The 144179-nt window shown below is 40.4% G+C and overlaps 8 protein-coding genes across 11 annotated transcripts in view; 5 read left to right on the forward strand and 3 right to left on the reverse strand.

Annotated features, from left to right (window-relative positions):
• Positions 1–2575: 2575 nt before the first annotated feature.
• gipc1 (GIPC PDZ domain containing family, member 1) lies at positions 2576–5264 on the forward strand (the record flags this gene model as incomplete). Of its 2 annotated transcripts, none has more annotated exons than XM_083896750.1 (6): positions 2576–2887; positions 3515–3700; positions 3863–4043; positions 4437–4549; positions 4638–4719; positions 4803–5264. In XM_083896750.1, the coding sequence occupies 6 exons, from the start codon at positions 2576–2578 to the stop codon at positions 4952–4954; spliced, it is 1026 nt and encodes a 341-aa protein (XP_083752876.1). In that variant the 3' UTR covers positions 4955–5264. The 2 variants fall into 2 exon arrangements, with proteins under 2 accessions (XP_083752876.1, XP_083752875.1); XM_083896749.1 differs by having other exon boundaries at positions 2576–2872.
• Positions 5265–7110: 1846 nt separating this feature from the next.
• Positions 7111–9725, forward strand: LOC310933292 (E3 ubiquitin-protein ligase TRIM39-like; the record flags this gene model as incomplete). The annotated part of the gene is made up of 6 exons (XM_083896738.1): positions 7111–7650; positions 7917–8012; positions 8534–8764; positions 8851–8873; positions 8949–9067; positions 9166–9725. 6 exons carry the CDS (start codon positions 7111–7113, stop codon positions 9723–9725), a joined length of 1569 nt encoding a protein of 522 aa, XP_083752864.1.
• A 5684-nt stretch (positions 9726–15409) lies between these two features.
• On the reverse strand, positions 15410–56936 carry kcnt2b (potassium sodium-activated channel subfamily T member 2b; the record flags this gene model as incomplete). Its single annotated transcript, XM_083895847.1, has 28 exons — positions 15410–15527; positions 15629–15713; positions 17539–17884; positions 18768–18896; positions 18985–19068; positions 19172–19273; positions 20060–20171; positions 20261–20395; positions 20607–20678; positions 21740–21912; positions 21994–22157; positions 22220–22501; positions 22864–23117; positions 23275–23427; positions 25137–25245; positions 31155–31263; positions 32463–32526; positions 33078–33214; positions 34486–34650; positions 40010–40190; positions 40854–40948; positions 42424–42507; positions 42707–42781; positions 43468–43527; positions 43865–43913; positions 44950–45052; positions 45865–45944; positions 56848–56936. The coding sequence occupies 28 exons, from the start codon at positions 56934–56936 to the stop codon at positions 15410–15412; spliced, it is 3609 nt and encodes a 1202-aa protein (XP_083751973.1).
• Positions 56937–59156: 2220 nt separating this feature from the next.
• qtrt1 (queuine tRNA-ribosyltransferase 1) lies at positions 59157–64243 on the reverse strand (the record flags this gene model as incomplete). The annotated part of the gene is made up of 8 exons (XM_083895933.1): positions 59157–59309; positions 61225–61309; positions 61795–61904; positions 62027–62241; positions 62961–63155; positions 63246–63384; positions 63784–63852; positions 63953–64243. 8 exons carry the CDS (start codon positions 64241–64243, stop codon positions 59157–59159), a joined length of 1257 nt encoding a protein of 418 aa, XP_083752059.1.
• A 246-nt stretch (positions 64244–64489) lies between these two features.
• dnm2a (dynamin 2a) lies at positions 64490–89144 on the forward strand. 3 transcript variants are annotated; one of them, XM_083896074.1, is made up of 21 exons: positions 64490–64913; positions 70588–70661; positions 70839–70988; positions 71812–72015; positions 72872–72970; positions 73922–74082; positions 74189–74331; positions 74562–74697; positions 74805–74872; positions 75420–75558; positions 77438–77524; positions 78001–78071; positions 78896–78949; positions 79266–79317; positions 82358–82468; positions 84214–84323; positions 84453–84564; positions 84706–84870; positions 85675–85898; positions 86857–87120; positions 87432–89144. In XM_083896074.1, the coding sequence occupies exons 1-21, from the start codon at positions 64753–64755 to the stop codon at positions 87502–87504; spliced, it is 2658 nt and encodes an 885-aa protein (XP_083752200.1). In that variant the 5' UTR covers positions 64490–64752; the 3' UTR covers positions 87505–89144. The 3 variants fall into 3 exon arrangements, with proteins under 3 accessions (XP_083752200.1, XP_083752201.1, XP_083752202.1); XM_083896075.1 differs by lacking the exon at positions 78896–78949; XM_083896076.1 differs by lacking the exons at positions 75420–75558; positions 78896–78949 and adding an exon at positions 76223–76361.
• A 2594-nt stretch (positions 89145–91738) lies between these two features.
• Positions 91739–94607, reverse strand: LOC310932657 (transmembrane emp24 domain-containing protein 1-like; the record flags this gene model as incomplete). The annotated part of the gene is made up of 4 exons (XM_083895987.1): positions 91739–91945; positions 92405–92603; positions 92696–92793; positions 94431–94607. The coding sequence occupies 4 exons, from the start codon at positions 94605–94607 to the stop codon at positions 91739–91741; spliced, it is 681 nt and encodes a 226-aa protein (XP_083752113.1).
• Positions 94608–110276: 15669 nt separating this feature from the next.
• On the forward strand, positions 110277–113561 carry tnfsf14 (TNF superfamily member 14; the record flags this gene model as incomplete). Its single annotated transcript, XM_083895848.1, has 4 exons — positions 110277–110471; positions 111613–111643; positions 112996–113070; positions 113179–113561. The coding sequence occupies 4 exons, from the start codon at positions 110277–110279 to the stop codon at positions 113559–113561; spliced, it is 684 nt and encodes a 227-aa protein (XP_083751974.1).
• Positions 113562–127527: 13966 nt separating this feature from the next.
• Positions 127528–144179, forward strand: part of ppap2d (phosphatidic acid phosphatase type 2D) — a 16974-nt gene continuing 322 nt past the window's right edge. Inside the window, exons 1-6 of the mRNA XM_083896805.1 lie at positions 127528–127988; positions 139885–140042; positions 140148–140434; positions 140528–140585; positions 142620–142796; positions 142997–144179. The exon at positions 142997–144179 is cut by the window's right edge and continues 322 nt beyond it. Of these exons, the coding sequence (XP_083752931.1) occupies positions 127775–127988; positions 139885–140042; positions 140148–140434; positions 140528–140585; positions 142620–142796; positions 142997–143101 (999 nt within the window). The 5' untranslated portion in view covers positions 127528–127774 and the 3' untranslated portion in view covers positions 143102–144179. The remainder of the gene's footprint in view (positions 127989–139884; positions 140043–140147; positions 140435–140527; positions 140586–142619; positions 142797–142996) is intronic.

Raw genomic sequence — 144179 nt, forward strand, 5'->3', positions numbered from 1 at the left:
GTTTAACAAAGTAAAAGCTTAAGGCTTGAATTATCATTGCACTGCTTTACACAACAGCACTTAAATGTATTGTTGTCTCTGAAGTGCCTCTTCCTGTTGTTACATGCCAGAGGTTATTATTTTTAGGTCAACAGGCAGATCTTTGTCAGGCCTTCATGTTGCTCTCCCCTATATTTTTTTGTTGGAGGTTATATGGGTCAGAGCGGAACCACCTGCACACAACTGCTGAGATTATCATTGGTGCTTGTTTTAAGGGTATTTAGAATAGCCATTGGCCCACATTCACTGACCTTTTTGTTAATTTACTGTAATCATATATAAACATTAACATATTAAGAGCATCGTCTATGCAATTTACAACATATAAAAGATAGAAATAGAAATCAGTATTATTGGCTGTGATTGTGCAGTGTCCACTAATTGTCACTGCTTTATTTTGTAGCCAGATGTGACCACGACCATAAAGTGTGATGTTAAAAGAAGACAGGAAATCCAATCTTTGATTACCAGTTTCCAGAAAATATTCAAATGCGTTCAAGTTTATAGAAATATTTTTTGTTCTGAAGTAGCATTGGTAATATTATTATTATTACTATTTTGTTTCGAAAAAACCACATATGGCCCTAATCCTCTTCCGTACACTTGTGAGTGAAAAAAATTCTGGGCTTGTCCTGTAATTGTTGGGTGTAGTTTCAGTCTATTGCCACAAGAGGGTGGTGTGTGCTGATGGCGCACTCACAGCCTGAATCCAAACTTAACTTTATTCACAAACTTTCCTCATAACAATATAAAAATAAGGAGAAATCCAGCTTCGCTTGTCACAACCAAAATACAACACAAATGTACATTACATTCAAAAACAGTTCGGAACACAATTCTTAATCACTGACCACACTTTATATGCTATTGCGACAGAAAATAAAAACCTTTCTTCGTTATACTGGTATAATATAAAATATAAAAACATGTAAAAACACTAAATAAATCCAACAAACACACAAAAAGCCAAAAGTGTGTGATTAAATTCAGAATACTGTGGTTTCCGAGGATCAGTGAACGCGTCATAGTTCCTCCCCTGCTGAGCAGACAGGACTCAGGAGGGTGAATCTTCCTCTGCATACCGACACACGCTAGCAGTAGATGCTCCACAGTCCTCAAATCTGACTCGGGAAAAAACAAACCTGACAGCGAAGGAGCCACAACATCACACTGGACTTCATCTGTCAGCGTCACGTTATTTTCCAACAACTCGCATCTACATCGTTAGCAGGCTAAGCTAACAGGAGGAGGTAGCTAACGACTGTGGCTAAAAGTCCTGCTCTGGTAAGAACGACCGGCCTTTCGCCTTTTACTCCTCATTAACCCGGCCATGGTTAATCTGGCTAACCAACCTTCACGCGTCTCACAGTGGTGGTTTACGATGCTATTGACAACTATCCACACACGCACTAATTTAGCTTCCGCTGTTAGCAGCCAAATGCTAACTTTTTGGCTACATGAGTGTGTTTTGTTGGAAGTGATTGATGTGTCAGCTAGCGGCTAATGTTTCTTTTTTTGTATCACATAGGATGGTTTAGATATTTTTATAAATCAAATGTGAAATAATAAATAAAAAATATCCAAAGACTGTATTTTCCCCAAATGAAAGTGTAAGAAACCGTTATGAATTTAACCATTACACAGATTACTTAAAACAGTCAAAAGTAAAGAAACGTGTATTACCTTAACTTAATTTAATGTGTGATTTATTTGACAATGCATTCATATTATGTAAGTACCATATACCTTTGTTTGTAAATATTGTTATATACAGGATACTGTTGTTGATATTGCCCAACCCTATGAGCAATGAGTAAACAACCTGTAAACACTTGTGTGGCAGGTTGAACCTCATCATTTTCTCTTGAGAAACAACATAGCATCTCAAAGTGACTACAAAGAATTGGATCACAAGACAGCAAGCTGATGATTCTCAAAGCTTTGTTGTGTTTACTTGGTTTAAGCTGCATTATTTGGATGATGAGGGACCAGAAATCTAGCGCAACAGTATAACGTGTATGGCTATGAGATGTAGGTTTAATCATTTGCTTTTGTCTAGGAGGAAGAGAAAATATTTTGTTGATGATCCCAAAAACTGCTTTAAGAGGACATAGTTGCAGAGTAAGCTATGGTAATGTCTCTTTAATGCAAGCTGTATAACTTACTGAAGAGATGGAATCCGATATGGGGTATTAAAGCTGCTCATGCAACATAGATGTCACTGCTTTGGTTAATGCGCAAATATTGACGAGTTTCTGTTTGTGTTTTGCAGCTGACGACGTCCCGCTGCAGAGCGCTGGTCCTGACAGACCCAGCTATGTGAGCTGCTCTCATGTGTAAATGTGTAAATCCATACAGGGCCTTGCTAAGACTGCTTTTCATCTGGTCTGGAGGACCACACTATAACTGTGACTTTGACATCCATCAGACTTTCAGCTGATTTGGCTGAACAGGTGTGTGTTGATTTGGATCACAGAGTAACTCCTCAGAGCAGCCTCCGCTCTTCATCTCCCTCTGGTCTCACTGTGGGACTACTATGCCTCTCGGTTTGGGAAGAAGGAAGAAAGCTTCCCCGTTAGTTGAAAACGAGGAAGCGGAGCCCATCCGCGCAGGCCTCAATGTGCCAGGTATGGACCTTGATGGAGGTGTTGTTGGGCTGGGAGAAGGTGCCACCTCTGAGGGACTTCCTCCTCTACCCAGCAGCATGAGACCTCGACTCATCTTTCACACACAGCTGGCACATGGCAGCCCCACAGGTCGTATTGAGGGCTTCAGCAATGTGCGGGAGCTCTATGCCAAGATTGGTGAAGCCTTTGGGATACCACCATCAGAGGTGAGTGTTCTTCAAGTTTATTATAGTATACACTTATGGCATGGTTTGGCTTGTTTTCCATTACTATAGTACCACCTCAACGTGGGTGGAGTCATCATACCATGGCTTCACGAAAATGCAGTGACTTCGCTTTATACGCGAATGGTGGGAATAATTAGAATCAATTAATTAAAATGATTATTTCAGTACTTCCTGCATGACCGGAGCACAGAGTCCGTCTGACACAGTCGCTGGATGAAAATATGGTGGAAAGGCCAGATTTTGCCAGTGCTGTCGCTAAAGAGACCATCTCCTCGCTAAATGTCGGAGATTAACACATATTTTTGGCATTATTACTTTTTTAAAAACTGATCTACAGTTACTGCATTGTTTGGTTTGATTCCTGTGTCGGATGTTGCACTGAGTCCTCCAGTGATGACACTTTCTGGCCAATCAGTGGACGGCAGTTTGTCGACGTCACATTTAGTATTGACTCAGCTTATTTGGAACCTCACCAGAGCAGGTACTAAAAAAATACTAAAAATTAGGTACTGTTGCCAAAGGAAAAGCAAAAAAAAAAAAAACTTGGACCGGGCAGAAAAGTGTCCTGTGTCTTTGTCGTTTCATTATATTCTTTCTTTTTCTTGTCGTGTCTCTCCGCAGGTTATGTTTTGCACACTGAACACTCACAAGGTGGATATGGATAAACTCTTGGGAGGTCAGATCGGATTAGAAGACTTTATTTTTGCCCACATCAAGGGTCAGAAAAAAGAAATCGAGGTGTTCAAAGGGGAGGATGCACTGGGCTTGACTATCACTGATAATGGAGCTGGCTATGCTTTCATCAAGGTGAGAAACATTCAACTGCCGGCGTACAATGACAAATTTTGACTCAGATATTTACATAAAACCATATATTGAAATATTAAATGTCTGATAAAGTAGAAATAGACAGGGAAACACTGCAAGCAGGATAATAATTGATTTATTCATCTGATATTCTGTGTTTAGAGAATCCGTGAAGGGAGCGTCATCCACGAGATCCAGGTCATCAACGTGGGCGACATGATTGAGTCGATCAACGGCCACCGTCTTATCGGCTGTCGACACTACGAGGTGGCTAAGATGCTGAAGGAGCTGCCCAAAGGAAAGATGTTCACCATCAAGCTGGTGGAGCCACTAAAGGCCTTTGGTAGGTGTGCGGGGAAGAAGTGCAAAGTCATCCGAGATATGTTTGTTTACCACATTTGTTAGTGTGGTTTTAGATTTCCTAGCGCCTCGTTCAGCATACTAAATGTCCTCTGTTATTGCAGCCATTAGATCCATAGTTTACAATCTGAACTCGTAAAGTATGAAATAAAGAGGCACAAGTCGGATTTAATGAAACCGCTTCCTTTGCTGCTCATATGATCTCACATTTAATTTCCCTATGGGTCAGTATTCTTCAATTAAAACATGCAAGAGCTGGGAAAGTATCATACAGTGCCAAATAAACTATTGTATATGAGATAGAGGTTGTTTGAAGAGGAGGTGATATACAGCAGTGTCACAGCTGAAAACAAAAATGATTAATTGTTTTATATAGATATGATCGGTCAGCGGTCGGGAGGGTCCAAGTCGGCATCAGGGGTTCAGCTGGGTACGGGAAGAGGAACGCTCCGCCTGCGATCTAAAGGTCCCGCTACTGTGGAGGAACTGGTGAGTCCGTTTACAGCGACAACAAAGTGGTGTTTGTCGAAAATGTCATTTTACTGAGTTTGTGCTGTTGCATTTGTTTCTTTTCCAGCCTTCTGCATTCGAGGAAAAGGCCATTGAGAAGGTGGATGACCTGCTCGAGAGCTACATGGGAATCAGAGACAGTGAGCTGGGTAAGTGTGTGATGTGTGTGTGCAATTTAATTAGCTGTTTTATGTTCACTAAATGTTCTTTGACCTCTCTTGTGTCTCCTCAGCGGCCACAATGGTGGAGCTGGGAAAGGACAAAAAGAACCCCGATGAGTTTGCCGAGGCTTTAGATGAAACCCTGGGAGATTTCGCTTTCCCCGACGAATTTGTTTTCGATGTCTGGGGTGCCATCGGAGACGCTAAAGTCGGACGAGTGTAGCCACAGTAACAAGAGAAGTGGAATGGCTTCTGTGTGTGTGTGACGCCCACAACATTGAGCACTACTAGGAAACGCAACACTATCGTCATAAGTGTGTTTTTATTTCAATGTATTCTCCTACTATTTTTAATTTAGAGAGTCCCCTTTTGGGAGACTCTGTCTAGACAAAGACAATAATGCCAGTTAATGGGAGAAGAAGAAGGAGACTGTGATGATTTCCCAAGTGCTTTTAAATGTCTTCCAGCTTTTCCCAAAAAAAAACCATCAAGCACGCTGATGAGAATTCCTTTTCACATGAACCTGCATGTCGTCGTCGTGTGGCAGTGAAACAAGTACAGCACAAGTTTCTTAATATGGGGAAAATAAACGGCTAACACAAAGTAGACATTTGACACACACACTCCCCTCATGCTGCACTGTGTTGCTGTAAACCAACAGTAGAAGTGAGTGGAGATTGCACTGTTCCTCACCTGCTGAGTGGCACAGGTATTGGCACAGTACAAGGCATCGAACTCTCGTTCAGTGTCAGCGTCTTGAACTGCTCAAGTGTTTTTATTGGGAAATCATCAGTTTTACGAGCATGTGCTGGTATATTTTTTTATTGTCATCATGAACTCTGCTGTTTTTGTTTTGTATTACGGTTCCAGTAAGTGGTTCCAGTAAGTGAAGGGTAGCTCCTGATGCAAAGATCAGTGGTGTTTGGTAACACACTCTGTGTTGTTGTGTGTTAACTGTGAAAAATAGCAGCACATTCTATAGTCTCATGTTACATTACATTTGACAGTGTTATAGAAAATCAGTATTAATTTACCTTGTATGGGGTTGAGAAGCAGATTAGTTTACAGGTCTGTGGATTGTGCTGACTTGCTCTTCATTTTTTTTTTAATAGGTATTGTTTTTTTAATATAAAAGTGATGTTACATCTATTTTAAAACAAGGTTTGTGGAACAGATGATGAATCTTAGCTCATGCAACTATGTCAGGCATTACAGGGAGCAGTATTAAAGGAGAAGGAGAAATAGTTGTATTTAAAAAAAAAGGAAGAAAAATGAGTCTGTGAAGTACAAATGCCTTTTATTTTTTTTCTCTTTCAGTTTATATATTTTGTTAGATGTCTACAGTCTGATGCATGGTGCTGGAGAAACTAACCCTACTTCCTTCATGTGTTGCATCGACTTGTGTTCTTGCAGCCACACGCAAACTTTGGTGTTTTCAGACTGTCCACATTTATGAAGCTATTTTGTTTTACTGTTTAGATTTAACCAGTATCTCAATGGGGTTATGTGACGAAACCGATGCTAGAACACTGTAACACTGAGAAGAGCGTTATTTTGATGGCTTTGTATTACACTGTTGTCATTGTCCAATTGTAAATGCAATAATAACATTGACATGGCAGTTTTCCTCCCGTTTGGTCTTTCCCTAAACGCTGCTGCATAGTGCTCTGCAGGTTGAAGCTGGGAGTGCGTCCAGATATCACACTGGTTTGCTCTGTAAATATGTAAGCTGTTAAAACAAAGGGAAAGACGGTGTTGTGATCTCCTGGGATGTTTTTTCCTCTCGCGCACAAACGATCCCTGAGGGCGTGTGTTTGCGTTTCTCCTTTTTGAAATATTTACGACATTTAAATAGACTGTGAAATCACTCTAATATGTCAGCAGGCCATCGGCGGTTGTAATAAGATCTACACTTGTAAACTTGATAGTTCTGCTCAAGCTCAGCAGGGTCATTTGTGGGACTCGTGTGAATAGAGGCAGTTAAGGGATCGGCTCCATTTGAACGCATAATTTGTAATAAGGAAAAATGCATGCAGCTGTCTTATGTTATTATACTTCCTCCCTTTCCTGTATTCGTCATTTTTTTTAAAGATCAAACCGGCATGCTGTTTTTTTTATGAAAAAGAAAAACCTGTCATTTTTGCCACAGCTGGAGGTTGAAGGTTGTCCTAGAAGGGTTTCAGGTGAGGGGTGGTGACATGGCCTGTATTTACTAGAAGTCAAAGGAACTCGTTCTGCAGGTGGCTGCTGCTTGCCTATAAATGTGGTGTCCCATGAACTGTGTCCTGATTGCTTTGTGCACTGCGTTCAGAAAGGAGCTCTTCTACTCGGTATAGTCTAATACTTTAACTTATACCCTCCCACCTACGAGAACCTGCCATGGCGCGCCCACGAGCTTCCTCTCAGCCTGGGAAACTTTCCTTCCTCCATAGTCCCAAGCTGACTTCAGCCCTTCGACCCCGGGCGGTTTCCTCGCGCTCGGTCTCCATGCTGGAAGAGGAGCTGTCCTGCCCTGTTTGCTGTGAGATCTTCAAGGAGCCCGTGGTGCTCAAGTGCAGCCACAGCTTCTGCCGGGATTGCCTGCAGCAGTTCTGGAACAAGAAGAAGGCCAGGCGCGAGTGTCCCGTCTGCAGGAGTAAATGCTCCTTCATGGAGCCCACGGTCAGCCTGTCGCTGAAGAACGTGGCAGACACGTTCCTGAGGGAGCAGGAGAGCAATATGTCCACAGCTGGGACATGGGCTGGTGGGACAGGGGAGGGAGCAGGGATGGTGGTGGAGGAGAAGTGCGTCACGCACGGGGAAATCCTCAAGCTCTTCTGTCTTGACGACTTTGAAGTCTTGTGCTGTGTGTGTCACACCTCCAAGAAGCACCAGGGCCACCAGGTGTGTCCCTTGGATGAGGCGGCTCAGGACCTGAAGGTAATGTGCGTTTGTTTTCAGTTTATGTGCAGGTTTTAAACTGATATGGTTATCATTTTGTGATGGGGAAAGTGTAGAAAGGTTGGTAATAATAAAAAATGTGTATGTGGCATAAGGAAGGATGTATTTCATACAGGAATAGAAAGTGTGATCGTATCTTTGATGTCCTTTTTTAGTATCTTCAGTCAAAACATTTTCCATTTAGGATTCGATGTCGCTGTGAGGATTAATATTCTCTGACATTCTCTGCCCTCACCACCCTTTAGGAAGAGCTGAAGAAAGACGTGATTCCTCTGAAGAAGAACCTGCGTCTTCTGTATCAGGCCAAACAGGAGTGTGATGACACAACTGTCTACATGAAGGTATCAACAAACGCAAAAGATACACGAAAACAGTCGTGAACCTGCATGAGCACTGATGCAGAAAGACACGCTGTTGGTGTGTAAACACATCAGACAAGGTGTTGGATAAGCCACCTGGTTTTTATTTTAGGATGCTTTAAACTTATTAGTTTCAGGGGAAATGTTTTTTGCACAAAGGGGATTAAATCATCTAAGTGTTTTATGAGGGTTTATGTTTTATTGTCATGCTTTATGGCCTGGGAATACATTTACATAGATATATGTGGATAAAAAGAACTTGAGTAAATTATTAAGATTACCTGCAGCCCATCATTTTATTTTGTCTTCTATGGTTTATAGCAAAGACGTGACAGGTGAGGTCATGGTTATTTTGAGGTTTTCACAGTTGTATGAAATTCAAACAATGAATCAACCGATCAGTCAAGAAAATAATCGATGGATTTATCAGAAATATAAAAAATAACACTGTCCTGGGTGCGTTCAGTTTTCATTCCACTTGTTCTGTTCTCTCCTTGTGTTAGAACCAGACTCAGGCCACCGAGAAGCAGATCAGAGAGCAGTTTGAAGAGCTCCATGAGTTTCTGCAGAGGGAGGAGGCCGTGCGATTGGCCAGTCTGCAGCGGGAGGACACGGAGAAGAAGGAGCTGATGAAGAAGAAGTCGGACGGCATCACCAGAGACATCCTCACCTTCTCTCACGCTGTCATTGCTATTGAGAATGAGATTGCATCCAGCGACTCTCTCTTCCTTCAGGTGAAAGAATTTTTAATGGTTTTCTCTCTTAATTCACGTGAGCCAGTGAACCATGTTTTTGAAAATAGTTTCTCTTTTGATTTCAGAATTATGCCAACACAAAGAAAAGGTAAGAAATCTCTTGCAGTATCTTCTTTGGTATCCAGCTCATAACTCACGCTCCTCAATGTCGTTGTCCTGTCAGAGCACAGATCCCACAGAAAGACCCAGGAAAAGTGTCAGGTGTTCTAATAAACGTGGCCAAGCATGTCAGTTCCCTCAAATACCATGTGTGGGAGAAGATGGTGGAGCTGGTTTCCTACAGTAAGCACTCGGTCAACTCTGTGTGTGTGCCTTGAATTTCCACACATAATCTCTCTCCTTTCTGCTAAATAATCCGCTGTTTTTTTTTCTCTTTCTAGCCCCCATCACCCTGGACCCCAACACTGCCTACTCCTGGTTGTCCATCTCCACAGACCTGACCAGTGTGGCCAACAGTGGGTCCATGAAGCAGCTCCCAGACAACAGCGAAAGATTCGGCAACTTTGTGTTCGTGCTGGGTTCGGAGGGCTTCACTTCGGGCCGACACGCCTGGGAGGTGGAGGTGGGGGACAACTTGGACTGGATGCTTGGGGTGGTGACTGAGTCCATCGACAGGAAAGGCCGAATCTCCGGCTGTCCGGAGGGCGGCTTTTGGATGATCGCAAACTACGAGGGCGAGTACTCGGCCATGACGAGGCCCAACACGCCGCTGCATCTGGAGGCAGAGCTGACTCGAGTCAGGGTGCAGATGGATTACGAGTCTGGAGAGGTGATCTTTTCCAATCCTGTCAGCATGACGCCCATCTACACCTTCACAGACTGCTTCACTGAGAAGATGTACCCCTTCTTCTGCCCTGGAGCCAACATCAACGGGAAGAACCCCGAACCCCTTAAGATCTGCCCCGCCACAGTGGCCGTGTGGAACAGTGCGACGTGGTGATTTGATGAGAAACAGAAGTGTGTTGAAATTAGACGAAATTACAAAAAGGGCAAACAGGAAATCATTCAGGGAGATGAGGTCGGGCCATGTTTGTGTGTAAAATGAACAACAACAAGAAGAGTGATCGGAGTAATGATGGTTTTATTACAGAGAAGGTCATTAAGTGACTAATTGCAGTTAATGAAGCACAAAGCAGCTGTATGAAGCTTGCCCTTACGATCCAGGACAGCTTATGCTTCTTTGTCAGTGAGGAAATCACACTTAGCATTCCCGGCTCTCTTCTCATCATCACTGCCCCCCCGGTGATCTGTCACACACACACACACGCACAGTCACACGCACACGCACGCACATGCACACACCCATTCTTGTACTTGCTGCATATTGAGGACCGGGTAGTGCTGACAAAATGACAAAGCATTTCCACTTTGTAAATCAACACAATTACAAATATCTTCACTGGACTCATGAAAGGTTTGAGAGTGACAATACACTATAAAATACACTGTAAATACACTGATAAATACACGGTAAATAAACTGTGGAAAAAACAGTAAATACACTGTAAAATACATAGTTAATATACTGTAAAATACACTTCATGAATGACATCTATAAAGAACTACTAACTGTAGTACAATAAAATGTCTGCAGGTGGAGCCCCAGAGCAAAACGTGTGTGAAACACCAGGGCTGGAAAACGGGTTTTTGCACCAAATAGAGGACCTCTGTTAAAAACAGAGTATAGCATGTTTACAACTTCAGGAAGTGATTTCAACGAAAGCAAAGTGAGGATCGGCCAAAATGTCCTCACTTTGTAAAAATGACCTCACCTTGTTGGTTAAAAACCCTCACTGGTCCTCAGTATGCCGCAAGTACAAGAACGCACACACACACACACACACACACACACACACACACACACACACACACACACACACACACACACACACACACGCCAGTCTTAGTGAGGACACTCATAGACATAATGCATTCCCTAGCCCCTTATGCTAACATTACCCATCAATTCTATCCCTGAAACCAAGCCTTAACCCTAAAAAAAGCCCTTTTAAAGTTATGAGGACCAGCTAAAATGCCTCACAATGTGTTATACACACACTCAACAGTTACCAGGAGGACTCACACAGAAGAAAAAAACCCATCTCTGTTGGTTTAAAAAACCCAAAAAACAAAACCCAGTGTCATGTATATTTAAAATTCAAGTGGTTCCGAATCCAAAACATTCACCAGCCAATTTATCAGGTTAATCTGATCAACTCAAAGATGACCTGCTGATGTTCAGCCCGGGCACCAGAGTGAGCAAGAAAGTTTAATTTAATTGATTTTGCGATGCCAGACAGGCTCATGTGAGTATATGTCAGAAACTGCTGATCTGCTGGAATTTTCACTCACACACAACCATCTCTCGTGTTTACAGAGAATGGACTCTGAAAAGGAGAATCTCTATCTGTTGAAATCACTAGACTGTGGCAACATTCACTTAAATAAAGTGGCTGGTGAGTGTATATTTTCACACTGTCATGTGATATGTGATTTATTTTGTTGTTAATGGAAACATAGCATCAGTCCGAGCTGCTTTATAGTGTAAAGGAGAATAAGATATAACACTGAAGTGATTTGAAATGGTTGCATCAATAAAGAAGCATAAAAAAAAGGTTGCCACAAAGCTGAATATTACCTCTCGGATACATGAATCAAACAGGTCAGTGCTACACTCTGTGTCTAATTTGGAGCAGTGTCTTCTCACCAGGAAGGTCATATAAAGAAGGACAGGATAACTTGTTACCGGTGCACTTTTCTGCACTCGAATGATGTGAATTATATTTGTATTCACTTCGTGTGTTTTAACATCCAGTGTTGCTTTTGGCTGAAATGAGGAAACGAGGGAGCGACGATAACCATTTGGCTGCAGCGTGATTAGATTTAGGCACAAAAAGCCGCTATTATGGCTGTGAAGAGATCACGGTTTTTCTATTATGGAGTGTTTTTTTCCTCCCGTCCATAAAAACACATTGTGCTGCAACATGGAGACACACTGGTATGTATTCATTATGACACAATAACAATTCTGCAGTAAGTCTTGTGATGTCTGGTGTCAAACTGTTGTTGCTGCTTGGTCGATGTTTGCTCATCTGATTTCCTCCTCCTCTTGTTGACAATTCATGACATTTCACACCTTTTTTTTTTTTTTCCAACAATGAATCAATAAATGTAACTTTCTCATGGTTTACAGAAAAGTCCAGACTGCTGTCATCATGTAAACTGTTCCAGAGTGCTGAGACTGTCATATCACTTTTGACCTTCAGCCTTGCTGGAGGAAGAACTCACATGACAGTATGTGGAAAACTCATGGAGGTGGGTTTCTGCTCATAATTTCATCATTCTATTGCAAACTTGTGAACAACATCCAGGCTGCTGTCAGAGAGTGAACACATTAGAATTGTGAACAATTTCTTCAGTGTAAATGAAGCCTAAAGACCTGTCACCATGAGAACTGTGCGGTTTCTTTAGTTTTTGCACGCCTTGTTTTTAATAATAACTGCTGACGTTGCTTCTTTACTATTTTCAGCAATCACAGAAAAAAACACAGAAAAAAACGAACTCAACCAATTTGTGTGAAATACTAACTCACCCAACACGATGTTAATGTTGCACATTTAGTCAATGCTTTGATGTCACTGCCATAGACTGGGTTTGCCAAATATATTCCCCCCCCCATACTTTTACTGTGTTTACTTTTAAATAACAGGCATTCTTTTGTGATCTATCATATATCTTTTTAAAAGCTTTACAGCGCTTTATATTGTACAGAGTCCCAGACATGACGTGGTCAAAAAAATATTAAATTGTGGCCACAATATAGCTATAACGTGCGCACAAGATACTAATTTATGGCCACGAAGTAGGTATAATGTGCGCACGAAATACCAATTGATAATATTAATATCATTCCTGGACAGCTGGGTAAGCAAATGGAGCGCACCTTCTCTAGAAACACCAATAGCCTACGTGATGTCTCTAAGGTGAGCGTCGTTTCTTATTCTGTTCTCGTCAATATCTTGTGATTCTGCCTTTAGACAATTATTTAATTAGGCATACTGTGATGGGAAGCATCTTTTAAAAAAGTCCCCATGTAAGACATTTGTGAATCATTGCTTTAATGTTCCAGTACATATTTCTTGTATGAACCCTGTGAGTTTGATGGAAAGGAGGAGTTTGATGTGAGGAGAGGAGAGTGAGGAAAAGGACAGGTGTGAACAGCAGAAAACTTTGAAATGGCACCAATCCATTTTTCAAAAAAAATGAATTTGTTGCAGGTAGTTATGTCACTTTTCCCCTCACCTTGGTGATATGCATGTGTGTCCTCTGTGCTGGTGTCCTGCAGGCAACCTTTGGCAGGGAACCCCGTGTTGTTGAGACCTCCGTCTCCACCAGAGAGTACACCTGCTGGGCAGACTCTTTGATGCTGCAAAGGTCAGTGGCGTCAGACATGGAAGAGAGACAGAAAGTGGAGGATGTATCCAGAATTGTTGCTTCTTGAGAATCGTTTTGCTTTGTTATGAAGAGCAGCATGTGTGCATTTATTGAGTCAGAGAGGGAGTTAAGACTCACCTCAGCTCTGGATCTCCAGGCCCTGAACACTGTTGGTTCTGGTGGAGCTGACATTTTCTCTGCCTCTTTTTTTTGCTTTTCAGTGTGTCTTTTCCAGAGTTCTATGTGAAACCTTCCCATAAACTTAAGAGGAACAGACTTTCAGCAGATCACCACATCATCATGGCAGCAAATGAAAGGTGATGATACACAATCAGAAATGTTAGATTTAATGTATTTAAGTCACACACATGCAAAGACAAACCCCCCAAAATAGTAGCAAAGGAATGAACGCTCAGTAAACCACATGGAAGAAGCACTGTGTAACAAAAGTGAGTGATTCACACTGATTTAAAGGCCCAGTTTGTAAGAATTAGTGACATCTATTGGTGCGACTGTAATAGTGCAAATAAAGAAGGACTCCACAAGTGTGTCAGGGAACTACGGTGGCCTTCACATACCAGACAGAATGAATACACTCTTTCACAATCTTCTCCACACTTCCACTCCCACTGTTGTTTTCCACCTTTTCGTTGTTGATTTGGCAAAACGCACACTAAGGCTGTTTTTCTTTCCAGAAACCTGCAGGCACAAAATGGCGGCCTCTGTTAAAGCAAGGCCCTTGCCTAATGTAGCTATAAAAGGCTTGTTCTAAGGCTACCAAAAAAAAAAACATGTCACTGATACTGATGTTCTTATGGGTGGCATATTCAAACCCTCCCTAAATGTTACACACTGGACCTTTAAAGTGGTTTCTCGTCCTGACAAATCTGTGAATCTCATGGCCGAAGAGATTTGCCCGACAGCTGCACAAACTGCAATGAAGCGGAGATGAGCTGTAATGACTTGACTTTAATATGTACATATTTCATGTGTTTTTAATGGCACCGAGGCTACAGCAGTGTGTGTGTGTGTAGCAGTAGCCGTGGCGTTAGCGACGTCCCCACCACATGGCTGCACTGTTTCTGCGTGAAACAGGCGGAACAGAGGCCTGCAATCCCACCCAAACGAGTTTAGCATTAACGTCTCTGTGGAATTTGAAATCCTCATGTTTCGTTACACAAACAACTTTTATTCCATAAATAAGGTAGGCTTGTGTTTTTTAACTGAAAAATAAATAATTTAATATTTTCTTATATCAAATAACTTCCTTGTTAAAGTGGGAATTTATAGACTTGTTTCCCCATAAAGCTTATAGTATGGTTTGATTTCACACCTCTGACACTGGATCAAAATATTATAAGATTTAAACATGTAAATATTGCAAGGCTCTTGTAGTGGACAGTTTTGAATTATAATATTCCCATTCCTTGCTTCTCGAACATGCATGTCTGTGATGGACAGCTCCCCCCGTGATCTCGTCTGATTGTGTCCATCATTGACACTGACGTTCTTTGGGTTCATCTGCTGCTGGTGAGGGTAAAATCCAAAGAGTGCATTCTGAGCGTGTGAGCGACAAGTGACAAGTTTTGAAAAAGGCTTTATGAAGACCGAAAGAAAGACAGAAAGAAAGAAAATCCTTACAGTTTCTCCTCTGTTGGTTCAGGTTCAAATACGTTAAACAACATTAAAAGTGTGACAAAACACACCTACGGTACACAGAGAGGGACAAACTTCAAACAAAACAGACAATAATAAAAATAAAATAAATAAAATAAAATCATCCTGTGACTTCCCTTTAGCTGTCCAGATAAAATTGGCAGTGTCTTGCTCTTGGTCCATATGTTACACACACACACACACACACGCACCTCACACACATGATGCAGAACGTAACATGCACATACACGTATATAAATACATACAGCTTTTCAATAAATGCACTTCTGGGTCCCGCTTTGAAAATAGGAAGGTGCATAAACAAAACATTCCCATCATCATAGAAAAGAAAAGGTCCATGCACGTCCGACACTTTGGAGTCCAACGAGGTTGACATGTGGACGAAGTATATCCCACTCCATCTCACCAGTTCTTGATTTCCACTCCTCCTCCCATCCCAAGTGTGTGTTGTTGTTTCTCCTCAGTCTGGCAGTGGTTTGACAGTGTATATGTGTCTGTCTCTCTTTTTGTTCCTCACAGATGGGTGCTGTCCTGCGTATCGAACCTGTGACATTCTGAGAGGCCCGCGCTGCACTTCCTGCTGCTCCCCTGATTGGGCACCAGAGACAGGGGGTCTGGTCTGATCAGGTACCTGCGGACGAGGCACAGACAGCGAGGCATGTGTGTTATAACTTCACGCTGTGTTTAGTTTTTTACGGCGCTATCGGTTACACTTGTCCGCTGTGCACTCACACGACGTCATGGAGCTCTAGCCGGGTGTCTGGAGAGGGATTGATGAGGATGTAGGAGAGTCTGTTGCCTTGGTCTGTCATCCCATCTGACACAGGAAGAAAAGAGGTGAGCAAGAGCAGGATATAAAATAGGCACAGGATATACAGCAGGCTGTGCAGCATCCGTACACGCAGAGTGGAGGCTGCGTTACAGTGAGTCACGAGACGGGAAGACGAATTTAGATAAACATGGACAGATATTCTTGAACCATATAGATATGCAGCAAGTAAAGAAACAATAAGCAAATGTTTAACCACAAGAAGTAATCATTCTAGTGTCCTATTAAAATACAGTAATAATAACTGATTTTATTTATTAGGCTTAAGGTTGCCTTACAACACAGGTATAATAAATAAAATGAATGACCAACATTATTAGATTCTTAGTGCTGATACATTCACATGCAGATAGCATTTAAATGTAGTCATAAGGCCTAAGTCATGTGACCTTTTAAAATATATAAATATAAATAGAGGTATGAAGTAGCACACACACAATATTTGAAACATTAATGTAGTAATTTAATTCTATGTAAATACATAATCAGGTAAAGGTGTCCTCATCAGAGACATACGTCACATGACAAGACAAGACAAAACAAAATAAAGATAGAATTTAAGCATTTACTTCATAAAATAAAGTAGCAGACCCCTCTCTCTCTCTCTCTCTGGGTGTACTGCTCTAAGGGATCTGACTAAAATAGAATAATAGTGTTATCATCCGTTCAGACAGGGACCACAGGGGGTCCAGGCTCAGAGTAACATGGGCACTGGCCCCCCGTAGAACTACCCTGGGTCACGATGCTAATTTTCCCCCTCTTTTCCATGTTGTGACATTTGTCTGGAGCACAGAAACGCCCGTCACCTGCCTCCAGCGGTTTTCTATGTCCATCGAACATCACGACACATCTTACAATGCTAGTTATCTGCTAGCCATTGTGGAGGTTTGGTGAGCCCTGTTTACCCTAATGGACAAAAAAACTCTGCGCGCTAATGTGTCCTCTTGAGTCACAAGACTAAACTGAACACTAAATTACCCTCCGGTGTAAGAGTGTTAAAAACATGAGCAACTGCCATTCATTTATGGCCTTGAGAGCAAAATATTAATTTAGAAATTTGTAAAGGAGTGCCTTTCTAGTGGAGAGTAGCGATGTAGTGCTCTATAAGATGCCCTTGCAACTTCTTTTTGGTGTCCTTCCAATCAAAAGGGTGCCATTCTGAAGTCATGGGTGTCTCCTTAGAGAAAATTACATTCACTGCTGTATGGTAAAACATGGAGACTGAAAGTGATATTCCTGCATACAGCACTGGTGTGCACAGCAGAGAATTTGCGATCTGACCAAGTTTCGATCAATTCTGCAGGAATTATAGTTAAAAACCCATTTACACATTATGTGTTCCCACTAGCCACGCAGCAGTCTTCTGCCCAGACAGACGCTGCCCTCTCCTTCCTTTGATTGGCAACCATGGTAGAAGCCAAAAGAACATTTGCAGGAACAGTATAGGCCACAGTAGGCTTCTGTCATCTGTCCACAATAATAACCTGCAAAGCCAGTCATTGTGCCACTTACTGGCGGGACGGGACACACACCTTCAATAACAAACATTTGTTGTTGTTTAATTTACAGGAAGTTTTCTGGGTGTGGCCTACTTCTGCTAAACTCTGACATAAGAGAGTTCAGTGCTGCTTGGATTATATTATATCACTGGAAACAGGGGAGGAGGGAGATGAGCTTTGGTCTTATGCGACATCTGGTGGCACTGATTATCATATATAACCTTTAAGCTAAATTTGCTTAATTACATTTGATTACAGATAAACAGTGCATCTTCCACTTCAGATTCCATGCTTAAAAAATGATATAGACTTACTGAATCCAGTTGGAGAAAGGCCCAAATGTTTCATGCGTGTCCGCACCAGGGCATTGAGTTCCTGCCTCTCCGAGCGCCTGAACAGGGTCAGCCTCTGCTGGCTGATCCTCTCTGCTGCACTTCCTGGTCCCCCCTTGGCCCCGCTGGAGCTCCGACCGCCCTTCCTGCTCAGTCGCCGTGCCCACTGCATGCTCTTCCTCCGGAGCAGGGGGTGATCTGAGGAGTGGGAGGAGGTGGAGATGGGCTCCGAGGAGGTGGAGTTACGGTGTGCGCCGCTCCGGGACAACAGGGGTTCTCTGGGTTCTCTGGTGTCCTCATAGTCTTCCACGGTGATAGACACTTGAGACTGCAACAGACACACATAGCTGCATTCACACATTCTGGATTGACAGAGACAAACCTTTCATTTCCTGGTGTGGTGTCATCAGTCTGTTATCACACGGGTTTTATTGAAGCAGTTCTTCACCTGTGCAGTCTGATATTTCACAGTGAAGAGGAATTAATACTTTCTTATCAGGGTGGAAATGAATGATGGGCAAGATACACTCTTCTACATCCTGCATATTGAATAGTCCTGTATTCTTAAAGGTACAGTATGTAAGAATTAATGATGGTGAGACTACAGATTGTAGCAGACTCCAAACATCACCCTTCCCTTCCCCATGTTTGTCAGGAAAATACAGTGGCCCTGACATTCTAGCGAGGATGTCGTCGTCTACGAGCAAGTCGGTATGTGAGCTGATAGATAAAGATGTTTTAATGTTTGTTAATGCATTGAGTTTATATGGGCGAAGCTGTTCCTCTTCATTTTCATAGCCAGCTCCCGCTTCGAAAACACACATTCTGGTTGGACAAGAAGCAAGTCCACATTATGTAAATGATTACATTTTAAGGCAAAATTATGGTTGGTGTATGGTTAATATCTGGCATGTAAATGAAGGTTGTGTGAGGTTAGGATTTAGGGCTAGACCACTAGTAATTACTCTGTGTGTGTGTGTGTGTGGTGCTCCGTAAAGCAAGGCCCTTGTGTAAAGTACATATTAAAGCTTATTCTAAGGATACAAAAACAAACTTCTATTTTAAAGAGATTATGCACTTGTACAAACATACTAAATATAATATGATTTGTCTTTTGTCTATTGTACCAGGCTATTTCAGTGACCTTATTCCCGTGACTTGATGACCATAAATCCTAAAACTAGACGGGAACAGCAGTAGCAGCAGCTGACCTCAGAGACTGGAAGCTTGTGGGCCTCTGTTCGATAGATGCCTATGGGAATGTCTCCGGTGGAGGAGCATAGTTTCTGGTAGAGCCTGCCATAGGTGCGAATCCACAAGTCATCCTCTGTGATTTTCATCTAGAAAACAAACAGCACGTTAATCAGTCTCGCAGGCATTTTTTTCGGAGTCGGAATAATTTCAAGCTGTTTGTGTTTGGCCTCTTACTGCGCAGAGGAAACCGGAGCCAGGCATGGAGTCTAACCCCAGCAGCAGCCTGGTGATGGAGATCATGTAGTCCTTCACAAATGACTGACGGCAGAAGACGGTAAACAAGTTAACCAGAGTGAATCATAGTGACATTCTACAACACAGTGGAGAATGGCTGTTGTTATTCAGTGCGTGTTTGCCGTACCTGGTAGAGCAGAGTGTCCAGCATGCTGACACTGAACACTTTTCCTGCAGCGAAGGGCAGGCGGAACATGAACACCAGGTTGGATCCCTTCTCCCTTTCCTTCTGCAGAGCAATCACATACACATGCACACGCGTGCACACAGATGCGTGTGCGCACAGAGGGGGACAGAAGGGGATGATGTAACGAAGATAGTAGATTAGACAAAGTGTGATGTGAAGAAGTGCACACAAAAACATCCCCCCCCCCACCCTTATTTTAGAAGCAGACTTGTTTACAAAGTCAAGGGATTGAGCCTTTCCCAGCATGCACCTGGCAAACAGCACGTCTAATTATATTAAACCATGGAAATCCAAACAAAACCAAAGCTAAAAGAAGGAGAAGTCTTCCTTCTTGCTGTGAAGGCAACTTAAATGTGAAAACAACATAACAATAGTTAAACCCTTGATATATTTTAGGATATGATGTCAGACAGTGACTTGTGTACACATCGTTTTGGTACCTTTTACCCAAAAGGTCCAAAAACATACAATATATGGATTAGATAAATTGGACACTCTAAATTGACTGTAGCTGTGAAACTCATGTGGAGGACAAAGCGCAAGAAGATCAATGGATGTTACCCAAAAGGGAAAATTAACTCTGCCACAGAGGCAGCAACGCTGACATCTTATAAAACACAATTTTGTGAAAAGCGCAAATAACACACGACTATAATCGGTAACAAATATTCTCCAGGAAATGTATGTGTCTGTGACAAAGCTCATCTAATTACAATCAATGTATTTCTAATTCTAAAACCTCACTGTTTGTTTTTTCCTCCCTAAGAAGACTGAAGAAAAATGAACGAGAAATAAAGACTGAGAGGTTTGAGGATGGAGAACGTTTACCTTCTCTAATTTGGACAGAGCCAGAGAGTAGTGGTCTTTGACTTTGAACTGCATGAAGCGCATGTTGGCCGGGTGCGTGAGCTCTGTGATGATGCTCAGAGCTGGGAACAGTCTGAGAGGAGAAAGACGCATTCAGGTTAAACGCTCACTTTAAAACCAACGCGCGTGAGATTGCAGAGCAAAATTCAGGTGAAGCAAAACCTGAAGAGGGTCTGGACATTGACGATGGTCTTGGCGTCAGCCATGTAGTCCTCCTCTGCAATCATGGAGCTCTCCTTGTCGACCACCACCATTGTGTCGGCAAAAGTCACTCCGCATCGGAGCAAACTGTCCAGACTGTGAGAGAGAGGAAGATGAGGGGGTCGAGATGAGGCAGAACGAGAGCGGCAATGAAGAGCAAGGAGAATAAATCAAAGAGCAATCCAGGGCTTTTGATAGCTGAAGAAGAACATAAATGAATACCAATCGAGGAAAAAAGTAACTGATGAAAAAGAGGGGTATATATAAAGAAAAACAGAAAGCAGCCTGGAGCTTTGGTTTGTCTTACTTGTCAATGGAGCCCACTGTGTAGAAAACCATAGGGAACCAACAGATTGCCTCAAGGAAGTCTGCTTCAGGTCTGAACCAATCAAAAAAACAAATGGGCTTGAGATTCTCACCAGGAGATTTATACACGGCATGATGAAGAGGTAGCACAGGGACACACAGACAAAATACAGCACAGAAAAACTGCGTGCAGAGGAGGCTGAAAATAACAGCCGTGCACTGAAGTGACTCAGCATTTTATTGCCTTTTTATTGGAGTCTACTCTTATTTTGCTGACAGCCTTTGTTGTACTGGCCACAAAAAAAATGACACAGCGCCGTGTCCTGAAAGCATTCAGCAGTCCATAAATCATGTTTACTCTGTTTACCTTAAATAGCCCACTTTTTCCTGTGCTGCGTGGCACTTAAAGGGAGAGTTTGTTGGCATTTATCAGCGTGAATCATGCCTGACACCAGCAGACCTGCTCTCACTGAAAACATGGCTGCCGGCAGGGACAACAGCATTTCAGCCACTTCTACACTACGATGTCTTATGAATATGTCAGAAGCATGTTAACCTCTTACTCTCCATTGAGAAAAAAATAATCAGCATTTCTCGCTTGCAGGCACACAGAAGCTGCTGCCTCGTTTGTTCCACTTTAGATTTTAATCAATTTTAAACATCAAAGTCGCAAGATAACACATTTGAACTGATGGAGGCAGCAGTGGATCAACAACTGCTGTGTGTTTTGATGCAAAATGGCTGATTATCTCGATCAACTTTGGTGCAGGGACTTAATAAACTTACATGCCAGAAAACACTGTCTAAGAGGTTAACATGCTTCTAAAATATTCATAAGATATCATAGTGTAGAAGTGGCTGAAATTCGTTGGCCTCAGTGTCAGTGTCCTTGTCTACAGAAACGTGCTCAGCTTGGAAAAATTCTTGTCTGTAAAGTGTCGATATCTCATACAACCAGACATAAAACTATCCCTTTAACCATTCTGTGCTGCCCAGATTTGTACTGTAGCCATCACACTCACAGCAGAGCCTTTGGGCAACCCCGAATCAATCAAATGTAATCCACTTCTGTGTGAAGTCTGATTTCAAAGCATCGCCACCATATTACACTGAACAACAAAGAAGTATTCTTACATGCTCTCCAGCAGCAGCACAATGGGGTTGAGCTCTTTCCTGGGTCGGTAGTAGGCCCGGAGAGGCACAATGAAGTTGTAGAGGCCATTCCCTGCACTCTCGGCCGACACAATGATCAATTTGTTTTTGAAACCATACGAGCGCGCGTCCTCAAAAGGGATGTGGTGACAAGCCTGGGAGAGGCAGAGAGCAGATGATGACACAGAAATTAACTAGTACAATGAAGATAACAAGGCAAATTAGACAGTAAATACCTTGTCCATACGCAGGCAGCAGAAAGGCATCTTTTCTTGAAGGAGGTGGCACAGCGCAGGCGAGCTGCCGATGTACGGAGAGTTCAGTGGGTATCCCTTCATCCACCTGCAGCACAAAGCCACACTTACATCGGAGTGCTTTTGTTTTACGTGTAAACACATGTCTAAGAACATCCTACTTACTCGCAGTGTTGACCCCACCAGTGGGCGCTCTCATCCCTGTCACTGTCCTCCTTGCCCTCCTCCCCTCCCTCATCCTCTGACTGGTCTCCCAGCAGGTCAAATGTGGGGTTGTTAACACCATCTACCAGCTCCAGGACGGGGGCGATGCTGTGCCGTCGCTCCTCGGCCGAGTCGCCCACGGAAGGTAGGGCCAAGGTGTTGGCGCCGCTCATCTCTGTCCTGGAGCTGCTCCTGCTTCCTCTTCCACTGCCCAGCCCTGTGCTGCCTGGGTCCTGGCCCTCAGGGCTGCTGTCAGTGGAGTCCTGCAGGTCTATGGCCACCGTGCCTGAGAAGCACACCGAGCCACAGTGATTATTACTGAGGCACAGATCAGGCAGGTTCAGATGCAACATCTGCACAGACTTTATTAGAAAACCAGTATGGGAGGCAGTGAGGCAGTCAGTTCTGCTCTTGTCCACCAGGTGGTGCGTTTGTGAAACCCTAGTAAGTAACATTTCAGTTCATTCTGTTGTTGTTCTTATAAAATGACTTTCAATCAGATACGTGTTAATAGCTCTACAAAGCCGCAAACCGTTTTATTCGTTTATAAATGTGTACAACTGTGTCTGTGCTGCTGTGTAATACACCTTTATCAGAGGTTTGCATGTGTGAAAGCTGCAGAGAAGAAGGTCAGTGTGTCAGTGTTACCCATGCTGGCGATGATACTGTGCACTGGCAGACGGGTGAGTCCGTGGTAGATAGTTTGCGGTACTCCTCTGGCATTTCCTCCAGAGCTGCCCCACGATGGCTCCCTCTGACCCCTGACAAACGCAGAGTTCTCCTCTTTGGAGATGTTGATGTAAAAGCACGTGTCGGAGGCTCCCATGATGTGGCACGGACCGGGGTTGAGCAGGATGTTGGTGTTGTCTAGTCTGCGCACTCCAATCAAACACACGCCGTACCTGCAGCCACAGAAACAAGAGCCATGCAGATTGTGTGTTCTTGTATTTGTCACCTCTTTGGGACCCATGAAGACCAAAACCAGACAAAACCTACTTTCTGAAGAGGATAACACTTGGTTTAGGCGGTTCAAATGGCTTTCTTCACGTCATGACTTACTTTTTGTGAGCATGAAAGGAGGCAAAGGTGAAACTCTTGCCCTGGTATTCCCCAAAGAATTTACTCTCCTCCAGGCGGATGTGATGCACCTCATTGGCCGAGCAGCGGCGGTAGGTGCGGTGCCATTGGTCCGCCGAACAAGCCCCACCCTCCCTGCGACAGAGACATTTTTGAATTGATTAGCCATTGACCTTTAAGAACACATAACACAAAGCTTCCAGCCTCAGCCCCAGGGTCACATGGGTAGATTGTCCACTTAAGGTTTGCAGAGTTACATCTCTCACGAGCGCTTACATCTCTGTCAGAGCTGCTGATCAATACTTCAATCAGCTCTGAGATGTGGGCAAGGACACCCAGTCTGTCTGAACAATAGGTCCCAGGTGAACATGTTCACACAGTTAAATGGACATCGCTTCTCTCAGGGGAATGTGGCTTTGGATGCGGAGGCTAAAGAGGTGATAACAGGAAACAGGGTTGTGGGGGATGTGTGAATGTGGGTGGCCTGCGACAAAGACTGCATTATATAAACAAGTGTTATAGTGAATTTGCAATTTACAGGAACTAAGAGCAAAGCAGGAGAGGAGGAGGAGGAGGACAAATTCTTGTCATGCAGCATTGTCACCTCCAATAAACGAAATGGCAACAGGTCCAGATATAGAAGCAGAACTACAAAACAGCCTGCTTCTCAATGTTGAACTTCTGAGCCACCTGTTGCTTGATTATATGATTTTTTTAAAAACACATATATTTTTACATGTGACCAAAAGTTGTAACAAATGTTTAAAAAGAGAATCTTTTCTGAGCAACTTTCTGTAAATGACGGGTAATGATATTATATATTACTACAAATTGTTGATTCTATAACTTCAACAAGAAAAATTACCCCAAACTGTATTGATTTCCACTCTATTTTCCGCTGTAACATTTTAATTAGGACCATATACTGTATATAAATGGTAAATGGTTTTGTATTTATATAGCGCTTTTCCAGTCTCGATGACCACTCAAAGCTGCTTTACACTACAGTTTCCATTCACCCATTCACACCCATTCAATCACACTTTCATACATTTTTCTATCATTCTTTCATACACACTCACACGCTGCCGGCACAGCCGTCAGGAGCAACGTGGGGTTAATTGTCTTGCCCAAGGACACATCGGCTTGTAGACTAGCGGAGCCAGGAATCTTACCCACAACCTTCGAGTTAAGACGACTCGCTCTCCCACTGAGCCACCGTCGCCCCCATATAAAGAGGATTAATGAACTAGAAATGGTAATGTGCAATCCTCAGTGGCACTTCATGTTGTTGGTGCTTTAAATTATTCTGTAAGTTTCTACATGTTGTTAATTATGTTATTATTGGAAAATGAGTCATTGGCTACAGTCTGTAATATTTACATGTGGATGTTCATTAGATAACATTCAATTTCTTGCAACATGTTTGTTGCAAGTCTTCTATGTATTTTAGTTTGGGTATTTGAAGCAGGAGAAGCTCATCATCATTATGATCATCACACTTTTTCTTTTTCTTTTACAGAATCTCCACATCAAAGAGTTCATTGTGCAAACTCTGGATGTCGGCAGAGGATCCGTGCAAACACGAGCACAGATGTGGCACGGAATGACTGAGTGTGAATACAGATGGGTTGCTCTCTACCTGTTGAGGGCTTGAAATGCTCCCACACGTTGCTTGAAGGCCTCTTGGGGCGCCGTTCTGGAAAAGAAGAATAACAAAGGACGTCAGGCGGTGAGGAGCGCGGCTCTGTTCTCTGGTGCATATTTTATAGTGTAAGGTGTGTTTTTCTCTGCCCAATCAAACAGAAAGTGATGACAGGGAGGAAGAAAGCGAGTGTACTCACTGTCCTCTGGAGGAGTGGATCAACAGTGTGATGAGTGTCGAGGTACCGGGACACACACAGTTTAAAGCCAGCATGGCGTACTTAAACTCCTCCTCGCACACCACATGATCTGTAGACGACAGGGGGGAACAAGGCGGTCACAGGGACCGAGGTCACTGAGGCCTCGGCTAAGAATAAGCACTAACACTATGCTGCATGAAAGTTTAATCTTTGAACAACAATGCAGTGAATACAAATGTGCTGTAGCCTCTAGAGTGTGTGTGTACTTTATATCTTTGTGAGGTCCAAAAGAAACATACAAATCTATCTTAAGCGCTTTTTCAGGGTTAAGACATGGATTTAGGGTTAGAATATGATTTAGATTAGGTTAATGGTTAAGGGTTAGGCACTTAGTTGTGATGGTTAAGGTTAGGGTAAGGGGCTAGGTAATGCATTCTATGTCTATGATGTGTCCTCACTAAGATATACAAACAATTTCTGTGTGTGTGTGTGTGTTTGTGTTTGTGAGAGAGCGATGGGAAGCTGATTGTTGTTTTTTTGCTTCATTAATCAAGTATAACCCACATCAATGGGTCAAGACCTGCGATAATGAAATCCCTCAGTGGGTACATTACAGTGATATTTAGACACGCAGGTTTGCATTTTCATTAGAATGGGGCTGAAATCACTATTTTCAGACCGTTTTACTGAGAAAGAAATTCATAGACTAGAGTGACATCATTGCATTTGCTTTGTTTTAATCCATGAAAATAAAGACAGTATATATATATACATTTACTGTCTTTTATATACATGGAAAAGTAATGTGAAAAATAGCACATAATTGCCACTTTTGCTTTGTGTACCAGAAACGGTAATTATCAAAATTGTTACAGGTTACAGGCCGTCTGAATCGATTCCCCGTTAATTAACTTAATGACTAATTTGTGGCCAAAAGCACTGGAAAACAACATCTGAAAAATGAAACGGCGGCAAATCTTTCCTTCGTCAGTACCCCGGTTACTCAGAATAAATCACAACATGGACCAATTCAGACTGTACATTATGAGAAACCCACCTCTCCAAAAGTGTTGAAAATATGCTTTTACTTGATTTTTTGGTAAGTGTCGCTATGCATTGTAAAAAAAACCACTATAAAATGTGTTGATACGCCTAGTTTTCACTGGGATTAGCTTTTTTTTTAGCCCAGAAGTCTGTGGAATAATATGGTTCCATACTTATAACCTAAACACATGAGCGCACGCAGTCTAATATGCCACCGTTTCATGTTGATAAATGTCACTTGCTGTTCATCTGTCTTATCTGAATCCACTGCAGAGATCGTCCCCCTATAGACTCAATCCCAGTTTCGCCCCACGGCATCAGTTTAATGTCACTTGCTCAGCTTTGAATGTTTGTGGCGGTGACGCTGAAAAAGGGGCCTCGCAACAGGCCACTGATTCAGTATCAGCTTTATTGAACCACCTTTCACTTACACTGTGGAACGGCTCACATAAGCAAACTAACCGAACCAAACTGAACAAACACAGACGACTCTCTCTCATTTACCTGCTGCCATGCAGACGGAAAAACCAATAGAGTGATTAATATTTGTAGTAGGCCAATCAGTCAGCGAATCAGGCCCAGCGAGCATTCATTTTCCCCTGCTGTTGTAATTCTTGATTGCATTAGCGTAAGCAGTGAGCCCATCGCCACATTAGGGCTAAAATAAAAATATGTGCTCTGTCACAGGGAAAGAAAAAAAAAAAAGTGGGTGACAAACATCAGAACCTGACATGAATTAGCAAACTCAATCAAGCGCCGGAGTGAGTAACACGAGGCCAGCGAGGATGTAAATGCATTTTAATGAATTAGGTCAGGGGTTTGTGTGAGTGCCACAGCTGTGGATGTGAGAGACGGGACAATTACAAGCCCTGATGGTGGATCTACTGTCAGAGTACCAACGTTCTTTTGACTCAGAATTATAAACAACAAACAAGCAAACGCACACACACACACACACACACAGACACACACAGACACACACACAACTTTTACAGACCATTAAGCATCTTGGCTTGGAGAGGAAAAAAACAAAACAAAAAAACACTGATGTATCTACAGAGCAACACTTTTCATTACTATTACACACACATTCCATCTTCTCTGTCTCTCTCTTACACACACATAAATTCACACAGGTATTCTTCTGAGGACCCTGCATTGACCTCCATTCATTTAGAACAGCTTCAACAAAGCACAATCCGTTACCTTAACCATAACCACAGTTCAAACATTTACCCTATACTTACTCAGAAATTAGGTTCTGCCTCATTTGGATCCGCTTTTGTTCCCCTATAGGGCTACTGGTCCTGACAATCTCAGTGTTTATGTCAGAAAATAGTACACAAACACACACACACACACACTGGTTTCCATGACTTCAGAGGACATTCCATTGACTTACATTAAGACTTAGAGACTTACTCTAACCTTAACCATAATTACTACTTAGCAAATCCTAACCCTTAAACTTTAAAATGTGGTTATTTAAGTTATGGGGACTTTTGTCCCTATAAGGTAGACAAGTCCTCATAATGTGACTGTCCCCACAACATAAGGAATACCAGGTACACACACACACACGTACAGTAGCTATATCTACCAAAGCACAGACACCGACTTTATTTTCTTCCAATATCCAATTTCCAGTGTCCTTCTTACACCTTTCTACACCGCTGTGATCCATTTGCTTCTCTGTCTCGCCTGAGTGCCTGGTCTCAGAGAGAAACCAATCACAGGCTTTAGCACACTTTTGGACCCATGATCACTTCAAAGCTGTACTGCGTAACTTTGAAATATAAACAAATGGCCGTTACGTTCAAATGACCAGTCAATCACATAGTGGTGATTATTCCCATCAGCTCCACACATCTCTCTCTGTTTTGTTTTTTTCCCGCTCTCTGTATAGTGGTGTTTAGATCTCATATTGCCACGCTGCACTCGCTGGGGCGTTGCGCTAGTAAAGTTAGACACTGGTTGGAGTAGGACAGACAACACAAAGAAACGTGAATTCTACTACTTAAATAGTCCGGTTGTTCAGCAACTTTGACAGAACAGATGCTTTTTTTTGCAGGTGCACTGCTGCTGTATACGTACAAATGCTCCCTCGCTCAGGGTCTGATAGTATTACTTGACAACACTGCAGCTGTGTGTGTTTGTATGTGTGTTCTTGTATTTGGTACCTCTTTAGGATCTCTTCTGGCATAAACACTGACCTTCTCAGGACCAGTAGTCCTCATGAGGTTCAAAACCTAGTCCTATTGAAGTAAGAACCTAATTTTTAAGGAACCAATGGCAAATATTTGAATTTAGATTACGTTTAGGTTAGAAATAAGGCTTTGTTTGGGCCGTTCAAATTAATGTTAGTGTCCTAAAAAGAAAGGCAGTGCAAACCTGTGTGTGTGTGTGTGGCTATTTGCACCCCGTGCAGAGAGCAATTACAACCTGACCACAGGTCCAACAATTGTACTAATTAATTCAGTAGGCCTTTGTTGATTTGTATGAGCAAACTGCTGTAAACGAAGCCAAGCTCAGGTGGGGGGCGTGCGGCTATTGTTGTCCATAATATAAACTGGGCAGATAATCAATCAGCACCATGCACCCAATTCGGTTTGGTTACTCAAATGCCTCAGGGCGTCCCGGCGTGCTGCAGCATCGTACCGACGCATCTTTCCTATAGTGGACATCGAGCTGTTATGAAGCAGTTCCTGTGGATCTAATTAAAGCCTGTGTGTCATTAATGCCTCCCACATTAGCACTTAGCGAGCATATTCCAAGTGGTGTCAAAACATGGCATCTGTACTTACTGTAATGTGTGTGTGAGTGACTTCAGGCCATTAAAGTCGGATGATCATGAACTTGAGTGATTAAAGGGGGATTTTTTTCTTTCTTTCACGAGTGACACACACGATTAAGACGTGTGCGGTTTTCTTTGCACGTCCTGTCCTGACACACATACATATTTCACACCGAGCGTATCGCAGACAACACGATTGCGCAAGTGCATTTTGCATTACCGCGACAGTTTGTGGTATCGGAAAAATTCCAACAGTTTCTGAAAGCTGAGGAGTGGCACGTCAAAGCTAATTTGTGGATGTTACAGTTGTTTCACTTGTTGCAGGGAGCCAGTTGCGTGTGAAAGTCGTTCGGGGGAAAAAGCGTGGAACATTGGAAGTGAGAGGGCCAAATAACTGCTCCGCCCCACAAAAGAGGTTGGCCAGAACATCATCTTTAACGTACATGCACGGAACTTGGTACATGCGTTCATTAGGTCAGGGCGGTCAAAAAATCTAACGAAGACCTATGCTCTAAAACGAACAGGGAAGCCGCCATCTTGGATTGAACGTTCACTAATTGCCGATTTTGGCGATTTTGCACCGATGCTACAAAATCTATCTCATGAGAGACAAAGGAACTTCCCTGAACACGTTTACGGACACGCCTTTGACCAACAGGAAGTCGGCCATTTTAAACAGGAAGAGCCCTGTAACTTTGCCATACTCGATCCCCTTGAAACTTGGAACGGGAGACCGGGGGACTCGTTCTGATGCGTTCGTTGCGCTCCGCAGCCCGACCTGTGCTGAAAATAACTAGTACCACGAGGTCGAGACGTGCGAGGCGGCGTGGGCACACAACGACTCGCTTGCATCGAGCAGTAAATTGTAAATAATTGCCAGTTATTCTGAAAAAATGGGCAAAAGCACTTACTCACAGGACATGTTCTGGCCCTTTTATGCTTAAAATAAGCAAACAAGTCCATTTTGAGGCTTAGGTGTTAAAGGGTTAAGTCTTAAATTGGTTGATTCATTGTAAACATTCCCTTAAGTATGGACTTATATGGAAATAAATTGACATGGTGTTTGCTTTTTAACAGCAGGAACATGGAAACACATGACCTGTCACATTAGAAGAAACATCTAACTTTTAGTATTAGAGATGATGTAAAGAAATTGAAGATAGACAAATATGACAAAGATTATATATCGACTCTATTCATACTTTATATTTACATTTTATGGGGGGAAAATCTCCAAATGTTGAAATGTAATGATAAAATGTTTATCACTGCGATAATAACCATTAATAATACCTCTATGATATATACATACATATATACACACGCACAAGTTGAATTTGTCTTACTTCCAGCTTAAATAATGAAATATAGAGAATATATAAATATAGAGTTGTCATGAACAATCTATCTGCCTTTGCTTCCTCAGAACAGAAGGCCTTAGTCTGGCTGAGGCAATGAGGTGTTCAAACTGCGCTGCAGGGGCAAAGGAGGATTTCATGCGGCGAGAGCTTTACTGCCATGTTGGCACACCAGCAGAACTCATCAAAAGAAGGAGATTTTCTTTCCCAACAACATTCAACATTGCCAACTAAAGCTTAAAACATTGATAAAGACAGCTGGGATGCCAGACAAGCAAGAATTGAGTTTGACATCCTCATAGAGCTGCAGTCAGGGGGATGTGTGACTTTTTATTTCTGCGTCTTTGCCTTGAAGATGATTGACAGGTGTCATCTGGTGAGCAGCAGAAGAAGGGAAGCTCTTATAAAGGCAGAAGAAATATGGTGAGGGTTAAATCTGTCCCACACTGTTGGTATACACTGATAAAAACAAACATTTTCAATCTAACAAATCAGTCAATGAAAATGGAACGCTACAGGTGTTGACACACACTGGAAGTAAACCCAAACAGGACAGCTCCCGTCCTGATGCAATCCAAGTGCAACGGTGCAGTAGCCAAACAGAAATACTCACTTAAATCACCCATCGTCCGCACTGTTATTTATCACAACTAGTGACAACACAATTCACCAAACACCTGTCAAACTCAGCCAGGAAGATGCAATTATGCTAGTGGGTGTCATCCCATTATTTCCTCGCATCCTGATGAGATCAAACAGCATCAGCGTCAGCCAACACCTCAATTCACTGCCAGCTCGATGGAGTTCACACTCACTGCCTACCTGCAAATTTGACATGGAACTTGTTCTCCGGCTTGAGAATCTGGACGTACAGGGGGCAATTTGGCGCGAAGTCTTTCACTGCCCAGGCTCGGAGGATGGTCTGATGATCCTGAGAAAATTGGAGACAGAGCGACGGAGGGGAAACGAGGGAGGGGTAGGGGTAGAGAGTGAAAGCAAGTTTAAGTGTGACACAGAGAGAAGGAGAGGCAGAAAACCTATCATTAGCACCATCAGATTGCAGTTTCCCTCTAATAATCCTCTTAAACCACTGACTGCGCTGAGCAATTGAACGGCCTCTGCGACATTTCGGAGTGAGGCAATTCGGATATCTTTCTTCAGAGAAGTAGTTGAGTCGGCACAAAAGATATGGTGAGTGAACCGAGTAAAAGTGGCACTGGAAATTAGGTGGATCTGTCAGGCTCGTGTCAGTGTGTCAACACACTCTCTCTAAACACAAATTATGGCTGAGGCTGATGGAAAAGTTACTTTGGTGGGTATTTGGTCATGAATGTGTTAAAAAATGTTTTCACCACAATTATTGTAAGGGAGATATGAAAGTCTGCAGCGTTCACTACAGAATAAAGTATTATAGTATTTAATTTTTCTTCAATTTGAGAGAAATTAAGGATACAATAATTATACTTATTTTTTTGTGCACAAAGTTCGCAATAATTGTGTGAATTGTTGATTTTCTTTATCTTTTATATTTATCAGGAGTCAAGTCAGCTCTACAGAGGACGCCATTTTGGACCACCATAGTTTTACAGTCACCCAGAATGGGCAAAGTAAGCACCTTTTCTCTGACGCACTTGGAAAGGTAGAGTGATATTCAGCCTGCAAAACGCGACTTCAAAATAAATAACGTTGAGTTGAGTACACAATGCATTTTTAACGGTACATTTAAATAATTTAATTTGAGTTACGTTGTGAGTCAAAGTGTGGACATAGATAGTCGTGCCTACCAGTGCGCACACATCTTAACCTCCATGCATCATCACATAACCACAGTCATGCATGCACTCCTGTTTAACACCCCACCTGCAAAGCTATTGCACTAATTCCTTTGTTTTTCCACACGTGTGTGTTACTAATGTCAAGCCTGTGTTGGTACTTTTATGTAGTCAATGTAGTAGGAAATTGTCAAAAATGTAATATCTAAAGCTACCTTTTCTTTTTTAAATAGATATAAAAACAGCATTTTCTGCATCTGTTACAAGGAAAAACATATTCTGCATTATAAAAGAGGACTTAATGTTTTTGCAGTGCGAGGAGTCACGGTCATTCAGGGAAGAGACGTGAGGAACGTACAGCAGCTATGCGGTCCACTTCAAACCGGTTACTGAGAATAAAGCAGGCCTCGGCATCGTCCATCCTACAAGTGGTTAGGAGAGAGTATGACCATGGAGCGAGAGAGAGAGAGAGAGAGAGAGAGAGAGAGAGAGAGAGAGAGAAGACACAGGAAGGAGTGTGTTGTCATGTTACCGAGGGAGAGGACAAAAGACAAAAAAAAAGCAGGACAATAGAACAACAAATGAACCAACAAGTCTTCCAAGCCTACGCCATTCATGGATGAGATAGTGGGAGGTGAGGAGACGCGGAGATTAAACAAACGAGCTTTCGCTCCTTTTCTTTCCTCGTGACAAAAGAGGGCCCAAGGTGCCCGAGGGTAAACAATAAGCAATATGATGCAAACTGTAATTACAGCGGCTACGTCAAGGCTACATGTGCTTCAGGTTTTAATCATGAGCTACAGCTTCGACCTTCGATCACATCAGGTCTTTTTTTTTTTTTTTTTAAATCTGGGGCATATTTCGTGACAGTAAAGACATTCAGACACACAGACAGTATAAAGAAATACAGTATGTCATAAAATGACTCTTGATCATTATTATTATTATTATTTTTTTTATCACAGGGACTCACTTGGCCCTCATCAAGTCTTGGTCTTTGAGGGCAGAACCCTGAAGGTAAATGACTCTCTGGGCCCAAAGGGGGACATGAAGGACCCTCCTAACCTGGACGTCCATCTCTGCCGGGCACAGGATCACCACGTAGTAGTCCTACACACACACACACACACACACACACACACACACACACACACACACACACACACACACACACACACACACACACACAGTTTGAGTGAGTAAACAGTAGCGTATTCATGAACAAATAATGGCTTTTAACTAACACTAACACTAACCCTAGGACAGGTTTTCCCAGAATTGACTGTACTGTATGAGCACTGGTTATCACATGACATGGCCAATACGGTATACCAGTGTTTACCAAAAATCAAAACTATAAAACTGCAGGTTATTTAAAACCTTCACACATGCATTTTAATTGAAAGGTGGGGAACATTCCGCAAGTTTGTTTAGTTTCTTGTTTATTTGTCAGTAATCTCTCTGAAATGTCCTTAAAACAACGTAGTCAGTCTTGTCCAGAATTGATGGGGAATGTTGTTGATTTTACAAGTTGATCAACATGCGACAATGTGGGACTTTTAGCTTGAAATTTCTCTAAAACTGTACAGTAAAAAAATTTAATTCCTGGTATGCTTGTAGCCACAGGTGTCTTAAAAACAACCGAGTCAGTCTTGTCCAAAACATATGGACAATTTTGTTTTTTTTGCATCTCAAAGTTGATAATTTATTTGATTAAAAAGTGAGACTTTTAACTTGAAATATCTCTAAAACTGTACAGTTAAAATGCCTGAACACAGCCTGTAGCCAGTCTTGTCCACATGATTTGTATTTATTGTATCTCAAAGTTGAGAATATTTTGATTAAAAAGTACAAATGCCAATGGCTGTGCAGCAAATTATAGATAATTTCAGCCCCATGATAAACAACAAACTACTTCAACTCATGAACATATTTTATCATTCTTACATAAACCAGGAACAAACATAAGAAAAAAAAATGTATTGGCTTAGTTGTTAATGAATGGACACCACCTTCAACATCGACTTTCTTAACTTTCCATCTGCTACCTGAGCCTGATTCTTGCCATAAACTCACATCCTGTTAAATCAACTGTGGTGGAGAGGACCAGTCCAAGTGATCCCCAACAGGCACGCACACACGCACGCACGCACACACACGCACACACACGCACACGCACACACACACATGGTGTGGTGAACAAGACAATGTGCACACATGGATGCACCTAAGCAAACACAATCTGCTCCTTCATTAATAAGACAGCAGTTTGATCTGGGTTATTTTAGAATTAATCCTCTGCTTTAACTACAGTCTCATGGGCTCATGGATTACAGAGGGGAAAAAAATTCACACACACACACACACACACACGGACAGACCTGTAGTCGTGGGTGAGCGAAGAACTCGTTAAGGAAGTCCATGAGGAGGTCGATTTTGAGACAGCTGACACACAGCACCACGTGCTTCTCCGTCTGTGCTCTGTAGCGGCTGTAGTTTCCCCCGGACTTCTGCCGCTCCATCCACAGAAAAGCCAGCTGCTCGAACTGCACTCAGGGAAACATCCGTCACATTCAAACAGACACAAAATTGGATTAAGGGACTGAAACACAGGGAAGAGTCAGGTGGTTTATGAGAGAAAAAAAAAAAAAACCACACTGCCTTGAGACGTATAGTGTTTCCCTTTTAATTTGGGAGAGTGTTCTGATGGAATTAAGATAAACGGAGGTTTGATTCATCGTTTATGGAAATAACCAAAGGCCTGAAGGCTGCACTGGGTCCTTTGCTGTGCCCAGGGTCAGGTAGGGGGGAGATGGATGGTGGGAAGGATTGTAATTTTACACATGAATACATGTGTAACAGATTTCTGCTGATAAATACCCTGAAAACGTACACTGAATAGTTGAGACGCTAATCACTGTAATTCACGGGGGAGAAAAAAAATGACTTTTCCATTTCAGTGACAGTAAAATAAGGGAGAAACACAAATTAGTTTCTGATAATGCACCAGAAATAAATGGTTTGACATGAATAGTGATTTTCGTGACATAGTGGTTTCATAAGAAAATCTTCCTTCCAATATTACTCAAGGTTTGAATCCTAATGGAATACTCGTATCTCAGACTACAGTTACAACTAAATAGTTGATCGTGGCAGAGTAAATGATTGTATACTTTGTGCTTATTTGACTTCTTCTTATTTAGGTCCGGTAAGGACACAAACAGGTGTTGAACATTGTCTAATTCTGACTTCACCCTTGAGCCAGTTAAACAGGGATCGATCACACACAGGTTGTTTGTGTGCAAATATACGGGACGTTATCATTTCAACACAAATAAATGTGATGAATTGAATGCACGGTAAGGTAAGTGGAAAACACGATTAGCTCATTCTCCTTTTTTATTTTATTTTGTTGTTGTTGCATGGTTTCTTTGAGCAGCCACTAAATCACATGACAATTAGACATCTATTATTAATGGAGGATTGCGATTTGCTTCATTAAACACACACACACACGACAAAAGCACGCGCACCTTATTGGCTCTGCTCTTTCCCACTGTGATTTATATTTTATTGCTGTGATTCGTAATATTTACTGTGACTGTGAGGCACAATTGTCTGTGAATTCATGTGCAGATGAACGACAGTAAAGATTTACTTGACTTGAAAAGGAATTGAAAACCAGATTTTTGACCTACATAGTTTCCTTTTAAAGCATTCTGTTCAAATCAATTTAAACTTTCCAAAAACTGTTCTCTATAACAACAGGAGTGGCCGTAACTGAACTGCACCTTCATCATCATCATCATCAATGTGCTCTGTCTCTCGACAGCTGCAGCGGAGTATCCTGAGCTCTGGCAAAGAATGGTGACAAAGGATACTACCGCACGGATTTTACTCAAGACGCACGCTGATGAGGTAACTATAGCAACACTCTAGTTTTTGCTCAGGGTCAAGCTCTTTCCTGTTTGGCCTGACGGGCTGAAATTCATTTAGCTCTTTATGCTTTTGTGGAGTTTCTGTTGAAGTCAGTGGAAAGCTGATGTTAACCAGAGCCTCAAAATGTGTGTGTTTTTTTTTTGCTTATTTTAAACCATAAAAGGGCCTGAAAATGATCTTGAGAGTAATTTTTCACATTTTTCCAGAAAATCCTTCAGTACCTGGCAGTTATATACAATTTACTCCATGTTAAAATAGTGTATTAACAAAAATGAAGTACACTTTAATGTACTTCTGATGTTTAATTTGAACAGTATAAAAATACAACATTTGTTTGAGTCTTTGTCTTAATGTCCAAAAACAGGTCAAAATGTAAACTACTGTATGCACTATGTTTTTCCAAATCGCTACTCTCCAGCTTACTACAACAGTGTTTGTGAAATTACAATTACTGAAGGTCTGGTTTTTTTGAAGTCTTAAAAGCAATAACAAATGATTAATGCATAAATAATGTAACATATGTAACATTAAAGGTTCATAATGCCACAAAAATGACTCTGCTGTGGTCGGTAGCAGGAAAACCAGTGGAGACAACGATAACAATAAGACAGCGGCTGAATCTTGATGCACTCTGTGGCTTCCCTGTGCAGCACAGAGTCTGGTTACGGCAGACAGACGAACACACACTCGCATGCACTGTGGAACAATTCAAACCAATCTTCCCGTAAATTGTGTTTTTCTTTCTTTCTTTCTTTCGTTTGTTTGGTTTTTTTCTTTCTTTCTCTTTTTGTAGTGACTACACAGCTTTGATGGTTTGTCTTTTTTTTTCCCCGTTGTTGTAAGAGCATCACATGAGCAGCAGGTGTGCGGCTGCATCCCACACACGCATGATTGACCCCAAGCTGTGATTGAGTGGGGACGAATCCTTCGCGCTCACAAAAGACACGATTGTGGAGGTAGTTTCCGTTGAACTTTTCACTGACAATCGCCAACGTGGATGCCAATGTCACCCTTCTGACTTACGGTACTTCCTGTTCCCTAAGTTCATCCCTTAAATACCCATTGACATTTAAAAACTCTCCCCTCCCTTAGCTGCAACCCCAGCCCTGTGTGTGTGAGTGTGTGTTTTTTCTCACTGCCCAGAGAGACCCTCATCCAAATAGAGTACCACAAATATCCACTCCTATTAGCACCTTCTTCTTTTAGCATCTTCTACGGCAGCTCCCCCAGGGATAAAAGATTTACACAAATGTGAGGAACAACCATTAGAACACACGAGGAACTGATTTGTTATTCGAGGTGTTCTTTTTTTTGTCGTCCCTGTGCAAATACGACGTGTGTAAACTTTTTAGCTCTCCATCAAGTCTGCTCCCTCTGTGGTGCAGCTAAATGACAGGAGAGGGGTTTAGGGAATTGAGAAAGGAAGACACTCAGCTCTGGTCTTTGAGTAAAAATAGTTTTGTAAAATCACGTAGGATGTTATGATTCATCACAGCATTGTGCATGGGGAGAAATACAAGGATCGCTCGTCTAAATGAGAAAACTTGACTGCTGTGAGCTGATCCAAAAGGAAACAAATTGGGTTTTGCGTGTTGCAAAAGAACTGCTGGCTGTTATAATCAAAGAGTGCATCCACTGGTCTTAAAGGATCCAAAATTCATCAAAGCAAAAATAGTTTTTGGATCACTTTTAAAGCTCTCTGTTATAAAGTGATATTTTATTGATAAAAAAAAAAGAACCTTACAGACTGAACAAAACCCAGGATTTGTGTTTTTTTTCTTTTTCTGTTATATATTAAAGGTGATGTATTGACTTTCTCTTTGCAGGGGAATTTGACAAAGAGGGAAAAATGAGCTACTGGATCCCCTTCTGCCCTGAATGACGCAGAGGAACAGTCAGTATTATTTTGGTTTTGTTTGTTTTTCCAATCAAACGTCTTGTTGTATTTTTGTAACCAGAGCATTTATTCTAACACATTCATGTGATGGAATAATATTTGTAACAGTGGTGTAATGATTTTTGGAAATGATGCTGATGTTTGTTATCGTTTTTGGAATGTTTCTTTCCATCCACATGTTGCCAAAAAAAGATTGTTGACTTTGTGATTGGTCACATGATCTGTTATTTAACTGAGCTGTGAATACTTGAGCTGAGTGAACCCGAGACGTGCCAGACGTGCTGCTGCTCATGATTCAAATAAGAAGTGGAAAGTAATGAATTAGATTTACTTACTGATTTAGTTACTGTAATTGAGTAAGTATTTTGTGTACTTAGTACTAAGTAATTTTTACTTTTATTAAATATGTTCTTTGGAAGTACTGTACTTCATATCACATCCGTTACTGAGGAAAAAGTAAAAAAAACGTTGGACTGAATTGAAAAAAAATAAAAAATAAAAAAATTCACGCACCGGACACTTTGGCAGGGAATGATGAGGACAGGTGAATGATTAGGACATGTGAATGATGAGGAGAGGTGAGTGATGAGGATAGGTAAAAGATGGGAACAGGTGAATGATGAGGTCAGGTGAATGATGAGGACAGGTGAATGATGAGGATAGGTGAATGATGTGGACAGGTGAATGATGGGGACAGGTGCATGATGAGGATAGGTGAATGATGGGGATAGGTGAATGATGGGGACAGGTGAATGATGAGGACAGGTGAATGATGGGACAGGTGAATGATGGGACAGGTGAATGATGAGGACAGGTGAATGATGAGGTCAGGTGAATGATGACAGTAGAATGATGTGGACAGGTGAATGATGAGGACAGGTGAATGATGGGGACAGGTGAATGATGAGGTCAGGTGAATGATGACAGTAGAAGGATGGGGACAGGTGAATGATGAGGACAGGGGAATGATGGGGACAGGTGAATGATGAGGACAGGGGAATGATGGGGACAGGTGAATGATGACAGTAGAATGATGGGGACAGGTGAATGATGGGGACAGGTGAATGATGAGGTCAGGTGAATGATGAGGTCAGGTGAATGATGAGGTCAGGTGAATGATGAGGTCAGGTGAATGATGAGGACAGGGGAATGATGAGGTCAGGTGAATGATGAGGTCAGGTGAATGATGAGGACAGGGGAATGATGGGGACAGGTGAATGATGAGGTCAGGTGAATGATGAGGTCAGGTGAATGATGAGGACAGGTGAATGATGAGGACAGGTGAATGATGAGGTCAGGTGAATGATTAGGACAGGGGAATGATGGGGACAGGTGAATGATGAGGTCAGGTGAATGATGAGGTCAGGTGAATGATGAGGACAGGTGAATGATGAGGACAGGTGAATGATGAGGTCAGGTGAATGATGAGGTCAGGTGAATGATGAGGTCAGGTGAATGATGAGGACAGCTGATGGATGATGGAGACAGGTGATGAGGACAACTGAATGACGGGGACAGGTGAATGATGGGGACAGGTGAATGATGGGGACAGGTGAAATGACATTAATTAAGGTGCCTGAGTGAGTGAGAACTTAAAGTATTTGTGACCTTTGACCCATTTTGAGTGATTGTGTTTACATATTTTATTTTGTCGGCACTTTAATTTGTAAAGGTTTGCCTTTAATTAAAGGCAATTCATGTGAGATTTGTGAACCTTGTACTTTTTGCACAACACAAAAAAGAACCCCAACCTTAGTAACTTTTACTCTGAGCCACTTTTTTTTACTTTAACTTGAGTAGATTTTTAGATCAGTAGTTTTACTTGTACTTAAGTAAAATGTTATCAAAATAATGGTACTTTTACTAGAGAAGAATATTTCAGTACTCTTTCCACCTCTGATTAAAATTAAGTAAAGTAATTTCACTGCAAGCTGGTTTTTAAGTTTTATGCTTTTTAAAAGAAAAATAATAATAATTTATTGTGCTGCATCCCACACAAATATTTACTCTTTTATAACCTACTTTCTTCCTCTGGTTTTGTGTTTCAGCTTATTCCCATCATGCCTCACCTGAATGGGAAGCACAATGAGCGCCACGAAGATCATGATGACCACCAGGAGCTGAGAGGGCCAGATCTGTGGGGTGACATCGCCGAAGCCCACGGTGGAGAAGGTGACCACACAGAAGTAGAGCGAATCAAACAGGGTCAAGTTGTTGCCCGCTCGTTCAAGGTGCTGAATGCCACAGATGCTGAAGGAGGTCAGGAGTGGGAAAGAGGGAGAAAAGTAAAATAAGTGTTATAAGGATCACTAAGAAAAAGTGTGAGTGCTAAATGAAACATAGGTGTCTTTATTTTTTTATTTTTACAGTTGGAGAGCTTTATTTTACACTTGTGTATATGTGTGACATTGTACGTGTAAGGAAGGGGGTGGCAGCATGCTTGAACACACTTGTGGGACATTGTGTATTTGTATTTGTATATATATATATATACATATATATGTATATAGTGTGGAAACACAAGCTGTGCACAATATCCTGATCGTTCACAGATGAGCTGAGTCAACAGCCAAATGTCAACCCTGGTGGTCAGAGAGCTTAATTCATGCCTTGTGTAGGATCTTCTGGATTAACTATGGCTTTTACAACAGATACGCAGCGAGCTGACACATCCTCCACTGCACTGAAGCAAGCAATAACCAGTTGTCATTTCAGAGCACTCTCTCACTCTCGCTGTTACCAACTACATTTCTGCTCCCTGTTTTTCTCCCTCTTAGCTCCAGGAGCTGCCTTTTTCCCCCTCTCTCTGTATGTCGCTGCATGTCCATCTCTCTTTCCGTACCCTCTCTTCCGTAGCTGTGACACCCTGTCTCCACCCGCTCCAAAGTCAGTGTCACCCGTACGAATACTCACCATGTAAACATGAGGCAGACCAGTGTGCTGATGAGTATCACCACCTGGTTAAACATGGCCGAGTGTGTCCGCTGGATGGCCCTGTGGAGATCATTCTGCAGACAGACAGACAGACAGAGGGAGGGAGAGTTACTACTGTGAAGGAATCGAGCTGATTAAAAAAGCTGCCTCTGTGAGTGGCATTAAACAAGACTCGCTTGAAGTCACTCCAGAAAAGAGAATAAAGACTAAACTAACAATTTGCCTCCTTAAAGGCAATAATCTTGTCGCAGCAGCAGCCAAAAGTTTTCATGAACACTAGCTAAATTGCAAATCATGTCAATCATGTTTCTCATGCACTTTATTTATTTATGTATCTATTCGTTTATATTGTATGTAGTAACTGCATGAAGGCAAATAGTGATTTATATGCAGAAGTTTATGTAATCTAATCTAGTCTAATGTAATATAGTCTACCCTAGTATAGTCTGGTCTAGTCTAGTCTAGTCTAGTCTAATCTAATCTAATCTAATCTAATCTAATCTAATCTAATCTAATCTAATCTAATCTAGTCTAGTCTAGTCTACCCAGGTATAGTCAGTCTCGTCAAGTCTCGTCAAGTCTAGTCTAGTCTAGTCTAGTCTAGTCTAATCTAATCTAATCTAATCTAATCTAATCTAATCTAATCTAATTTAATCTAACCTAATCTAATGTGCATTACCAAGGTGTAAAATGGGATAAAATGTGACTGATTGAGAGAAATCCAAAAAAGTGCATGGATGAATATCGCGTAGTGCTGGAATATACAGACCCTGTTCAGACCTGGTACTATCATCCATCCATCCATCCATCCATCCTGAGTGATTGATTGATTGATTGATTCACTCACATGCAGATCTGAACACTTCTCAGATCCAAACACCAGACACCAGGTTTTGTGTGGCCACATTCTCCAGTCTCTCACCCGCAGTTTTTTTTTTTTTTTTTTTACAATAGGCAGTGCCCATACATTAATATATACAATTTCTGAAGATAACATCTTAGAGTATGTTACAGCAGCGTGAGTAGTGCTTTGCATGATTTGGACTCTCTTTTCTCTCTCTCTGTCTGTGTTATTCATGTGCACACACACAAACGCACACACACACACACACAAACGCACACACACACACACACATCCCCCCCCCACACACACACACATATGCACAAACCAACATACACAAACATGACAACATCAGTGTCAGAGTCATTAAGAACATTAGCTTGTCCTTGCAAACAGTCATTACATCAATGTGCATTGGAATAAATGGCGAGGCACTATTACAGATCTGATTTGGAGGAGACACATTTTAATGCCAGGTGTGAACGGTTCTGTACTTCTTGTGGTCAGGTCACAGTTACAAGGGTGGATGTTGACACCAGGTCTGAAGGGGACCTTGGAGCTGGTGCTCGTGCTTATTTGGATGGAAGTGATGGAAGAGTTTCAAGTTTTATAGACTTTGTGACTGATTACCTTGAGATGATTGTGTAAGATAATACAGAAAGCAAAAAATAAATAAAGTATTTTAGATGGAGACAGTGCTTCACTTACTATCATGTTCTCCAAAGCATGTTTTGCCAGCCAGCAGTTGAGAAAAACAGGGATGAATAGATTTCGGAAGGAGGGCAGAATCACCTGTCAAGAAAAGAAAGCTTACAGTCACAGGGCCTCTCATTAGGCTGGGATTGAGTGAACATGTGTGAGTGGTAATATCCTTTCCATATTATTGTAGTTAGTTAAGTGTGTGTGTGTGTGTGTGACAGCCAGAAACAAACGGCTGCCTCGGAGACTCTCAGTGCTGTCAGTGCTCAGTAACGCATATCCTTCCACTCACAGTGATCATGAAGGGAATGGCGCTGATCATTTCCAGAATGAAGGGGACACGTAATACTTGCTCCCAAACGTTGCCCTGGAAACATAAACCACACACAGGGGTCAGAAATCTCTATTGTCATGGTGACCTTAGGGGATTACCACATAACAAGCCCGGGTTGCCGCAAAATTGATCGTTTTCTGCAGCATAGATCAAGACATTAAAGAATTATACAACACCCTTGTACCCTCTGAGGAAAGAAGCAGCATTACTCAGCTTTCGCTAAGCCTTGACATTCAATTAAGATGTCAGCCATGCTTGTCTTTATTTGTCTGCCGCCTGCATATGGCTGACCTGAATCTCATAGAGTGTAGGTGGACAGGCACAGGGAATGTCCACAGGAATCAGTCAGCTCTAAATGTTAAGGCCTCAAGCCTCCAGAGTAATCTGCAGAGAGGCCTCTTCATAGGCTTACAGTGTCAAATACATCAAAGGCCAGGCAACCCCTTGATGGATCCGCCCCCCGGCAGCAACACAAAGGCCCCCGCTGGAGTTTTTCAGATGTATCAATAACGGGGCGGTGCTGAGGAAGCCTCAAGGCTCGCTGAAGTGCTTCCCACACACACGCGAGCAAATGAGGCGCAAAGGAAATGCATGTTTAGTTGAGAGGATGCACAGAGGAGTGCCAGGTGGACAGCAACGCACTCAGGAATTTCACACGCGTGCACGTCCGTTCACCTCGCGTACATGTAGACACGGCTTCAGGTCCGCGAGTAACTCACCTTGTAGCTGAGATACACGAGCAACATCGTTTCTGAAAAACTGATGAAAGCCACAAACACCTGCAAATAAAGTGAGAGAGGGGAGGGGGGAGGGGGGAGGGAGGGGGAGTCAAGTCAAGATACAGTAGTCAGACAGAGACCAGAGCAGAGCGATAACAGGAGTCGTAGAGATGGAAGAGGCGAGCGTGGGAGGAATCAGTAGGCATGCTGGTGATTGAGCTTCAGAGGCGAAAGGTTTGTGAAGCAAGACACAACCAGGTGTCTGATTGTGTGTGCGTTCATCACCCATAAACCAATAACAAATGGATGCACATGCACCCGTGTGCAATTCACGTATGCAGATATGTGTGTTTGCAGACTGAAGTCTTGTTTGCACAGGAGTGTACTGATATCTGACCTGCAGAGCCCACAGCGGTAATGGTCTATCCACCCAGATGATCAGTTTCCTATAGAGTTGGAGGAAAAATACAGAACAGGGGAGGGGAGGAGGACAGAGATATGGACACAGACAGACACCATGAAATAAAATAAGATATTACAAATTATTTTCCGCCACAATAGCAGTCAACGGGGACCATGACCAACATAGTCCAGAAGTAATATTCACACAGTCAAATGGAAATTTACAGCCAGGTTTTTTTTTTCTTTTCTTTTCTTATCAAAGACACTCTGGGGCTTATCCTGGCTGCTTGGTTGCTTGCTGCCTGTTCTTCTATGAGTCTGCTGCCTGGAGCAAGAGGCGACCGGTCCCTTCTCTGAGCTCACTCTGTTAGGCTCCTTATTCATTTGGAGCCAGAGCTTAGCCTGTGTCACCAGCCACCAGCTAGATCAATAGGTCCACGAGCAGGAGACATGGCGTAGTGCAAAGTCCATACACACTTCCTGCTTTCTCTCCCGCTTTCCCTGTTGTTTTATATTGCATACTTTATCTCCACTACATCGCTGTTGATTAGGCCGCGCAGGCTCTACGTATGTTTTATGTTGACAGCTAATCCATGAAGTTATATCGTGACAAATGAATGTGGATCTGTAATGCTCGATATCAGCATTGTTGAATTGTATCAGTTAAGTGAAGTCGCATTGATCGTGTTATACAACATTTCCGACCAGTAGGCCGGTGTGGGAGATGCGCGTCCTCCAGGGTGTGAGGTTTCATGACCCTTTTTTGCCGACCAAAGACATCACACCGCTTAAGAGACGCATGCTTACCAGTCAAACTCACTCCCAGGACGAAACGATGCGTTTGGTTTGGTGCAGTTTACTCCGCTCACGCTGTAGGAGAGAATCAGAACACAGCAAACAGCCAAGAAAGTGACTTTTTGTCCAGCTAACTCACATCCAATCTTGTTGTATTTATATATATATATATATACACACACACACACACACACTTTTCTATTGACCTGCTGCACTTATTTCTGCTATCAGGCCTTGGCACTCAAAGAAACCTTGTTTCACCACATTAAGCCCCATTTCTCTCACCAGTCCTGTTTCTCCTGTTGCGGATTGTCCAGCAAGACTCTGACAATGTAGAGGAGGCAGCTCAGCACTTTGAGAGCAAAGTTAAACATTCGCACCCGCAGACCTGCAACGCAAAGAGAACGAAATGTCCTTAGAATTAAATATCAGCAGCTGAAGAAACGAATATGACAATGACAAATGTTTTGAAATGTTGTGCAAATAGGCATCGGAGTACCATTATAGGCACTACTATTACCACAACTACTACTACCATTAATAATAACAATATCTTGGTCTTAGATTCCTTACAATATGCAGTGAATAGCTTTTTTTTTTTTTTAAGAAATTGAAGCCATAGTGTATAAATGAACATGCACTACAGTAGTATGCAAATAAACCTGCATGATTAACTCAGGTGTCAAACTGAAATGAAAACATGGCCCACGACTTCATCTAAAAAAGCACTCCATGTTATTATTTACTTAATTTTTTTATTTATTTCTGACTGTTTTTTATGTTAATAGATTTATTTTGGCATCATTCCATTACAAAACAAACACTTTTACTTTGAAATTCCGTAAAAAACTGAATATCTTTATTGCGATATCAAGTTATCATAATATTGTTGTTTTTTGTTTTTAAACCCGACTCAATGCTAATTGGCCCTAAGGTCATTTGAGTTTGACACCCCTGGATTAACTGTTTTTGTTATCTTAATTATGTAGGAGACAATTATTGCACACACAGTTGTGACAAAAAGTCACTGCACAGACACATAAAACGTTCACAGACAGTGGACACAACTGGTGAGAAAGTGTAGAGCAACAGTGATACAGCATCACATCTCATATGGAAACAAAACAGACAGAAGACGGTGGAATTCACCTGAATGATTACAGACAGAGAAAGTGTCATCCTTATCACAGGCAAACTCACTGGATCTTTGGTTTTTGATGAAGAACAGCTTGAGGCGCTCCTTGAAAGTGTTCTCATTCACGTAAAACTCTACCTGCACCCTAAGAGAGAGAGGGAGAGATGAGCAGAGACAGTGATCGAGAGAAAGAGATAACGAGGGGACAAGAGGAGGAAAAAAAAGAAGGGAAAAAAAAGTTTGAAGTTGCTGTGAGTGAAAAAATATTCATAACATTTTCATGGTCAAGTCACAGGACAGGAGCGAGAGAGCAAGTGAATGGAGAGATAAATGTGAGTGGAATAAAGGTGAGGTAGAAAAATTTGAACAATTGAGTGAATTGGAGATTTTCTTTAAAAAAGAGCACCGATAATGATTATTTGAGCTCTGAAAAGTATGGAAATAAGACAATGTGGCTGACCGCATTAAAGAATAATGGGGTTTTGGAGGAAATGGTGTTACTGCTTGTCCGCCTGCCCATAAGCCCAGACAGCTGCAGTCAGTCTCGTTATCTCCCCTGATTAAATATAGAGCAACAAATTACTTCCCTCTGATGTTTCTGTTGAACATGGGAGGCCATAATTACTGCTCTTTCTCTGTTTCCATTCTGGCACCCTCGTGTTAGAGGGACACACACCACACACACACACACACACACACACATTCTAACTGTGCACATACAGGCCTAAAATACACACCTGCAACCAGGTCAATGGGATCATTATACCATTCAAACACATATCTGACAGTGATGTTTAAAGAGCCATGATGACAAGTGACAAAGGGACACTCAGCTCATACGTGTGTAGAGACATACAAGCACACAGACTCAACATGACTGTATTTCCTGTCTGGCCACCTCAGGGGAGAATTCTCAGAAGTCCCTCCTTTCATCCTATGGAGGGAAGAGTGGATGACTCAGGACGGGGATGAAAACGCTGGGGCAGACGTGCTGGAGGTCTCCTCACAACACACACACACACAGATGAAAGAGAGGCAGGACAACTGCAATCTATTCTCCTCTGCAGGAAGAGGAAGAGGTGGTGGAGTCTTCCCAGGGTTCCAGAGTGACTCTATACTGACACCCCCCCCCCCCCCGCCACACATGCCACAACCCAAACCCCACCACATTCCAAGCAACATTTGAGGGGTGGGGGGTAACTTTCTGCAGTGTTGCCATGGCAACACACCAATTGGTTGTCTTTTCCGTCCCTCTCTCACATGAGCAGATGTGAGCAAACACAAGTACGGCAAGTGTGTTTAGCCACTGGAGCTAAAATATAGCCCAGCTCCAACCTGTTGACGGCTCCCTTTGCTGTCAGCAGCCGGCTGACAATTAGGCTTTTGCGCACATGACGGACAACAGAGGACCGTGCAGATCAAAAAAAAAAAAATCTTTTTGTGTGAATTGCTGAAAAGACGGGACACCTCGCAGCGTTTGCAGTCACAGACAATTGGACGAGAAAGGAAAGATAATGAGTGCGAGTATGGTGAGGCGTACTGAGCTAATCGACCACATCAGTGCGTGAGGTCTTTTATGCAGAGAGCAATCAAAGAGACAATAACACGGCAGCACTAAGCAGAGTGCACCATTTGTTGACCATTTAAAGTAAATATAAAAAGCAGCGGTTTGGTATTATATTTGGCATTTTAAAAAGTGCAATGACATATCCATTATTTAAAGTAAATATTGCAGAGTAAACATCTGCCTGCTGAGATAACTAACACTGTTAAGTCTGACAGAGCTGGAAATTCAACAACAGCCTCAATCTTTGTTTGTTGTACACTTTGCATATACACAGCAAATGATTAAATCATGATCGCGTTTGCAGTCAAATATACAGTAACAGATTTCAACACTATAACCTTTAAAAGAGGAAACTTCTGAAAAGCACTTTGTCAATTCTCAAAAGTAAAATTCTATCCAAAAAAAAAAGTGTTAAAAATCAAAATGTTTACTTTCCATCAAGTTAATTTCTGCTTTTACAACCAAATCCACCGCAATCCAATATGTGACGATGAAAGTCTTCTCCAATTCTGAGCCAAATCTCGGGTTTGTTGCCACCCTACAGGGCACTAACAATTACCTACGCTCCCAAATCCCATAATCAATCAGCATTTCTTTGTTCATCAAAGTCCTTAAAGCCTCTTCAAGCTCCACAAGAAGAAAACGTTCCAGGAGAAGACGACATTTTCACAGGTCATTTTGCTCTTGATAGGTTTCTCTCGAAGCCAAGAGCTTTTCCACTTGAGCATACAGCAGGGAGAATGAGAAGAAAAGTAGGCATGTAGCCTGGTAAGAGCTGAGCTGTGGGATAGATTGAGCGTGAGGATGGTTTATGGATAATGGGACAAAGTTCAGGAACCGTGAGAGAATAACCCATGAACAGGTCTGTCTGAGCCTTCATAATCTACATGTCTCTGTTTGCAAGAAATGGACATAAAAAGAGAGAAAGACAGAGTGCAGACATGAAAAAAACAACAAATTAATAGACACAGACAGATGGACAGGGGGGATATGCGGAGGAGGATCTTTGAGAGCGAGAGAGACGAGAGATGAACCTTGTTCTCCTGCTGCTTCCACCCATGCCTGTGCTCCATAATGACACAGCACTGGCTGTCTAATGACACAGTGGCAGAGACTAAAGAAACCCAAATCTGTGCACACAGCAGCAGAACACTGGCTCATCACTACTGCTGTACACAACTCATAAATAGCATTCATAAAAGTGATGTAAGGCAGCCGAGGTGACCAAGAGAAAAACATGTCCCGTGTTGAAAGCTTAAGGAAAAATCAAACAGACTAAACTTTAGCTGGAGGCTGCGTGCCATGGTTATATACTATAATGTGGAGCGCTGTGGTGGTTGAATAAGGACAAATGATGATTAGCACATTTCTTATGTACAGATTTGGAAAAAACTAAAGAGTCAAGATGAATGAAAATAATTGAAAATCTTTAGAATCATTTTTTAAGAAGCTCTTCTGTGTTGCTTCTTAAGAACCATTTTATGGTAAATTGCTGCTGGCTACAAACCAGTTAGAATTTTATCACTCGGCATAATGTACTGCTTAGGACGAGCGGCTAAAGAAGGGATCCTCTGTGAAAATAGGGCACAAATAAAAGAGCAAAGTCTGGAAAAAGCAGATAGAGTAATAATATATAAAGACTAATGATGAAGGCAGGGAAAAATTCAAAGGAACAACAAGTAAATTGCACATCACCATGGGGCCCCTGTAACAGCTTAAGAGAGCCAAGGTGTTCTTTGCTTCATTCAACCAGTCGTCGACAGGACAGCTTGTCCCTGACCCAGATACACAACCATCACATACATTAGAGTTCATTGACGGCAGGTGGTAAAGAATTGCATGGAAAATGATGAAAAGAGAAAATATAATTTGTACATATCCTCGCTCCAAAAACATTCATTGATTTTCTTTTATGGATGATGGTGCATAAGTTCTTTCTTTCTTTCTTTCTTTTTAAAAGTACTGCCTAAAAGCTTTACTTCGTGACTGCACATTTCCCTGAGGAGTAAATGCTCTCAGTGGCTAGTTGTATGTCTTCAATAGCACATGATGCCAATTTTGTAAATTAGAAGAAAATAGATGCACCATACATGCATCTCATATGTGCATCTCACACAGACTCTACTACTGCTTGTAAAACCACAACATGGCGCCTCAGCACTGCTGCCACTTGGATAAAATGAACCACTCTCTATGGAGATCCACAATTTCATCCATATGCACATATACAATACTGTGCAAAATGCAACTATTCAAAATGTGTATGTAATGCTCAAGCATGATTTAGCAGATACATTAAATAGTAGGACAAACACAGAATTTACCAGTAACACTAATTAAGGTTCCACTCTAGTATTAAAGGTGCATTATGTAATAAATCTAAAGCAACTGGCCATAAAATCCTCCTAATATTGTAACAGAGACTCAGGAATAATGTTCATATAACAAACTGAACTCACCAACAACAACAGTACAGCCAAAATATTTGCATGAAAAAAATTATTTTGCAGACTGCAGATCATGTTTATGTTTTGGCATGTGGCACCACTTACCGCCGTCTACCAATCTTTGCAGTCAGAAGAGTCTCAGCTACAGAGCAACCACGGGTTGGCAGTTACGTCAGAAAACGAAACCTAAAAGACCTCGGTATTTTGAATTTGAATGTAATAACCGTTTTTGGCCACATTCTTACAAATGGCATCTTTAACAGAGCTGTGTTATTGTTCAATTGTAAGGGAAGATCACGCTATATACTTGACACCTGTAGAGGATGTTTTATTTTATTATTTATTTATTTATTTTATTATTTATTTAAAAAAAAACAAAAAAAAACTGCATGCATATTTTCTGGATGTGTTCCAGTAAAGAAAAATCTAAATAATTATCCTCTATTGTCATTATAGCATTACTAAAACAACACATCTAATAGTGGCCTAAGCCTTATGCACAGTACTGTACATACACATGTATAGCATCTAATAATCACTCTGCAACCAGCGTGAAACTGACAGGAATCATTTACGAGCTAAAAATGTACCGTGTGTGTAGCCTGTTGTATAATGACCGTGCGATAAACGTGCACAGTGGCTCTGATTCACAGCCATTTCCTGGACAACCTCAGGGTTCCCATGGAATAAAAGCTTTCCATACATCATCGGTGGAAGTGATCCAGCCATTCCTCCTCCCGGTGCTCCCTGACGTAACCACCTTTTTTTCTCAGCCTTTCCTGAAACGACTGTTTACTACTAATACTTAGCAGGAGGATGTGTTGACACATCACACACTGCACACCTTTTGTAAAGTGGAAGAAAACAAAACAGTTGAGACACACACACGCGCACGCACGCACACACACACACACACTTGTTTCCATCACTTCAGAGGCCATTACATTGACTGGAGTCTTACTCCAACCTTAACCATAATTGCTACTGGCCTAATCCTATAACCCTGACCCTAACCTTAACCTAATTTTAAAACATGTCTTCACCTTAAAATGTAGTCATTTATAAGGATGGGACGATACCATTTTTGTGTCTGATACTGATATCACAAACTTGAGTATCTACCGATACCGATATTAGTCCTATCCAGTTATTTGAGACCATTTATGAAGCTGTTAACCACACATTTGTGCTGAGTCATTTCAGAGACATAATTCTCCAACTGTGTAACAAATACTGTTCTCCCAAAAGGAAGAAATTAACAGCCCAAACATGACTCAGCTAAAATGTCACAGTCTGTGCATAGTGAAGCATACAACATACGGGATTGTATTGGATTTTTACATTTCTATCTGTCCAATATCCGATCCAGTGATCCAGACCAGTACCGATACTGAGCGACACCGATTCCCATCCATTTACATCATGGTACTTGATGGTACTTGATTTTTGTCCCCATAAGGAAGACAAGTCCCCATAATGTGACTGTATAAACAGATTTAGGTCCCCCCCACACTCACACATTCATCCCTAATATCATAAAACACAATAGGCCTTGATTTGTTGCATAACTTTATTAAAAGTCATTCAATGACATGCGATCTCCCTGTGCCTTCAGATTACATTAACCTCAGATAATGCGCTCACATTGAAGATTTGATCAAACCGATATGAGATATCGCTGTGTTTCAAAGACGTCTTCTTCGAGGATGACGTGTAGATAAAGGCGTGAAACATGAGAGGAATCGTCTCTGTTGTCCGTCCCTGGTGGCCCCCGGGGCTGCATGGATTTGAAAGACGGCCCCCGTGTTGCATTAAGTTAACTCGGTTTTTGCGAAAAATGGGTCCCGAACAATCAGTGGACAACTGTGTTTGCGATCCCCGCACGACAGCATGGCACAGCAGCTTCCTGCCCCCACTCTGCTGCCTCGACGTCCAACTCTGCGAGAGCCCAGAGGTGCTCAGAGAAACGCCGGTCAGCCTGATGGCTGTGTTAGTGTCCACAGCAGGAAGGCTCTTAAGTGTGGACAGGACTCTATAACACCAGGGCCGGTTGGGGGAGTTCAGTTCTTATTAAAGTTATTATACAGATCCAGTATGTTAAATGAAGGTGGCATTATTTTTTCATTTAGCAGAAATTGAAGATAATATCATTATAATTAATACTTTTGTGAAAAATAAGCAATTAGCTGATTTAATGAATTGTTGCTTTTCATCATCCTAGAATGAGCCTTGTATATTTACAGTATATCCCACAATGAGCATTAATTCATTCATCCAATAACCATTTCTTCTAACCACCTTACCTTTGGCATAGTGCGAAAAGTGGGGTACACCGGGATCCAAACCTGTGACCTTATTGCTGAGATGACATCATTTAGATTTCGATGCTAAATGATTGCTGCCATATGTTTTTCAACACGTTTGAGAAGGGAAGGGTGAGGTGAGGGATATTCAGCTGCAGCATGCAACGTCACCAATCAATGTTGCTAAATTTAAAATCCAAGGATAGTAAAATATGAAAAAAAGAACTAAAATGAAAAGAATCATGAGTCTAGATGGCCACTAGAGACACACATACTGCACTTCCACTGTTCTCTCCACAGCTGCTGTTATCAATAGAAAGGATTCAGCTCATATAGATATACAACGTGTTTCATTTTTACAACTCTAACCATATATTTTCTCACTCTGTCTTCAGGTGTGCTCTCTACACTGTGCAGCCTTTTTCATGGAGGAAGCAGCGTCTCATATTCGTCACCGAGCATCATGGGCACAGTATTCTGTGCAAATGGATCATTTCTCATGGCTTTGTGTATGAACCCTCTTTGCTTACGCATGCCCTCGTATTTCTTCAAACAAACAGCCCTTTCTTTAATGTCCGACCTGTCCACTTCACCACGTTAATTAGGGTGTTGTTAATGTTGTTTTAAAAGGTCTTTTGTTCTTAAACTAATGGGAAGACCTTTGTCAAACCTGATTCCTGTTTTGTTTTTTTAAGCTTATCCTTCTCTTGGCCCTCCAATTCATTTCCATTAAGTCCAGTGTGTAACATTTAGGAGGATTTAGAGACAGAAACTGCTGCTTTAGCCTTAAAATAAGCCTTTATGAGGCAAGGGCCTCATAATTTAATTTAATGAAGAACGCTGTTTCTACAAGTAATGGGACCATACCACTTTTTTTGTGACTGATACTGATATTATTAATTTTAGACCATATTTGACGTAAGAAGCTGTTTGTGCTGAGTCATTTCAAAGTAGTAAGTAAGTACTTAGTAAAAAATTTCTCCCAAAAAGAAGAAGAAGAAATAAACAGCCCAAACATGATTTTTTTTTTTTTTTTTTTTTTTTTACAGTGACGCATGCAATACATAGAATATTTGGATTGTATTGGTTTCTACATTTTTATCTGTCCGAGATTCGATCCAGTGATTTTGACCAAATCGGACCGATACCGATTCCCATCCCTAGGGTTTCCCATTTCCAATTTCCCATTATAATGTTGAAGCTTGCTAGACACCAAAGAAGAACAACATCATTTCTGGTATGCGAAGGACACTGTGGTTCCCAGCCAAGTTCTCCATCTGTTACAATCTGCAGTCTGGCCATTAGATGTCACCAATTCCTCCACGCTGGACCTTTGAGTCAATTCAAAATGGTTTCCGGCAGAAATAATGTGTTGTGTGTGCCTGAGAGGAAATTCACAACAGCCATGACGGAAGTGATGAGTTGTGCCTGCTTCCCCATCTATCCCTGATGTACTCAAAACCTGATAGAATCACCTTCTCACAGAGTGACTCTTCTCGTCGCACAAGACATCTGTATTGCTAATAACCTCCCTTTATGTCTGCTCTGGCTCTGCAGACATGACGCATAACAGAGCCACTCTCCTGCAATTCTTGACAGAGATTACAATCAGCTGTCTTAACCGCTATAAATCGCATAACGGAAATTTATAGTCTCCCTACGGCAGTCTGGCGTCCACCATATAGTTTAGTCAAGGCATAAAACTGACACGGATATTGACAGTATTGATGGATCATGCTCCACATTGGCCTCAGTAGATTAAGGCTTGGCCGGTAGAATTAAAAAGGAGGCAAAGGGAGCAGGAGCGCGGGGAGAGAGAGGATCTCAGCGAGCACGGGAGACAGAGATTGATTGAGAGAACATGTGGAGGCGACAGCCAATTAGAGATTCTTTTAAGGACAAAAGGCAGTCGTTTGTATGTTAATGCTGTACTCTGAGGGAAGCCCCTGTTGGCTCTGTCTATTGTGGACCAATAAAGATGTTGTATTTCATTTCCTTTGCAGAAATTAGACAAACACGCCAAGCTGTGCTGGAATCATGCCTATTTTTACAGGCTACTACAAACATATCAACTCTGGTAAGAATAATATGATTGTGGAACACAGTAACTAATATGCATTAAGCAGGTAAATTCACTGATATGAGCTTTTTTTTCTAAAATGTTCATATGTTTCAGTCCCTGAAATATTCTGTAATGGTAGGACACCCATTTGCTGATCAAACTACACGGCAACTAACAATACTAAGTCTCAGGAGAAGGCCCACACTTGGTGCCATATGTAAGAATGTGGCCAAAAACGGTTACTACATTCAAATTCAAAATACCGAGGTCTTTTAGGTTTCGTTTTCTGACGTAACTGGCAACCCATGGTTGCTCGGCAGCTGAGACTCTACTGACTGCAATGATTGGTAGACGGCGGTAGGTGGCGTCACATGCCAAAACATGATTTCAAAACATAAACATGATTTGCAGTCTGAAAAGTATTTTTTTTAATGCAAATATTTTGCTTGTTTTTTTTTCTAATCCAAAAAGTTAGGTTGTTCCACTTTTTCAATGTTAGAGAATGTCAGTATTCACCAATCACATTCTTACTGGAATGATTGTATTACTTTTATTAAATAGAAAAAAAAACTGAATCAATTCATATCTATGGATTTTCGTCATTGCATTGTATATATATATATATACAATGCAATGACGAAATATATATATATATATATATATATATATAAATACAGTATATATATATAGTGATCAACAACTATCTCAAGTTGAAATCCTGTGTCATGTTTTAAATATATTACACAGAGAATAAAAAGCTAGACTTACAAATAATATCACAAATCATAATCATAAAAATCACAATATTTGTCAGCTCTACTGTTAGAAATAGTCAAATCAAAAACAGTCTCTAATGTTGTCATCTGCCAACACACAACCACAGTGCCCCAACACACTAATAAAAACACAAACAATGCCAGAGGGGGAGTTAACAAAAAACATGCATAAACCTGACCTGGACCCAGACCCAGAATAGAGGTAACAGATGAGGACTCGATGTTTACACATGTTGACATTCTGTTGTGTAGGAGTACGTTTAAGCCAAGACGTGATCACATCCAGCTTTACGTGCACCTGCACACACTGGGAGCGTCTGCGAGTTAAAAGGCTACTTCTATTAATGGACCGTTACACACCAACTCTGTGTGATTCATCCATAATTAAGCTCTCTGTCACTATCAATCACAGATTGTACTTTCCTTCAAATCAGTCCGTTTTCTTTTGTGTGCAACTGAACCTCCCTGTGGGCGCTGAGATCAGCATCTTAACCCTCTGCCAATCACACTCGCTCAAAGCTCCTGTAGATGTTTGCATATGAAAGCACGCTGCACACAGACTCGGGCACTTCAGGCAAATCTACAAATTTAATTTGAGGCTCTGTGCCTTCTAGAATACTGGGGGATCCCTATAAATGTTCATCATTACACAGCACATCTGTGGCACTGACACCCAGTCCTTTACACAGCCACACTGCCAGAGTACACCTCCTTTTTTTCCCCCTTGCGACATTTATTTGGTGAGGTCATTTGCTGTGATTTTGCTCATCCTTAGGGTTAGGGTTCTTTAAAGGATGGGGACTATGATAAGTCCCTTTATTGATGGACTTCCAAGAAGCAGAACTTCACCCCCTGAACCTCTGTAATCAGGTGACTGAGCTCACACTACACTCTGGTTCAGAAACATTGGTCCTCAGGCAATAGCTGATAAATTAAAGCCAGAGTGAACTGGCCTTCAGTTGTGCAAAAGCAATACAGATAGGTGTATTTTTTCCCCCCTCCTAAAGTAACGATAACAGGCGATTTAGCCTCCATCATTTCAACAGTATGATAAGCAAGATTAGACAGACTAGGCCACTATTATGTCATGCACAACAGCAACACATCACTTATGAATCCTGCTGCCAATAAGCTGGACATCAATTGATCAGCTCTTTTCATGCATTCAGTGGCAACTTTCCCCAATTATGACTCGAAACACCCACTCAAGTGCACAAGCAGTTAGGTCCTCATTTGCACCTAGCAACAGGAGACACCAGAGTGAAAGGAAGGTGAAGGATTTTCAAATGATGAAAAGGCCAATGTAAGCACAGTATATCACACTGCACCTCTAGTCTACACAGGCCTGTAAGTGGAGTGTAAGCAAAAGGTTAATTGCCAGCCACAGAGGAACCCACGTGAAATTGCATGTCCACTGTGAATCCTTGGAATTATGACATGAGGAGTAACACAGTCACAATTATACATTGTAGGTCTATAGCAGATGATTTTATCCACACAAATAAATGAGGTGTATAATCTAAAAGTATAAAGATAAAGTCTAGCCATCTCCTTTGAGTGTGCATATGGTTGTAATAGGATAGTGTTTGTGTGTGTGTGATGGTTTTGCTTTATTTGGAGCTTCTGTGCTCGCAGGAGGACGAGTAACTGTTCAGCAGAATCCACAACAGCTGCACAGCTGACAGTGAAACACTTCAAAACAGTATTGCACGTGAACCCACGACACGACAAAGGTAAAAATGCAAATGCACAACAAAAGAGTTGCCCACTTTTTCTCTTTTTTTCTTCTTCCCCCAGATAAGATGATGTGATGGTTTCATCGCGCACAGCTGCGCAACAGATCGAGTGCGCCGTGCGTAAAAAGGTGCAAAGTATAGCTGCGTGCATCCTTACCTGTCGTCGGTCTGCCAGTCCCCGAGCAACAGGTCTCGGAACCGGTACCGAGGCGGCAACGGGAGCACCTCCTTCTCCAGCTCGACCATGATCTTTCTCCTTAGTTCCCGGACACAAGGATGTATATCAAAGCAAGCCGCACCTCCACACTGAGGAGGTGGACTCCTCTACATCCAACTCCGCTCCTTTTCCTCCTGCTGTTCAAAACGTAGATGAATAGAGAACACATTGATGCATCTCATGATGTTGTCTTCGATCTCCTCCAAGACGGAAGAAACTACTTCTCTCTCTCTCTCTCTTTCTCCCTCCCCTTCCTCTCTCTCTGTCTAGTGTAGCAGGCAACAGGTCGGGGATGTTCATCAGTCGGTGCGTTCAGGGGGAGGCTCCACTTTGACCGAGAAAGCTGGAGCTGAGCAACTGGTTGTTCTCTCTCACCACCACCAGCATCAGCAGCAGCATCCTCCTCCCTGCCTCCCTGCCTCAGCTCCGCATGGGTGCACCGACTGCAAACGTGTAACTATCCTTTAAGGAATATTCTACTGTTTGTAGTGGCGACCTTTTATTCTAGGAACATGACATCAATTACATAAGCACTCTGCAAAGTACTCGCCTCTGTAATTATGAACAAAAACACTGTGGCACAGTCTAAATCTGAATGATAAAAACTGTCACACAAAAAAACACAAATGATGCCCAGATTATTATTTATTATCACTGCAGAGAGAACAAAAAAAAGGCAGTGGGTTTCATTCTCCACTGAACATTAGGAGGTGACACTTCCCTCAGTGACACTTGCAGAGACATTTAGGCTCTGAGAACACGTCCAATGTATTTATTTCGTGCAAAGCTTCGCCTGTGCTCATTCGTTTTCTAAAACACTTAACACGATTTTCCACGGCTTGCCAACTGAGCTCTGAGAGCTGCTCTTCTTTCACTGAGCACACATATGCTAAAAATAATTAAAGATACACAGCTGAAGCTGAGGGAAAACAAGCCTTCCTCACACAAAAAAGGGAAAATGTAATGCAAGACCACCATTTCATTCAAAACTAACATTTTCTGTAGGTTTCAGTATTGTGACAAACACATGGTCAAACACCTACTCATAATTTTTTTTATAAATTATCCTTAGTGAAGATTTTCACATTCATATTTCAAGTTTTTATGTGATTGATGTGTTTCCTGAATTCTTTGGAGCAGTGGTTATTACCATTATGAATATTTGATGAGCATTGTGCAACTCAATAACAAACACCCGTAATTAAAGGTATAGCCACTTGTTAACTACTCTCATTTTGCACAAAATTGCACTTCACCACTGTGCTCCATCTTAATTTGCCTGCCGTCCAGCACATGTCACATTTTGCAGAGCCTGCAGGTCCTAACAGAGGCACTAATGAAATTCAAATGTGCTTTACAGAGGACTGTTGACTCCAAGCCACAGACAACAGGTGTTATTCAAATTAACTGCCGGTGATTAATAAGAATCTCACAAAGAGGAGCTTTGAGAAAGCAGCACCACTGTAAGCTCCAGACAAAACCCTCAGAATGTCAGAAAGGATTATTGCCTTTTGAACTGATAAGACAAAAAAAAAACGATGCATCATAATTTGGTGTCATTTAGATTCATGGAATGTATTCACATTACTCTCACTGTAATCATGTGCTCTCTCTTTTTGGACTCTGAGGAAACTTGTACTGCACATCATTCAGTTTTACTGTCACATGTCTAATCTTTCTTGCCCTCTGCTGGTTACTGTGACACCAGCACACAGACTATAACAGGCAGGCTTCATTTAAAACGAGACAGCAGTCTAATGTTAAACACCACAATACATAAGCCTATGCATTTATTAATATTTCAATTTAGGCAAATGAAAATCCTGTCAAAACAGCCACAAACTGAAAAAAAACCCCAACAACAACCAATAGGTCGACAGCCAGGCAAAAACATTTAATTTCAAGTGGGTGGGCCAAGCTGTGTAGCCATGGTAACAACAAAAACTGTCTGAGCATATCACAGGAGATAGTTCATGTGTTTCAATTTTCATTAAGACCCCATTCTGTCTCACATTATCATAATGTGTGCTCTGAGGACAATTTGTGAGGTTGTTGTAAAAGATAACTAGGCTTTATTTTCCTTTCAGATCAAAAGCCATTTGATCCACAGCAGACACAGCATCGTTACACAAATACAAACACTGAGTAGAAAATAATCGTCCATCATAAAAAAATGTCATTTAAAATACATATATATATAAAAAAATGTCACTGTCACTGGTTGATAACCATCCCATTTCTCTCGTGTTCTATTCCAGGGTGACATGGACGGAGGCGAGAGCGTCCACAGCCCAGCGTGGGTACTGGTCAGGAGACTGAAACATGCGCTTCATGAACGTCCTTATAAAGTCGGGGAAGCGGCCCTCGATGATGCTCTGCCTCACAGAGCGCATTAGGTTGAGCTGCAACCAGAGAGAGAGAGGTTTGATGAATTGAGGAAAAATAATGTCATTATTGAGCTCTGGCAGCAAATCGCCTTCTCTCTGCACCTTCAGCATGTATGGGTCAGCTACAGGTCAGCTCAGCTCCTCAGAGGAAACAGTATACAGATGCTACTATGGCATTGGTGACATTTTAGGAGAAAAGGTAGAGAAGGCCAACTAACATGGATACAAAATACGAATAGAAATGAATATACAATACCTCTTTTTCCTTTTAAAACAAACATTTAATTTTTTGTAGAGATCTTTCACAAGAGGAGACTCTTTCGATTTTTTTGATTATGCCAAAATGTGCTACTTTGGACAAATTGACAGAGAAGAAAAACATAGTGAACCCTTGAAATTGTTTTAATTTGATCAGATACTCAGAGCTCGACTACTTCAAACATTCATAGTGTGTGTAGGAAAAAGTGTGAACCCTGATGACACCAACAAAAGCTTCTTGGAGTCTGCAAACCTGAAGTTCCAACAATTCAAACAGATTGAAGGTGTGGGTTAGTGCTAAGTCTAAATAAAAATCACAGTTTTGCACTTCACAGGAAATATCTGCCGGTATCAAACATTTTGCATGGAGCGACGAAGGGTTACAAAGTGTGTCTAAAAAGTTTGATTATTAATTTGTCCAAAGTTTGATAAACTAGCTATAAATAGAGATGATATATTACTTTGGCTACACTCGCTCAGAAGTGGGTGTCTGGCTAAGATGACTCCAAAAGCACAATGCTGAATGATCAATGAGGTTAAAATGAAGCTCTGTGACAACAGCGAAAGACTTAAAATAATAAATGGAGCTCTTCTCGTCTCTACCCAACACAAATGATACATTGTGCATGCACACGTCTATCCACAAATTAACAATAAAACGATATTAATTTAGAGAAAATGACACTGGGAGAAGGTTATGTTAACGGTTTGGGAAGAACACATACTGTTCAAAATGTATAAAAACATAGTTAGCTGTAGATGACTGGACTTGGAAGAGGTTGCACCTCTCATCCAATAAGCTTCTTCGGTTCAGTTGTTCAACTAAACGACTGTAGACGTAGATGAGAAGTGAAACATCTTCAAACTTAATTCAAGCAAATCTAGTCATTTACAGCCAACTGCTGAAGATGACTCTGACCTGGATGACTGATAACCTTCAGAGGAAAAGAGGACAGATACAGTGTACATACTGTAGACAAACGGAAAGCTGATATTTGTTCTAAGCAAGTGTCAATAGTGTCTATAGATCAAGCTAACTCACAACAGCCGTCTTAAACTGACAGATACAACACAAATGTAAAAGAAGGCTGCAGCCTCTGTGCCTGAACCTCTTTGAGGGGAAATTTATTCTCAATTTAAGTGAATTAGTTTATTTTGAGCTCACCTGACAAAGCTCAGCAGTAGTTGGGTGACACAGCAGGACGATAACAGTAAATAGCAAAGTGAATGTGCTGTGCATGGAGCTGAGGCAATGCTGTGGAGAATGATCAAAAACTACACTGGTCTGGTTGAATAGTTCTGACATGACATTATTTGAGGAATTACATGTGCAACACTACAGCTATCTATATTAAAGTGAAGTAAACATCATAAAATAATTTATGGAAAAGACGTGTCACACCGTCATGTTTCTTTTTTGCTTTCTTATTAAGTTTTACAGTTGTTTTCTTCCCACAAATTAACAGGTGTGGCTTTTAAAGATCTTTGAACATTGTTCTTCTTCACAACAATACATTGGCTGGACAGTAGTTTTGTGAAAGGAGTGCAACAAAATCTATTTGTTTGACTGGGTTTCAGAAAGTTAAATACTCTATTCTTGTGTGCAAATTAAGTGTTTATCAAATGAAGTATCTATTCTTGGATTTTCATGTAAATATATGAAGGCACTCACCTGGTAGGCAATGTTATGGATGGTGATGTGATGCATGGCTGCAGTGTCTGTCTTAAAAAGAGCGTGAAGGTAAGCTCGACTATGTCTGAAACAGAAAAAAAAAAAGGTTTAGTGTTAACATAACATCTTCTCACCTGTAATACGTGTTTTTACAACATGCCCATATCAGAAGAACATCTAAATCATCAGACACCATTCACTGCCAACAAACGTGTCATATATCACACATTTAGAGCATCCTTCTTTCAAAACACCTACATGTTCTATCATATACTCAGCTACTGAGGTAATGACTTTGTTGTAAGGCCATTATGTACGATGATACGTGATATTCATTCATTCATTCATGGTCTTCCGCTTTATCCTCCACAAGGGGGTCATGGGGACTTTTATATAACAAAAATACATATATTACAAATCAAAAATAAGTGGTGACACAAACAATTGACGAACAGCATCTCTGCTTCAGAAGTAACTTGTTGTTTCTTTTCCTTTGAAAAAAAGATATGTGAGCCAAACCTTGTGAGCCTTTAAAGTGACACAATGATCTCTCACTTGTTCTCAACTTACCTCTTGCAGGTGGGACACTGGCAATCTGGGTCTATGGACCGGAAGTCCTTGGAATACTGTTTCTGTTTAACCTGGAGAGATCCCCAAGGCACCAGAGCAGAGCCAAACCTCTGAGGGAAAGGAAACGGAATCATTTGGAGCAAGGGTGAAATCAGTTTTGAACAGGGAGTAATATATTCACTAAGTGACAATTTAAAATTAATTTATCACACTGATCTAAAAGAGTGCTTACTGCAGTCCGGGTGGGGAAGACACAGTCAAACATATCGCATCCCAGAGCGACGCACACAACCAAATCGACGGCGTAGCCCACACCCATGAGGTATCGGGGCTTTTCTCGTGGGAGGTGGTCAGTGCTCAGTGTGACCATGCGCCAGAAGTCGTCCTTCTCCTCTCCTCCACTCAGGCCTCCGATGGCAAAACCAGGAACGTCGCGCTTAGTCATTTCTACAGGAAGGGGATTAAATATATATTAACTTAACAGTTTGAGTTATGTGTCTTTGCTGCCAGTATATTTACAGTTGATTAGGGCTGCAACATAATAATAATCGATAAATCGAGTACTTGATTGATCAAGCCTGGAACCTGGAAACAATGATGATCTCAAAAGTCTTGTTTTGTCAACAAACCAAATTATATAGTTTTAATGATTTTTTTTGTTTGTTTGTCATATGGAGCAAAGAAATTAGAACATATTTGCATTTAAGAAGATGATGAATCAGAATGCTTGTTTAAATTATAAAAAACAAACAAACCCTCAAACCAATCAATCAATAATCAAAATAGTCAATGATTAATTTAGTAATCGATTAATAAGTTGATCATATTATTTATTACTGGATTCCTCTTATAGCCTGATGTTTTGAAGACTTCCTGCCATCTTTGTGTTTTACATATATTTCCTTGTTGGATTTCGATGTAAAACCTGTTAAATTAATGGATTTACACAGAGGAGAAACCGGTCATGTGAGCTTTCTAACTAAAATGGCTGTTTTCCATATCACTATCACACAACTGGTTTTTCAAGAATGTTTTATAGTGCTCTTGTGCTAAATCTGAATCCAGTCCAACGATCAAGAATGTCTATCAACACTTCCATTTACTGGGGCAGAGGTAGTCACAGATCAAAAGAAGAAAAAGTTTCTCTTCAGAACAGGACGCATTACCATCTAGACAAGCCTTGCGCAGCTCTGCATTCAGTCCTCCCTGTATGATGGCAAAAAGGTTCTGTTTGTCTGGATTTCCATTGGCTGCTATGCAGCGGTCCAGCCAGCGAATGGATCTGTGCATGGCCTCCTCCACTCGTGGTCCTGTCACAGTACTGCTGACTACATCATCCAGCTGCATCATGATGTCCGACCCTGGAAACGCGCAGAGAAATACAGAGGGAGTCTGTAAGATGTTTCAAAGATTCTGGTCCAATTTGTAAAACTTAACAGATGAAGCAGTACCCAGACTGTTCTGTATGCTGATGGATTTCTCTGGACTGAGGTGGATCTCTTTGCCATCGTAGGGTGACTTGAACTTGACCCCTTCCTCAGTGACCTCTGAGAGTTCAACGAGAGAGACCATCTGAAACCCTCCACTGTCCTGTATGAAGTGAAACACAATATTTTAGGGCAGCACAACAACTTATACAGAGCAGTTAACTGGCCAATAACAGATAGCAAATGTGTGCAATAAGTTCTAGATATTGCACACATTTAAGTTTAGATGGTTAAAATCTTACAAATGTCACAAGATGTCACAAAAAGTTGCAGACACTTGGAATTCAAAACATGTCAAAATAAAACACCATATATTGCGCACACTTAGAAGTACATAAAGTGCTCCATTTCATTCAAAACATGTACACGTATTTGATGTTGTACTTACAAAGCTCTCCAAGTGCATCAGGCCATTAAAAACATTAATTTCTCGGTCTGTTGTGTATATACAGTATATACATATATATGTATTTATTTATTTATTGAAGAAAGCCACACTCACAGTTAGAAGATTTTTCCTCCAGTTCATGAACCCATGTAAACCATTGGCTTTGGTGATCAACTCAGGTCCCTGCATGAAAGAGAGTCAGAGTGGAAAATCATGTTAACTTAAAGAAAAGTGTCGAGAACTCGAACAGACACCATCTAAGCCAATAACTCATAAATCCTACCGGCCTCATTCCCAGGTGATATGTGTTCCCAAGACAAATCTGACACCCAAGCCCCTCCAGCTGATCCACGGTGATCCCCTTCATAGTTCCCTGAGTACCGACAGGCATGAAGACCGGCGTGCTGACGGCGCTGTGAGGCAATATTAGATCACAAGCTCTTGCCTTCGTAACAGAGCATTCGGCAACTATTCTCAGCGTGAGCGGCGACGCCGCGGACGCAGCTTTCTTCAGGGACATTTGGTTTCCTTGAGTGTTGTTTGTAACAGTACCACGCTCCATAACAGCAGCCATGTTGCATGGACCACGTAACGTGAAGCCGCAGCTGTTGACAGCCGCGTTAACCAATCAGCATTGAGCCACTTGACCATTGTGACGAGCACGCCTTTAATTTATCCAATCAGGTGCCGGGAATGGCGGAGCGGCATCCTGATTAGCCAATAGGATACACGCTTCTTCAAACACCAGGCGGTCTTTACACGCCGGTTTCGATCGGATGTCGTCGTCTTTCCTAACCGGATGGCGTTTTGTAGAGGAAGTTTTGTTTTGCGAGTTTTCCCTGTTTGTCTTGGTTGACTGGAGGTTAGGTTAACGCGCCTGGAGGAGCACGGAATGGTATACGTGTGAACCGTGTTGACGCTTACCGCCTTAGTGTTCAAGAGAAAGTGCTGGAAGCGGCGGAACTCAACAGAGAAACCCGATAACACCTTGTGGCTAAGCTAACGATACCCAGCTAGTTAGCGCTGTTAGCGTTAGCCTCCACTGTGCGCTGTGTTGTAGGGGCTCTCTGAGCGAACGAAGCCATGGGGAACCGGGGCATGGAAGACCTGATTCCCCTCATCAACAAGCTTCAAGACGCTTTCAGCTCTATTGGTCAGAGTTGCAATTTAGACCTTCCTCAAATCGCTGTCGTCGGCGGACAGAGCGCCGGAAAAAGCTCAGTGTTGGAGAATTTTGTTGGCAGGTAAGTGAGTGTGGTTACACGAATAAAGATAACGTTTTGCATGTAGCTCACGATGTACTTAAGCATATGTGGTCTGTCTGCAGTAGTCAAATGTTTTATTATTATTATTTGATTGGCCAGCAGGTGTGATAGGCGTGGCAATGTCATATGACAGTGAGTCAAGCTCATGTTAATTAGTTACCAGCACGTAAACATATCTATTTACGTAATTGTCGTAAAGCTGCTTTGATAATTCAGATTAGATTAAACACAGAAGTCAAAAATGAAAGTCTTTTTTTATGAAGTTTTATGCTGGGTCTCTTACTTTTATTGCATGGATATGAAAGTTAAACATTAGTAAACAGTAAAAGTAGAAATAGGACATGCTTGTCCCTCCCTCCTTGTATTTGCTGTATGTCTTAAAACTGTGAGCAAATATCCATTGCTAGTTTTATTTTTCTCATTTTAACATGACAGACTTAGACATTTTACAATTAAGAAAGACAGCAGGTGAAGTCTGGTCTGTCAGGTGATCTATGTGATCAGTTTTCCTCGGACTTTTTGGGCTTTTGCATCAATTTATTTATAACAGGATTTTCTTTTACCATAATAATTGCTATTTGGCCTACAGCTAGTAGTTTTTGATTAGTGTTTTAGTGGTTATACGAGTTTGTTGTTTGATGAGCATATTTGTTTTAGATGTTTGAGTCGAGCTTATGTTTTTTTATTGCCATAACATATATTTCCTTTGAACTCAAAACATGCAGTTTCATGTTTATGTTCACCTTTTACCACACGTTCTTATCATGAGCAGACACAACTTCCTTTACCCTCTTCCGTTTTTTGCTTTTGGAGGTTACACTGCTGTGCTCCTCAACAGGCTAGTCCTGTTGCTTTCTCCCACATCAGCAGTGAATGAGATCACCCTGCAGATAAAGAAAACAAAACAGCCTCACTCTAAAAGGAGCTTGTTTAGCAGGATTCCACCCCATTGAGAGACACTCAGTGAGTGTGTAACCCAACCCACACAGGGTCGGAACAATCATATTCAGGCCAGACAGAAGAGGAAGTATAATTGGCTATTGAGATGACATGCAGACTGGCTTTCCGTTGTAAACACACAGGCAAGAGCATGTTGTAACTGCTCTCGGGCATGAACATGCACACCGATTAGACCTCCACTTAATACACATTAATTTTTTGCAGTGACTGCAGTTTCACTACTTGTGCTGCTTTTCAGCTCTCTGCCTGTTGACAGGCTAACTAACATACAGCCATTTGCTGAAAAGTTATGCAGTTGCATAGAGAAATACATTAACATGCATGATCTGCTTTTAAAATAAATGTGAGAGGAACATTCATGTATTAGCCACCACTCTTACAACACAATGCAAAGTGAAGACGGCACTCCGCCTGTAGCCGCTGTGCAGGCAAGTGTCTCTACTGGAACAGTAGAAGTCGTACTTTACCTGGAAGGGCTTGGGAGTTGCTGCACATTGCATTGTTATAGCAACAGGGGCGTTCTTATTGAGTTGACTCATTGTTGATTTACGGGTTTGTTTGAGCTTGGGAGTGGCCAATATGCAAACCATGTCATATGTTACGCAAAACTGTGAATGTTTAGTGCTACAGGATAATTGATTTGCTTGTTCTCTGTGGTGACATCAGAAATCAACGATGAGCACTGAGCTACTGTTACTGTCAGTCCTGGTGGCGCTGTGTAAATGTTGCTGGTGAAGACAGGCTCCATCTCTTTTCCCGGGCGTAAAATAATATTTTCTTTTTATGGAGAGTCGCTTCATACTGGTCAAAAACATGTCATTCACTGCATGATCCACAGAGCGTAATTGGTACTTTTCTATGCTTATGACTTGATCAGATGGATACTCTGTGACTTAACTTACTAGTTCACTCAGTTAAACTGGTCTGCCTTTTATATTGTGCATTGCTCACCACACAGCGAACTGAGTTTCTGCTTTAATTTCTTGGCTGTGATGGAGTGAAAGCAGGGGTAGATTGTAATTGATGTGTAGTCTCTGCCTCTTAGTAGTGCCACTGTCATGACTTTCATTGCAGACATGACCTTTCTCGTTGTCACCCTATGGTTTCTATAGGAGTAGACCAGCACACGTTGGTTTGCATACTTTACTGGACAGAAGCTAATTGAAATAATCTGGCCCCATATTCTCATGTATTTGTGAGTTTTTCTGACTTCTGTGGGAGTGTGTATGTTAAATGTGGTGTTGCTGTGTTTATGTTTGCCTCAAGCCAACAAAGAAAACCGGAGTTTTGTTGACGCATCGAACATGTACAGATCAAAATCACCTATCAATAAATTTGTCATTGTAACAGCATTTCATTTAGGTCGTGCCATGTCAACGCTGGTGGTGTGCACGCTGTTTCACTAGCATGGTTTACCGACAGAGCGAAATGGACTAGAACCACCAGCACAAACTTGGCCAGTAAAGTTGATTCTGATTCTGATTTAAATGATATAAAACTTAGTTAACAGTAATTTGTTATTTTAATAATAACACTATTTTAGTTGAGTTATTTTACAAACATATCTGCAGGCTATTCTAGGCATTCCTAGGTTATAATGAGCTCATGGTTTATAAGTTAGTAACATGTGTCTCTATGTTAGCTGTACCATGTTGTGATGTCATGTCTCAGAGGAGAAACCTCATATCTAGCTCTGCAAGCTGGCCAGGGTGGAGGTTGTTATCTGATTTTGCACGTTATGTCACTAACTAATAGTAAAGAGGAACCAGGAGTTTTGAAGCATTGGACTAGTTATTCTAAGTTTACTGCTGCAATTGATAGATCGTTATTTAAACGGTTCATCCTTATCAAATACATTTTATGTGTCACAGCTTTGCTTTGGCAGTAATGCTTGCTTTGCAGTGCTTCTTGGTGCCTGCCATAACAGATCGAGGTACTGGGATCATGTTTCCAGCCACAATTATATGTTTGTTGTCACACCATAGAGCCATAGGATATGTACAACCAAACCACAGACACATTTTTGAGTTGTTACGCCCTCTAGTAAGACCATACATGACCTCAGAGTTTCACACAGTGGTTTCCATGTTTGAAAGACCCTGCCAGGCTTCTGTACACCCTACAGGGAATGGAGGATATGGGTGATATGCACTGCCATGTTAGTAATGAGCAGTAGCTGTTGAGGCAGACAGGGGGAAGGGAGTTGGCTCACTTGCTCACTCCCTTCTCTGCTCTCTCTTGCTTTTGCTTTCCCTTGTGTTCGATGCAGGGTGGCTCACAGACTGATGCTCTTTGCTCGGCCATCCATAATGCATGAAATGATACACAATCTGCTCAGCCTCGTCTATCATTTACAGCGCATCAATAATGGAATCATGGCCTCTCGCATCTTTTCAATATGCCATCACCATTGATGCAATTCAGTCTGCGAAGATCGACAGATTGAGCGCTCTCCTTGTGGGGCTGATACTTTTTGAATGTGGGATGTAAAGTTCACATTCAAACTGTAATTACCTGCTTGAAATGCAAATGCTGTCATCTCATAAGTGCCTAAGTGGTACCCCTCAGAGTCCAGCAGTCTACCATATCATATGATAGTGGCAGTCGCAGCAGTCGCAGCATCTTGGAGAAGCAAGCCTACATGAGCGGGACTCGGCTCTCTGCAGTTTGAAACGTTTTTGGTGGAGAAACATGGGGTGCAAAAGTAATTACAGTCCCCCCATAAGCTGGCTCATAGATATCTGTATGCACCAGTTACATCTGAGCATATGCGTTCATCTGGAGGTAATATTGAAAATAAATAGCGAGCTGCACTCAATCATGATCAGGTTGACAGACTCTGTGATTCTGGCAAACAATATTAGACATGATGTTGGGTTGTTGCTTTGACTATCAGTTCCATGTCTTAACATAAAAACCAATGTAACATAATTACATTCAAGCTGTTGCAGCTTCCGTCTGTTGTCTGTGATTTACCGTTCACTTATTGTTTATTGCATCCTACTCAAACTGTTAACGTTTATAGGGTATTAGTTGAGCAGTGACAACGGCGTGAGGAGGGGTTGTTTTTTGAGGAAATTACAGGTCATTATAAATTCGTTCGATCTTGATTTCTGAAAAAAGTAACCGCCCGATCTCCTTGCTTTATTATTTATTGCATACATTTATATATTTATGGGACATTTAATACTGTGAATATTTTAGAAGTGGTCTTTGTGTGTGTTTGTGTCCACCAGTGGACATGCCGTCTGCTTTGGTTCAGTTTAATGTGGGGTGACAAAGACAGAATAGGGACTTCTATACTGTTGTCCATGTGGACAAATGCCTGCATGCTCCACATAATGTGCATTACACAGCAACAACCCTGCACCTCAGACCTGTGGATTTTTGCTGATGCAAATAATTTTGTTTGCCACTGTTTCAACACAGTACCCCGACCCAAGAATGACATGCTCTATGTAGTATGGCAGATCTTGTCTTTTCTCTCATCCTGTGGCTGACGTATTGCTTCCAGTCCAGTGTGACTGAGTCTTCCCAAGACTGTAGGTCTGGCGGTAGGGAGGAAAAAGTCAATGTGGGCCAGTGACACTGTCCTTAGACTGTTCCACAACTGGTGCTAGTGATTACCATATGTTGCAGAGCAGCAGAGGGTTTTCTGAAATGGGAGGGGATTGTTGAAGAAGGGTGGAGGAGACTCATCTAAAGGCTGACTGAGTAACTTTGAGCGTGTGGTGAAAAATTCCTCAGGTACCATGTCACCATATTAGCAACAAACAAGACAGTTGTGAGGAATATTTTATTGTCTCCTGTAGGCATGTCAAGCTTTCAGCAGTGTGTCATCTCATGCACTTGAGCATACTCCATCTTATAGTTCAAAAGATAGATGTATGTTTTGGTGATTCCAATATAAGGGGTGGCATCACATGTATTAAGCCTAGGTTAAAAAAGCACAGAAGCCATGAGCCTTCCTCTTCTAGAAATAGTAAATCAAGCAGGGTGAGGAATCTCACCATGAACAAATACATTTATTTAATAAAAAACAAAAAAAAAATATCTTACAACATTCTTTGTTTATTCATTCAATTTACGGAACATCTGCATCATCTAAATGTTGTCTGTTTTAGCTGTGAATCAATAAATACATTGATATGTCAGAGAAATCACTTGGATTGAGCACATTATTGATATTACGTCCAGTGGTATTACCACCGATGGTGGTGATGGACCATGGCATCATCGATCATCGATACGGTCGTTAAAGTACAAGGAAAGCAGACTTGTTAAAAATACATATTACTATTTCTATATGTTATATTCTAATATGATATATCTTAGACATTAATTAAAGGGCTGAGCAGGACTGTGTGTGTATGAATTGATCTTTTCAGCTCTCATGATGAGACAAAATCACTTTGTCACATTTGATTTGTTGCGAGAGAAGTTGAAGGTGTGAAATTCCCCTCTGCCCATTAATTTACCATAGGGCACGTCCAGAGCAAATTGACATTCAGTGTAATGAGGAATTGACCATTCTGTTTTTTTCTTTTTTACCCTCTGTCTCTTTTTTTTCTCGTTATGAACGGTAATTTCGTCCAATGTCAGAACCATGTTTGGTTTTGATTTCCTTTCTTTTCATCCCTCCTGCTTTTAACAATTATGTTTATTTTTCTTCTTCTGTCTCTCTATCACCCAGGGACTTTCTTCCACGTGGATCAGGCATTGTTACCCGCAGACCTCTCATTTTGCAGCTGGTCAACAATAAAGCAGGTGAGTGTCTCTCTGTCTCCTTTCATCACTGCCCTGTACGTGGCCTCTCGCACACAGTGCCTCAAGCTAGGCACCATGTCTGCTGTTCGCTGCCTTCATCTTTTTAATTTAATATTTTTTTTTCTCTCCCTCTGCCCTGCCTTCCCCTGTGTCAACCTTGCCCCCACGTTTGTCTAGAATATGCTGAATTCCTGCACTGCAAAGGAAAGAAGTTTGTTGATTTTGATGAAGTGCGGTCGGAGATTGAGGCGGAGACTGAAAGGATAACAGGCTCCAACAAGGGGATCTCTCCCATCCCCATTAACCTGAGAGTCTACTCCCCAAATGGTAATGCCCACAGTTCTTATTGTAAAACACATACATGTAAACACTTTTCTCATTTTATATTCATGAATATGTAAGTGCATATTTTGTTGTATCATCATATTATAGTACTTTATACTTTACTGCTTGGTATCTGTACTGTCCTAACAGAACAGGAGTTGTTTACAAAATTAGGAACTTCTATGCTGTTAGAATAACACTAATGTGGTTTTTGCACCAGTGTGGTTGCGATTAATTTATAATTCCACTTCTGTTTTGTTCTGATGCATTGCTCAATGGCTCAGAAACAATAATCAACAGCAATTTGGATATCACAGTCAAAATGTGATTATTATTATTTTTTTTGTAATTTCTTTCAGGGATCTTTACTTATTTACGCATAAATAATTCAACTACATCAAATGGCAGAATTGTTCAGTGTCTTGTAAATAAGATGAAAGCTTCCTCTTCCATCACAGACGTCTGTTACTGTGCTACATTAATCCCAGTAGTATTGACATCTATTGATGTTTTTATGAATAGGAAGTAAAATGAATGTGACACATGGGTAATAAAAACAGTTTTTTGTTTAACTTTCGTAAAAGAACATGAATAAATAGCCTTACTGTCTTTTATTGTGAATTCTCGCCATTAATCAAATATTTATTTGTCTCAAACGCCACATTATCCGAGTTTCCATTCAAATGGTGTATCAAGTTAATGATGTGTCAAATTAGAAATGCTAAATTGAAAATTAAATGCTTTTTCCATATATATAAAATTTAAAAATGATGAGAAAGTCATACTTGGATTTCACATTTCTATTATTTTTTCCAATGTGGTTTAGTGTTGAACCTGACCCTAATCGACCTTCCGGGAATGACCAAGGTTGCTGTTGGTGACCAGCCCGTAGACATTGAGCATCAGATCAGGGATATGCTGATGCAGTTCATCACCAAGGAGAGTTGTTTGATCCTGGCAGTCACACCTGCCAACACTGACCTGGCCAATTCTGATGCTCTGAAGATCTCCAAGGAGGTGGACCCACAGGGTGTGTAGCTTTCTCCTAGCTTGATACCCAATGAAATAAATAAATACTTTTATGCATTACATCTTAATATACCAGGAGATTAAGGCCCCGTCCCATTTCTCCCCCTTAAAATTTCCTCTTGGTTTGGAGTGCCCTCAACCGTAAATTCCCCTCGTTGAGCGAAGTGGGTTCCCCAAGGAAATGGGACACCACTATATGCAAATTAGCATAGTGAACATAATGTGCTAACCTACATCACATGCTGACAATTCTACTGGTGCTATCCAACAGAGCAGCAGTCATTAGAATATTTGACAAGAATGCTAACTTTTGCTTAACACGCAACACTGACAAAATTACCCATATGTGGCAGAGCAAGCTAGCGGCTATTTGCCGAGTGCTCCGAGACAGTCCCCTACTCTCTCGAAGCACTAGGCAAATAGCCGCTAGCTAGCTAGTTAGCTAGCTGCTTTCATAAATCGTCAGTTATTTTCTGACATTAGGGTTCAAAGCTCAACGGTCCTTTGGATGTATATTAACATACTCCAACACATTTTGACATTGTAACATGTTAATTTGCGAAAATATATTACAACACAATTGTTCCTCTGTAGGTGTGGCTGCCATCTTTGTTGCAAAGCATCATGGGTAATCTCATCTTCCACTGTGTTTTAAGCCCGCATCAGAGCTCGCTACATTTTGAGGGTTGATTATAAGGGTAAAATTGCACTCTCCTTGCTCCCCCCGACACGAGAACGCGCAAAATTGAAGTTTAGGGGGAACATTTTGGGTTAGGGGAGGTATTGGGATGGGGCCCGGGCCATAATGATATTGAGAGTTATTTGATGTTATGGAGTTAGTTTGTAATTTTGTGCAGGTATGCGTACTATTGGTGTTATTACAAAACTGGACCTGATGGATGAAGGGACAGATGCAAAGGACATCCTTGAAAATAAACTGCTGCCACTGCGTAGAGGTAAGACACACAGATACAGACACAGACACAGAAGACACAGACACAGAAGACACAGACACAGACACAGAAGACACAGACACAGAAGACACAGACACAGAAGACACAGACACAGACAGACATATTCAGGGATTGAAATTCTCTCTGTTGAGAGGAAGGAGGTTTGACATGGTGAGCTTGCTTGGCAGCTATATGAAACTGTAAGATCTTGGATGTTGACTACTTGACAAAAGTGTGCATGTACATGCCCTTAGCCAACATGACCCAATACAATGCAGCCAATGTTGGCTAAGGGCATGTGCAGTACATGCACACTGTGTTTTTCCCTGGCCACTTCTCTGCCTTTGTCTTGTGAACTTGCCAGTCACGTCATGGCTGTCCTGTGATATTTATTTCTTTTGATAAAAGCCAACAAGTTAAATCCATAGTACCATAACAGTTCTTAAATAGATGTGTGCATTTTTTTTTAATCGTGTATGAAATCTGTTTATGCAGATGCAGTTGTTTTTGCAATTTAATATTTTCTACATTTTGTTTTTCACTATTTATTTATCCTAAATATCTTTACTCGCTTCTATTTCAATAAATGTTGTATGTATGCTTCATCCTCTTTTGTTGAGGTCCCCAATCTTGGCCAACAGATGCATCTTAATGCTTTAAAAGAATGGGAATTGTAGCAGGAACACAGTGGTGTCAGGTGTGACTGTGTGGCAAATGCTTTACATTGCTCACAGGTCAGATAGGAGAGCTCCTTAGAAGAATTACAAGAAGGGAGGTCAGGACCTCATTTGGGTCACTGCATAAGTGAGCAGGTTGATCATCACAAAATCTTAGGGGTCAAGTCACAGAAGAGTTGGTCAATGTCCATGTACATTTAAGACTAATTCTAATGTGGAGAATTTTACAGGCAGCACCTCTGACTCTAGAGTGATTTTTTTTTCTTGTTATGTGCAGGTTATATTGGTGTGGTGAACCGCAGTCAGAAAGACATTGATGGGAAGAAAGACATTCGTGCTGCTCTGGCTGCAGAGAGGAAGTTCTTCTTGTCCCACCCTAGCTATAGACATATAGCAGAGCGTATGGGTACACCACATCTACAAAAGTCACTCAACCAGGTCTGCTACCAGCTTTTGTTTGTTTACGTTGTGAAATATACAATTATTCTTTCCATTCTTTCCACCAATTCTTTGAAGTAATAGTACTTCCCTTTTTTGTGTCTAGCAATTGACCAACCACATCAGAGACACACTTCCTGGTCTGCGCAGCAAGCTGCAGAGTCAGCTCCTCTCCCTGGAGAAGGAGGTCGAGGAGTACAAGAACTTCCGTCCTGATGACCCGACACGCAAGACTAAGGCCTTGTTGCAGTGAGTCATTCTGAAAAGTCAACATATGAAGCATGCAGTATCTACAGTCAGTCATGGATGTGCTGTTATAGTGACATCAGTTACAAAAAACGATTATGCTGTTACATTAGGTATCACTGTTCTGATGAAAGCTGCTTTTAAAAAGAGCACTTTTTGGCATGGATTTAAAAAGAAGGCACTTGCTGGAGCTAAACAATGGCCTCATCTCTTTTTTGCTTCACCATTATCAGGATGGTGCAGCAGTTCGGTGTAGACTTTGAGAAATGTATTGAAGGCTCTGGGGACCAGGTGGACACCAACGAGCTTTCGGGTGGTGCCAAGATCAACCGCCTCTTCCATGAACGCTTCCCTTTTGAACTCGTCAAGGTTTGTGTGCCATGAAGAGTAGTGACATAGTGAAATATTTTTTTTGGTATGGTTAAACTTTTGGGTTGTTAAACTAATTATTTATCTTTTTTTCCCCTGTCCCTCAGCTTGTGTTTGATGAGAAGGAGCTTAGGCGAGAGATCAGTCATGCAATCAAGAACGTCCATGGTGTCAGGCAAGTGGAACAGAGACAAAGTGTCACCCTCAGACAGAACTCGATAGACGCCTGTATTCTGCGCTCAAATGCTTTTCCTTACTCCCCTAATCAAAGCGTTAATTCTACTATAATTCATGTATTTTAATCAAGCCTGCTGTCACACAGTGTTGCTGCTGTACGTGATTTTCTCTATCCTATTTTCCCCTCTCTGTTCTTCCACCCACTCCTTTTCTGTTTCTGTCTGCTAAGCATTTAAGTATTATACGGTTTTGCATTATATCTATCTCTGTCCACTGTGTTTTTGTTGTCATGTGTTCCTCATTGATACTGTTCTGCCATATATCATCTGTGGCTGTTGTTGACACCTGGTCATCTTTGGTACTTTATCTTCAATCCCCATATTGTGTAATTTTCAGTTTCTTTACCATTGTCCATAATCTCAATTTTTTTGTCACTCGTTTGTCTTTTTGAGTACTTGATCATCTGTCTATTCATTTTTTTGCCCTGTGTTTGTTAATTGTCCCATTTGTCTGTCGATGTGCCTGTCTTCTCTGTGAATCCTCAGAACTGGCCTGTTCACTCCAGACCTGGCGTTTGAGGCCATCGTGAAAAAGCAGATCGTTAAGCTGAAAACGCCCTGTCTCAAATGTATCGATCTGGTCATTCAGGAGCTCATCAACACATTCAGGCAGTGCTCCAACAAGGTACTGCAGGTGTCCAGCATCTCCCGACCCAGCCGAGACATAGGGCAAGGGACAACATGGGCGTGGCAAGGGTATGCTGGTGGAGGACCTTAGCTGGGTGCTTCCTTCACCATCTCCACTCATTACTTAATTCTTGTATTAAATAAAAAATAAATGTTCTGTGCAGTTTGCCCTCAGCCCAGCCCAGTCCCGTATGCCCTGTGTGAAGGCAGTGCTGTCGTGTTGTGGAGTGTTGTGACGGTTGACGTAACATCGTGGTTATGAGATGTTTCAGGGACTCGACCTGTCCGAGCATCTCTGGTGTCTTCTGGACAAGCTGCAGGTCTCACAGCTCGATACACATAGCCAGGAAAATATAAAGGGAGGAGTGTAATCTGTTTATATTTGGCTCAGCTGTAGGTGCTATCTACCACAATGACATAACTTCAGAGGAAATGGCTAGTCAGGGATGAGGATGTGAAAAACCTGTGGCTTGTCCCTCTCCTCTGCTTGACTTGTCTGTTAACGCCTAGAAATGACTAACTGAACAAAGACTTGTTCTCTCTTTATTTCCTCTCTTTCTCCTTTCTGTCTGTCCTATGTTTTCCCTCTTTTCTTAATGTCTTCCTATCCTCTTCTCTGTCTATCACCTTCAAATGCAATCTGATCCCATGACCCCCCTCAGAACGGGGCTTTTCACCCCTGACCTGGCTTTTGAGGCGATAGTCAAAAAGCAGATCCTCAAACTCAAAGAGCCCAGCCTCAAATGTGTGGACCTTGTGGTGTGCGAACTCACCGCACTCGTCATGAAGTGTGCTGTTAAGGTAACCCAGAATACACCCTCTGGGATTATAGCATAGAATCACAAAAGATTATTTCTCTCTAAATTATGTTTCTCTGTCATCCTAGTACAATGCATCCCACAGTAAAATCAACTCCCCCTCCTTTACCACTACACCACCCATGTACCACTGATTCAAAAGTGTTCATCGTTCCATACCTGCGTCTCCATATTGTTATGACTGAACATCAATTTACATGTCACGTCTAATGTTTGAAGCACAAGTTGAAATGTCCACCAGCCAGCTCCCACACTGTGTTTGACCTCAGCATCGTCACTTGTTTTTCTCCCAACCCCACATTGCACCTCCCTCTGATTCTCCTCAGTCTGGGCAAAACGAAGCTTGGCTTCACTCCCTTACTGACCCATGTAGTAGACTTGCACTCTGCTATCTGCTGGAAAGGGAATGATATGAGCGGGAGAGTATCCAGTGGTGTCTCCTGACCCAGTGGCAGCTAGAATTTTGTGTTTCCATAGCAACTGGGCTCCACTGCCATCTGGTGGGCTGAGACAGAAACTTCACATCATGAAATGACTGAAAATTCAGCTGTCTTTCCCCCCCGTCTCTGAGGTTTGCCTCTGCCTCACCTCATTTTCTCACTTCTCCCTTTTCATTCGGTTTTCATTGATATCAAATATCATCAAGATGCTACAATCGGCTGGAGATGACGGTTCAAAATGTTTTGTCATATTTATATGTTACATCTAAAATATAAACACTTTTTATTGACCCTTTGAAAAAGCAGCTCTCCACATTCATTTGATCAAGTCATCCCTAGTTGATAGTGTGCTGCTGACCACCCTGTGGATCAATCACTTATTAGTAGTAAAAGTGTGATTTTGTGTGTATGTGTACGAGCACGCATTGGGTTGTAGTTGTGTGACATTGACGTGTCACTTGACATTCTCTTTCCTTTGTCTTTGTTCTTTACTTATTCTTACTTCTCTTACCTGTTTCTCTCTGATACTTTTTGGTAAGTTTAATAAAGCTCCAGCTCAAATATAAGTGTGTCTGTATCCATGTTTAGCGCTGCAGTCATGTGTTGTGTTCCTTTTCAGCTCAACTCTTACCCCAGACTGAGAGAGGAGACAGAGAGGATTGTCACCACCTACGTCAGAGAAAGAGAAGGGAAGACCAAGGACCAGGTCAGTTGCTAAGACGTTGATTAAACAGCCCAGGGGTTCTTGGGTACACAGGGTGGGCTGAGGTTAGGCCTTTGTTAATCTTTTTTATGTCTTCAGTTCAAATGTAGCTCCACTTCAATATTACATTGAGATGATTGATGGTGGTCTCACACTATTAAGAATTAGAAGTTAGAAATGTGACAAGCTGTGACATAGGTGTCTATTGCTAGACACCTATGTCACAGCTTAGACATGGGTGTCTAGAAGTTTTCAATATGCTACATTAGATATATTGCAGCTTCATTTACACATTTTCAATTCACAGTACCGGTGGTATTGGTTTGGTAGAAGATATTTTGCACGGCTTCAGATTCAATCTCTGTCATAGTTCAATTTGTCAGTTCTCAAGTGTGAAATATCCAAAGGGAGACTTGGTGTAAGTGGTGTTTTAATCGAGACTTCTTCACCCTAATTGTGATTTTCTGCCTCTAATTAAGGTTCTGCTTCTGATTGACATTGAGCTGTCCTACATCAACACCAACCATGAAGACTTCATTGGCTTTGCTAAGTATGTACGCCCTTACCCTCCCTTTTCTAGGCCAACTTACAGCTTGTTGCTCATGATCTCAGATTTTGTGATACCTGATTAACGATATGTTGTCTGTGTCTGGAGTACACTTATGATTCTCTAGATTTAAAAATAGAAGACTTTTAATACTGCATCTTTTAGGCATCATATCATGGGGAACCCTACTGCCTGGTCATAAACTTTACCGAATCGTGTCACTTCTACTAAACTACAAAGTGTAGCTTTTAATCAACCACATGTAGTAAACTGCAGTGCCTCGGGCTATGTCTAAGTTAGCAATCCAGCCACATCAGAGCATGTGTTTCCTTGTCGACGAGGAGAATACCAGAGTGATCGAGGTTCCAGTTGTTTCCCACCTCTTCCCCCTGCATGCAGTAATACAACTTTCCCTCCAAACAAAGTCAATCAAGCATGTGTGGCTCTTTGAAAGATACACTTCCCTTCTGCTGCAGGCTGTTTGACTTTCACTAGCAAGAATGTTTACTGTACCAATTGACAGAGCAGTGCTGTCAGTGTGTTTTACTGCAGCTTGAAGCTACCATTACTCACTCAAAACTCATTTGCACAATGCAGAGCACTCACTTTTTGTTCGCTATACCTCTGTGCAGTCTAGAGTTTCTAGCTGAGTTTACAGCAGTATATAGTTCGGAGACGCTCCCCTCCACTGAGTGTCATGCCATTGGCTGAGAACAAAAGCAAACCCCTCTGTGTGTGCGTGTGTGAGGGTTAATGATGAGCCTATGCATGGCACGTGGATTACTTTAGCCAGGGCTGTTTAACGGTTCTCATGACATCACTTGCAGTCTTGACTACAGAAGGCTGGATGATGGTAGCCCCCCAGTGTACAGCAACAACAGGTGGGCTGACAGAAAGGTTGTAGGGTTGTGTGTACAGTTTTGTTGAGAGAAACCGTTTGACTCCTCCTTGTTGTCCCAACCCCTCCTTGGTCCACTCTTACTGTCATGTATGTGTGAAGTAGTGTTATAGTATATTACAATTACACCTGAAACCTTGAATTTCCACTTGTCTAAAACAAACAGATTATATACATAAAAGACTGTATGACGTATGACCCTCAAATAATAAGTGTGAATATTTTAAATGGGCTGTTTTGCATGGTGTCATGGTCATCAATATTTCTTGTCCTTTCTCTCCATCTTTGTGTAATGACAGCGCCCAGCAGAGGAACACAGCTGCAAACAAGAAGAGGGCCATACCCAACCAGGTACCTTTTATCACTCCACTATGGCCTTTTCACCAGTCCCAGATTTAATCTCCCTTGACAGATGCCTCCCATTACCAGCCTATTAATCAACCATGCAAAAATAACCGACTCCAGCAGCGATTTAGCTCAGTGCCCATAATCTGTCCTGACCTCCATGTTAATGATACTCCCCTGCACAACATTTTAATCGCCGACTATAGCAAGTCTTTCGACCCCAACATAGTTAACATTGTGCTTCTCCATTTCTGTTGCATTTAGTCTGATATTCTGAAAACTTTTTTTTAGACTCTTACTGTATATTTTTAACATCATCAGCTTTAGACATTGCAGTCAGTGAGGGGAGAGTGGCATTAAAAAACTTAACAAAGACCCCGCTTCTCCGCTTTTTCTAAATGTTTGTATCCATGGCTGTTATTAATTAATTGCTGTTTGCATGTGATCCAGGCATGTTGTTTAAGAGCACCACAGCTATTCATTTCAGAATAATATTGATTGGTTTGTTGCCTTCTCATTTACTCACATGCATCTTTTGTATTGCAAATCGGAGTGTGCATGGACCCTGCACCTGAACAACAAATATGACATAACCAAATTGTGGTATACTTGAAATAATTCTAATTGCATGTAACTCTCTTGCTCTCCCTCTCTTTTTCCTTTCTCTTTCTCTCCCTCTCTCATCATCTGTCTTTATCTGGTTGGATTTCCTATTTCCTCTATTGTTTCTCTCTTTCAAACTTGTCATTCTCATTCTCACCATTTCTTCACACCCCTCCACCTGTTGCCCTTCACTTCTACCTTCTCCTCTTTCTCATCTGTCCTTTATTCCTCCCTGCTTGCTCTCATATTTCTTTTACTATAATTTTATACTGCCCCCCCCCCACCCTTTGCTTTAATCCCCCCTCCCCTTCCTATAACTGCAGGGTGAAATTCTGGTAAGTACCTCAGAGATTTTAAGTGCACCCTGCCAGGGGGGCAGCAGTGGTAAGCCATGCTGAGGAACTGAGGCCATCACACAAAGGTCAGACCAATATGTTGAGGGTGGAAAAGACACTGTTGCGATATCACAGGATAAACAGTTGAGTCCTGCAATTACAGGAATCGATACCTTTCACCATAATAAGTTGTTCTGCCCTTCTGCAGCTTGTCGGACTGGGAGAGGTCCATGAGGAGAAGGTAGAGTCTCCAGACGGATAATATTGATGTTTGATCAGCTACCAGTAATTTGGACTGATCAAACTGATGGTTGTTAACATCTGGCACATCTGATCGTAAACCTGTTTTAATATGACATTAATTGTCTTCAATTGTACACATCTGTGTTCCTACTAACATTTTTATTCCAACAAAATATGAATTATTCCCATGGTACATAATTTAGTATAATTTGTGTGTTGTCTGTGATAAAAACCACAGAGCTAAATCTTCCACCATCGACTGTGGGCTTCAGTTCTGACTCGTCTCTGGTTTTATACCCCTGCTGCTGCCTCACGCATGGTGATGCAAAAGTTTGCCTTATGAGAATCATCCTTAACATTACTGGGAACAAAATGGGGGGGGGGGGGTTGGATAGCAATCAAATCATCAACACAAATAACTCTAGGAATCTTTTTTTTTTTCTTTTTCAGTTTAAATGCATGTTAAAATCCACTAATAATATTCAACATCTTTTTCATATGGAAACCTTATCACCAAGTCTCTACTCTTCATTTTGTAAATAGAGCAGATTAAAATTTGTTATGGTGACTTTTGATTACAAATGAAAACAAATGATTACAACAAGTCTGTCTCAATCCAATCATTTTAATGTCTTTACTTTGATCTCAGACAATTTAACATTTTCTTTTTCACCAGATTAACACATACATTTACAGAAAATGATTTTATCACAATTGTCGACCTGATAGAAAATCATTCCATCATCATAAACATCTGCTATAACATTTCTGACTGACTTGACTCCATTGTCATTTAAAACTCCTTGTTTCTGAGAATGTGGATTCTGTCCTCACCAAGGCAAACTACCAGTTTAGCTCCTATGCTCTTGTCTCTCTCCCACGTGTTGCCACTTTTAAGTTGATGAACTTTTTTCTTCGTTACTCACTCCAGTCTCCTGTTGGGTTGAGTTCAGAAGAAATATCTGAATCTGGCATTTCCACTTACCTTTACTTGGCTCAAGAGTGCTCTTTTTGTACAGATTGTTTCCCCCCCTTTTTACTTGAGTTGCATGGGAGTACATTTGAAAAAATGGTGAGACGATAGCAAAGAGGGTTCCTCTAAAAGCCATGTCTCATTTTCCTTAGATTGATTCAATTAACCAGGCCTCTTGCTCTGATATATTTCCTCCCCCTCCGTCTCTCTCTGCTTTAACTTTTCACTTTGCTGTTCATATTTGTAGCACTGCACGAATCCTTCTAACTCCTTCTACAGCTCATTCATCATTAATCTTTTCTCCTGCTTTACACCTGTCTAAACAATCACTTCTTTTATTTTTCCCAGGTATTGCCCAAGTTCAATTAACCCACTAACCTGTTGATTTTTAACTGCCATTACATAGACTAGCTTTTACTGACCTACTGACACTAACATACTACTGCCGCCCTTCGATTGACTCTGTTTGGGCTATCGTGGCCTGGACACCATCTGTTGTTAGAATATTCATTTTCTGTAAAAAAAAAAAAAAAAAAGATCTGTATTTTCAGCTGAATGTTCTAATTATATTCACTTACCCGTAATGCTCACTGTGTATAACATATTCCTGTTGTCACTTCATACTCATTATTCATTAAGGTTTGCATTTAATCCATGCTGCAAGCATTCTTCATATAACAGTTAAATTACACACAATATATTAATATTTTGGATGAGAGTAGGTAAGTAGGTACAATTTTATTAGTGTTAGTAAAAAATCAGTATTACAGGTGCAGCACTTGATAGAATCTTATGTTTCAAGTGCATAAGTCTGATTGATAAATCTGTCCATACTGGTATCCCTCTTTCCCTACCACCCTTCGCTTTCTTCCGCATGTTTGCCTCACTACAGGTGATCAGAAAAGGCTGGCTAACCCTCAACATAAGCATCATGAAGGGAGGCTCCAAGGAATACTGGTTTGTCCTGACTGCCGAGTCCTTGTCTTGGTACAAAGATGAGGAGGTAAGAGGAGTTTTTCTTTCAATGTTTTATTTTACTCGGACACGGCTCATTAATAAATGATGACAAAGCAGCACAGGGGGTGCACAGAGACTAAGAAACCATATTTTACAGTGTAGGGATAAAGTATCGCAAGTGAAGGTATGGTGTCGTCTCCATCTGTGGTCGGGGGAGTGTGTGTCCCAGCCCAGCCTAACCAATGTGCAGACTACTGTTCAGCTGTAGCTGGATGAACAGGTAGTCTGAACACTGGGCAGGCGGGGGGGTTAGGACTCTGATAGGAGGAAGGACCCAGAGGTCATTGCAGCAGCAAGGTCGCTATCCTAGGACAGTAGTACAAAGGGCACAGACAGCAAACATTACTTCATTAAACTCGGTGAAATACATGTGCAGATGAAAGAAAGGCAGCACACATGGAAACCACTGTGGACCAATACTGTGTGAAACACCATAAGACATTTGATCTTATTAAATATAATGTGTATTGTTAAATTCCGCTTACCATGAGAATATAACCTACATAACACAACCTTTAATTGATTCACATAAACTGTAGATACGGTTTGACTGCATTTCCTCTTGAGAAATTAAGTACAGTAAGTGCCGACTCGGCAAATTCACCTTTACAGCTTTTATGATATAGACATTTTCAAAGCTTTTATTCAAAGCAACATTCCGAATAAGGGAAATGCTCTGACATAAAGTGCAACTTCAAATGATGTAATTATTTAGTTTTTGACTAAGTTCAAATGGTCGATAGAAATAAACATTTCCTTCCAATGATCCAGAACACTGTAATTTCCATACTCACTGCTTGATCCTATTCCTAAGGCCTCAGTCATGTCCATTCTTTAGCAAAAATATGAAGATCTCTCCAAAACCGCTGCTAACTCCGGTCGAGTGGCATCGACGTGCTGATACGCCAACTGGAAATTGTATATATATGCCGGCCACCTTTTTTCCGAAAAAGTGGAAAAGGAAAGGGCGAGAGAGGGAGGATGGTGGAGGCAAACTGACGTGGCAGGCGGGCTGAAATGTTCCAGCCGGGATCTGACTTTGGAATTTGCAGGAAATCGTACTGGGTTACGGGGGCCGGAGGGGGTGTGATTTTGTGTGTGTGTGTGCGTGTCTGTATACAAGTGTGCATGTGTGAAGGTGCTTGTACTTTTGTATCGTTTTGTATTTTGGCAGTTGGTCATGTTGTCAGGAGTGTGTGTTTATGCGCACACTCAATAAATGTAGGTTCATGGTTGATTGATTGATTGTCTTTGCACGTGCAGTTTAGTGTTTGGCTGTGTATTTGTGTGTGTGTTTGTAGTGGGGGTGGGGGATTGTGCGGAGCTGTGAGTGATGTAACGGCTTGGGCCTGCGCCGCTCTCTGTGTTACTGCAGACGTAAATGCTTCCAGATGTCTTTGCTCAACAGCAAAAGCAGGCATCCCCCACCCCCCAGAACTCCCTCATGCTCCTCCTTCTCTCCATCGCCGCCACCTCCTCCTCCTCTTCTTCGTCACCATATTTTTCTCACCACCAGCTTGGTGTTCATCCACATAGAGGAAATTGATTCCATTGTATCTGCTCATTGAAGTATCAGAGCAGCCAACTTCTGTTTTTTTTTCTCTCTCCAGTACCAAAATATACATGAATGTTGACTTTGATAAAGCTTCTTTCTGTTCTGTGTTCTAGGTTTGTGTGTTTTTTTTATTGTTTGTCTGCTGTCAAACTTTCCTTCTGTGTGCCTCATGTTAGGAAAAAGAAAAGAAGTATATGCTGCCTTTGGATAATCTGAAGCTCAGAGATGTTGAGAAAGGCTTTATGTCCACAAAGCATGTCTTCGGAATCTTCAACACTGAACAAAGGTCAGGGTTGTGTTGTTAGCTGAGGATCTGTTTTTTGACCTGTTTGAATGAACATCCACCGTATATTTGTGTACTCACTGTGGTCATTCCTGGATTTGCCTGCACAATCATGTTGTTTTATGTATGTAGGAACGTGTACAAAGATCTTCGACAAGTAGAACTGGCTTGTGATTCACAAGAGGACGTTGACAGCTGGAAAGCGTCCTTCCTCAGGGCAGGAGTTTATCCAGAGAAGGATCAGGTATTTGGGCGCTTTGTGTTCCCTTGTACTTTTGTTATTTTTTTCTGTTTTTGTGACCGCAATCATCATTGCTTCTTCCACAAAGACGTATGTATGATTACTGTGTATTTATGCCATGTTGCCTTTTTGTGGTCTCTTCAGACGGAAAATGAAGAGGCCGTTCCCGCAGACACTTTCTCGATGGACCCGCAGCTGGAGCGACAGGTGGAGACCATCCGCAACCTGGTCGATTCTTACATCAACATCATCAACAAGTCCATCAGAGACCTCGTACCCAAGACCATCATGCATCTCATGATCAATAGTGTAAGTCCTTAGCAGCACGCTCCAGCCATCAACAGTTTTCTATAGGTTCTGAATCCTTCGTCATCCACTTGGTTTAATACCTTTGTATGACTGTGCTGGCAAAAAAGCAAGTGACTCATTTATGGTTCCCAAGTACTGCATAATATGTTTTTGTACAAATAATGTAAACCTATATGAATAGAGGATAGACGTTGCCTTTATACTGCCAGTGATATACCCTAATAAGGTATGTGATAAACCAGTGAACCGAGCTAAGATTAAATGAACTGCTCTCTAATTAGGTCTAAATGTCATTGCACCGTAGAGCTTTGATGAATAGCGTTTAGTTAGTAGCAGTGTTGGCTGTTTTCATATAACACACCATCATCAGCCTGAAGACACTAATTATAACAGAGTTTGTCATGCATGTCCACTGTGACTTGGCCACTGTCCATTTATCAGGTTTTATTTTTCTAATGAGCTCACTTAATGTCCTTCAAAAGCAGTCCAGCAAAACATGCTCACCCACACACACATGCACGCACACACGCACACAATTTCTACCATTGACCACTTAGCAGCCGCCTGGCCAAGATTTTATTTCAGGATCAAGTTCTGTAACTGCGCTAAAAGACTTATTTTCTTAGACTTAGTTGCAGTTAGTTTCCACTTATTTATAACCTCATTTTACACTGAATTAACCTTGAGATTGTTTCTCTTTTAATCTTTTTTCCTCCACATCTAGAATTTGTCAACATCAACCAATTTAAAGTGCCACTTTCTTTTTTTTTTTTTTTTTTTTTTATGATCTCAACTACCATTTAGGCGAAGGATTTCATCCACTCAGAGCTGCTGGCCTACCTCTACTCATCTGGGGATCAGAACAGTCTCATGGAGGAGTCGCCTGAACAGGCCCAGCGTAGAGATGAAATGCTGCGCATGTATCATGCCCTCAAGGAGGCACTGCACATTATTGGTGACATCAGCACCAGCACTATCTCAACCCCAGTACCCCCACCAGTAAATGATGGCTGGATACCAGAAAATAGGTGAGAGAGATACAGTAACTTGCATTTAGTTCTCTAACATCAACTTTATGACGAGGCCACACACGCACACACCACTCTGCACATGCGAGTGAAAAAACAAAATTGCAAAATGAAAGGGGAGTGATGAAGTTGCCTCAAGTTGTCTTTGTTTAGTTTAGTTTAGTTATCTCATGACCCAACAAGCATGGTCCAACCCCTCTTCCACTTAGTGGCCCTCATTTATCAAACTGGTGCAGATTCAGGTATAAATATAACCCTACACCAAGTCCCACATGTGATTCATGAATTGGCTTAAGCCACCCAATCCTTGGGCAGCTGAAAATGATTGGAATTTGAATACACGTCTGTCATGTCGCCCACATCCAAGACGCTGGATTCTGATGATTAAAATTAGACATAAATTTGCCAATTCATTTCTGACTTAAATTTCTCTCTGTTTGCAATAAATGGCACACTAAAAGAGATCAATTAAAAAAAATGTAATATGAGAATTAAAATGAAATCAATGTTTGTGCAGTGTGTTTCTCATACAGAACGACCCACTCTGGAACGTAAATGTTTCATACTTAGATTTTCGAGGCGCTAAAAGACGTCCGATCTCCTCTGTGTGGCTCTCAGAAGCAGCCACAGTGGAGAGGCTGCCCTGTGCTTTATTCCATGTCCATGTCATTGTACAGAATCTCACAGGTCAAAAATGATGTCAGACACTTTTTCAGGTGTATACAGCAGGGTTTTTGATAAGTGAATGTCATCACGTTGGTCATTATGTTTGGGCTGGGCACCAGAAAAAGATCTTGTAGTCTGTCTTTTAGCATTTGGTGGAAATGACTGAATCTGATGGCACACTAAGTTTAATTCCAAGTATTTTTTACATACAAAACTTGAATAAGCTTTTGCCTTCACTATCACACTTTAAATTCAAGAAAAATTTAGATACATTATGATATTCTCCTCTCAGCCCTCCCTCTCAGCGTAGGCCAGCTCCTGCGACAGCCCCTGCTCCCTCACGTCCACCTGCTGTTCGGGGCCCAACACCAGGACCACCAATGAACCCCTCCCCTGCCTTTGGAGCTCCACTCAACCCCTCTCCTGCCTTCGGAGCACCACCAATCCCCTCTCGCCCAGGCCCGCCCATGAATGCGTACAACAGCAGCATGGATCCCTTCAGTGCACCACCTCAGATCCCCTCCCGGCCAGCCCGTGTCCCACCCGGCGTTCCCAGGTATGACTTTGCTTCATGATGCGATGACCAGTGTGTTTATTTTGTATTATGATATTAGTAATGTGTCGTTTCCTCATCCTCATCATTCTTTTAAGAGTCACAGGCACCGTTTGTCAGTCCTCACACTCCATTCCACTCACATTTCATATCATTTTCTATGCGTTCAGTCTCTTTTTCACCCTTGGTTGTCTCTCTCTCATCCTGTGACCTCATCTTCCCTGTTTTCACGCTGTTGGGTTGTTTGAGTTTCTCCGCTGTCTCTTTGTGACTACATCTCAGTCTTTGTTCTGTATCTTCTCTCCCCGATGCAGCCGAAGACCCCCCGGCGCTCCTTCTCACCGGCCCACCATTATCCGCCCTGCTGAGCCCTCCCTCCTAGACTAGACCCGTGGCCTATCCCACCTATGTGTGTGTTTTTGTGAGGGTGTGTGTATCTGCACACAATAAGGTGGTGGCTTGAGGGGAGGGGCTGACTGATAGCTGTGTGTAAATATGCACTGTCCAGCCGTAATAATGTCTATTCAAGCAATGTTAATAAGCTGCTAATACTGTCTTTATCAGTGCACATGAAAGAAAGAAAGCCCTTTACCACTTGAACATTATATTTGATAGCTGTGGAAATTGTATAATACAAAATGAATCCCAGCAGATCAGTGAGATGCATTAGCTCCTATCTATAGGAGAAAGTGTGTCAAATTCAGGACAAGGGCTTTTTTTTATTGCAATAACTGCTTTATTTCCTCTGTCAAGATTCCTTCTAGAAGCCCATCAAATAATTGAATAACCGATATAGGCTGGTTGTTCTCTCCCCTCCATCCACCTTTTTAGATTGGCCCACATGCCCAAGTGTAGATAATTGTGTAATACACACTTAACAGGTTACTGGGTTTTCATTTCTAAATTGAGTTCATACTGAAAAACAAAAGCTAATCATCACTGTTTTCTTTTTTGGAGGGTGATGATTATGTTTTTTTTCCTCCCTTGTGTTATTTTATTTGAGTGACATTGTCCTTTTAATGACCACAATAAATGTAGCTTTAAAAAAGAAGAAAAAAAAATGATAACTTAATTACAGCAAAAGCAAAGCAGGAGGAGACACAGGGTGTGAGACTGATGGAGTAGCTACAGATTTCCCCCTCTGTAAGTGAAAAGAAAGAAAGATGTCGGCCAGTTTGACCATTATAATCCAAGCACTTGGAACCACCTAGCCTTACAGAAAATCACTCATAACGAGGATGATGGAGTCCGGTACCAGAACACTATGCACAAAAACCCAGGAGCGACTGAAGGACGGCTGCACTTTGTGGGAAGCTTTTCTGTAGTTAACGCCTTGAATTTTAATCCCTTAAGTCTCAGTTGAACTCAAATGAGGCCGTCAGCCTTCAAGTAGACTTTATTCATTCCTGTTGGTTTGTTGATTCGTATAATACAGAAAACACACAGTAGGATTTTCTCCCAGAGAGAATAAAACTGTGAATTTTATCAGGATAGCACAAGGCTTAAAGGAAGTGGCTCATCTTTTTCTGGGCTCAGTTGTCAATTTAAAAAAAAATATTGTATATAGGTCGACTATATGGGGGAAATTAGCACTTGTATTACGTTTAACTGCAGGGACGATGATGATGATAATGATAGAAATATAATTTAATCAACGGCCAACATGTCAAAACACAACTGTAGGTGTCATCATTGAAAGCACTAACACTGTCATTTCATTAGCTTTGGATGTAGCGAAAGCGATCCGTCTTCTCCTGATGCATTATTTATAACCTGGGCATTTGTATTTTCTCTTCATGACTTGGCTGCAGTTGTATCAGCTGTGTATAGCTCTGTGCTACTCAGCTTCTACTGGACTGTTCTTTGAGATTCTGCTACAGGGATTACTGCTCTATGTACTGTCTGACTGTGTTTTTGAGGGAGGGGCACTTGGGGCTGAACCTACACAGTTGTGATGTTTTGATAATGAAAACTTTTTTCTTTTTCTTTGACCATTTAAAATCAATCTTAAACATTTTGTGGTGTTGAGGGTAAAACTGCTCAGGCGGGGGGGGGGGGGTGTTTTACATTTTTTTGGTTTGATCAGTAGATGAGCGGGTGGCGGGTGTTGTGGTGTACAGAGGCACATCCTGTCTTGAGAAGCTGTCTAGACATAGCACCGTTCTCGCAACAGAGAATTGAAACTTTATTGGACAACAGAAAAGGAGAAAAAAAAACTCAAAAGAACATACTTAAGACAGAATGTGTGTCGTCTTTTTTTATTATTCTTCCACTGCATTTCTCCACAGGTCGAGCTTTTAGTGACAGTGCTGGAAAAAACAAACTCAGAATTTGAATCGACTGAAAACCATTTCATTTGGTCTTTCACAGACCTCTGCTACACAAGGTTTTATAAGAATTTATAAGTATTTTTTTTTTTTCATGCCTGTCACTTAAGCCTGACCTTGAGAAGCTCAGACTGTAACCACCCTGTAAAACATTAGATTGTGCTCTTCCTTCCTCTTTCCCTCCCCCTGTCTGGATCTGGTGGAAGGGGTTGGAAACAAACTTGTGAAAGGAAAAAAAAAAAAATCTCTTTCTCTTTTTGTTTTGCAAACCCCTGTCAAGTGGCGCTGTAGCAAGTAATTGACTTGAATAAACAAAATGAACTAATTCAAAAAAGGTGAAACAAATAAAGAGGTGTTGTGTACAATAAAGGGAATGGCTCTGGTGGTTGGTGTCTCCTTGTGTCCTGTGTGATGATCCACTCTCTCCTCGCTCTCAGATAGCAGCTCTGTAGAGACCCTCCTGTGTTTTCCTTGCCTGCCTCTTTATGTCTTATCCAATACAGACTGACATAGACCAGCTCATGTTCCTATGGCAACCCTCTATTTGCAGGCTGCCTGCTTTAGAGAGACATTGCTCACACAATGGCCACTGTTCTCTAGCGCGCATGTAACGTTTCTCACCCTGCAGAAACAGATTTGTTGATGAAATGTGACTTTGTGACACTGACGGGATCTGTAAAGCTGCATTATGTAATAGTTAAACATTTCTCTGAGTTTGTGATCATTTGTAATGTGGTAGTTATTACAAAACACACCTTTAATGATTACAATGTAATAACCTGGATATCCTTTCTTTACCCATTTTATTACCTAATTTGATTTCATGTTTTTAATTCTATATTTAGTTAAAATGTAAAACTTGCCAGCGATGGAATAAAACACTCTTCTAAGGTAGTTTTGATTAATGCAACATATTAACTAGTCATTTTTTAAAGACATCTTTAGTCATGTGTCATTATGGTTATTTTTAACCGCATTACAAAATGTTTTACACATTGCGTTGAGGATTCTTGCAGTAGAATATTACATAATGTGTTCTTACAGAATTAAGTGGACACTTACTGTGTGATGTTATTACATAGTGTGGCTTTACATTACAAGAGTGGTCATTTTATAGTAGTTTACTCCTTCTTTTTAAGTTGTTGTTAAAGTCTCTCTGAGTTACTGTAGTCTACGCTCCAAAGGGAGTGGAGGATAATCTCTGTAAAAAAAGAAAAACCTCTCGCAGAGATCATCTCTTCATGAATTCCATCGCTCTGCCATGACTGGAGTTTCTGTGTCACAAAGTCAAGAGATTAACGTTGGTGATTGTCCCTGAACAGGCGCCCGGCTCCCCGTCGAAACCAGTGGTGACCTCGACCTCGTCTGCAGTGGGCGCCAAACGACTCCGGTCTGTGACAACAGCGGGATCTGAGAAGAACCACGTCTTATTTTCTGTTCAGTCCCACAAAAACAAGGCTGTGCAGGCCCACACAAACAAACCTTATGAATTACTGAAGTTTATTTTTACCACATAGTTACTGTCATCCAAAATAGTAGCTTTTCTACCAAAAAAACAAACTGCAAAAGGTTGGAGTCAAACACCTTAACAGGACAGGAACATTCCACCATGAAAATGTATGATTGAAGTATTTGTATAGTGACAACAAAGGAAAATGTGTGATAATGTAACAGTCAACTGAGCAGACCCAGTCATTTCCATATCGGTATGAGACAAAAACAAATATTTGAATGCACAGTCGGTGCATGTAGGTCTTGCCTTCTTTATTCTGTAAATGTTCTTATCACTATCTGCCTTTGCATGACAAAAAGAAACGGCTGCAGTGCAACCAAATCATGGCAAAGGCATGAAAAACAAACCCGCCATCTGCTGAATTTGAATGTTGTGCCTATTTATCTCCACGTGGAGAAACTGATCAGGGATATTGTTTGTTTGACTTTTTTTTGTTTTTCTTAAACAGCTTGAGGCTTAGTTACTTAAAGTAAACAACTTGGTGTAATAAAAGAAGTTAGTTGGTGGTTATATAGATGCTTTGTTAGATAGATCCTGGTAATGTTGATGTAAAATGAATTTTTTTTTAAAATTCAATAAAACAAAATACAGTGAGAAAAGCTTTGGTTTTAAAGCTTTTCCAATGACACTAATCAATACGAGTGCTATATTTATTGTGTGTGTTACAGTACTGAACATTAAAGCAAACGCTCTTTGGTTGTTATTTAAGAGTATTTTTCCAAACGGTGTCAACTATCCTTTCAGTCAGTGAAGTCAATAAAAACTGGATGCTCTCTAAGGACTAGGTGCGGACCCGGGCAACGTTGTCAAACAGGCTTCGCAGGGTGTAGATTTGTGTGGCAGCGACGGCGAGCATGACGAGCAGGTTGATGCAGGACCAGAAAGACACTCGCCACAGATTGTCCTCCAGTAGATACCGGTCCCTCGCCTCTAAGGCCCGCAACACAGTCAGGACCTGACGGCTCCTCTCCAGGTGCTGGTACACAGACTACACTCACCTGGAAGAGGAAGAAAAGAGCAGTGGTGTAAAAGTGGAATAATGACAATAGCAGGTTTGGAGCTTAGAAATTCTCTGCTGCTGGTGAAGAATCAAATAGAGAACTTCTGCCGGCCGACGAGTTTTTATTTTCTTTGCAAGGAAAAGGTCAATCTTCACAGGAGTGATCCGAGCTGGAGAAAGACCCAGAGCATAGTGGGCCCTGAGCAACTCCCCTGTCACATTCCTCCAATAGACAAGAAGTCTGCCTTTCCAGGCTGTGTTTTCACGCCTTTTTGTCTACTGTAGGTATCGGGGAGCCGACTCCCTGCGGACGTTGTAGGAAGGTGCAAGTTCAGGCTCGACATCCTAAATACACAATATACAATGCACAATACACAAAAATACCTGGTATTCTGTGTTAGGGAAAGGCTCCAGCTCTGAGAAAAAAGAAACCACATTTTCCATTACATGTCTCACCCTGATGTCCTCCAGTTTGTACTCCACCATACCCTCTGTCACTGTGGCCACGTCTGTCCACTCGTCTCTGTCTCCACTGCTCTGAGTATCAGGCCTAATGATCAGCCCAAAGAACACAATCTTCTCTGACAGTGTGCTGAAGCTGTTGTCGAAGCACATCCGGTAGTCTCCATCATCTGTGGGTGACACCCTGAAGAAAAAAAACAACAAAATAACTTAATACACAACATAATGTAATAATAATCTCTTCTTTTAATCTGATTTATGACTAAGATCACCCACTTGTGGATGCCATCAGATCTCCTGAAGTCAGAGACCAGCAGGTGTCCACTGGGTGAGACGAGGACAAAGCCAACGTCCAAACCAGATCCAGCGATCACCTGTTGGGGAGTGACATAGACAGAGAAAAAGAAAACAGGATGAAGTTGTGGTTAACACTCTTGTCTTTGCAGCAAGAAGACCCAGGGCTGCGGCCTTTCTGCATGGAGTTGTGCATGGGTTTTCTCCAGGTTCTCCGGTTTCCTCCCACAGTCCAAAAACATACAGATTTGGGGATTAGGCAAAATTGGACATTCTAAATTAAAGGTATTTGTGAGTGTGAGAGTAATTGGTTGTTTGTCTCTACCTTTTCCTGTTTTGCCCTATGTCAGCTGGGATTAGCCCTTCATGTGGAGGACAAAGCGGTATTAGATGAGTGAGTGAAACAGGATGACATTTATTTAAGATTGAATTTGCATCAGATCTTGCTCATGACACTTAAAGGTTGTTGCTTGATTATGTTTGCATAATGTGTGCACTCAAGCAACCTCTCACTGTTATTTACATATACTTGAGACTTACTTTAAATCATAAAACCTTTACTCATCACTGATTTTGTTCATGCCAGGGTTGAATGGCCACAATCGTGGTTTGATTACCTCCGTACTAAGGGTTGTACGTTATGTCTTATTTGTCTCCCTGTCACCCTAAAGGATTTGTGCTGCTGTCTGTCTTGTCCTCTCTCGTAAAAACATTTAGATTTAAGCATTTAGCAGACGCTTTTGTCCAAAAGAGGGATAAAGAACTCCACAAGTGCTAGGACAGAAGATGCTGGTAGAGCTTGGTAGGTCATTGCACCAGCGTGGAACGACACATGAAAAGAATCTAGATTGTCTTGTGCCTAAAACTGTTCATCTCAGTTAGGCCTTCCTGGTTAAAGGTGCCATATGTAAGAATGTGGCCAGAAACGGTTACTACATTCAAATTCAAAATACTGAGGTCTTTTAGGTTTCGTTTTCTGACGTAACTGGCAACCCGTTGTTGCTCGACAGCTGAGACTCTACTGACTGCAATGATTGGTATACGGCGGTAGGTGGCGCCACATGCCAAAACATGATTTCAAAACATAAACATGATTTGCAGTCTGCAAAATATTTTTTTTAATGCAAATATTTTGTCTGTACTGTTGTTGTTGGTGAGTTCAGTTTGTTATATGAACATTATTCCTGAGTCTCTGTGACATATTAGGAGGATTTTACAGCCAGTTGATTTAGATTTATTACATAATGCACCTTTAAATAAATGTTTTGATAATAAAGAAAGGCACAGAAAGTGTGTGGAATTTCCATCCACATTTGGCATCAAATTAAAATTAAAGCCCTGATTGTTCAGACTCATACACACACCATGGTGATAATAATGGAAAAGTTTGTTTATCCGTCTGCTTGTATTTTATCTTATAATGAATAGTGTGTAATATGGTGTTCAGTAATCACGCAACAGTTGTCACTGAATGAGACTGAAGCTGCCAGAGCATGCAGAGGCAGTTTGTGGACATCATGTGATCTTGTGTATTTGTGCCTGTTGAAGTAAAATGAAAACAGCAACATGTAGATTGTGTCTTCAACACTAGCGATAAGGTGCCTTATCTTCTCTCTGTATGAAAGACTAAAGTCCATAGGCTTCTCTTTGTTGTCCACTTAGACACAATCCACACACTACTCAAAAGAAAAGGCATGACTGAGAAAATGACACTTACCTGGTATTCAACCTCAATGGAGTTGTTCATCGTGGTGGTTTGGTAAAAACACTCAGTGCGGCCAGCAGGTAACAGAAATGTAAATTCCATGTCTTGATATGCCCGGAAAGCCAAAGTTAAATCTACTGTCAGAATGAAATATGCCAGCGAGCAGAGCAGTGCAGACACATTCATCATCCTCTGGCTGCAGTTCGTGGTCCATTTACTCTTATACTTTTACCAACTATGAGCAACTTTGCCTAATGTCACACACATAGACAATAAATAACTCGCAGCTATATGTCTGCAACTGCTTCCTCTTGTGCTCTGACACTGGAGACGAGCCAGCGCTGTTTCCTTGATCAAAGCCGAATGATTAGAGCCACTATCTGAGCTCTGCACTCTGGACAGCAGCCACATGCAAAAGTGGTGAGCTGAAGTACCAAGGTGCAGTTGTCTGCACCTGCAGCGCACAGTATAACTTTAAAGATACAGCTGTTCTCTTTTCTTTCTTTTTAATCAAACAACTTTCTTTTTTTTAATTGAAGTATAAAAACTCAGTTTTATTGTAGTGATTCTATTCTAAAAATCTTGTACATGTCATGTCCTGCTATTGACTATAGGCGGTGCTGTGGGCAAGAAAGTCGGCAAAAAAAAAGTAGGTCACACCCCTGATGTGGGTTAGTTAGGGACATGACTGGGGCTCACAGTACTGTGCGTGTGTGTGTGCATGTGCGTGTGTGAGAGAGAGCTTTTCTGGCATGACCTCTGACATCTTGGCCTCATAATTTGCACCAGCATGCTTGTGTTGTATGTATATGCATCTGTATGTGCAGGCAATTTTCAATAAAGTTTGAAAAAAAAACCCAACAACAAACAAAAGCTTTAGGTAATAATGAGACAGAACCTCATTTCTGAGGAAGTAGTTGAAATAGGGCTAATATTTGTTTTAACTGATTTGTGATTATGTTAATGTTAGGGTTGGACATTAACTGACTATTGTTAAGTTAAGGGAAAATAAAGCTTTCAATGAAACGTCAATCAGGCTTTATTTATATAGCACCTTTCATACAAAGCAATACAACTCATGCCATTAGTGCCATTAGATAACATAATAACCAATGCTGTTAAGAAAATACCATTTAGTTATAAGCATTTTATAACATTTTTTTGAAAACATTTTCTTAGCCCAAAATGTGACCAAAACGTCATACTATAATATGTCGTCGACCTCAATGTCATACTACACTATTTTGTCCAAAATCTGACCACTTTTTTGAAAAACATTTTGTTGGTCCAAAACTTGACAAAAACGTCATACTATACTATGTAGTCCATAATGTGACCATTTTTTGAAAAAAAGAAATTGGTCCAAAATTTGACAAAAACGACATACTATACTATGTCGTCCAAAATCTGACCATTTTTTGAAAAAAAAGAATTGGTCCAAAATTTGACAAAAACGACATACTATACTATGTAGTCCATAATGTGACCATTTTTTGAAAATAAGAAATTGGTCCAAAATTTGACAAAAACGACATACTATACTATGTCGTCCAAAATCTGCCAAATTTTTTGAAAAACGTTTTTTTGGTCCAAAACTTGACAAAAACGTCATCCTATACTATGTAGTACGTCCTACTATACTATGTCGTCCATAATGTGACCATTTTTTGAAAAAAGAAAATTGGTCCAAAACTTGACAAAAACGACATAATATATACTATGTCGTCCAAAATCTGACACATTTTTTGAAAAACGTTTTTTTGGTCCAAAACTTGACAAAAACGTCATACTATACGATGTAGTACGTCCTACTATACTATGTCGTCCATAATGTGACAATTTTTTGAAAAAAAAAAGTTGGTCCAAAATTTGACAAAAACGACATACTATACTATGTCGTCCAAAATCTGACCATTTTTTTGAAAAACTTTTTTTGGTCCAAAACTTGACAAAAACGTCATACTTTACTATGTAGTACGTCCTACTATACTATGTTCCATTATGTGACCATTTTTTGAAAAAAGAAAATTGGTCCAAAATTTGACAAAAACGACAAATTATACTATGTCGTCCAAAATCTGCCAAATTTTTTGAAAAACTTTTTTTGGTCCAAAACTTGACAAAAACAGCCTATACTATGTAGTACGTCATACTATACTATGTGGCCTATAATGTGACCATTTTTTGAAAAAAACAAGTTGGTCCAAAATTTGACAAAAACGACATACTATACTATGTCGTCCAAAATCTGACCATTTTTTTGAAAAACTTTTTTTGGTCCAAAACTTGACAAAAACGTCATACTATACTATGTAGTACGTCCTACTATACTATGTCGTCCATAATGTGACCATTTTTTGAAAAAAGAAAATTGGTCCAAAATTTGACAAAAACGACATACTATACTATGTAGTACGTCCTACAATACTAAGTCGTCCATAATGTGACCATTTTTTGAAAAACGTTTTTTGGTCCAAAACTTGACAAAAACGTCAGCCTAGTACGTCCTACTATACTATGTGGCCTATAATGTGACCATTTTTTGAAAAAATCAAATTGGTCCAAAATTTGACAAAAACGACATACTATACTATGTCGTCCAAAATCTGACCATTTTTTTGGTCCAAAACTTGACAAAAACGTCATCCGATACTATGTATTACGTCCTACTATACTATGTCGTCCATAATGTGACAATTTTTTGAAAAAACAAATTGGTTCAAAATTTGACAAAAACGACATACTATACTATGTCGTCCAAAATCTGACCATTTTTTTGAAAACTTTTTTGGTACAAAACTTGACAAAAACGTCATACTATACTATGTAGTACGTCCTACTATACTATGTCGTCCATAATATGACCATTTTTTGAAAAAAAAAATTGGTCCAAAATTTGACAAAAACGACATACTATATACTATGTCGTCCAAAATCTGACACATTTTTTGAAAAACGTTTTTTTGGTCCAAAACTTGACAAAAACGTCATCCTATACTATGTAGTACGTCCTACTATACTATGTCGTCCAAAATCTGACCATTTTTTTGAAAAATGTTTTTTTGGTCCAAGACTTGACAAAAACGTCATACTATACTATGTAGTACGTCCTACTATACTGTCGTCCATAATGTGACCATTTTTTGAAAAACGTTTTTTTGGTCCAAAACTTGACAAAAACGTCACACATTACTATGTCGTCCAAAATCTGACCATTTTTTTGAAAAACGTTTTTTTGGTCCAAAACTTGACAAAAACGTCACACTTTACTATGTAGTACGTCCTACATGTGGGACTATTATACATGTGGCCTATAATGTGACCGTTTTTTGAAAAAAACAAATTGGTCCAAAATTTGACAAAAACGACATACTATACTATGTCGTCCAAAATCTGACCATATTTTTGAAAAACGTTTTTTTGGTCCAAAACTTGACAAAAACGTCATCCTATACTATGTAGTACGTCCTACTATACTATGTCGTCCATAATGTGACCATGTTTTGAAAAAAACAAATTGGTCCAAAATTTGACAAAAACGACATACTATACTATGTCGTCCAAAATCTGACAATTTTTTTGAAAAACGTTTTTTTGGTCCAAGACTTGACAAAAACGTCATACTATACTATGTAGTACGTCCTACTATACTGTCGTCCATAATGTGACCATTTTTTGAAAAAGAAAATTGGTCCAAAATTTGACAAAAACGACATACTATACTATGTCGTCCAAAATCTGACACATTTTTTGAAAAACGTTTTTTTGGTCCAAAACTTGACAAAAACGTTATCCTATACTATGTAGAACGTCCTACTATACTATGTCGTCCATAATGTGACCATTTTTTGAAAAAAAAGATTTGGTCCAAAATTTGACAAAAACGACATACTATACTATGTCGTCCAAAATCTGACCATATTTTTGAAAAACGTTTTTTTGGTCCAAAACTTGACAAAAACGTCATCCTATACTATGTAGTAAGTCCTACTATACTATGTCGTCCATAATGTGACCATGTTTTGAAAAAAAGAATTGGTCCAAAATTTGACAAAAACGACATACTATACTATGTCGTCCAAAATCTGACCATTTTTTTGGTCCAAAACTTGACAAAAACGTCATCCGATACTATGTATTACGTCCTACTATACTATGTCGTCCAAAATATGACCATATTTTTGAAAAACGTTTTTTTGGTCCAAAACTTGACAAAAACGTCATCCTATACTATGTAGTACGTCCTACTATACTATGTCGTCCATAATATGACCATTTTTTGAAAAAAAAAATTGGTCCAAAATTTGACAAAAACGACATACTATATACTATGTCGTCCAAAATCTGACACATTTTTTGAAAAACGTTTTTTTGGTCCAAAACTTGACAAAAACGTCATCCTATACTATGTAGTACGTCCTACTATACTGTCGTCCATAATGTGACCATTTTTTGAAAAAAGAAAATTGGTCCAAAATTTGACAAAAACAACATACTATACTATGTCGTCCAAAATCTGACAATTTTTTTGAAAAACGTTTTTTTGGTCCAAAACTTGACAAAAACGTCACACTTTACTATGTAGTACGTCCTACATGTGGGACTATTATACATGTGGCCTATAATGTGACCGTCTTTTGAAAAAAACAAATTGGTCCAAAATTTGACAAAAACCACATACTATACTATGTCGTCCAAAATCTGACCATATTTTTGAAAAACGTTTTTTTGGTCCAAAACTTGACAAAAACGTCATCCTATACTATGTAGTACGTCCTACTATACTATGTCGTCCATAATATGACCATTTTTTGAAAAAAAAAATTGGTCCAAAATTTGACAAAAACGACATACTATATACTATGTCGTCCAAAATCTGACACATTTTTTGAAAAACGTTTTTTTGGTCCAAAACTTGACAAAAACGTCATACTCTACTATGTAGTACGTCCTACTATACTGTCGTCCATAATGTGACCATTTTTTGAAAAAAGAAAATTGGTCCAAAATTTGACAAAAACAACATACTATACTATGTCGTCCAAAATCTGACCATTTTTTTGAAAAACGTTTTTTTGGTCCAAAACTTGACAAAAACGTCACACTTTACTATGTAGTACGTCCTACATGTGGGACTATTATACATGTGGCCTATAATGTGACCGTTTTTTAAAAAAACAAATTGGTCCAAAATTTGACAAAAACGACATACTATACTATGTCGTCCAAAATCTGACCATATTTTTGAATAACGTTTTTTGGTCCAAAACTTGACAAAAACGTCATCCTATACTATGTAGTACGTCCTACTATACTATGTCGTCCATAATGTGACCATGTTTTGAAAAAAACAAATTGGTCCAAAATTTGACAAAAACGACATACTATACTATGTCGTCCAAAATATGACAATTTTTTTGAAAAACGTTTTTTTGGTCCAAGACTTGACAAAAACGTCATACTATACTATGTAGTACGTCCTACTATACTGTCGTCCATAATGTGACCATTTTTTGAAAAAGAAAATTGGTCCAAAATTTGACAAAAACGACATACTATACTATGTCGTCCAAAATCTGACACATTTTTTGAAAAACGTTTTTTTGGTCCAAAACTTGACAAAAACGTCATCCTATACTATGTAGAATGTCCTACTATACTATGTCGTCCATAATGTGACCATTTTTTGAAAAAAAAGATTTGGTCCAAAATTTGACAAAAACGACATACTATACTATGTCGTCCAAAATCTGACCATATTTTTGAAAAACGTTTTTTTGGTCCAAAACTTGACAAAAACGTCATCCTATACTATGTAGTACGTCCTACTATACTATGTCGTCCATAATGTGACCATGTTTTGAAAAAAAGAATTGGTCCAAAATTTGACAAAAACGACATAATATACTATGTCGTCCAAAATCTGACCATTTTTTTGGTCCAAAACTTGACAAAAACGTCATCCGATACTATGTATTACGTCCTACTATACTATGTCGTCCATAATGTGACCATTTTTTGAAAAAACAAATTGGTTGAAAATTTGACAAAAATGACATACTATACTATGTCGTCCAAAATCTGACCATTTTTTTCAAAAAAATTTTATGGTCCAAAACTTGACAAAAACGTCATACTATACTATGTAGTACGTCCTACTATACTATGTCGTCCATAATATGACCATTTTTTGAAAAAAACAAATTGGTCCAAAATTTGACAAAAACGACATACTATATACTCTGTCGTCCAAAATCTGACACATTTTTTGAAAAACGTTTTTTTGGTCCAAAACTTGACAAAAACGTCATCCTATACTATGTAGTACGTCCTACTATACTATGTCGTCCAAAATCTGACCATTTTTTTGAAAAATGTTTTTTTGGTCCAAGACTTGACAAAAACGTCATACTATACTATGTAGTACGTCCTACTATACTGTCGTCCATAATGTGACCATTTTTTGAAAAAAGAAAATTGGTCCAAAATTTGACAAAAACAACATACTATACTATGTCGTCCAAAATCTGACCATTTTTTTGAAAAACGTTTTTTTGGTCCAAAACTTGACAAAAACGTCACACTTTACTATGTAGTACGTCCTACATGTGGGACTATTATACATGTGGCCTATAATGTGACCGTCTTTTGAAAAAAACAAATTGGTCCAAAATTTGACAAAAACGACATACTATACTATGTCGTCCAAAATCTGACCATATTTTTGAAAAACGTTTTTTTGGTCCAAAACTTGACAAAAACGTCATACTATACTATGTAGTACGTCCTACTATACTATGTCGTCCATAATGTGACCATGTTTTGAAAAAAAAAATTGGTCCAAAATCTGACCATTTTTTTGGTCCAAAACTTGACAAAAACGTCATCCGATACTATGTATTACATCCTACTATACTATGTCGTCCATAATGTGACCATTTTTTGAAAAAACAAATTGGTCCAAAATTTGACAAAAACTACATACTATACTATGTCGTCCAAAATCTGACACATTTTTTGAAAAACGTTTTTTTGGTCCAAAACTTGACAAAAACGTCATCCTTTACTATGTAGTACGTCCTACTATACTATGTCGTCCATAATGTGACAATTTTTTGAAAAAAAAAAGTTGGTCCAAAATTTGACAAAAACGACATACTATACTATGTCGTCCAAAATCTGACCATTTTTTTGAAAAACTTTTTTTGGTCCAAAACTTGACAAAAACGTCATACTATACTATGTAGTACGTCCTACTATACTATGTCGTCCATTATGTTACCATTTTTTGAAAAAAGAAAATTGGTCCAAAATTTGACAAAAACGACATACTATACTATGTCGTCCAAAATCTGCCAAATTTTTTGAAAAACTTTTTTTGGTCCAAAACTTGACAAAAACGTCAGCCTATACTATGTAGTACGTCCTACTATACTATGTGGCCTATAATTTGACCATTTTTTGAAAAAAACAAATTGGTCCAAAATTTGACAAAAACGACATACTATACTATGTCGTCCAAAATCTGACACATTTTTTGAAAAACGTTTTTTTGGTCCAAAACTTGACAAAAACGTCATCCTATACTCTGTAGTACGTCCTACTATACTATGTCGTCCATAATGTGACAATTTTTTGAAAAAAAAAAGTTGGTCCAAAATTTGACAAAAACGACATACTATACTATGTCGTCCAAAATCTGACCATTTTTTTGAAAAACTTTTTTTGGTCCAAAACGTGACAAAAACGTCATACTATACTATGTAGTACGTCCTACTATACTATGTCGTCCATAATGTGACCATTTTTTGAAAAAAGAAAATTGGTCCAAAATTTGACAAAAACGACATACTATACTAGGTCGTCCAAAATCTGACCATTTTTTTGAAAAATGTTTTTTTGGTCCAAGACTTGACAAAAACGTCATACTATACTATGTAGTACGTCCTACTATACTGTCGTCCATAATGTGACCATTTTTTGAAAAAAGAAAATTGGTCCAAAATTTGACAAAAACAACATACTATATACTATGTTGTCCAAAATCTGACCATTTTTTTGAAAAACGTTTTTTTGGTCCAAAACTTGACAAAAACGTCATCCTATACTATGTAGTACGTCCTACTATACTATGTCGTCCATAATGTGACCATGTTTTGAAAAAAAAGAATTGGTCCAAAATTTGACAAAAAACGACATACTATACTATGTCGTCCAAAATCTGACCATTTTTTTGGTCCAAAACTTGACAAAAACTTCATCCTATACTATGTAGTACGTCCTACTATACTATGTCGTCCATAATGTGACAATTTTTTGAAAAAACAAATTGGTCCAAAATTTGACAAAAACGACATACTATACTATGTCGTCCAAAATCTGACCATTTTTTTGAAAAACTTTTTTTGGTCCAAAACTTGACAAAAACGTCATACTATACTATGTAGTACGTCCTACTATACTATGTCGTCCATAATGTGACCATTTTTTGAAAAAAGAAAATTGGTCCAAAATTTGACAAAAACGACATACTATACTATGTCGTCCAAAATCTGACCATTTTTTTGAAAAATGTTTTTTTGGTCCAAGACTTGACAAAAACGTCATACTATACTATGTAGTACGTCCTACTATACTGTCGTCCATAATGTGACCATTTTTTGAAAAAAGAAAATTGGTCCAAAATTTGACAAAAACAACATACTATATACTATGTTGTCCAAAATCTGACCATTTTTTTGAAAAACGTTTTTTTGGTCCAAAACTTGACAAAAACGTCATCCTTTACTATGTAGTACGTCCTACTATACTATGTCGTCCATAATGTGACCATGTTTTGAAAAAAAAAATTGGTCCAAAATTTGACAAAAAACGACATACTATACTATGTCGTCCAAAATCTGACCATTTTTTTGGTCCAAAACTTGACAAAAACTTCATCCTATACTATGTAGTATGTCCTACTATACTATGTCGTCCATAATGTGACCATTTTTTGAAAAAACAAATTGGTCCAAAATTTGACAAAAACGACATACTATACTATGTCGTCCAAAATCTGACCATTTTTTTGAAAAACTTTTTTTGCTCCAAAACTTGACAAAAACGTCATACTATACTATGTAGTACGTCCTACTATACTATGTCGTCCATAATGTGACCATTTTTTGAAAAAAAAGAATTGGTCCAAAATTTGACAAAAACGACATACTATACTATGTCGTCCAAAATCTGACACATTTTTTGAAAAACGTTTTGTTGGTCCAAAACCTTACAAAAACGTCATCCTATACTATGTAGTACGTCCTACTATACTATGTCGTCCATAATGTGACCATTTTTTGAAAAAAAAAATTGGTCCAAAATTTGACAAAAACGACATACTATACTATGTCGTCCAAAATCTGACACATTTTTTGAAAAACGTTTTTTTGGTCCAAAACTTGACAAAAACGTCATACTATACTATGTAGTACGTCCTACTATACTATGTCGTCCATAATGTGACAATTTTTTGAAAAAAAAAATTGGTCCAAAATTTGACAAAAACGACATACTATACTATGTCGTTCAAAATCTGCCAAATTTTTTGAAAAACTTTTTTTGGTCCAAAACTTGACAAAAACGTCAGCCTTTACTATGTAGTACGTCCTGCTATACTATGTGGCCTATAATGTGACCATTTTTTGAAAAAAACAAATTGGTCCAAAATTTGACAAAAACGACATACTATACTATGTCGTCCAAAATCTGACACATTTTTGGAAAAACGTTTTTTTGGTCCAAAACTTGACAAAAACGTCATCCTATACTATGTAGTACGTCCTACTATGCTATGTCGTCCATAATGTGACCATTTTTTGAAAAAACAAATTGGTCCAAAATTTGACAAAAACGACATACTATACTATGTCGTCCAAAATCTGACCATATTTTTGAAAAACGTTTTTTTGGTCCAAAACTTGACAAAAACGTCATCCTATACTATGTAGTACATCCTACTATACTATGTCGTCCATAATGTGACCATTTTTTGAAAAAGAAAATTGGTCCAAAATTTGACAAAAACGACATACTATACTATGTCGTCCAAAATCTGACACATTTTTTGAAAAACGTTTTTTTGGTCCAAAACTTGACAAAAACGTCATCCTATACTATGTAGTACGTCCTACTATACTATGTCGTCCAAAATCTGACCATTTTTTGGAAAAAAAAATTGGTCCAAAACTTGACAAAAACATCATACTTTACTATGTAGTACGTCCTACTATACTATGTGGTCCATAATGTGACCATTTTTTGGAAAAAAAAATTGGTCCAAAACTTGACAAAAACATCATACTTTACTATGTAGTACGTCCTACTATACTATGTGGTCCATAATGTGACCATTTTTTGAAAAAAAAATTGGTCCAAAATTTGACAAAAATGACATACTATACTATGTCGTTCCACAATCTGCCAAATTTTTTGAAAAACGTTTTTTTGGTCCAAAACTTGACAAAAACGTCAATCTATACTATGTAGTATGTCCTACTATACTATGTCGTCCATAATCTGACCATTTTTTGGAAAAAAACAAATTGGTCCAAAATTTGACAAAAACGACATACTATACTATGTCGTCCAAAATCTGACCATTTTTTTGAAAAACGTTTTTTTGGTCCAAAACTTGACAAAAACGTCATACTTTACTATGTAGTACGTCCTACTATACTATGTCGTCCAAAATGTGACCATTTTTTGAAAAAAACAATTTGTCCAAAATTTGACAAAAACGACATACTATACTATGTCGTCCAAAATCTGACCATTTTTTTGAAAAACGTTTTTTTGGTCCAAAACTTGACAAAAACGTCATACTTTACTATGTAGTACGTCCTACTATACTATGTCGTCCAAAATCTGACAATTTTTTTGAAAAACGTTTTTTTGGTCCAAAACTTGACAAAAACGTCATCCTATACTATGTAGTATGTCCTACTATATTATGTGGCCTATAATGTGACCGTTTTTGAAAAAAACAAATTGGTCCAAAATTTGACAAAAACGACATTTGTCCAAAATGTGACCATTTTTTGAAAAAAAAAATTGGTCCAAAATTTGACAAAAACGACATACTATACTATGTCGTCCAAAATCTGACCATATTTTTGAAAAACGTTTTTTTGGTCCAAAACTTGACAAAAACGTCATCCTATACTATGTAGTACATCCTACTATACTATGTCGTCCATAATGTGACCATTTTTTGAAAAAGAAAATTGGTCCAAAATTTGACAAAAACGACATACTATACTATGTCGTCCAAAATCTGACACATTTTTTGAAAAACGTTTTTTTGGTCCAAAACTTGACAAAAACGTCATCCTATACTATGTAGTACGTCCTACTATACTATGTCGTCCAAAATGTGACCATTTTTTGGAAAAAAAAATTGGTCCAAAACTTGACAAAAACATCATACTTTACTATGTAGTACGTCCTACTATACTATGTGGTCCATAATGTGACCATTTTTTGAAAAAAAAATTGGTCCAAAATTTGACAAAAATGACATACTATACTATGTCGTTCCACAATCTGCCAAATTTTTTGAAAAACGTTTTTTTGGTCCAAAACTTGACAAAAACGTCAATCTATACTATGTAGTATGTCCTACTATACTATGTCGTCCATAATCTGACCATTTTTTGGAAAAAAACAAATTGGTCCAAAATTTGACAAAAACGACATACTATACTATGTCGTCCAAAATCTGACCATTTTTTTGAAAAACGTTTTTTTGGTCCAAAACTTGACAAAAACGTCATACTTTACTATGTAGTACGTCCTACTATACTATGTCGTCCAAAATGTGACCATTTTTTGAAAAAAACAATTTGTCCAAAATTTGACAAAAACGACATACTATACTATGTCGTCCAAAATCTGACCATTTTTTTGAAAAACGTTTTTTTGGTCCAAAACTTGACAAAAACGTCATACTTTACTATGTAGTACGTCCTACTATACTATGTCGTCCAAAATCTGACAATTTTTTTGAAAAACGTTTTTTTGGTCCAAAACTTGACAAAAACGTCATCCTATACTATGTAGTATGTCCTACTATATTATGTGGCCTATAATGTGACCGTTTTTGAAAAAAACAAATTGGTCCAAAATTTGACAAAAACGACATTTGTCCAAAATGTGACCATTTTTTGAAAAAAACAATTTGTCCAAAATTTGACAAAAACGACATACTATACTTTGTCGTCCAAAATCTGACCAGTTTTTTGAAAAACGTTTTTTTGGTCCAAAACTTGACAAAAACGTCATACTTTACTATGTAGTACGTCCTACTATATTATGTGGCCTATAATGTGACCGTTTTTGAAAAAAACAAATTGCTCCAAAATTTGACAAAAACGACATTTTTCCAAAATGTGACCATTTTTTGAAAAAAACAATTTGTCCAAAATTTGACAAAAATGACATACTATACTATGTCGTCCAAAATCTGACCATTTTTTTGAAAAACGTTTTTTTGGTCCAAAACTTGACAAAAACGTCATCCTATACTATGTAGTACGTCCTACTATATTATGTGGCCTATAATGTGACCGTTTTTGAAAAAAACAAATTGGTCCAAAATTTGACAAAAGCGACATACTATACTATGTCGTCCAAAATCTGACCATTTTTTTGAAAAACTTTTTTTGGTCCAAAACTTGACAAAAACGTCATACTTTACTATGTAGTACGTCCTACTATACTATGTCATCCATAGAGCGACCATTTTTTGAAAAAAAAAATTGGTCCAAAATTTGACAAAAACGTCATACTATACTAAAATGTGACCAAAACGTAATGTGACCAAAACGTCATACTATACTATGGTGTTGACCTCAATGTCATATTACACAATTTCGTCCAAAATCTGACCACTTTTTTGAAAAAAAGTTGGTCCAAAATTTGACATAAACGTCATACTATACTATGTCGTCCAAAATTGGAAAATAAAAAAAAAAATAAATAAATTTGGCCAAAATGTGCCCAAAACGTCATACTATACTATGTCGTCGACCTCAATGTCATACTACACTAATACGTCCAAAATCTGACCACTTTTTTGTAAAAAAATTTGGTCCCAAATTTCCCAAAAACGTCATACTATACTATGTCGTCCAACATCTGACAATTTTTTTGATTTCTTTTTTTTAGCCCAAAATGTGACCAAAACGTCATACTATACTATGTCGTCGACCTGAATGTCATACTACACTAATTTGTCCAAAATCTGACAATTTTTTTGAAAAAAAATGTTAAGCCCAAAATGTGCCCAAAATGTCATACTATACTATGTCGTTGACCTCAATGTCATACTACACAATTTCGTCCAAAATCTGACCACTTTTTTGAAAAGGAATGTTGGTCCAAAATTTGACAAAAACGTCATACTACACTATGTCGTCCAAAATTGGAAAAAAAGAAAAAAAAAAAAGAAATTTGTCCAAATTGTGCCCAAAACGTCATACTATACTATGTCGTCGACCTCAATGTCATACTACACTAACCTGTCCAAAATTTGACCACTTTTTTGGAAAAAAAGTTTTGGTCCAAAATTTCACAAAAACATCAGACTATACTATGTCGTCCAACATCTGACAATCTGACAACATTTTTTCAGCCCAAAATGTGACCAAAGCGTCATACTATACCATGTCATCGACATCAATGTCATACTACACTATTTCGTCCAAAATCTGACCACTTTTTTGAAAAAAAATGTTGGTGCAAAATTTGACAAAAACGTCATACTATACTATGTCGTCCAAAATGGGACAATTATTTTGGATTTATTTTTTTTGCCCAAAATGTAACCAAAACGTCATACGATACTATCTTGTCGACCTCAATGTCATACTAGACTATTTCGTCCAAAATCCGACCATTTTATTGAAAAAAAACTTTTGGTCCAATATTGGACCAAAACCTCATACTATACTGTGTCGTCCAAAATCTGACAATTTTTTTGAAAACATTTTTTAAGCCCAAAATGTCCCCAAAACGTCATACTATTCTATGTCGTCGACCTCAATGTCATACTACACTATTTCGTCCAAAATCTTACCACTTTTTTGGAAAAAAGATTTTGTCCATATTCTATTCTATGTCTTCCAAAATTTGACAAAAACGTCATGCTATACTATGTCGTCCTAAATTTGAATTTTTTTTTGAAAAATAAATAGACCACTTGGCCAAAATCAATCCTCTGACTTCAATGGAATATCATACTTTACGGTGTCGTCCAAAATTTGAAAATGTTTTTAAAAAAAAATGTTTTCGTCATAAATTTGACAAAAACGTCATACTATACTCTGTTGTCCAAAATTTGAAAAAATGTTTGATAAAAATATACCACTTGGCCAAAGTTTGACAAAAACGTCATACTTTACGTCATACTATAATTTGTTGTCCAAAATTTGACATTTCTTTTGAAAAAAAAAATACTCCTTGGCCAAAGTTTGACAAAAACGTCATACTCTACTATGTCGTCCAAAATTTGACAAAAACGTCATACTATACTATGCCATCCAAAATGTGTCAAATTTTTGACCAAACAACCATTATGTTGTCCAAAATTGGATCAAAAAAAAAAAAATTGTAAAAAATTTGAATGAAAGGTCAGACTATAATATTTTGTCCAAATTCTGATAATTTTTTTGAAAAAAAAATATTTTGTCAAAAATTTGACAAATACGTCATACTGTACTATGCTATCTAAGATATGACAAAAACATCATACTATACTATGTTGTTAAAATTTTACAAAAATGTTATACTATAGTACGTCAAAGAGTCATACCTTTGCATGTTGTCCAAAATGTGACACAAAAGTCATAGGTTAGTATGTCGTTCACAATTTGACAAAATGTCCTACTATACTAAAAACTGATTTTAGTAGAACATTTGACATAAAAGTCATACTATACTATGTCATACAAAATTTGACAAAAATGTCCTACTATATTGTGTTGCCCAAACATTTTTTTTAGTATGTCCTCCAAAATTTGTCAAAATAATTCATAGGTTAGTATGTCATCCAGAATCAACAAAAATCTTCCAAGTTACTGTCGTGGTTGAGATTCGAACCAGCGCCCCTTGTGGGAGGATGCCACCTAAAGGGAAGTGTCGTTAATCCCTTGATTTAATTGAAACGTCATACTTTTCTATGTCGTCTGAAATGACATCAAAACGTCAGAGTTTTGTATGCTGTCCAAAATGTGACAAAAAAGTCATAGTTTGTCCTCTAAAAGTGGAAATGATATCAAAATGAATCTCCATTTTTCTTTGGGTCAGAAGTTTTTTGCCTTCAAACTATACCAAAGACAGGGTGTAAGCCAGAGAGGAAGTATAAATGGAGAAATTTCAGCACAGCACTATAGTGCAGTGGGAGGGTGTGTAGAGGAGTTTGTCTCCCACTTACAATTGTCCCGTGACACTTTTTAACTGGTCGCTACTTAGATAGTGCAGCTGCATGATAAAAAGGACAATCAACCACAGAGTCACTTTCATGTTTGCTGTAGCTGAGTGCAGACATGTGACTCTCAAAGGTGTCTCAGTAATGCACCTCAACATTTTTTTGACTCTGGTCTTTACCATACGACTAGTGAGCCATCATTTCAACCAACCATAAGTGAGCCCACCCATTTTGGCACCTTCTTTTTTCCTTTTTTTTTTTTGACACTTCTCAGTGTCACCTCTGTTTGTTTCTGCGGACCCGGTGTCAAGTAACACGTCTCACAACTTCTGGAGAACATTTCTACCTTGAATAGTTTTCACTTACAGAAAAAAAAAAAAAACGTCAGTATGGACAAGGATGGGTATCCGTCTGTGTTTGTGGTGGACCGCCCTACCACCGGTCTTCCACTACCACCCAGGTTGAACCAAAGACAGCAGCGTGGAGGAGCTTGTCAGACCCTGCTGATCCTGCTGGTCAGTGTGGCACTGTGTGGCATGGCCATAGAAGCCTGCTTCATTTACCATCTCTACCATCCTGAATCTGTGAGTATTACTTATATCTCTGAGTCTACAGAACACTGGCCGATGCTATATATTTTCATTTAATCATTTATCATGTTCATTTCATTTCATTTCCTTGTATTTTTTATTTTTCTGAGAACTTAAACTAACTTTTCTCACTTAAAGTTTAAGTTAAGTTAAGTTTTTCTATCATTCCATACATAAATGTCACTGCCTGGCCAATTACTTTGATACCATTAATGTTAGATGTTCAGACAAAAATAACAAAATGCTAAACTTAGTGTGGAAAATAAAATGGGTTAAAAAAACCATACAATACATGATAGAAACAAGTCAAATCAGATCAGATTTGCTTATGTTGCGTGTCGGAAACTGTCAGCTCTGCTTCACTATCACATGTATGTAAAAAAAAAGGAACTGATGTCCATGTGTCACTTTTTGATCAAACACTTTGCCACTGATTTATGGCTTGAATCAACATCACAAGATGAAAACTGAAAACTGAGATACAAAATCACACTTCAGCACTTGTCTGTATTCATCACGTTGGGACGCTGTTCAGCTTTTGTGAAGCGGAGTCTCGATGAAACAAAAAGACCCTCGTAACAGGAACGAAACGGACATTTACTCATGATTTTTTTTTTCCTCCAAAAAAAAACTGCTGATGATGAAATTGTGTAGTGTGGGTGGAGAAGTACATTAAAGTCCGGCCCATTTTTTGGGGACTTACTGACGTCCCTGGGAGGAAACTAACAGATGTTTCACCATGCTGGAATGTCACTACTTTGACTGTATGTGTGTGTGTCAAGTTTCTCACACAACTTTGTTCATCTGTGTGCAGGCAGCAGTCATGGGGTAAGGGGTGGTTTATGTGGAAAAGAGGTTAGCGCTACTGTTTGTTAAAACAAGGTCATATACATATAGTACACTTTTCAAACAGGGGATGGTGAAGAAAAGGAAGTGGTCTACTTCCTGTGACATGATCATCATATACCTTTTGATAACACAGACCTGCACTCTCAGGCAGGAGAGAAAATGATTTAAAAAACACACAACAGAAAGTGGCCATTTTTTTAGATCTAATGTTCACAACCTTTTTTTAATTTTTATTTTTATATTTATTATAAAAGAAGAGCTAAATGACTTTGTGTTTGCGTTGCAGGTTGCTTCAGCATCGTCCTCTAAGCTTGAAGGTATGCCACACTTTTCTACTCAAATTATAAATATTTTCGATTTAAGTGTTTTTTTTTAAGTGTGGTTGTCGTGCGTCGCCACGGCCATGCACACCACAGTTTCCATGGACCCACCTAAGAGCTGGACACTGCTGTCACGACTGCTGACACGGACAAGAAGAGAAAAAACAGATTTTAGGCTCACCTAATAAACTTAACAGCTGCTTAAGTTAAAGATTTTGAATATCTTGCCCTTTTTTGCCTGGAAACTGAAGTTAGTAAACCACTCACAAAAAACCCCCTCAGAAAATCAGCAATTTATCATGTGACACACAGGTGTTTTTAATCCACTGCCACAGTCACTAAATCCAGTGTTATCTTGTGACTTTGGGGTTTGAAATCTTTTGGTCGAGCAGAACAAATGTTCCCAACGAGGCAGCTCTTGTGTCTCTGAAAGCTAGAAAATTACCCTTTTCAGGGTTTTTTGTGTGATTGAGTGAGCTTGTCCTTCTGGAAAAGGCTGTTTAATCTGAAGATATCTTAGAGCAGGCATTGATTTTATTTGGTGAGCCATTTGTTAAGTGGCTAAAATCATTTTTTTTTCTTCTTCTGTCCCTGTTGGCCGCCATGTGACAGGCATATCTTGCCTACCATTAGTCAGATTGCCCTAAGCCTTTGGATATGGGTTGAGGATGGTGTGCATCCTTGATTTTAAAATTTTTGGGAGGAATTTTAATTTTCACTGATTTATCATGCTGCATTTTGCTGATTTATCACGCTACACCAGGCAGGCAGCGGCTCATCAGCAGCAGCTGCGCTGTCTGGAGCGGGGAGGTGGGAGTGAAGAGGCTGTCCTCATGGTGTGCGAGACATTTTCACACGGTTCACCGCAGAACATGGTGTTATACTGAAATGACGAAGTAGGTGTCCATTCACCAATACGCGAGCACATATTTATTTCATATTAGCATGCTACTACTTTGCGGCCAACTTGGCAAACCTGTTTCCAAAGGTAAGCTAGCGAGGCTACGATTAGCATAAGCGTAGGGCTAACATAATACAAACACTGTGCAACCTAGCTAGCCTAGTTGGGCTGTTTGATGCTAGCTGGTGTGGCTGACAGTCACAACACATCTAGCTATGCTAATGCTAATTGAAAATATAACATTTATGTTGTGCCTAATGAGGTTGCACAGTGTTTGAGGTATGTTAGCCTTTACGTTCCTTATCATGTTACCATAACTGAAAAATCTTCTTCAGCTCCCACTAAAGGAATACATACTTCCTACAGGCACTGCACTGGTTGATGATAATGTGTCTATTCCTGACTTTAAATAATTCCTCATTGTTGTTTTTGTCTGGTTGTCCCACAGGTGAAGATGTTACTCATCCCACTGAATTGCCCAATTACAATATTCCTCCTTCCAAACCAATGGCACAACTGACTGGTGAGAATTATTTTTTATATAAACATTATATAAATATTATTTCTATACCTCAGCTTTCGGTAAAATGTCTCTGTTTATTATTTACACACCTCTGTTTTTGTTTTTCAGACGGACAAGATGTAGCTCATGGACCAAAAACCATGGTGTGGAGCACGATTGCAGAGCCTTTCCTCTATCAAATGGACTACAAGGATGGGGGCCTTATAGTAAAGAAGGCGGGTTATTATTATGTCTATTCAAAGGTTTTTTTCTCAGACTATGGTTTGTTTCACCACACTGTTGTCCTGCACACGCACAAGTACGGTGAAGGCATTGCCCTCCTGCAGTCAAGAAAATCATCACAGAGCTGGATCAATGCACGATCCAACAGTTACTTGGGTGGAGTGTTTCACCTCGACAAAGACGACGCACTTTATGTGAAAGTCAGCAACACCACAAAGATTCGGCGGCACAAATCCTATGAGAACATCTTTGGTGCTTTTATGATATAAACATTGTTGAACATTGTGATTTGTTGATGCCGTCTTATTTCTAAAGTATATTTTTTGGGCTTTTTATTGCCTTTAATTGATAGTACAGTGGAGAGAGAGACAGGAAATGGGGAGGCAGAGAGGGGGAATGACTTGCAGGAAATTCCCGGGTTCGACTCCTGCATTGGGCAGCCCTAATGCGGGATTCCAACTGGGACCACCTGCAGTGAGGACTGTATCCTCAACACGGGACGGCCTCATTCAGGTGATTTTGAATGTGAATTTAGTAATTACCACATTGTGTCATCCTCCCTGACTCCCTGAGTCACTTGTCCATATTATAAGTCATTACTGTACTATTACCATATTGTATCTGCACTTAGCCACATCACATTACTCATCATCAGTGTCACCATGAATCAAAATGTTTGGATATTTTTGAAATGGATGAACAACACCTTTTTATTTTAGTATGCCTTGATCATTTTTTTATATTTTGTATCATCATATATATATATATATAACAGTAACCATTAACATTTATTTTCATTCTTGCTGTATCACATAGTGTGCACACTATTTATTTATTGCTTCAATGGGAGAACAAATGACACGACTGCTTTAATTGTGTTGAGTTTGCGTTCAATCATGTAAAGAAAATGATCAAATAAAAGGATTTTCTTTTTTGGATTAAAAAGTATGCTGCTCTTTTTTGTGACACTGAAGAGAACCTGCTTCCTGCTGTGCCAGGAGAGTGGTCTCAGTCGCAGTTGACACTTCGCCCACTCAGTCCGACCACACGACACAACATGTACAGAAGGTCTTTTTTTTTTCTTCCCCCCGTGACACATACCAGTTCTTAGTCACCCCTTCAACTGTATTTTATATCGATATGAATGCATCTGTTAAACTCTTCATGACTTTTATGACAAAGATGCGTCACGACTGTTCCACACGTTCTCACATGCTGCATTTTGATGCTTTAAATACTCATTTGCGACTCATCGCCATGGAGACGAGCATGCTGCAATGTCCTGTGCAAAAAAAACCTCCCTGCTCTTTGAAGCTTTTTCTTTTTTCTTTTTTGCTCTTTCGCATTGCTCATGCACTTTCCCTTTAGCCGTGTCTGTTCGAAGAAGCTGCTCTTGAAAACACCCACAGGTTTGTACATTTGTAAACTGAGGAGGAAGTTGCGGCGGGGGCCGTATGGGGGTGGTGGGACGGGGGTATCAGCAGCAGATTACCTGACTCACTTTCCAACCCCAGAACTGGAGAGGAACAACTGGCCATAAAGTTCTGTACTGTCGTCTATGTGTGTGTGTGTGTACATTATGGGAAAACAATCAAGATCCCATAACATAAATTACTACATTTTAATGTGAAGACATAGTTAGGCTGAGGTCAGGGTTAGGATTAGGCCAGTAATTATGGTTAAGTTTCTCCAGTAAATTAATGTAAGTCAAGTGTGTGTGTGTGTACATAACAAATGCATGTTCTCTATGTGCGCACTCTATGTGTCAAAGCAAAGCTTTATGATAATATGCGTCGTTGGTGGCCGTGACACTTTTACATAAGAGTCATACATGTGTCAACATGAGTCATCATGTTCCAGCGTGTGTGTGTGTGTGTGTGTGTGTGTGTGTGTGTGTGTGTGTGTGTGTGTGTGTGTGTGTGTGTGTGTGTGTGGAAGGAATGTGAGAATCTGGAATCGCAGAAGAGGGCGAAGTCATATCAGCTGTGTAGTTGTACCTACAAGTCTAGACGTGACTTTATGTGTGGGACAATGCAGATTATTCACAATTCAGTGAATGAAACCATCATTGTTCCATTGATAAAGTCAGCAGATACGTTGAGTCAAACACACTGTGGAAATAAACCAGTAGCTGTTTGTTCCCTTTCAAACAGTAATTGATGAGAGTATAGAGCAATATTTTTCAGCAAATCAAAACTGAAAGTGGTGGTCGTGGTACTCAGCTAAATGCTGTCCCCTTGTGTTGGCCTCTCAGCCAGGTAGAACGTGAACGTCACATTACAGTTATCAGTGGTTAGCGCTGGTGACTCACACCAAGAAGGTCCCAGGTTGGAAGCTGGACTGAAGCCTTTATGTGTGAAGTTTGCAGTTTTCCCTGATGTCTGTTCAGGTTTTCTCTGTGTACTCCGGCTTCCTGGCAAAGTCCCAAAAAGTAAAGCATTGGAGACTCCAAATTGACGGTACGTGTGAGTGTGAATGGATTGGTTCACCCTGAAAGAATAAATGGTGGAGAATGAGTGAATGAAGAATGTCAAATGCCTGCTTTGACTATTGGGGAATTCTTCAACGACACGGCCATCTTGGGAGTTGGCATTGAGAGTGAGGAGGATGATCACAGCACAGCACTTTTCCAACCCATGTGTGTTTTTCCCAGAGCATTAGCATGTATTCATGTTTTTAACAAGGAATCTTATTATATATGCTAAAATATTGTTAACCATGGACACCGTGGACATGCTGAGGTATTGTTGCAACATACAAACAGTCAACTGGCCTATGCGTAACACAAAAGATATTTACACTATTTCCACTGTCTCTGGGCTTTCTTCTTCTTCTTCATTGGTTATTGGTGATGAAAAGACTACAAGAAATGGACGTACTGTAGCCTACAGGTTTGAAAAGGGAAGTCTAGGATGGGGGAGAAAAAGTAGAAGTTTGAGTCACAACAACAACTGGATTTGAAAGGAAGTCTAATGGAAACGTGAACTGATTATTATAATTAGGTTTTTTTTTATTGGCAGGAAACATTTTCCTGAGAAATAATGCTGTCAATTACTAGTTCAAGCTCTTTATAGCCCATGAGGTCCGTTAATTCGTAAATTATGATCCCTTTTAGAGGAAAATAGACATTGGACGCCGTGTGATGGCTAGTAATGTTAAATAGCTGCCTGGTTGCAGGTGAAGTCTAAAAAAACTATTTATGAAAGGAGTTAATTCTGCAAACGGAATCCTGCGTCCATTTTTGTATACTGTCTAAGGCCATGGTTCCTAAACTGTGGTACGTGTACCACCAGTGGTAGTTAAAATACAGAAATACTTTTCTATACCAGGGTATGTGATGGGAGTGGAGCTGAGTGGGTAGAAGGTGAAGCAAATAACAACAACAACAAAAATAATCATTATAATTATTGGAGTAACCTTTCGCTCCATCTTAATCTACAACAGTGTGTGAAGTATATGTGAGGAAGAGGAGGATGATGAGAGAGCAAATTATCTTATATTGAGAATACATCTGCCTCCTGTGAAAAGTCTGCCTCTGACTTTGCTTGGTCTGTTTACACCAATGTATTTTAAACGTTGATGACAATGGTGTGACTTTGAGAGCTCAATATTTTCTCAGGTGGTACTTGGTATAAAAAGCTTGAGAACCACTGGTCTAGGGTTTATGTGGAAGAGCCAATTTTCTTTGTTTGTGTAGTAAGCTTCCACTTCACAAACATGAAACACACATCCATCCAAACTGCTGTTGAAACATGATGGAAACCTAGCCCCTTGCCATGAGTACCTACAGTATAAAAGCCTTATTCTAAGGCTATGAAAACTAATACAAAGAAGCTGTCGACAACATCCAGGAGCTGAAGGCATTAGGGGATCTGCCTGAGTTTGTAGTGGACATTAGTGGTGGTAGTCAGGATGTAGTTCAGCCGATGATTCAAGCTGATGATTGTTTATCATCATGCATGCCTGACTAGGTTCCATATAAAAGCAGAAACTGTTGAATGTGACTCAACTGAAAGTAATGCAACTCCAGAGCACATGTCCTCAATGAGTTGCTTGAATACATCGAGGACTATCGTTGCTCAGCGGAATCACTGGTGATGTATAACTTGACAGCCTTCTATGACGAGCACATTGCTAATCTGGGATTTCCAAACATCAAATGCAACACCAAGAAGTACTGCAAGAGTATCTCCCCATGAAGCATGCCTTTACAGGTTCCTTCTCAACCTCATGTGAAGCTGATTCTATCCCTATCATGCTGAGATCCTTCTTCTTGATGGATCAGGTATTGATCAGCCACCTCCTGTACCTGAGAAGTCCCTGGCTGAAACATTCATTGGGCAGCAAATCATTTTCAACTCTGCAGGATGCAGATCAAAGAAACATGGCAGTGTTCCTTGTCACAGAAGAAAGAGGGAAACACCAGCTTCACTAGATCTGGCAATGAAACTACACCAGCAAAGTGGTAGTAGATAGATCTGGTGGAGACCATGCATAAAAGAGGAATATGTGTGTCATATGACCGCTTGAAAACATTCAGCATAGACATAGCAAATTTGGTGATGAGTCACTGGGAAACAACAGTCATCCTCATCCAGCCTCCTGTCCTCTCATCAATGTGATTGAAGAAGGCTACCAGCTGTTAGAGAGAGTCAGAAACCTTCTTGTTAAAGAGAACCTTGAAGCTGGAGAATGTGCTCATGAAGATTATGATCATTACATGGAGTTAGACAGTACATGCAAATGCAAATGCAGAGGCTGCCTTGTATGTCTCTCTGTGGATGTCATGGCTCAGTGATACAGGCGTCTAAATACAGAATCATCTTAGTGTTGTAAATGTAATGTGTTTTTTAGCCTTGGAACCTATTTTATTGGATTCCTTGATCCCAGAAATGTACACGATCACACCAAATTTGTCATTATAACTATAACAGAAGCAAAGATATGGGCCTCTCAAGTATGGTCGGTGACCATGTTGAAAACATTTTTAGATACAAAACGTGATCTCACTTGTGTCTTAGGATAAATGTATTTCTATGGCGCTAAGGTACTTCCATGCCAAGGGGACATTTGCATCATAACTTGAATTCAAAAGTCACTTAACCTAGTCCCTATTTTACATTCTCTCCCCCAGCTCTCCTCTGTCCCCCATCTTTCCTTTCACCCCTACCGGTCGAGGCAGATGCGCCAATGCCTAGTATTTGCTCAATGTGTGAGCTGTTGTGTTTCACTCCTCTCTATAATATTATAATTCTTCTGTCTTACTATGTACAGTGCCTTGAGGCAATGTATATTGTGATTTAGACGCTATATTGAATTGTTCGGAGATAACTCAAACCTTGACCTGTTGTGATATGAACCGGCTAACTGATACAAAGTCAGTTAATAGCCACGTTCCCTTTTGACCAGGCCATGGACTAACCCTTAAATAACCATACTGATGGGTAGTAGATTAAAGTTCTGCCAATAAACCTTCCTAAAGGTTGTACAATAAACCTTTATTAAATATTCAATAAAAAGTCTTTCTTAAAATCTGGCAGATCATCTCAGCAGTCAGTGTTTGAGAGATAAGGCAATTCCCCAACTGCACACACAGGACGTCTCAGTGTTGTTTAGGGGAGTAAATGATGCAAAGGGACAATGTGGCTTTTCATAGCAGCTGCCGCACGTCTTTCATGTGAACACACAACCGCTACACGTCCGCCCTGACATTCGGCAGTGGAAAGCACGGGTCGGAACAATCCAGCCCTGTGCAAACACCTAATAAATGAGACAGAGTGGGCAGAAGATAAATATCTCGTATGTGAATTCTGTGTTCGACTCGTCCCCACTGAAATCGAAAGCTGCGGTGGCAGCAGCTAATACAGCGTGTGGTTGGGAGACATGGGACATGTGGAAATGAAGGGTGTTCTGGTACAACCTGGGTTACTTGGAAAATATGTGTCTTGGTTGCGATGACTAACATCATGTTCCAGTGAAAGTTGTTGTCGCGATGCAGATCACTAATAGGCTGTTGTTGTTTTGTGAGAATACACAATGGTATATTCTTCGACAGCACACGGCAGGGAGGGTCCCTCGTCCCACCCCATCTGTCAAATATGTCTTTGTTAACTTATAACCTCTCAGTTTCACTTTTTTATATCCAGGGTCTTGAAAATGACTCACAGGGTCACAGGCATTATTTCATCTTCACAGATTGATTATCTCCACAACAAAGGCTTTTCAAACACATCACATGAAATACGTTGTGAAGAAAATACAGGTTTTATTCTCTCACCTTGTCTTGACAGTAGTTATGTTGTTAAAATCAGACGTAAAAACATGTTAATAGGTTTCCAGATACATCAATACTTCAAACTCATTGACTAAAGCAAAGAAAAACCTTTACATGAGAAACCTTTCACATAAATCACCAGGACTCATGATTTCATGATGTGTGGCACAAGTAGTGAAAGAGAATCTGAGGTTAGTGGTGTCAAATCTCACTTATTTATATCATCAATAAATAAATTAATGATTTTCTATCTTAAAATCACTAAAGAGAATAAACTTTTATTGTTAAATATAGTGGCCTATATATCAAGTCCAACAAATAAATACACACATCATAAATATGTAATTCACACAGTTCAAAACATATCAAGATGATCAAATATGAGCTGTGCAAATAAAATAGTTTGGTTACAAAATAATAGACGTTGCACTTTTAAAATGATACATTCACTGAGTCATCTGAACATTTAAAATAATCAAATAATACAAGTATTTATTCAAATACATAATACTGTGATTTGGCTGTTTAAAATGCACAAGAACAACCCAGCTCAGCTTTTCTAATCTACTTTATACAATATGAAATCCATGGAAAATTACCAATGTATTTTTATTGTTTCTTGAGCACAGCTGAGTTTTAAGGAGTGATATTGAAGAGGGCTACCATATGCAGAGAATCAGATTTGTAGTGAGGAGTGATCCTGGAGCTGCACTATGGTATATTTAGTTAACAGACCAAATAATTAAATGCTGAATTAATATAAGACTGTTGGGATGAGTTCTTCCTTAAAATTGAAAGTGACTGTGTTGTGTCCTCAGTCCTTTCTCTGAGACACAGTCACCTCTTTGACGGAATGAGGACAATGTTTAGCAAAAAGACAATGATGCCATCGGTGAATGTGACCAGGGTCTTTGGGTCCTTTTGGGGCTGGACAAATGTCCTGGAACCGGCCATGGATTCGGGATAGATGTATTCTTTTCGGAGCTGCATCTAAGGCTTGTCCATGAAGATAATATCCAGGTGTGTTAAATATTCATTGGTATCAACACATGTGTTAGGGTCAATGGTGACGTCTAGGTGCCCTACTGCAGAAAGCACCTCTGCCTTGCCCAGGAGGCCAGTGCTGCATGTCTCTGTATTAGTCCAACCTTGCAGGAGGGGTTTGCCGTTCCAATTCAGGCTGACTGTGTGATTTCCTTTACACGAACACAGTTTCACCTGAAGGTTTAGGAAGTAATAGCCGTCCTTCTTCACAGTTAAAACTTCTCTCCCTGAGATTGGTTTTGTGTTCGGCCACTTTGTTACCCATTTAATTCTCCCTTTATCTGCAGGTGATAAGAAAGACTTGCTGTTAGACTTTTTGGTAACGCTTTCTTTTACAGTCCCCTAATTACCAGGTATTTACCTGGTAAATTCATGGTAACACCAAAGTGTTACTAGGTAATTACCAATGGTAATAAGAAAGTAAATACAGTGAAACTGTTGCCAAAATACTGGGCATTTACCTGGTAACTATATAGTTAATTATAGCGTGTTATTACTGCTGTTAATAAGAAGGTATGTACAGCTAAACTATGGCAAAACTATGGTAAATGTAAGTGTATTATTGGGTTATAAACTGGTAATAAGCAGGTACCTACAGTCCCCTAATTACTAGCTATTTACCCAAGGGGTAATCTAACAAACCTAACCCTAAAAATGTGTGTAATTACATGGAAACAAGCTTGGCTTTCTTTTACAGTACAGTTTTACTTTACTTACCGAGTACATTACCGTGCATTACCCAGTATTTTGGCAACGGTTTCACTGTATTTACTTATCTTATTACCCTTGGTAATTACCTAGCAACACTTTAGTGTTACCATGAATTTACCAGCTAAATACCAGGTAATTAGGGGACTGTAAAAGAAAGCGTTACCGACTTTTTTTCTGAATATCCATGTTGATTTCACAGTTGAAGAAAGTGTATTTCACCTGATGTACGTGCCACAGAGATTACATGTGATGGAATTAGATATTCCTTTTTTGACAATTGCATTATCTGTATTTTGAAGAATGGAATCTGATCTTATGAGTACAGAAATACCCAAAAATGGGATGCCTCACCGTCTGTAGTCTCATCACCATTATAAGCCTGAAAGCTTAGCATTTTTCCTTTGCCCAAGAGAAGCCCATTCTCAGTTGGAAATGTCTGGAGAAGCAAAAGCTCAATTAATCTCAAAACATTGAACATGACACCAACATGGCCTTCACAGTGACTCATAGATCAGCAGCAGAAAATATAAAGCTTTTAGCGTGTGAATAGAAGAATAGATCATGTACATATTCACAGTGAGACAACAATTACGTTTGGTGGTATTTCTCAGAATGAGGCAATGACGTCCTTGTGCTTCCTACAAGTGATGAAGACTCTCTGACATGAATAAATAGTATGTATGAACTAAGCCTGCTGTCGTAGTTCTTTATCTGTAACAATAGGGTTGTAAAAGGAAGCATGACACATTAATCACTATGTACATGTATCCCCGGCAACAACCAGACCAGGTAAACAAAAACAACACACTCCGATGCTGTGGTTCTCTTACCGAGTGTGTTTTGTTTTCTTCTTTTGTCTTTGATTCTTGTGCGACATCAACACTTTTCTGAGACTGAAGGAAACAGAGGCACAGCGTAAAAAAAAACAATTCACCCAGGGAGGTGCAATCAACTTATGTCATTTAAAATAAATGATATGGGCCTATATGTTTTAAATTGTATTTAGTTGTAGTCGTTGCTTAGCAGTCTCCCAAAATGTTATGATTGTTGCACTTATTGTCTTCATCACTGGCATCGGCTTCACCTGACATCAATGAGCATCTGCAGACCACATACAGGTGTGTCTTTCTCGTCAGCTGTGCTACTATTAAAACCACAAGAAAGAACAGATGCACTGTTCAGGTGCTGTATTTTAACACAACAGCACTGACATTCATCTTTTACACTCTATTGTCGAGCTATACTGTCCTATTCCTTCAGAAGTCAGAGGACATGTAAGGCACACTGTAAAGTTTCTATCTCGACATTGAGACATTTTTATGAAAAAAAATTCAGTCTTACCACTGCGTGATATCCCGAGGTGAAGTAGAAGATAATGAACATAGCTTGGACCATGGAAAGGACGGCGGTCCACAACAGGAGGACATAGACCAGGGAATTGTGGGTTCGCTGTGGCATCGTCAGTGACAGAGTGTACGGGCCCTGAGTGTTTTCTGCTGTGCAGTGCCTCTGTGCAGTGTCAGTGTGTGTGTGTGTGTTTGCTTCCTGAGCTCAGTGTTGTGATGTGATGGGTAGGTTTTGATGTTTGACTTTGTTCTGCTGTGTTCTCAGTATCTATAGCGCAAAGAGAAATCCAGATGGTACTTTCCCTGTATGTTGCTGAGGACTGACACAGCAGGCTCATCAGCTATGTATATGCCTTTTGGGGCCGGCCCTTTTTCTCCTACTCACTGTTATTCTCACAAAAGAAGGAACAAGACCAGGGAGAAAGGGAAGGAAAGATGACCTTTGACATAATTTTTTCTCAAAATTGTTTCAAAATCATTTAGTTCCTGATTTATGCTCAGAGTGCGTAAAAATGTGTGTTCACATTTGTGACAAATAATTTCATGATGTGTGCCACAAGAAACTTTTATAACCTATATACAGTATACTGCTTTGCTGCTTCGGCCTCTACATGTCTTTAGATTATACATTGTAAATGTACTTCTACTGAAATTTAAAGCAGAAGGATTTACAAGATCCGGAATCATTATTAATACTCAATTAATTTTTACACAAACATTTTATTTTCTGCTGGATTTATTATAAATATGTGGTGAAATATCAAGTGTGATCAGAAACACGAAATACAATATTTAGAATTAAATGAATGAAAATAAACAAGACTGACAACCTGTGGCACTACATATATACAGTATTACATAACACAAAGCCTATTATTGAACCACAGTTTTATGTGTGAGTTAGTTTTATTCTAAATGTGTCTTTTTTTTTATTGTCTTTTATATGTAACATATTTTTAGTCCTCTTATTGTTGGTTTTGTAATATGTGTATTAACTTTGGTTTAGTACACATAATACATAATTTGGTTTTCAAATAAAATTGGATCGGCTGGATAGGCCTTTTGTGTAATTCCTGACTGGCAACATTTTTTTTTTTTTTTTTTTACAACACATCATGTGCATCAAATCAAAACAAACATTTGATACTACATTATCTTACTGACTTCAGATTGTAGAGGAAATGCATCAGACACAATGTTATGTTTAGTATTTAGCACTTCTTGAAAATTCCCACCTGTATTTATATTCTGGTTTAGGTCAGTAAACGTGGTTTCACTTTCTCAGCTGGTTCTTTGCTCGGGGAAAGTTTCATGACAGCAAAACAGGATGGGCTTTGTTTCATGTATGTGTCATCGGAGTGAGCAGAAGACTCAAAAGTGAAATGATACATGCGGTATAGGTTACCTATGAACCGCAGGGCAGGTCACACAGCACGACATGCCCAGGCTTTTCTTCTGACTTCAGTCAGATTGTATTTTAGTGGAATAGTGGCAAGAAAAAAAGTATCTGATTTTTGATCAGCAAGGTCAAAGAGTAGATATTTGATCATGTGATCATGTGTACATTTACAGCAGAGTGAAACATCCAAAGAGGGGATTGGCTAGTTATGGCAAACATTATAGAAACGCAGAGTGATGTAAAAAATCATCTGAGCAAAGGTGATAAAAGTGGTGTGAATATGAATTTTCATCACAGATTGATGGATTTGTTTGAGTTAAGTTGAAGATGTTTAACATGTCATCCAAGAGGCTCCTTCTGTCCTGACTAACTGAGTGAAAAATCCAGGTGTTTAACCTCCTTTAACCTGTAGGCTGGAAACCTGTCTAGAAAGTAGAATTAACAATGCACACCATTTACCATCACTTTCACCTGAGTTGCAGTGTGAAAAAGGGTCGTTAGGGTCACCTGACAGACACACGTGTGTTGTGTGATGGTTTCTCAGTTTAAAATAGATGTCTTCTTTCACTCATCGGCCAGAATGCATACATCAAAAGAGTGTGGACAGCTGAGCCCTGTCCAGGTGAGCTGCCTCTTCTGTGCTGTGCCATGTGTTCAAGCATTGGTTGTTTGGTTCTAACAATGTAGAGGTCAGGACTGTGCTCATTACATTGCACAGCATAAGTGTCATTGCTCTGAGTGTTGACCCTCGTGACCTTTGTCACAGCCACAGGTGCTTTTTCTGTTCCCTCACTTCTTCTGTTTTTCTGTTCCCTCACTTTCCCCTCCGTTGTTGTGGGCATGTCGGGTACGTGGCCCGATGGTGCGAGGCTCTGATGAGACTGAGTTTGTGTTCCAGTGGGTGGTGGGAGGCAAACGGCATCTCTGTGTGTGTTGGTTTCCTGTATACTTCAGTGTTGAGGCTTCTGCACCTGCACAGTCCAGGAAGGCCAGACAGTGAATGTAATTAATTAATTGATTTAAGCTCAATTCAATTCAATTCAATTCAATTTTTTGTATAGCACCAAATCACAACTTACATTATCTCAAGGCCCTGTACATAGATAACATTATTAAGAGCAGAAAAACCCAACAATTCACACAATGAGCAAACACTAGGCATCAGTGGAGAGAGAAAACTCCCTTATAACAGGAAGAAATCTCTGACAGAACCAGACTCAAAGATTTTGAGAAGAATAAGCCATCTGCCTCGACTGGTTAGAGTGAGGGGGGGGAATGAGGGAACAGAGGAGAGATGGGGGACAGATAGGGGGAGAGAAAGAACAAGAGGGAGGTGAGGTAGAGACAGAAGAGAGAGACCTGGAGCAGATATGTAAGTTGCTCTATATATTGTTGAAGTCGTTTGTCAAAGATTCCAGCGCCTGTGTTCTGATCTTGACACAGGTGACGTCAAACTGAAACCAGTGGACAGGTGCAGTTCCTGTGAAGGAGGTCAAGACTCTGCTTTCCACCTCCTCCATGTAGGGTAGCTATGGAAGATATAGTGGTGAGCCCATCACACAACCTTCATTATATTGAAAGTAAGTGGTGATCTGCAAGTGAAGAAATATCTTTTTTTTTATGCTACAAGGGATTATTCATGTAAAATGTCAACAACAAGTGAGGATTCCATTGGGTGACATTTTTTGTTGCAGTCTCAAGTGTTGAGAATTGTTTTTCTCACCATGAAACGATGATTTGCAGCCATCTAGTGGATGTCAACCAATAATGCATAACTCAGTTAGACGTGAAAGTAAAGATGTCATCATATGTAACTAACCACAGTATGTGTCCGATATGTAACACTATTTTCAATGTACAATACAATAATAATGAATTGATTATTTTATTACATTAATGAAGAATGCATCCCCAGTGACAGTCAACTTGTAAAATGCTGTGGTTGTGGTAAAGGAGCATCTGTAACAATATGTTTTTCCAGCCGAGGTTTTCAGTTTTCCTTTATATAAAAAACAGTTTTCATTTTTAATTTCAAGTTCAGATTCAGGCCTTTCCAATTCTGACTGAAATGCTTAATTTACTTTCCAATCCAAAACTTAATTTTAATTTATTACCACATAGTATGTCTTTGCCACCCGAGAATAAACAACTATCTTTTATCAATATTCATTAATACTGTCCCAGCTGTCCTGTGTGTGGGTAATCTGTGTTCCAATTATGTTCTCTCCTCACAGTTTTTTTTATGGAATGTTGCCCATAAGCATTAGGGTATTTTGCACAAATTAATAAATAAATAAATAGATCCAGTCCTTTCATAGAAATGTTAATTAGTCAAACAGTTTGGGACGTACACCTATGTCTCTCCAGCAGGTGGCACTGCATCCGTGACAAGGTCAAACAACCCAAACTCAGCGAAATAATTTATTACGAAACGTGCATTTAATAACATTCTTGGCTTTTCTTTTTCTTTTGTGTGTGTGTTCTGCTCATTGTTTTTTTTTGTTTGGTTTGTCTATTGTTTCGTAAACTGGGTCACATTCAAACAGCCTGAGTCAATAATGTGGACAAATCTATTTGCTAGGCAGTGCGGATGGAACAACAGTGATTATATTTGAAAACACAAACACACAAACAAACAAATAAACAAATAAATAAAAATATAAATAAATAAATAAACGGACTACTTTTTGTCCACACAGTACTGAGAACAGTGGAGATTATTTTTGCTTCTTTTGCGTATTTTCTGCAGGGACTGTGCCATCAAACCTGACTTTATTAGTGTGGAAATGCCTCTGAGGCTGAACGTGGGAGGCGTGTCCTCCCCACATCACATGAGTGGGACAGTTTGACGGGACAGGAAATGTCTCAGTCTCTGAGCAGGCGTCAGGTGGATCGAACATGTTTTCGACTGCACTCAGACCGTTTCACTTTGGCAAAGTCAAAGTCAACAGAGCAGCTGCTGCGTAAAGCGTCACCGAATAACACCGGAAATCGAATAAATAACTAATCTAACAAAATAATTTGATTTCAAGCACGACAGTCACAACCACCTAAAGCTGCTAAAACATAAAAAAAACATGAGTTAGTAAAAAAACAAAAAAAACAAATGTATGTATTTTTTATTTACACAATTCTGTGTAAATAAAAAATGTGATTATATATTCACGAATACGTCTTTTAATGTACATTTAATTAAACATGTTTAAATTAAATAACGACAACACAGTTGTTTTTGAGTTGAGGAAGACCTTTATTTTGAAGGGTTGCCCCTCTTCCTGCTCTTCATGTTCATGTTCTCTTGACACAGTAAGGCTGCCGTGTTGAGGACATTTGCAGAGGAGCACTCACTTTAAACTTTATACTTAGGTTTAACTGAGCTCAAGTTGGTGTTGCCTCGCGTTTCCAGTTCGCTCCCACGTTTGTTTTTATTTTATTTCCCCCTTTCCTCCTCAGCACTTGATGTTTGCATTTCCATGCCACACGTGAAACGGCACCTGAACGACTAGCGGCTTGGTTTGCTGGTTGACGCGGGTCTGCTGCTGTCAAAGCCCCGCTGACATGGATCTGTCGCACCGAGGACGGACGGACTGAGAGGAGTTTCCATCATTCTCCAGCAGTTAAATAACCACCGGTTTGGCAGCGACAGAACTTTAAACCAAGTGCAAGGACGTTTTCAACAAGTAGTTCGTAACTTACTTCGCGAAAGACATGCAGAAGTTCAACAACTCCACCGGCACCCACAACAACACGCTGCCCCGGGACGCAGAGCTGCAGCTGCGGTTATCAGACAGCGGAGGGTCCGCGGAACCCGGGATGGAAAACGGTTCTGGGAAACATTACCTCCGCCAAGCGGAGGAGGAGAATTCCTTCTGGACCAAGAAGAAGATGCTTGTCGGTTTGGACGTAATTTGTCTCTGTATCGGTAAGAAAATGCGTAATTACGCACTGATCCTCAGTATTATTACAAGCTGTGTGCAGCTAATTACCTACATGTTTTAATGTGAATCCACTATATACCACAGTGAACATTTGTTGGGACCATTTCAGAGGATGCAAATGTATACTTTTTTTTCTTTTATCCTCCTTTCTGTCAACTCAGCTTTGGGGCTCATGTTGACTTTTTAAAGAGAAGGTTAAATGATTGTGGTTTTCTGCAGAGAATAAATCACAGTAGATGGGCTTTTGTCAAAGTTAACGAAGCTGCAAAGCAGTTTTCCAGAAGTCAGAGTGGAACCTTTCAAAGTGGGCAGAAAACTTTCTGCTCGGTGCACGTGAGGGGCAGATGGGGGGGGGGGGGGGGGGGGGGGAGAGGCAGGAGGAGGAGGAGGAGGAGGGGGGGGGGAGGCAGTTGGCAGGAGCAGAGTTGTCCCGGGAGTTCATCTGTTCCCATGGTAACCCCCAGAGTTCCCGGGAGAAGAACGTGGGAATTCTGATCAAAACAAGCTCCGTGCTGCCTTCTGTCCTACAGGCTCGTTCAGTGCAGGATTAGTGAATGTCAGAGCTCAGCTGGAAACTAGTGCTGCAAAAATAAATTAATAAATGAACCGATTATTAATTATTACTAAATGTATTATGTTTTATCATTGGTTATTTTATATTTTCTTGAATCATTAATCGAGTATCAATCATTCACTAAATTAATCACTAACTATTATAGTTTTTTTCCCGATAAGCTTTTATACAATGATGTCTTTATATAAAAGTAGTTGTTTTCATGTCTGTCAAATTCTGTGATCATTGGAATTTGGATTGTATTTGAATGATGTGAATGAAAATTAATCTAATAGACTTTTTTCAGCGCAGATATTTTTTTGTAAATAGTTTAAAGAAAGACAGAGTGTGACCTACAGTACCGTTACACTTTGTCACACTAAATACTTGACACTTCAATCTGTAAAGGGAGATTTAAAAAGAAAACAAAATGCATACGTTTCCTGTGTTTTGATAGCATAGCATTTCTAAAACAACAGATTATACATCATATACAGATATATAAATGCATATTTTACACACAGTGTTTGTGTAGTAACGTGTTGAGTAGGCCTGATAACCATATGCATGAAAGTATGCTTATTAAAGTAAATTCATGTGTAAGAACAAGATTTTTCTTTTACTAGTTATGAGATGCTGCCCCTTTTCTTCGCTTGAGCCCCTGGAATGTTTGTGCACGTCACTGTTCTCACTTTTGATTTATAGTTGGGGAAAGAAGTCACGGTCAACATGTGGAGCGCAATTCAGTGACAGTTGAGGAGCGGTCAAAGTAACATAAATAAAATGGATTATGCAATAATAGTTGAAGTAATACTTCACGTGAAGTATTTTTTATTTAGATTTTTTTTTTTTATCTCATTAATGAATCATTTGCACACAGTTATAGTTGTTGTTTTTCCACGACATACACTTTATCTGCCATAGTAAGTAAAAGTTGTGCAAGCTGAGTATATGCAGAGCTGGTCCGATACATATGCAAATTAAGCTACTAGTTATAGGGCCCCTGTGGTCACAAAGGGGCCCCGACAACAATATTACATTATACTAATGGTAATCGTACTAAGATGCTAAAAAAAACTACTTGTTAAATGAATTCCTGCAGGCTGCTGTTCTCATACAGTGTGTGAATGATCAAACACTTTTTAATTATTAGTGGTGAGGTTAAGGTAGATCAAGTGATATTCTGCTTCGGGGCCCCGTGAAGGTGGGGGCCAGCTCCTGTGAAGTGCCAATACTTGGCCTGAGAATATATTATTTCCACCTCTGTTCATTCTGGTGGGGAATCTTTCATGTGGAATCCTATAAAAGCCCATTGGCTTACGTTGACACCTGCTGCAGTTACGCTTAATAACGCTCTGAATATCAATAATATCACCGCACATGACTGTGATATGCTAATGAGCATCCGTGAGAGGTGGAACCCGTCCAGGCAGATCGACAGGTCTCGTGTTCGTTGGCGGTTAAAAATATAGGAAATATAGTCTGACTCACAAAACAACAACAACACACGGCGCTTCTTTTCTTCACCCCTGCAGGTATGCTATTAGCTGCTCCCTCTGCACGCTTCCATTTGTTCTGTGTGTGTGTCTGTGTGTGTGTGTGGAAGTGGTCACACACTGACCCAGGATCAGTCAGCACATTTGAGGAAACATTCCGTCTCACTTCTTTCTCGCTACTTAACCTCTCCGTAGCAGCCGTGACAACGATGTGCTGTGGTTCGTACAGTTACCTACTGTGGAGGGTTTGGTATCAGGAGGTGGCTTTGAGCAGTTTTCCAGGTGTCATTTTTCACACAGCAGCAGCAGCAGCAGCAGCAACAGGAAGTCAACTATGAAAACAAACAAGTTAACAAGTGCGTAGTTGATGAAGGCTGATGTCTAAAATGGCTGCATTATGTGCAAAGATGTCTTACAGAGGGACTTGGAAATAGAGCTGTAATTGGCAAGGATCTGGGGATATAATACATATGCTGATATGGGGGGGTGACAATATGATATATTGCGATACTTTGGGTACAATATGGTGATATATTTGCAAATTCCCCCAATCAATAGTCTATTCATTATAATTTTTCATTACCTGTCTTTCTGAGAAGAGTAGAAGGAGGGGAGGGAGTCGAATGGCCAAAATCCTGCTGTCAGCTAGTGGCCGGAGGCTGAAATACAGTCCAAAACCACTGTTAGAAAAAAAACAACAGTTAAGAATATTTGCATATTGGAAAAACAGCTCTTCAAATACCATGCCATGAAATATCACAACATTTTAGTGAATCTCCCCTGTTCACAGGGATCATCTTGAATAATGCTGAGTATTTATGTGTTGGCATGTCCACATGTTGATAAGATTGGCAGCTAGTGTGATGCTATATTAAACACTATAGTTTTATTGTTTTCCACTCGCAGGTATAATCCCGCGTATAAAAAACAATAATTATTATTACTATAAAACAAGGGTCTGGATTGGTTCCTGCAATGCATCAACATTTCAGCCCTCATCCTGTGTCTGTGAGACACACAAACATGGTCCATATTTCTCTTGACAGCTGTTCTCCTTGAATTCTTATCTTATGGCTCAGTTGCTCCATAATATTTACTGTCTGTCACCCACTATGTTCAGCCATTCATCTTGTGTTGGTGGCTCTGGCTTGTACCGTCTCTTCATGATGGCTTTTTTTTTTTTTTTTTTAAACTGCATTTTTAACAAACATTAATCATTCATCCATTCACTTACTCATTTATGCATACTACCTGTCTATCTTTTATCTATCCCGCCTATTGGTGCCTATTGTTTATATTATAACTATCATTAATTTGAAAATGTATTCATTTCTATTATTTTTTATTGTCATTATTTAGTCGCTTATTATATGGATTATAATACATGGCACAACATTACCTACTAAACAAATACGGGGCGAGTCTGTCCCACTGTACTGCGTGTAATGAGACATTGTACTTTATATACTTCATTATTGATAAAGTCCAAATTGTAAATTGGACACTCTAAATTGACCGTAGGTGTGAGCGTGAAGTTGTTGGTCTCTATGTGGCCCTGTCCAGGTTGTACCCTGCCTTTCACCCTATGTCAGCTGGGATTGGCACCAGGAGGATAAACCAACAGAAGATGGATGGATGGACACATTCCTGGTAGTCTGATACTGTGCAGTTATCAGCTGAGGCCTGACACTGACTCATCTGTAGGCGTTTGCCTCTGAATGCATCACTTATTGGAAATGAATTGGACCCTTCATTTAGCTTAATCCTCTTATCTCCGACGAACTTGGTTTTCCTTCAGAAATGCCATCATCGCAATCTGTCAGACGGTTGACCTGCCGACATCACTCATTCTGTAAAAGGGCTCATTCACAACTGTAACTGAGGAATTTCACCCCGAAGCATCTGTCCTCATTATGCTATCAGCAGAAGATGGATTCCGCCGTCCTCTGAGGTTTCCACTGGTGTCTCAGTGTTTTCCTCCGTTTTAAAGTGGTGACACAGTAGTTTGTATGGAATGGCTTCATGAATGAACTTAAATCTGAGGCTTTGACTCAGCTTATTTTTATCGTACTCTCACTCAACACCTATCCTCGCATCATTATACTCCATTACTGATGCTGTTGTTGTTTGTGGGTTTGCTTTGTTCTGGTTCACTCATTCAGACGACTGATGCCTCAATCTGTTCAAGTGCTTGCTTGTGAGTTGAACAGCGAGCAAAAATTCTTGCTGTCGGCATTTGAACAGAATCTGTGCCCTGTGGCTGCATCTAAGACCCAGCGTCCAGCCGACTAGAGGTCAGAAGATGTCAGGTGTTTGTCTACTGAGCATGCAGGGACAGGCTGCCTAGCCTGTACTGCTGTTTCCCCTCACACACAGGTGGTCCTTACTCCGTCATCACCCCCAATAAAGTCAGTTTATTGCTTCTCTTCAGAGTAATTGGGAAATGACTGGAAGTGGCAACAACTATTAGCTTATACAGCTTAGAGAAACATGATAATTGCCACTAGGCTTGACCTTTTTCCGGAGGTTAATTGTGACTTTTGTTTTATTTGTTGGTTAGGTAAACTAAAAGACAATAAAGAAAACATTTTCACAGTGTTGATAAATTCCACACATACACCACAGAAAATGGATTCAGTGGTTACGAACAGAATTGATATTTATGGATACTTTGTGAATAGAAACGTGGAATCAGTTGATCGCTGCTGTGCAAGTGTGTTTTTTTTTTTTGTTCTAGACGTGAAGCGGCATGTCAGGACGAGATGATCGGTATCTACCTGAATGATCTGAATTCTGAGAGGCCTCTGTCTCTTCCAGCTTATCTCTGCTTTTGTCTCTTCGTCTTTTTCCCCTCTTTTCGTCAGACAATCTTCTATTTTGGGACTGAAGGTGTTCCAGCGATCTAGAGAGGTGTGTGAGTGTGTGTTTTATGCCTGTGTGTGTGTGTGTTGTGGGCAAGTGGCGGGTTTATGTTAGCGGATTCCTAGTTTTGTTTTTTTGGCAGAGAAAGCTGCCAAGTGAGTGAGACAGCAAGAAACCGACTCGTTACAGCACGTTGCTGCATACAGGGCCAGGAATATTCCATTTTCTCCTGGGCATGTGTGTGCGTTAATTAGAAAAAGTGTGACTGCGAGTGCATGTGTCACCATGACTGCAAACACAGATGCCCTACTATGAGCTGCCATGTGTGTGCTGTTTGTTGACAAAATTTGCCGGTGCTGTTTTGCCGCACATTTTAGGCCATGCTCAAACACACTGTGAAAGTTATGTAACACATTAGGCTCACTCAGCAGTTGACAGAGGGAGAGCCATTAAAATAGATCAGTCAAATTATTAGCTGGTGGAAGAAGTGATTCCACTTTCTCTCTTTTGTTAGAGTAGTAATGCATCTCCTACCCATTTGAAAGCACTGCAGAGGTGCTGGAATCCATTAGCTGCACCCTTCCTCGGTCAGAATATATGGTCACATTCACTGTATTTTGCAGTCAATACATTTCTCTTCACCCATTAGCACAACAGATACAACTCAGGCCTCAGTGTCTCTCAGTTGCCTGAAGGCTGAAGGGCAAGTGAGAGCGTGAATGAGTGAACAGCCCTGGAGGACAGAGCGCAGAGTGAGGTGTGGAAAGAGAAGAAGGGGCTGAGGGTCTACAGTAGGGGTCAGAGGTCAGACCCAGGGGCGCCTGAGGGATCTTATCTACAGCTGTCTGTTTGTGTCCTCAGGAGGAAGTCAAACTCAGAGAAGGATTGGAAAGGTTCAGACACCAAATTGCTTTAGATTAACTTTTAATGAGACAGCTGCAATATTCTCCACGAAGATGGTTCCATAAGTGCCCGCGATGGTCCATAGGTATTAGCAGTAATGACTGAATTACAATGTGAGAAGCGCTCTCATTATCAGTGCTCATTAGCAAGAATGGGTCTGGAGAGGTTTACCATCTAAACATCTACCTGCATCTGAGTACAGCCTGTAGCTCTGCCTTTGCATCTGTCAGAATTAATGACTCGTCTTCCTCTGTCTGTTCGCTTATTGTCAGAGACTGAGACAGCCCGCCTTGGTGCCATTGCATGGTTACACATCATTGGGAACATTTTATCATTGTGTCACATTTCACCTGCTCGAGTTTTCCCTCTCTATCCCCCCCAGAATTCCTTCTCTGAAGTTGCTCCAACTGTTCTCCTGCAAACATAGTCTACTGCAAACCAAAACACACCTGTAAAACAGCCGTAACACTGTTTCCATACATACAGTACTACCACAATAGGGACGCCCAACGCCAAAACACCTCCCCTGCGGTCTTAACCACAACTTTGAGTCTCGTGTTGCAGACTGCCAGTCCTCAGCTCACTGGGCACACCCTTACCTTCTCACCACAAACACCACTATAGAGCTCCTTTAAAGTATTCAAGGTGCATACCACAGTGGTGGGCCCTTTATGTTCCTTGCTGAATCAGACAGGCACACAGACAGCCCACTTCAGTCCTCACCACTCATACCCTGAACTCCAGAGCTGGGCTCCAGGAAACAGGTCAGTGAAGTGTGGAGAGAACAGACGCAGCTGTGGGAGACATGTCTCCACTGGCCAGTGGCAACAGTAACAGTGGAAGGGGCAAGCGAGACCACTCATGGGGTGGTGGTGAAAGGTGAAGCAACATAAAGGCAGCTGGAACGGGCTTGCTTGCATCAAAACATTATATTTGACTTTGCCTTATGCACCGTTTTTTTATTGAAAAATTAGCATTTCTGGTTGACAAATGTACTTTCAGTTTTGTCACTTTTTGAGGGGCCTTCTAGAAGCTGTGCCGCTGTCTGAAATTCCAGCAATTGTTTACAATTACATGTTTGGAGGTGGCGTGGGAGTGTGAGGCTAATGTGCCATGGTAAGTGAAACAGTGGGTTTCCACTTTAAGAGGTTGTATGGAATCCAGCTGCAGCAGATGCCGATGATAGCAGATGGTTAACAAAGATTCAGAGTGGTTGTGACTCCTCGGTCCCTCTTTGTTCTTCACTGATTATTCTCTTTGTGTTGTCATCGGGGCAGACAAAACATTAGGTCTCCCAGAACAATCGGGCAAATTATGGGGTAAAGAAATGAGTGTGCGCATGTGTCTAAGGGGATGTCACTGCATCTTTATCCCACTGCTCCTCTACCTGAACTGGGCCACCAATGAAGAATAGGAAGAACCACGTTCTAGGACACTCACGTACACTCAGAGCACAGTACTTTAATTTGCTTGCAGTATATGGTTGCCAATCATAATCATAGCCTTGGTGCGTATTACTTCATCTCCTGTTTCAGTGTAACCTAGACTGTGTGTGTGTGGTGTAAGATGGTGCATAGTCTCTTCCCGGACTCCCTTGTTAAACAAAGACTTTGTTTTAATATGAGCTGGCATGAGAAAGAATCCACTTTGCCTTTAAAGTACCTGACTCAAGCTAAACAGGGTGATTATATAAAAGCAGGGATCATGGTTCCCTCATAGAGACAGCTTTGCACAGTTAAAGTCATTATTGCACAAATAATAGTCAAAGTGGATCCAGACAGTTTTTGGGTGTGACGTGACATTGCTTCTTTTAAATTTATTAGCTGGGATGATTGTGCTTCCAAAGACTCAAATTACAACACTTTTCTAGTGTTGTCGTTGTTTTTTTTTAGCAAGGTTGACTTGAAACAAAATAAGCGGCTTAAAATGATGTTGGGAAAAACTGGCACATGTGAGTTGCTGAGAGGCCCAGTCAGGGTGGACCACCCCTGACTGGTGCTGTAGCAAACTGGGCTAGAGCTCGGATCAGCCCAGTATTATAAGCTGCGAGCCAGATGGACCAGTGTTGACAGGTCACTTATTGTCTGTCCTACAGTTCTCTTCAAGGGCAAATGTAGAACTAGGCCTGTACGGTCAAATATTATTGGATGTGATGGCACACATTGCCAGTACTAGATGTAGCTTTAGGCTGTGTGTCATCATGCCAGTCTGTTAGGATGCACCGGCTGTTTTTTTCAGAAGCATCCATGAGAGTTCATTGATGTCTGATTGTGGATGGCCTGTTTACCTCAATGCCTGTCTTTAGGATTGTGAGGCTCTGAGGTTTTCAGCATGGTTTATTTGGTTGGTTAGTGTTTTCTTTTTCCTGGGTGCTAGTGATTTTTTTGTGGTTTGTTTGGTTGTCTGTTAGTCTATGTGGCTGCGGGTTTGGTTTGTTTGTATCAAAGTGTGGTTTTTTTATGTGTATGTGAGCGTGTTGAGAGTTTGTATGTGCATTTGGGGGTATTGTGCTGGTTGAGGCAGGGTTGTGTTTACAAAGCGGGTCCCAGCAGAGCCCAAATCTCTGACCCTCACATTCCAGAACCACCACTAATCGCCTCCGTCTGCTGTTCTCTGCAGAGAAACCCTTGAAGCATCTTTCTTGGCTTCATCTTTACAGTTTTCTCTCACCCCAGTATTACTACCCCTCACCGCTATTTGTCAATTATCAAGCCCTTTGGCCATGAATTTTAGCCTACTTTTTAGTCCATGTATTGATCAACAGATGTTCAGCAATATGACCTTTCAGCACGTCACTGAGAAAGTACCATCTGTCCTCTTTTCCTTGCACTGCTTCTCATCACTTTCTCCATAGGTTTTTGTTTAATTTATTTCTTGCTTGTAGTTGTTATTCTCCTCTCGCAGTGAGCTCATTCTGGGCTGTGGTCATAGATGTGTAAATTAGAACCAGAAAAGTTTCTTAGAGTGAGGCACATATCCCCTCTGCACTCATTCCTCCTCTTCTCCTCCCTCCCTCCCTCTCTTCTTTCCCCCTTTCTCTCTGTCGCTTTTCACTATTTGAAAGCATTCCTGCTTTGAGTGTCAGGACTAGCGAGCAGCACATTTAGGCCTTGCTGTGGGAGCCAACCCACTCCTCCGCCTCCTTTTAGGTTCCCTGGCAGGCCGTTCCTAGCCGGGCTCTCTTTTGAGCAAGTCTAGTCCAGGTGCAGAGGTTTTGCTCGCAGCTGTGTGACAGATGATGTGAGGGGTCTCTGAAGTGTTTTTGTGTCTTGTTGTGAAAACTGTTGTAACGTAGTTGTCAGTGAAAGGCACAGAGAATTGTAGGATCACGCAAGTACTAAATAACTATCTGCATGCGGACACTCCGTGTGGTTTCAAGTGCCATCGCTTTCTATTGTTTATTGTTATATCTATTGTTATATTTATAGGTAAATTTAGGGGATGCATTTTATCACTCCAGTGTGGTTAAATCAGCAGCTTAACCACACTGGAGTGATGTTTTAGAGCCAAATGTCTCCATGAACTACATGCAAAAAATGGGAAAACAAGACAAACCATAAGTATTGGCAGGCCTGCAGTAATAAAACACGCTACTAACCGGCTCAGCACTTCCTGGTTTCCATTATGTATGGAAAACGATCCCTAAAGAAGTCTGTAAGTGCATGCCTGTGCGTTTAGGCCTTAATGGAGAATCTGTCAATAATGTCTCTACCAGCAAAATATTGATTATTGAGAAATGACCAGGGAATTTGAAATATTAAAGAATGTTAAAGAATGGCATGGAAAACAAACAAAAAAAGACAATTTTACAAATCTTTTTAACACCTTTCTTTCCAAAATTTGAATCAAGATTATGTTTTTGTGTTAATTCTGCCCCATGTCACACATACAGTATAACTAGCAGGCTTCAGTGCAACTGATGACTGTGTGAGGTGTTTTATCCCGGTTCAAATGGCAGGCATTTCATTTGAACTGAAGTGGATAAAGATCTACACCCACTCCCTTTAAACCTGAGATGAACCAGACCGTATCTCTGCATTTCCCCACCGAGGTATGACACACACAGACAAAGAGATTGCGATGAAGAGATTAAGAGTTTAAGAGATACGTCTACAGTTTTTTTTTTTTTTTTTCGAAATTAACAATAAAATATTAGTATAAGGAAATTGTTTACTGTAATCTTTCATTTCTTTCTTACTAGTACATCTGACATTTGGAACAAATGTCTACAAAGTACATTATTCACACAAAATAGTTGTAATAGTTATTATAATAGGCAGGAAAGATGTTACCCTAATGAAAATAAAATAGATCCATATTAATAAATGTGTATGTTGACGTATCCGTGCATGACTGGACTAAATGTATAGTAGGTGTGTGTGAGGAGTTGCCTGTAAATATAGATGTGGGTCAGATGAGAGGTGTTTCCCATTTCTCTCTCTCATTCTGTGTCCCTCTCTCTATCTTCATTAGCGTCACAGGCCTGTGCTATCTGCCTGAGATGCGTTTCCCTCGCTCTCTTCCCCTCTTCCACTTCCAGGCCCATTCTAAAATAAATGGACCTGCACATGGGTTTTATCTGTGTTTTGTCTATCTCTCGAGGCAGCGTGACAGTGACGACAAAGTTCACTACCACAAACCTTTCACTGCAGTATAATGTTGCACTCTGGTTCAGGTACTGTGCAAAGAGCCCGCAATATGTTGCTGATTATATATCAGTACTCTTGGATTATCAGTGCAGTGAAGCTCCGATAGTGTATAGCTGATTTCGTCATGGAAATTAATGGTTGTAAAAGTACAACTGAAATGGACACAGTTACCTTGATCAGGGGTTTCGCATTGTACAGTATAACGTTTCTTTCATGTGAATGTGTAATTGTTCATTGTTCCTTTTGGCCTGAGTTTGAGTGTGTATCCTGTGCACTGCTCAGTCACGTAGTCTGAGAGATTCCCTGGCAGGAACAGTGTTTTGGCCTGGGAGCGTTCCAAGGCAACAAGCAAGCCTGGGATGACAGGGAGAGGCACAGAGGTTAATGATTAGTCCCATGTTCTCACTGCATTCCATGGGGTGACAAGGGGACATGGGATAAGGGACAGAGAAATGGAGCAGCCTTGACAGGCCTTTACACGGCTAGTGATTGTTAGTACATCAGAATAAAGGCTGTGCAGCTCAGCCGTGGTTTCTGTGGATAATCTCATTTCCCATTTTGTCATGATTTAAATGCGGAACACATTTTTACCCAGTGAACCTTCACCATCAAACTGTGAGGCTTGTTTGCTTAAGCAAGTTAGACCTTGACTCCTTTCACCTGATACAGATTAGTGACCAACCAGGAAGTGCAGTGAACTCATTATGTAGAGCATTTGTTAATGGAAAATTAGACAGACTTAAAGCTACAGAGCATAACTTTTGGATAGTTTTTTTCCTGATTGTTCTTCATGACCAGAAACAATGCAGCATTATTTGTATGCTGCATCGTTCATCTGAAAACTCTGTCAAGCAATACTATCAGACCTGGGTGAGGGAGCATTTGTGTATACAGCAGGCTTATCCCATCAAACTGCTGAACCACAGTTTTCTTTTAGCAGTATATTACACTTCTGAAACTTCTTTCACAATGTTGGTGTTAACCAAGAGTCAGCTCTTTTCCCTGAACAAAGCTCAATTGTTAAACAATATCCTGCTCTCACTACACTGGGTTTATTGTTTACTTGTACCACAATTACGTTTTCTGTGTAACATGCTATCTAATATCGTGTTCCTTCTTTCTCATCCTAATTATCCGCTGTCATTATCATCTGTGTGTCGTCTTTGTCTTTCTATGTTCGTCTCTCCTTCTCCCTGCTCTTCTTGGTTGAGGCAGCTATGTGTGGAATGCTTGATCCCAGGGAATCTGTAAATCATCTTGGGTAACATATCAGTCCCCTGAGGGAGAGGGACACATTTATGTTTCTCTGTCAGTGGTACTGACTTTATGTATCTTGCTGTCTCTGTAATCTTCATAGACATTCATCGAGCCATCTTTTGTTTTGTTTTTTTGTCTTTGTCCCTTCCTTTACCATCAGCCTCCATTCCATTCTTTGCATGCGAGTTGAAGGCAGTGACTGCGTACAAACGAGGCTTTTTCTGCGGAGACCCCAGCATCACCTACCCCTACATTGAGAGAGAAGCCATCCCTGACAGCCTACTCATCGCTGGTGGTATCGTCATTACTGGTCTAACGGTAAGATGCTGTTGACTAACACAGTGATTCTGAGATGTCATTACTTTAATGGAGTTATTTTAGAAATAAAATAAACTCTCTTTCCTCATTTGTCTCTTCTCTCAGATTGCACTAGGGGAATGCTACCGAGTACGTTTCCGAGGTGTGCACTCACGGGCTTTTGTTAGAAACTGCTATGTGTCGTGCCTGTACAAGGAACTGGGAAGCTTCCTGTTTGGTTGCTGTGTGGGTCAGTCTCTCACCAACATGGCCAAACTAAGCGTGGGACGCCTGCGACCCAACTTCCTGTCTGTCTGTAACATCACCTATGCGTCCATCAACTGCACTCCAGGCAACTATGTGGCCCAGCCCACCTGCAGACAACCTATTAAGAAGATGGTGGAGGAAGCAAGGTGTGTGATGTGCATATGTGCATGAGTGTTTTTGGTCATCGAAGGTGTGTAAATATTTAACCTTCGGCAACTTGTATTGATCTTCTCTTTCAGGAAGTCCTTTTTTTCTGGCCATGCTTCCTTTGCAATGTACACCATGCTCTATCTGGCAGTAAGTCACCTCGATCACACTCACACAGACACACACGCAGAGTCTGGTTTCCCGTTACGTTGAGTGACATTAATTTCTTGGAGATTTACTCCTTAACCTTACCATAACTACCACTGGTCTAACTCTATAATGTCTTCACCTTAAAATGTAATCATTTACTTTTAATTATGGGGACCTACTTTTTTGTCCCCTAAGGAAGACAAGTCCCCATGATGTGACTATTTAAACAGATTTAGGTCCCCACAACATGAGTAATATCTGGAACACACACACTCATACATACACAGACACACAACCCTCCTGGAATGTGACCTTCACATTCACCTGATCTTCTGTTGTATAATTACAGTATTTGGTGTTGTGTTTACATTGCTGGGGGTAATATGACAGCTCTCACTTTCATTTCTGTTTCTTGAGACAACAGTCCTGTGAGAGGTGACAGGTGCAACCATCAATACGCTAATTAAACATACACAAACGCACAGGCATGTGCAGTTCAATTATGTTCATACTTCCGGATCTTTGATGGCAGCTGTTCTCGAAGAGCTGATGAGACACGGTTAAGGGGGTGTGAGGGGTTTGTGTGTGTGTGGAGGGGGGGGGGCATGAATAGATGAAGAGGCTAAACAGACAGAGGAGGCCTTGTTGTGGGTCTCATGTAGAGGAGGGGGTGAAGGGCTGAATACGCCTGTTGAGGGATCGACAGGCTTCTTTCAGCCAAAGACTCAAAGACCCCCCCCCCCCAGCCTTCACCAGCTCTTTATTTTTCACTCATGCTGCCCAGTACTCACTGGTGCATTGTGGGAGAGAAGTGACAGTTAGAGGGAGACAAAAGCACATAATTATCCATAAAACTTTTGTGTTCCTCAGCTATTCCCCATCATTAACTCTTAAATTACAGTGTGCAGGGGACTTCAATATTTATACTGTGTACAACTAAAGTGTGGAAAATTCAAAGGGAAAAGATGAAAATCACCACCTCTCCCGTTTGCACTTGTGTGCCATAGAAGTCTAAATGAATAGCAGCTCTGCTGATCCAAAAGAGACAGACAAGGATGAGTGGGGGGGGGGGTTAATAAAAAGAGGGAGAAAAAAGTATAGAATTGAATAGAAGAAGTGGTTTGAGAAAAACAAGGGCCTCAGTGTTTGTTAGTCTACTTTTCTCTGTCCTCACACCACACTCCATTGTTTCACTCTCGCTCTCACACACACACACACACAGGTTTGTGCAGCTATTCTTTTAAGGACTCACACCGACTTACACTTATTTGGACAGTCTAAACAAAGTGTTATCCCTAACCTTAACCATAACCAGTCAATGCTTAACCTTAACCCAACTTATTAAATTCTTAGCCCTAAACTCAACCAGGTCCTTAGAAATACTACTGGGCCTGACAATATCAGTGTTCCGAGAAAATACCAAATACAAGAACACACACGCACACAAAATAACTTGTGTTTGTAAGCTTGCTGCTAGCTCGTGTTTCAGTGGACCATAGACAACCTGGAGAGAATGTGTCAAACCTGTAGCTACATGCCACACAGACCACGGCCAGCTGCTTGAGTTTGATGCAGCAACAGTGACACCTGCTCTCAGCTGGGAATGCAGAGGTAGAGAAGAACCCAGAAAGGCTCGGTCTCAGTGCAGGAAAGTAGGCCAAATGTTCCCCAGTGGTTGACGGGTCCAGACAAACCTCCACGCCACCTCATAAAGAGCTCTCTGCTCTCACACATTTGGCCTGTGACCCTATTTTTTTTTTTTTTACAGATGCAAACATCCATTTTGCATTGCAGCGGTAGCTGATGCTCAGACGAGGATGAACAAAAGGAGGAAATGACGCTTAAATAGTTTTAATGGACTCATGCCAAGGTTTTTTTTTCTTTGGCCTCTGGGTAGCAGACTGAAAGGATATTTCTCTCTAAGCTCTTCTAGATTCAGTCAGTTTAAAACACACAAGAACCCACAGGCTGATATATACTTCCCTCTAATCTGCAACAATTTAATATACAGTATGTATTCTTTTTTTTGTCCAGTTCTACCTACAGGCACGGTTGTCATGGCGAGGTGCACGCCTATTGCGCCCACTTATACAATTCCTCTTAGTGATAATCGCCATCTACACTGGCCTGAGCCGCATCTCTGACTATCGTCACCACCCCACTGATGTCCTCACAGGCTTCATCCAAGGAGGACTCACTGCAAACTGGGTGGTAAGTCAAAAATCACAGCAGCGATCTGTCTTCACAGGGTTTGTTTCTCTTTGTTGACTGGAGTTAACTCAAACAATAGGCCCTCTGCCTCATTTCCCCTCACTCTGATCTCTAGCGGTGTTTATTAACAGCCAGTGATTGACAGCGTGTGTGGTTTGTGTATGTATCTTCTGACATGTTTCTGTGTCTGTCGCCCAAAGGCCTTCTACATCTCCTCCATGTTTAAGCCCTGCGCCCGTCCAGACCTGTCTCCCACCAGCATGTCCCTGGAGAGTCCACTGTCCAGCCAGCAGACTGTCTGTTAGCAGACACATGCAGTCATTCCAGGAATCAGATGATGAGGGGAGATGGACTGCAGGAAGACGAGAAGAATGTCAGATAGCACAAGTGAGCAGTGGAGGAATTCTTAAGAAAGGGAACCATTATACTAGAGGTGTACACTTAAAGGTGATGGAGTACAATCTACACATGCTGGCTCTTTTGAGCATAGTGACACACACCCACACACACACATACACACACACACAAGCACACTAATCAACATGTTCACACAAACACACCCATGTGAAAAACAAAAAGCACATATGACTGTGAGTCAAACCCGTCCAGTGAAAAGAACTGCATAGTAATATTACAGATATTTTTATATATGAAAAAGAGAGAGAGAGAAAAAAAAAACATATAAACATTTATTTTTCAAGAGGATTTTTTTTAGAAGCTGCTAATGTTGATAGTTGCCAGTTTGAACTTGTTTTCTTCTGTGATGGAGGCATTTTTTTTTTTTTTGCCAGTGCATGTGATGAGCTTTCATAGCGGAACTGGTCACTCGTTGGTCTTGAGTGACAGAGAGGAGAATACTCTGCTCAGCTTGGACAACCTGACCCAAGCAGCTGTGAACTGAGACCTTAAGACCTCAGATATAAAGACAGCACTGGCTTAAACTTCTAACCGATTTTACCTTCAGTGCTCTAATCAGCCTGCCCTACATCACCATGTCTTAAACAATAACTTGTATGTAAGGAGATATATATAAAAGAAAAACACTATTTGTGCTGTAATAAAATGTTATCTTCCTTTTTTTTTTTTGAGTAACCTTGGCAGTGTGAGGGAGGAATCAGGTAACTCCTCCTCCCTTGCACTGCCTGTTTTTCTGTACTAACCACTTTGACTGTGTCTCAGAGGTGGAGGTTTGACTGAATTTTAACCTTTGACTTTTGCCCCTGGACTTCAATCTCTGAGCTGCACCTTGATTTATGCCACTCTGACGGGGGGGCCGACGTGGCTGTGTGAAACCCCCCACCACCCACCCAGAGGGCCCTCCTGTGCATCTTTATTAATAGCACTTGAACATACATAATGGAACATTCTAATTATAATCAATAT

Source organism: Microchirus variegatus (assembly GCF_963457635.1).
Source record: "Microchirus variegatus genome assembly, chromosome: 10".
Lineage (NCBI taxonomy): Eukaryota > Metazoa > Chordata > Actinopteri > Pleuronectiformes > Soleidae > Microchirus > Microchirus variegatus.

Bases quoted from the DNA above. Each gene is read 5' to 3' on its own strand.
- dnm2a (XM_083896074.1), top strand. From the start codon at position 64,753: ATGGGGAACCGGGGCATGGAAGACCTGATTCCCCTCATCAACAAGCTT. The intron at 77,525-78,000 runs GTCAGTTGCTAA...CCTCTAATTAAG, and splicing joins AAGGGAAGACCAAGGACCAG to GTTCTGCTTCTGATTGACAT. The intron at 84,871-85,674 runs GTAAGTCCTTAG...ACTACCATTTAG, and splicing joins TGCATCTCATGATCAATAGT to GCGAAGGATTTCATCCACTC.